This window comes from Ranitomeya imitator, chromosome 2 (genome assembly GCF_032444005.1).
Source record: "Ranitomeya imitator isolate aRanImi1 chromosome 2, aRanImi1.pri, whole genome shotgun sequence".
Classification (NCBI taxonomy): Eukaryota; Metazoa; Chordata; class Amphibia; order Anura; family Dendrobatidae; genus Ranitomeya; species Ranitomeya imitator.
This window is the reverse complement of record NC_091283.1, coordinates 225,333,446-225,477,624: the sequence shown is the minus strand read 5'-3', so window position 1 is coordinate 225,477,624 and position 144,179 is coordinate 225,333,446. Positions and strand designations below refer to the sequence as shown.

At 50.2% G+C, this 144,179-nt stretch overlaps 1 protein-coding gene across 2 annotated transcripts; it reads left to right on the top strand.

Annotated features, from left to right (window-relative positions):
• The first annotated feature begins 26,534 nt into the window (after positions 1 to 26,534).
• On the top strand, positions 26,535 to 141,790 carry LOC138662751 (TSC22 domain family protein 3-like). 2 transcript variants are annotated; one of them, XM_069748654.1, is made up of 3 exons: positions 26,535 to 27,099; positions 137,262 to 137,313; positions 140,568 to 141,790. In XM_069748654.1, exons 1-3 carry the CDS (start codon positions 26,789 to 26,791, stop codon positions 140,811 to 140,813), a joined length of 609 nt encoding a protein of 202 aa, XP_069604755.1. In that variant the 5' UTR covers positions 26,535 to 26,788; the 3' UTR covers positions 140,814 to 141,790. The 2 variants fall into 2 exon arrangements, with proteins under 2 accessions (XP_069604755.1, XP_069604756.1); XM_069748655.1 differs by lacking the exon at positions 26,535 to 27,099 and adding an exon at positions 136,487 to 136,867.
• Positions 141,791 to 144,179: the final 2,389 nt, after the last annotated feature.

The following is a 144,179-nucleotide window of genomic DNA, read 5'->3' as shown; positions in this document are numbered from 1 at the left end:
GGTGGGTGGCCCGGGGCCCATTTTGGAGGGAGGCCCATTTTTCAAGGTGCTACAATATGTAATGCAAAAACACAAAATGAAACGAACGCAGGTTTATTTACAAAAATCATTTACGCAGAGTAATTCAAGTAAAATCATTCATTTTTTTTCCATCTGGGCACTTTCCTTGATTTTTGTACTGCAAAATCACTAATGATGTCACTAAAGTCCAATTCACGCAGTATATCTGACCTTGTCAACCCTTGAAGTCCTGAAAGGGCTTTAAAGATTAAAATATGTACATATGTTTGTATGTACAGTACAGACCAAAAGTTTGGACACACCTTCTCATTTAAAGATTTTTCTGTATTTTCATGACTATGGAAATTGTGTGTTCACACTGAAGGCATCAAAATTATGAATTAACACATGTGGAATTATATACTGAACAAAAAAGTGTGAAACAACTGAAATTATGTCTTATATTCTAGGTTCTTCAGAGTAGCCACCTTTTGCTTTGATGACTGCTTTGCACACTCTTGGCATTCTCTTGATGAGCTTCAAGAGGTAGTCACCAGGAATGATCTTCCAACAATCTTGAAGGAGTTCCCAGAGATGCTTAGCACTTGTTGGCCCTTTTGCCTTCACTCTGCGGTCCAGCTCACCCCAAACCATCTCGATTGGGTTCAGGCCTGGTGACTGTGGAGGCCAGATCATCTGGCGTAGCACCCCATCACTCTCCTTCTTAGTCAAATAGCCCTTACACAGCCTGGAGGTATGTTTGGGGTCATTGTCCTGTTGAAAAATAAATGATGGTCCAACTAAACGCAAACCGGATGGAATAGCATGCCGCTGCAAGATGCTGTGGTAGCCATTCTGGTTCAGTATGCCTTCAATTTTGAATAAATCCCCAACAGTGTCACCAGCAAAGCACCCCCACACCATCACACCTCCTCCTCCATGCTTCACGGTGGGAACCAGGCATGTAGAGTCCATCCATTCACCTTTTCTGCGTCGCACAAAGACAGGGTGGTTGGAACCAAAGATCTCAAATTTGGACTCATCAGACCAAAGCACAGATTTCCACTGGTCTAATGTCCATTCCTTGTGTTCTTTAGCCTAAACAAGTCTCTTCTGCTTGTTGCCTGTCCTTAGCAGTGGTTTCCTACCAGCTATTTTACCATGAAGGCCTGCAGCACAAAGTCTCCTCTTAACAGTTGTTGTAGAGATGTGTCTGCTGCTAGAACTCTGTGTGGCATTGACCTGTTCTCTAATCTGAGCTGCTGTTAACCTGCGATTTCTGAGGCTGTTGACTCGGATAAACTTATCCTCAGAAGCAGAGGTGACTCTTGGTCTTCCTTTCTTGGGGCGGACCTCATGTGAGCCAGTTTCTTTGTAGCACTTGATGGTTTTTACCACTGCACTTGGGGACACTTTCAAAGTTTTCTCAATTTTTCGGACTGACTGACCTTCATTTCTTAAAGTAATGATCGCCACTCGTTTTTCTTTACTTAGCTGTTTTTTTCTTGCCATAATACAAATTCTAATAGTCTGTTCAGTAGGACTATCAGCTGTGTATCCACCAGACTTCTGCACAACACAACTGATGGTCCCAACCCCATTTATAAGGCACAAAATCCCACTTATTAAACCTGACAGGGCACACCTGTGAAGTGAAAACCAGTCCCGGTGACTACCTCTTGAAGCACATCAAGAGAATGCCAAGAGTGTGCAAAGCAGTCATCAAAGCAAAAGGTCGCTACTTTGAAGAACCTAGAATATTAGACATAATTTCAGTTGTTTCACACTTTTTTGTTAAGTACCGTATATACTCGAGTATAAGCCGACCCGAGTATAAGCCGACCCCCCTAATTTTGCCACAAAAAACTGGGAAAACTTATTGACTCGAGTATAAGCCTAGGGTGGAAATGCAGCATTTACCGGTGAATTTCAAAAATAAAAATAGATCATTATTTCCCCATAGCTGTGCCATATAGTGCTCTACACCATTCATATTTCCCCATAGCTGTGCCCCATATAGTGCTCTGCACCGTTCACTGTGCCCCCTAGCTGTGCCATATACAGTGCTCTGCACCGTTCACTGTGCCCCATAGCTGTGCCATATACGGTGCTCTGCACCGTTCATTGTGCCCCCTAGCTGTGCCATATACGGTGCTCTGCACCGTTCACTGTGCCCCCTAGCTGTGCCTTATACGGTGCTCTGCACCGTTCATTGTGCCCCCTAGCTGTGCCTTATACGGTGCTCTGCACCGTTCATTGTGCCCCCTAGCTGTGCCTTATACGGTGCTCTGCACCGTTCATTGTGCCCCCTAGCTGTGCCTTATACGGTGCTCTGCACCGTTCATTGTGCCCCCTAGCTGTGCCTTATACGGTGCTCTGCACCGTTCACTGTGCCCCCTAGCTGTGCCATATACGGTGCTCTGCACCGTTCACTGTGCCCCCTAGCTGTGCCTTATACGGTGCTCTGCACCGTTCACTGTGCCCCCTAGCTGTGCCTTATACGGTGCTCTGCACCGTTCATTGTGCCCCCTAGCTGTGCCTTATACGGTGCTCTGCACCGTTCATTGTGCCCCCTAGCTGTGCTTTATACGGTGCTCTGCACCGTTCATTGTGCCCCCTAGCTGTGCCTTATACGGTGCTCTGCACCGTTCACTGTGCCCCCTAGCTGTGCCATATACGGTGCTCTGCACCGTTCACTGTGCCCCCTAGCTGTGCCTTATACGGTGCTCTGCACCGTTCATTGTGCCCCCTAGCTGTGCCTTATACGGTGCTCTGCACCGTTCATTGTGCCCCCTAGCTGTGCCTTATACGGTGCTCTGCACCGTTCATTGTGCCCCCTAGCTGTGCCTTATACGGTGCTCTGCACCGTTCATTGTGCCCCCTAGCTGTGCCTTATACGGTGCTCTGCACCGTTCATTGTGCCCCCTAGCTGTGCCTTATACGGTGCTCTGCACCGTTCACTGTGCCCCATAGATGCTCCACATTAATCTGTGCTGCCGCTGCTACTGCTGCAATAAAAAAAAAAAAACACATACTCACCTCCCTTGATTGCAGCTCCCAGCGTCTCGTTCCGGCGCCTCCATCTTCCCGGCGTCTCTGCTCTGACTGATCAGGCAGAGGGCGCCGCGCACACTATATGCGTCATCGCGCCCTCTGCCTGATCAGTCAGAGAGCGCAGACGCCGGGAAGATGGAGGCGCCGGCCGGGAAGATGGATCGGCGCCCGGCGGCTGGAACGAGGACAGGTGAATATAACATACTCACCTAGTCCTGGCGATCCTCGCGCTGTCCCCTCCTGTCTTCGGCGCTGCAGCTTCTTTCTCTATCAGCGGTCACCGGCACCGCTGATTAGAGAAATGAATAAGCGGCTCCGCCCCTATGGGAGGTGGAGCCGCTTATTCATTTCTGTAATGAGCGGTCCCACGTGACCGCTGAAGAGAGGAAGAAGCTGCAGCGCCGAAGCCCGTGGGACGGCAGGGACAGCGCGAGGATCGCTGGGACTAGGTAAGTATACCTCAGCGCCCTCACCCCCTCACCCGCCGACCCCACCGCTACCGTGACTCGAGTATAAGCCGAGGGGGGCACTTTCAGCCCTAAAATTTGGGCTGAAAATCTCGGCTTATACTCGAGTATATACGGTATATAATTCCACATGTGTTAATTCATAGTTTTGATGCCTTCAGTGTGAATGTACAATTTTCATAGTCATGAAAATACAGAAAAATCTTTAAATAAGAAGGTGTGTGTAATGCCGCTGGGTTTATATCTTTTTCTTCAGCGTTACTTTTGCATGTCTCTGCTTTAACCCTTGCTCCTCTCCCCCTAACTTGCAGGGATACTGTAGTCTGTTACCTGCATGGACGCTGCTCAGTTCCCTGTCACCGCTGCGTAGCTGTACATGTGCTGTGATGTCTTTGCTCTGCTGCATGGCCACTCGCATGTGCTGTCCCTGGCTGTCGCTGGTGAAGCTAGCCACGGCTTGCGAGGTCCTCTGCAGTTGGTGCATGACTTTCCACGTGTGTGCAGGCTAGCAGTCGCTGCCAGGTGCCCTAAGCCACAGTTCCTGAGCTGACTGTGCAGTAATGGTTTCTGTTTGAGCTTAGGGTGCGCGCGGCCACACCTACCCTGCTTTTATTAGGGTTTGAGTGTGCACCTGTGTTGCTTCCTCAGCCTATTGCTGAGGAGCAGCTCCTATATAAACTCCCTCTTTCCTATTGGGCGTTGCCAGAGCATTGCATTATGTTTCTGTGTCTTGCCTTGTGAGGTATCCAGCTCCCGTTCTGTCTGCAGTATGTTCTGGGAGAGCTAATACCTGTCTACCGACTGCTCTGGGGGCAGAATACCCAGATCCGTTAGTATCTTGTTTTGTCCGCCTGTTCTGGGGGCAGAGTACCCAGATCCCGCCTGTTCTGGGGGCAGAGTACCCAGACCCGCCTATCCTGGAGGCTGCATATCCAGTACCTGTTCCTGTCTGAACTGTGTTCCTTGTGCTATGTTCCTGAAGTCCCTTTGTGTCTGACACCCCGCACCCAGTGACTGAACTTTCAGGGATCATCTTTTAAAGATGGAGTCCAATGTTTTTGCTGAGCTCTTACTATTCTGTGCTCAGCCTTTCACGCGGTGCTAACCCCGTCTGGCCCAGTTCCAGTCCGGCGTTGCTTGCACCATCACGCTTGAGTTCCTTCTTAGGTCTGATGCCCGGAGCCTGATGGCCGTAGCTAGGAACCTGATGTCCTCCGCTACCTGGTCCTGTGCCATCCGTGTCCCAGCCGATGACCTGGGCTGCCATGCCAGTGTCCCAGATGTCTATCCGGTATTCCTGTTTCCGATGTTCCAATTCCCTGGGCTGCCACGCCAGTGTCCCAGCTGATGACCCGGGCTGCCACGCCAGTGTCCCAGATATCCTGCCTGTGTCCGATGTCCTGCCTGTGTCCGATGTCCTGCCTGTGTCCGATGTCCTGCCTGTGTCCGATGTCCTGCCGATGTCCTGATGTCCTGCCTGTGTCCGATGTCCTGCCTGTATCCGATGTCCTGCTGATGTCCTGCCTGTGTCCGATGTCCTGCCTGTGTCCGATGTCCTGATGTCCTGCCTGTGACCCGATGTTCCACCGGTTCCTTGGGGTCCACCCTGTGATCACGTCTGTCCTGGGTCTGTGTCTGATGTTCTCCTGCTGTGCCTGTGCTGTTCCTGTGGCCTGAGAGAGAACCCGTCCTAGTAAGCCCATGCCAGATGACCCTGGACTGCATCAACCGGTAATGACCTTTGCCATCATCAGAAGTCTGTCTGAGGTCGGTGTCTGATGTTCTCCTGCTGAGCCTGTGCTGCGCTTGAGGCCTGAGAGAGGCCGTCCTAGCATGCCCGTGCCAGATAACCCTGGACTTCATCAACCCGTGATGTCCTCCTGCCTTCGTCCGACATCTGAGACGTGTACCCTTCCTAGACATGTGGAATCGGGATCCTGACATCATTATGTTCTGTTATGTACTGTGTTATCATTTAAGTAAACTTTGTTTCTTCATACCTGAAGTGGTGCGGTGTAGTCTAGTTCTGCATATCGTCATCTTGTTCACATGCTCAGCTGCCACAGACCCTGCTCACTGCCCTTCCGTAGTCTGGGTAGGTCCAAGTAACTCTATGTGGTCCAGTGGGTCCACATTGCGTTCCTTTTTGGGACGCTTGCCCCACGTCGCTATGTCTGGCGACGTGGAGGCGTCGGCTCGGCCGCATCTGTGGTCGCAGCCGTAACAGAATGCTCTGGCCATGGACTCCGCTGAGCATGTATGGACTGCAGAACTTTCCCGAGCCCCGTTTGGTCAGCGGATTAGACAGCTCAGATCCCACCAGGTAGTGGACTATTTTGCTCAATCCAGCGCTTGGTCAGCGGTCTGGATTGCTTGAGCTATGAACTCTGCTGCCATATTGTGAACTGTGGGACTTACCGTTTAACCCCCCAAAAAATTTTCTGAAACTTTTTTTTGGGGTCTTCAGCAGAGGGGGCCTGAGGAGGGGATACTGTAATGCCGCTGGGTTTATATCTTTTTTTTCAGCGTTACTTTTGCATGTCTCTGCTTTAACCCTTGCTCCTCTCCCCCTAACTTGCAGGGATACTGTAGTCTGTTACCTGCATGGACGCTGCTCAGTTCCCTGTCACCGTTGCGTAGCTGTACATGTGCTGTGATGTCTTTGCTCTGCTGCATGGCCACTCGCATGTGCTGTCCCTGGCTGTCGCTGGTGAAGCTAGCCACGCCTTGCGAGGTCCTCTGCAGTTGGTGCATGACTTTCCACGTGTGTGCAGGCTAGCAGTCGCTGCCAGGTGCCCCAAGCCACAGTTCCTAAGCTGACTGTGCAGTAATGGTTTCTGTTTGAGCTTAGGGTGCGCGCGGCCACTCCTACCCTGCTTTTATTAGGGTTTGAGTGTGCACCTGTGTTGCTTCCTCAGCCTATTGCTGAGGAGCAGCTCCTATATAAACTCCCTCTTTCCTATTGGGCGTTGCCAGAGCATTGCATTGTGTTTCTGTGTCTTGCCTTGTGAGGTATCCAGCTCCCGTTCTGTCTGCAGTATGTTCTGGGAGAGCTGATACCTGTCTACTGCCTGCTCTGGGGGCAGAATACCCAGATCCGTTAGTATCTTGTTTAGTTCGCCTGTTCTGGGGGCAGAGTACCCAGATTCGCCTTTCCTGGAGGCCATATATCCAGATCCATTTGTGTCTTGTTTATCCGCCTGTTCTGGGGGCAGAGTACCCAGATCCCGCCTGCTCTGGGGGCAGAATACCCAGATCCGTATCTTGTTTTGTTCGCCTGTTCTGGGGGCAGAGTACCCAGATCCGCCTTTCCTGGAGGCTATATATCCAGATCCGTTTGTGTCTTGTTTACCCGCCTGTTCTGGGGGCAGAGTACCCAGACCCGCCTATCCTGGAGGCTGCATATCCAGTACCTGTTCCTGTCTGAACTGTGTTCCTTGTGCTATGTTCCTGAAGTCCTTTTGTGTCTGACACCCCGCACCCAGTGACTGAGCTTTCAGGGCTCATCTTTTAACCCCTTCCCGACCCATGACGCCACGTAGGCGTCATGAAAGTCGGTGCCAATCCGACCCATGACGCCTATGTGGCGTCATGGAAAGATCGCGTCCCTGCAGATCCGGTGAAAGGGTTAACTTCCATTTCACCCGATCTGCAGGGACAGGGGGAGTGGTAGTTTAGCCCAGGGGGGTGGCTTCACCCCCCCGTGGCTACGATCGCTCTGATTGGCTGTTGAAAGTGAAACTGCCAATCAGAGCGATTTGTAATATTTCACCTATTATAACTGGTGAAATATTACAATCCAGCCATGGCCGATGCTGCAATATCATCGGCCATGGCTGGAAACACTAATGCGCCCCCCACCCCACGCAACCGATCGCCCCCCCCAGCCCTCCGATCAGTCCGGTACACTGCTCCAGCTCCCCTCCGTCCTGTGCTCCGCTCCCCCCATGCTCTTGTCCGCTCCCCCCGTGCTCCAATCACCCTCCCCGTGCTCCAATCACCCCCCCTGCACTCCGATCCACCCCCCCATGCTCCATTCCACCCCCTGTGCTCCGTTCCACCCCCCGTGCTCCGTTCCACCACCCCGTGCTCCGTTCCACCACTCCCGTGCTCCGTTCCACCCACCCCATGCTCCGATCCCCCCCCCCCCCCGTGCTCCCCCCTACCCCATCATACTTACCGATCCTGCCGGGGTCCGTCCGTCTTCTCCCTGGGCGCCGCCATCTTCCAAAATGGCGGGCGCATGCGCAGTGCGCCCGCCGAATCTGCCGGCCGGCAGATTCGTTCCAAAGTGCATTTTGATCACTGAGATAGATTATATCTCAGTGATCAAAATAAAAAAAATAATAAATGACCCCCCCCCCCTTTGTCACCCCCATAGGTAGGGACAATAAAAAAAATAAAGAATTTTTTTTTTCCACTAATGTTAGAATAGGGTTAGGGTTAGGGGTAGGGTTAGGGCTAGGGTTACGGTTAGGGTTTCGGTATGTGCACACGTATTCTGGTCCTTTGCGGATTTTTCCGCTGCGGATGGCGGATTTACCGCGTTTTTTCTGCGCATTTCACTGCGGTTTTACAACTGCGATTTTCTATTTGAGCAGTTGTAAAACCGCTGCGGAATCCGCACAAAGAAGTGACATGCTGCGGAATGTAAACCGCTATGTTTCCGTGCAGTTTTTCCATGTGTACAGCGATTTTTGTTTCCCATAGGTTTACATTGAACTGTAAACTCATGGGAAACTGCTGCGGATCCGCAGCGTTTTCCGCAGCGTGTGCACATACCTTTAGAATTAGGCTATGTGCACACGGTGCGGAATTGACTGCGGATCCGCAGCGGATTGGCCAGTGCGGATTCGCAGCAGTGTTCCATCAGGTTTACAGTACCATGTATACCTATGGAAAACCAAATCCGCTGTGCCCATGGTGCGGAAAATACCGCGCGGAAACGCTGCGTTGTATTTTCCGCAGCATGTCAATTCTTTGTGCGGATTCCGCAGCGTTTTACACCTGTTCCTCAATAGGAATCCGCAGGTGAAATCCGCACAAAAAACACTGGAAATCCGCGGAAAATCCGCAGGTAAAACACAGTGCCTTTTACCCGCGGATTTTTCAAAAATGATGCTGAAAAATCTCACACGAATCCGCAACGTGGGCACATAGCCTTAGGGTTAGGGTTGGAATTAGGGTTGTGGTTAGGGTTGGGATTAGGGTTATGGCTACAGTTGGGATTAGAGTTAGGGGTGTGTTGGGGTTAGTGTTGGAGGTAGAATTGAGGGGTTTCCACTGTTTAGGCACATCAGGGGTCTCCAAACGCAACATGGCGCCACCATTGATTCCAGCCAATCTCGTATTCAAAAAGTCAAATGGTGCTCCCTCAATTCCGAACCCCGACGTGTGCCCAAACAGTGGTTTACCACCACATATGGGGTACCACCATACTCAAGATAAACTGCGCAACAATTACTGGGGTCCAATTTCTCCTGTTACCCTTGTGAAAATAAAAAAATGCTTGCTAAAACATCATTTTTGAGGAAAGAAAAATGATTTTTTATTTTCACGGCTCTGCGTTGTAAACGTCTGTGAAGCACTTGGGGGATCAAAGTGGTCACCACATATCATAACATAGTTCCTTTCGGGGTCTAGTTTCCAAAATGGGGTCACTTGTGGGGGGTTTCTACTGTTAAGCCACATCAGGGGCTCTGCAAACGCAACGTGACGCCCACAGAGCATTCCATCAAAGTCTGCATTTCAAAACGTCACTACTTCACTTCCGAGCCCCGGCATGTGCCCAAACAGTGGTTTACCCCCGCATATGGGGTATCAGCGTACTGAGGAGAAACTGGACAACAACTTTTGGGGTCAAATTTCTCCTGTTACCCTTGGGAAAATAAAATATTGCAGGCTAAAAGATCATTTTTGAGAAAATAATTTTTTTTTTTTTATTTTCATGGCTCTGCGTTATAAACTTCTGTGAAGCACTCGGGGGTTCAAAGTCCTCACCACACATCTAGATTAGTTCCTTTGGGGGTCTAGTTTCCAAAATGGGGTCATTTCTGGGGATCTCCAATGTTTAGGCACACAGGGGCTCTCCAAACGTGACATGGTGTCCGCTAATGATTGGAGCTAATTTTCCATTTAAAAAGCCAAATGGCGTGCCTTCCCTTCCGAGTCCTGCCGTGCGCCCAAACAGTGGTTTACCCCCACATATGGGGTATCAGCGTACTCAGGACAAACTGGACAACAACATTTGGGGTCCAATTTCTCCTATTACCCTTGGCAAAATAGGAAATTCCAGGCTAAAAAATCATTTTTGAGGAAAGAAAAATTATTTTTTATATTCATGGCTCTGCGTTATAAACTTCTGTGAAGCACCTGGGGGTTTAAAGTGCTCAATATGCATCTAGATAAGTTCCTTGGGGGGTCTAGTTTCCAAAATGGGGTCACTTGTGGGGGAGCTCCAATGTTTAGGCACACAGGGGCTCTCCAAACGCAACATGGTGTCCGCTAACAATTGGAGCTAATTTTCCATTCAAAAAGTCAAATGGCCCGCCTTCCCTTCCGAGCCCTGCCGAGTGCCCAAACAGTGGTTTACCCCCACATATCAGGTATCAGCATACTCGGGAGAAATTGCCCAACAAATTTTATGATCCATTTTATCCTATTGCCCATGTGAAAATGAAAAAATTGAGGCGAAAAGAATTTTTTTGTGAAAAAAAAGTACTTTTTCATTTTTACAGATCAATTTGTGAAGCACCTGAGGGTTTAAAGTGCTCACTAGGCATCTAGATAAGTTCCTTGGGGGGTCTAGTTTCCAAAATGGGGTCACTTGTTGGGGAGCGCCAATGTTTAGGCACACAGGGGCTCTCCAAACGCGACATGGTGTCCGCTAACAATGGAGATAATTTTTCATTCAAAAAGTCAAATGGCGCTCCTTCCCTTCCGAGCCTTACCATGTGCCCAAACAGTGGTTTACCCCCACATGTGAGGTATTGGTGTACTCAGGAGAAATTGCCCAACAAATTTTAGGATCCATTTTATCCTGTTGCCCATGTGAAAATGAAAAAATTGAGGCTAAGAGAATTTTTTTGTGAAAAAAAGTACTTTTTTATTTTTACGGATCAATTTGTGAAGCACCTGGGGGTTCAAAGTGCTCACTATGCATCTAGATAAGTTCCTTGGGGCGTCTAGTTTCCAAAATGGGGTCACTTGTCGGGGAGCTCCAATTTTTAGGCACACAGGGGCTCTCCAAACGTGACATGGTGTCCGCTAAAGAGTGGAGCCAATTTTTCATTCAAAAAGTCAAATGGCGCTCCTTCCCTTCCAAGCCCTGCCGTGCGCCCAAACAGTGGTTTACCCCCACATATGAGGTATCAGCGTATTCAGGACAAATTGGACAACGAATTTCGTGGTTCAGTTTCTCCTTTTACCATTGGGAAAATAAAAAAATTGTTGCTAAAATATAATTTTTGTGACTAAAAAGTTAAATGTTCATTTTTTCCTTCCATGTTGCTTCTGCTGCTGTGAAGCACCTGAAGGGTTAATAAACTTCTTGAATGTGGTTTTGAGTACCTTAAGGGGTGCAGTTTTTAGAATGGTGTCACTTTTGGGTATTTTCAGCTATATAGATCCCTCAAACTGACTTCAAATGTGAGGTGGTCCCTAAAAAAAATGGTTTTGTAAATTTCGTTGTAAAAATGAGAAATCGCTGGTCAAATTTTAACCCTTATAACTTCCTAGCAAAAAAAATTTTGTTTTCAAAATTGTGCTGATGTAAAGTATACATGTGGGAAATGTTATTTATTAACTATGTTGTGTCACATATCTCTCTGGTTTAACAGAATAAAAATTCAAAATGTGAAAATTGCGAAATTTTCAAAATTTTCGTTTTTATCACAAATAAACGCAGAATTTATTGACCTAAATTTACCACTAACATGAAGCCCAATATGTCACGAAAAAACATTCTCAGAACCGCTAAGATCCGTTGAAGCGTTCCGGAGTTATTACCTCATAAAGGGACACTGGTCAGAGTTGCAAAAAACGGCAAGGTCTTTAAGGTCAAAATACGCTGGGTCATGAAGGGGTTAAAGATGGAGTCCAATGTTCCTGCTGAGCTCTTACTATTCTGTGCTCAGCCTTTCACGTGGTGCTAACCCCATCTGGCCCAGTTCCAGGCCGGCGGTGCTTGCACCATCACGCTTGAGTTCCTTCCTAGGTCCGATGCCCGGAGCCTGACGGCCGTAGCTAGGATACTGATGTCCTCCGCTACCTGGTCCTGTGCCATCCATGTCCCAGCCGATGACCTGGGCTGCAACGCCAGTGTCCCAGATGTCCTGCCTGCGTCCGATGTCCTGCCTGTGTCTGATGTCCTGCCTGTGTCTGATGTCCTGCCTGTGTCCGATGTCCTGCCTGTGTAGGATGTCCTGCCTGTGTCCAAAGTCCTGCCTGTGTCCGATGTCCTGCCGATGTCCTGCCTGTGTCCGATGTCCTGCCTGTGTCCGATGTCCTGCCTGTGTCCGATGTCCTGCCTGTGTCCGATGTCCTGCCTGTGTCCGATGTCCTGCCTGTGTCCGATGTCCTGCCTGTGTCCGATGTCCTGCCTGTGTCCGATGTCCTGCTGGAGCGCCTCCAGACACATGGCCACAAGTTCTCGGTACCGGGCCTCTCGGGTTCGGTTCTGAGGCTGCCACGGTGGTTAGACCCGGTCCGCGACCCTGCTAAGGGGCGTCCAATGAAGGTGGTGCAGTTTGTCAGGGATTTGTGACGCCACCTGTGGTCTTCGGTCAGGGTGACCGACGCTGCTGTGGGGTCCGCTGGGGTGATGGAATGGCAGCCAGATGGTATACCTTCCCACAGGTGAAGTATGTCCCCAGGGCTTCCCAGTAAGGTGGATGGTGATGGTGTGAGGTGCAGTCAATAACGAGGATACAGGGTTGCAGTCTCTTTACCTCTTTACTGAAGACTTCAGGATCCTCAATCCAGAGCACGGTTAACAGGGCTGTCTGAGACCGGCCGGTCCGATGGGCACATCCAGAGTTCCCTTTGCAGGTGGAAATCGTTGCCTACCAATAGCGCCTGTGTGTTGTAGTGCTACCCTGCTGAGCATTCGGAATAGTCCTCACAGCTTCTATTCTCGTTCGTTCGTTCTTTCTAATTCGTTCCAGATCTTTCTAGTTCAACGTCCCCAAGGTATGTTATCGCTAGGACGCACCCGTTTGACGGGAAGGCTCGGAGCTCTTCCGGGACCCTAGAGACGCCCATCTCCACGCGTTGCCCCCTATGTCTGCTTAGGTGTTTAGGTGAGGCAGCCAACCTATAATTAACTGCCCTGCGGAGTTTGAAGTAAGGCATAGAGTCAGTTACTTCCTCGGTGTTCTGGCCACTGGCTACGCGCCTCAGTAGGATGTTGCTGTTCTCTGGGCACGACTCCTACTGGCTCTCGTTTGTGCTTGATCTCGTTTCTCACTGTTCCACAATATCCTTCGCTTCATGTCTCTTTCTTAGGATACCGCCGCGGGGTGTGCAGGCGCGGTTCTATTCTGGTCGCTAGGTACCTGCCAGGTTCCCACGCCTGACAGGGACCCCCCTGAATCTTCTCCCTGCAACACCCCCTGCTACGGGATGTTGCCTGATTCCAACCCAGTCAGTTTCTGACTAACTTCCTATCCAACCCCTAGTTTTACCAGTGTGAGGAGTGGCCTAATAAATAAAACCCTTTGCTCCCCCTAGTGGCCGGAGTGTGAAGTGTACTGTGTGCTGGTGATACCTGGTCAGAAGAACTCCTTTAGTGCCATCAAATGTACCATCACTCCCCTTAGCGGCAGAGCATCATACTGCAACGACCAGGTCTCTGGGGCGCTGCACTGCCTGTGACCCGATGACCCTGGACTGCATCAACCCGTAATGACCCTTGCCATCATAAGTCCGTCTGAGGTCGGTGTCTGATATTCTCCTGCTGAGCCTGTGCTGCGCCTGAGGCCTGAGAGAGAGGCCGTCCTAGCATGCCCGTGCCAGATAACCCTGGACTTCATCAACCCGTGATGTCCTCCTGCCTTCGTCCGACGTCTGAGACATGTACCCTTCCTAGACGTGTGGAATCGGGATCCTGACATCATTATGTTCTGTTATTTACTGTGTTATCATTTAAGTAAACTTTGTTTCTTCATACCTGAAGTGGTGCGGTGTAGTCTAGTTCTGCATATCGTCATCTTGTTCACATGCTCAGCTGCCACAGACCCTGCTCACTGCCCTTCCCTAGTCTGGGTAGGTCCAGGTAACTCTATGTGGTCCAGTGGGTCCACATTGCGTTCCTTTTTGGGACGCTTGCCCCACGTCGCTATGTCTGGCGACGTGGAGGCGTCGGCTCGGCTGCCTCCGCGGTCGCAGCCGTAACAGTGTGTCCAAACTTTTGGTCTGTACTGTATATTGTAGAAATTTGGGCTGTCTATATCAAAGACTGCTGCTCGGCTCTATATGTCAGCGGCTTCTGCTGGGCTGTATATGTATGAGAGGCTTCTGCTGGACTGTATATACTGTATATGAGGGGCTTCTGCTGAGCTGTATATATATGAGGGGCTTCTGCTGGGCTGTATATATATATATGAGGGGCTTCTGCTGGGCTGTATAAACATGAGAGGCTTCTGCTGAGCTATATATATATGAGGGGCTTCTGCTGGGCTGTATATATATGAGGGGCTTCTGCTGGGCTGTATATATCAGAGGCTGTTTACCTTTATATATCAGAGGCTGTTGCTGTGCTGGCTCTATATGTATGAGAGGCTTCTGCTGGGCTGCATATATATGAGAGGGGCTTCTGCTGAGCTGTATATACAGTATATACAGTGGGGCAAAAAAGTATTTAGTCAGTCAGCAATAGTGCAAGTTCCACCACTTAAAAAGATGAGAGGCGTCTGTAATTTACATCGTAGGTAGACCTCAACTATGGGAGACAAACTGAGAAAAAAAAATCCAGAAAATCACATTGTCTGTTTTTTTATAAATTTTTTTGCATATTATGGTGGAAAATAAGTATTTGGTCAGAAACAAACAATCAAGATTTCTGGCTCTCACAGACCTGTAACTTCTTCTTTAAGAGTCTCCTCTTTCCTCCACTCATTACCTGTAGTAATGGCACCTGTTTAAACTTGTTATCAGTATAAAAAGACACCTGTGCACACCCTCAAACAGTCTGACTCCAAACTCCACTATGGTGAAGACCAAAGAGCTGTCAAAGGACACCAGAAACAAAATTGTAGCCCTGCACCAGGCTGGGAAGACTGAATCTGCAATAGCCAACCAGCTTGGAGTGAAGAAATCAACAGTGGGAGCAATAATTAGAAAATGGAAGACATACAAGACCACTGATAATCTCCCTCGATCTGGAGCTCCAAGCAAAATCCCACCCCGTGGGGTCAGAATGATCACAAGAACGGTGAGCAAAAATCCCAGAACCACGCGGGGGGACCTAGTGAATGAACTGCAGAGAGCTGGGACCAATGTAACAAGGCCTACCATACGTAACACACTACGCCACCATGGACTCAGATCCTGCAGTGCCAGACGTGTCCCACTGCTAAAGCCAGTACATGTCCGGGCCTGTCTGAAGTTTGCTAGAGAGCATTTGGATGATCCAGAGGAGTTTTGGGAGAATGTCCTATGGTCTGATGAAACCAAACTGGAACTGTTTGGTAGAAACACAACTTGTCGTGTTTGGAGGAAAAAGAATACTGAGTTGCATCCATCAAACACCATACCCACTGTAAAGCATGGTGGTGGAAACATCATGCTTTGGGGCTGATTCTCTGCAAAGGGGCCAGGACGACTGATCCGGGTAAATGAAAGAATGAATGGGGCCATGTATCATGAGATTTTGAGTGCAAACCTCCTTCCACCAGCAAGGGCATTGAAGATGAAACGTGGCTGGGTCTTTCAACATGACAATGATCCAAAGCACACCACCAGGGCAATGAAGGAGTGGCTTCGTAAGAAGCATTTCAAGGTCCTGGAGTGGCCTAGCCAGTCTCCAGATCTCAACCCTATAGAAAACCTTTGGAGGGAGTTGAAAGTCCGTGTTGCCAAGCAAAAAGCCAAAAACATCACTGCTCTAGAGGAGATCTGCATGGAGGAATGGGCCAACATACCAACAACAGTGTGTGGCAACCTTGTGAAGACTTACAGAAAACGTTTGACCTCTGTCATTGCCAACAAAGGATATATTACAAAGTATTGAGATGAAATTTTGTTTCTGACCAAATACTTATTTTCCACCATAATATGCAAATAAAATGTTAAAAAATCAGACAATGTGATTTTCTGGATTTTTTTTTCTCAGTTTGTCTCCCATAGTTGAGGTCTACCTATGATGTAAATTACAGACGCCTCTCATCTGTTTAAGTGGTGGAACTTGCACTATTGCTGACTGACTAAATACTTTTTTGCCCCACTGTATATGAGGGGCTGCTGCTGGGCTGTATATATTAGAAGCTGCTGTTGGGCTGTATATATACATATGGGGGCTGCTGCCGGGCTGTATATAGAATAGAGGCTGAGGGGCTGTATAAAGTGTATACACAGCACTATACTGTAAACAGGTCCACACTATATACATACAGTATACACAGACACACTGTAATGTAGGATATAGTGTGAACTTGTATGTACAGTATGGTACTGTGTAGGACAGGAGCTGCAAGAAAGATAGACAGACAGACACACATAGACACACACACAGACAGACACACACACAGACACAGATCATACTCACCCACCGCGACACTGTGACGATTGAACCACTTCACTTCTGGATCTTCAGTGACTGAAGAACCAGAGTGAAGTCCTGCCGCGCTCCGCAGTGGAGAATCCTGTTCTCGCACCAACATAGTGGCTCCACCTCCTTCCACGAAGGTAGCTGATCAAACTCTCATCTGATCTAATCCGAGGGAGCGATCATATACTGTAGCTGAATAGGTAGCGCCTAGAAGCTTCTGTTGGGATCGGAGAAGGTTGCCGCATGCCATAAGCTAAGCATTAGGTACAGGGAGGGCACTAAGGAAGTCTGGCTAGGCTAGCCAGGTCAGTGGACGCTGACACAGGTCAGGTGCCATGACTCTGCCGCTCTGCACCAGCCACTGAGATGTAGGACTGTAGCCAGGCCCCTACACTTTCAATAGTTTCTATTTTTTTAAATGTTCCTTATCATTAGAAATGGTTCACAGCAAAGAGACGTGTATTTTATATGTTCTGGTCTCCGGTGTATAAGAAAGACATTGCTGAACTGGAGCGGGTGCAGAGAAGAGCGACCAAGGTTATTAGAGGACTGGGGGGTCTGCAATACCAGGATAGGTTATTAGACTTGGGGCTATTTAGTTTGGAAAAACGAAGACTAAGGGCTGATCTTATTTTAATGTATAAATATATGAGGGGACAGTACAAAGACCTTTCTGATGATCTTTTTAATCATAGACCTGAAACAGGGACAAGGAGGCATCCTCTACGTCTGGAGGAAAGAAGGTTTAAGCATAATAACAGACGCGGATTCTTTACTGTAAGAGCAGTGAGACTATGGAACTCTGCCGTATGATGTTGTAATGAGTGATTCATTACTTAAATTTAAGAGGGGACTGGATACATTTCTGGAAAAGTATAAAGTTACAGGTTATACAGTTAGGGCCAGAAATATTTGGACAGTGACACAATTTTCGCGAGTTGGGCTCTGCATGCCACCACATTGGATTTGAGATGAAACCTCTACAACAGAATTCAAGTGCAGATTGTAACGTTTAATTTGAAGGGTTGAACAAAAATATCTGATAGAAAATGTAGGAATTGTACACATTTCTTTACAAACACTCCACATTTTAGGAGGTCAAAAGTAATTGGACAAATAAACATAACCCAAACAAAATATTTTTATTTTCAATATTTTGTTGCAAATCCTTTGGAGGCAATCACTGCCTTAAGTCTGGAACCCATGGACATCACCAAACGCTGGGTTTCCTCCTTCTTAATGCTTTGCCAGGCGTTTACAGTCGCAGCCTTCAGGTCTTGCTTGTTTGTGGGTCTTTCCGTCTTAAGTCTGGATTTGAGCAAGTGAAATGCATGCTCAATTGGGTTTAGATCTGGAGATTGACTTGGCCATTGCAGAATGTTCCACTTTTTGGCACTCATGAACTCCTGGGTAGCTTTGGCTGTATGCTTGGGGTCATTGTCCATCTGTACTATGAAGCGCCGTCCAATCAACTTTGCAGCATTTGGCTGAATCTGGGCTGAAAGTATATCCCGGTACACTTCAGAATTCATCCGGCTACTCTTGTCTGCTCTTATGTCATCAATAAACACAAGTGACCCAGTGCCATTGAAAGCCATGCATGCCCATGCCATCACGTTGCCTCCACCATGTTTTACAGAGGATGTGGTGTGCCTTGGATCATGTGCCGTTCCCTTTCTTCTCCAAACTTTTTTCTTCCCATCATTCTGGTACAGGTTGATCTTTGTCTCATCTGTCCATAGAATACTTTTCCAGAACTGAGCTGGCTTCTTGAGGTGTTTTTCTGCAAATTTAACTCTGGCCTGTCTATTTTTGGTATTGATGAATGGTTTGCATCTAGATGTGAACCCTTTGTATTTACTGTCATGGAGTCTTCTCTTTACTGTTGACTTAGCGACAGATACACCTACTTCACTGAGAGTGTTCTGGACTTCAGTTGATGTTGTGAACGGGTTCTTCTTCACCAAATTAAGTATGCGGCGATCATCCACCACTGTTGTCATCCGTGGACGCCCAGGCCTTTTTGAGTTCCCAAGCTCACCAGTCAATTCCTTTTTTCTCAGAATGTACCCAACTGTTGATTTTGCTACTCCAAGCATGTCTGCTATCTCTCTGATGGATTTTTTCTTTTTTTTCAGCCTCAGGATGTTCTGCTTCACCTCAATTGAGAGTTCCTTTGACCGCATGTTGTCTGCTCACAGCAACAGCTTCCAAATGCAAAACCACACACCTGGAATCCACCCCTGACCTTTTAACTACTTCATTGATTACAGGTTAACGAGGGAGACGCCTTCAGAGTTAATTGCAGCCCTTAGAGTCCATTGTCCAATTACTTTTGGTCCCTTGAAAAAGAGGACGCTATGCATTACAGAGCTATGATTCCTAAACCCTTTCTCCGATTTGGATGTGGAAACTATCATATTGCAGCTGGGAGTGTGCACTTTCAGCCCATATTACATATATAATTGTATTTCTGAACATGTTTTTGTAAACAGCTAAAATAACAAAACTTGTGTCACTGTCCAAATATTTCTGGCCCTAACTGTATATACTAGATTCCTCGATAGGGCGTTGATCCAGGGAACTAGTTTGATTGCCGTATGTGGAGTCGGGAAGGAATTTTTTTCCCCAAAGTGGAGCTTACTGTTTGCCACATGGGGTTATTTGCCTTCTTCTGGATCAACATGTTAGGGCATGTTAGGTTAGGCTATGGGTTGAACTAGATGGACTTAAAGTCTTCCTTCAACCTTAATAACTATGTTACTATGTATAATTTCCCACAGGTGAAGTATATCCCCAGTGTGTTGATGGAAGATGGCGGATGGTGCAGTAAAGAACGAGGACACAGGTTTACAGTCTCTTTACCTTATTTACTGAAGACTTCAGGCAGCCACAGTCCAGGGCACCAGATCACAGGGCAGGCAGGGTCCGGCCGGCTTGGAGGCAAGTTAGGAGTCCCCTTATCCAGGTGGAGATTAAAGCCTTCCTCTAGCGCGGTGGTGTAGTTCCTTATTGCCTATGGCTTCAGATAAGGTCCTCACAGATCGTCTCTGTCCCCCATATAGGATAGGACAATAACTGTATGACACGTAACTCGAGCCTTTTTACAGGGACTTTAGCACGCCCCGGGCTCTATGTGTTACTGTGTCTCAGGTGTGTGTGGCGGACAGGTAACTTGCAGTTCAGCTGTCTTGCCGGTCTCTGATGTAAATCGTGGAGTCCCTTACAACCTCGGTGTTCCGGCTACCGGTGTCTGCGCCTCAGAAGGAGGCAGCCTGCTGGTCTCCTCCTCGCCTATGCTCCTCGCTCCTTCATGCTCACTGCAATACATTCGGCTTTCGTATAATCTCTTCCCAGGAGTTGCAGCACTGCGGCTACACAGCTCTACACACCTTCTTCTGCCTCAGACTGCTCCAGTCTGCTTCCTGGCACTAACTGTTCTGACCTCCCCTCCAAACCACAATATATTTACATATACAGGGGCGTCACCTAGTAAATAGGATCAAAGGCTCCCCCTTGTGGCCTGGAGTTTGTATATGTTGCATGCTTGTGTTTACCTGGTGACAGTTATCCTTTCTTGCCTCCAAACGTAGCATCACTCCCCTAGTGAGGAAAGCAATGCTACTGTGACAACCAGGACCCAGGGGCGCCACACATCCAGGTGTTAGAATGGACAAGTCAAAGTCCAGACCTCAATCCAATCGAGAATCTGTGGAGAAAGCTGAAAACTGCTGTTCACAAACGATCTCCATCAAACCTCACTGAGCTCGAGCTGTTTGCCAAGGAAGAATGGGCAAGAATTTCAGCCTCTCGATGTACAAAACTGATAGAGACATACCCCAAGCGACTTGCAGCTGTAATGGCAGCAAAAGGTGGAGCAACAAAGTATTAAGTTAAAGGGGCAGAATAATATTGCACGCCCCACATTTCAGTTTTAGAATTTCCACAAAAATGTAAAATAACCAATACATTTCATTCAACTTCACAATTGTGTTCCACTTGTTGATTCTTCACCAAAAATTTACATTTCGTATCTTTATTTTGAGAAAAGGGGGAAAAGGTTGAAAAGTTCCAGGGGGCCAAATACTTTCGCAAGGCACTGTAACTCCTTTAAAGCACCACTCCAGCATGTCTTTATAGTTTGGCTGGAGTGGTACTTTAAATGGACGTCCGCTGCCCCCCGTCTCATACTCACTTTCCACTGCCTTCATTGGTCTCCAGCTTTCCTCCGGTTCATCTCCTGTGAAAAGTGACCCGCTCCCAGCTCTAGTGTTTCATGGAGTGGCGCGGAGGTCACTTTTCAGTACAAATCTATGAGAATATCCTCGTGGCCTCGTTCTGGCTCTCATAACCTTGCATTGAGAGCTTGTGATGTAAGTTCTGATTTCCGGCCGTTAGAGCTGCGCTTATAAAATGGCGCCATGGGACCGAAGCGGTGCTGAAAAGCGGGGAAGATGCTGGAGGATGAGAATATCACTAGGGCTAGGGGGTTTACACTTGAAGTGTCACTCCAGCGCTGGAAAAAAACAAACCACTGAAGTAAATAAAAGTCCCCTGATCGGGGGTGGGACGTGTTATAGTATGTGGGATGGTGGGATTTGTGTGGCAGGCTGCTTTTTTGTCTCAGTCCGGCCTTGTTGGGGGCTCTGAGGACACTGAGGTCTGGGGGTCCAACACACAGTTCTGGGGGTTCTGTGGACACTGAGGTCTGGGGGGTCTGAGGACACTGAGGTTGGGGGGGTCTGAGGACACTGAGGCCTGGGGGTCCAACACACAGTTCTGGGGGCTCTGAGGACACTGAGGTCTAGGGGGTCTGAGGACACTGAGGTTGGGGGGTCTGAGGACACTGAGGTCTGGGGGGGTCCAACACACAGTTCTGGGGGCTCTGATGACACTGAGGTCTAGGGGGTCTGAGGACACTGAGGTTGGGGGGGTCTGAGGACACAGGTCTGGGGGTCCAACACACAGTTCTGGGGGCTCTGAGGACACTGAGGTCTAGGGGGTCTGAGGACACTGAGGTTGGGGGGTCTGAGGACACTGAGGTCTGGGGGGTCCAAAACACAGTTCTGGGGGCTCTGAGGACACTGAGGTCTGGGGGGTCTAAGGACACTGAGGTTGGGGGGTCTGAGGACACTGAGGTCCGGGGGCTCTGGGGACACTGAGGTCTGGGGGTTCCAACACACAGTTCTGGGGGCTCTGAGGACACTGAGGTTGGTGGGGTCTGAGGACACAGAGGTCTGGGGGGTCCAACACACAGTTCTGGGGGCTCTGAGTACACTGAGGTCTGGGGGGTCTGAGGACACTGATGTCCGGGGGCTCTGAGAACACATAGGTCTGGGGGTCCAACACACAGTTCTGGGGGCTCTGAGGACATTGAGGTTGGGGGGTCTGAGGACACTGAGTTCTGGGGGCTCTGAGGACACTGAGGTCTGGGGGCTCTGAGGACACTGAGATTGGGGGCTCTGAGGACACTGAGGTTGGGGGTCTGAGGACACTGAGGTCCGGGGGCTCTGAGGACACTGAGGTCTGGGGGCTCTGAGGACACTGAGGTCTGGGGGCTCTGAGGACACTGAGGTTGGGGGCTCTGAGGACACTGAGGTTGGGGGCTCTGAGGACACTGAGGTCTGGGGGTCTGAGGACACTGAGGTTGAGGGGTCTGAGGACACTGAGGTCTGGGGGCTCTGAGGACACTGAGGTCTGGGGGCTTTGAGGATACTGAGGTCTGGGGGCTCTGAGGACACTGAGGTCTGGGGGCTCTGAGGACACTGAGATTGGGGGCTCTGAGGACACTGAGGTTGGGGGTCTGAGGACACTGAGGTCCGGGGGCTCTGAGGACACTGAGGTCTGGGGGCTTTGAGGATACTGAGGTCTGGGGGCTCTGAGGACACTGAAGTCTGGGGGCTCTGAGGACACTGAGGTCTGGGGGTTCTGAGGACACTGAGGTTGGGGGCTCTGAGGACACTGAGGTTGGGGGCTCTGAGGACACTGAGGTCTGGGGGTCTGAGGACACTGAGGTCGGGGGTGTGAGGACACTGAGGTCTGGGGGCTCTGAGGACACTGAGGTCTGGGGGCTCTGAGGACACTGAGTTCTGGGGGCTCTGAGGACACAGGTCTGGGGGCTCTGAGGACACTGAGGTTGGGGGGTCTGAGCACACTGAGGTCTGGGGGCTCTGAGGACACTGAGGTCTGGGGGCTCTGAGGACACTGAGGTCTGGGGGTTCTGAGGACACTGAGGTTGGGGGCTCTGAGGACACTGAGGTTGGGGGCTCTGAGGACACTGAGGTCTGGGGGTCTGAGGACACTGAGGTCGGGGGTGTGAGGACACTGAGGTCTGGGGGCTCTGAGGACACTGAGGTCTGGGGGCTCTGAGGACACTGAGTTCTGGGGGCTCTGAGGACACAGGTCTGGGGGCTCTGAGGACACTGAGGTTGGGGGGTCTGAGCACACTGAGGTCTGGGGGCTCTGAGGACACTGAGGTCTGGGGGCTCTGAGGACACTGAGGTTGAGGGGTCTGAGGACACTGAGGTCTGGGGGCTCTGAGGACACTGAGGTCTGGGGGCTCTGAGGACACTGAGGTTGGGGGGTCTGAGCACACTGAGGTCTGGGGCTCTGAGGACACTGAGGTCTGGGGGCTCTGAGGACACTGAGGTCTGGGGGCTCTGAGGACACTGAGGTCTGGGGGGTCTGAGGACACTGATGTCCGGGGGCTCTGAGAACACAGAGGTCTGGGGGTCCAACACACAGTTCTGGGGGCTCTGAGGACATTGAGGTTGGGGGGTCTGAGGACACTGAGGTCTGGGGGCTCTGAGGACACTGAGGTCTGGGGGCTCTGAGGACACTGAGATTGGGGGGCTCTGAGGACACTGAGGTTGGGGGTCTGAGGACACTGAGGTCCGGGGGCTCTGAGGACACTGAGGTCTGGGGGCTCTGAGGATACTGAGGTTGGGGGCTCTGAGGACACTGAGGTTGGGGGCTCTGAGGACACTGAGGTCTGGGGGTCTGAGGACACTGAGGTTGAGGGGTCTGAGGACACTGAGGTCTGGGGCTCTGAGGACACTGAGGTCTGGGGGCTTTGAGGACACTGAGGTCTGGGGGCTCTGAGGACACTGAAGTCTGGGGGCTCTGAGGACACTGAGGTCTGGGGGTTCTGAGGACACTGAGGTTGGGGGCTCTGAGGACACTGAGGTTGGGGGCTCTGAGGACACTGAGGTCTGGGGGTCTGAGGACACTGAGGTCGGGGGTGTGAGGACACTGAGGTCTGGGGGCTCTGAGGACACTGAGGTCTGGGGGCTCTGAGGACACTGAGGTCTGGGGGCTCTGAGGACACTGAGTTCTGGGGGCTCTGAGGACACTGAGGTCTGGGGGCTCTGAGGACACTGAGGTTGGGGGGTCTGAGCACACTGAGGTCTGGGGGCTCTGAGGACACTGAGGTCTGGGGGCTCTGAGGACACTGAGGTCTGGGGGCTCTGAGGACATTGAGGTCTGGGGGCTCTGAGGACACTGAGGTCACTGAGGTCTGTGGGCTCTGAGGACACTGAGGTTGGGGGGTCTGAGCACACTGAGGTCTGGGGCTCTGAGGACACTGAGGTCTGGGGGCTCTGAGGACACTGAGGTCTGGGGGCTCTGAGGACACTGAGGTCTGGGGGCTCTGAGGACACTGAGGACTGGGGGTCTGAGGACACTGAGATCTGGGGGTCCTGAGGACACTGAGGTCTGGGGGTCTGAGGGCACTGAGGTCTGGGGGCTCTGAGGACACTGAGGTCTGGGGGTCTGAGGACATTGAGGTCTGGGGGTCTGAGGACACAGAGGTCTGGGGGGTCCAACACACAGTTCTGGGGGCTCTGAGTACACTGAGGTCTGGGGGGTCTGAGGACACTGATGTCCGGGGGCTCTGAGAACACATAGGTCTGGGGGTCCAACACACAGTTCTGGGGGCTCTGAGGACATTGAGGTTGGGGGGTCTGAGGACACTGAGGTCTGGGGGCTCTGAGGTCTGGGGGCTCTGAGGACACTGAGATTGGGGGGCTCTGAGGACACTGAGGTTGGGGGTCTGAGGACACTGAGGTCCGGGGGCTCTGAGGACACTGAGGTCTGGGGGCTCTGAGGACACTGAGGTCTGGGGGCTCTGAGGACACTGAGGTTGGGGGCTCTGAGGACACTGAGGTTGGGGGCTCTGAGGACACTGAGGTCTGGGGGTCTGAGGACACTGAGGTTGAGGGGTCTGAGGACACTGAGGTCTGGGGGCTCTGAGGACACTGAGGTCTGGGGGCTCTGAGGACACTGAGGTCTGGGGGCTTTGAGGACACTGAGGTCTGGGGGCTCTGAGGACACTGAAGTCTGGGGGCTCTGAGGACACTGAGGTCTGGGGGTTCTGAGGACACTGAGGTTGGGGGCTCTGAGGACACTGAGGTCTGGGGGTCTGAGGACACTGAGGTCGGGGGTGTGAGGACACTGAGGTCTGGGGGCTCTGAGGACACTGAGGTCTGGGGGCTCTGAGGACACTGAGGTCTGGGGGCTCTGAGGACACTGAGTTCTGGGGGCTCTGAGGACACTGAGGTCTGGGGGCTCTGAGGACACTGAGGTTGGGGGGTCTGAGCACACTGAGGTCTGGGGGCTCTGAGGACACTGAGGTCTGGGGGCTCTGAGGACACTGAGGTCTGGGGGCTCTGAGGACATTGAGGTCTGGGGGCTCTGAGGACACTGAGGTCACTGAGGTCTGTGGGCTCTGAGGACACTGAGGTTGGGGGGTCTGAGCACACTGAGGTCTGGGGCTCTGAGGACACTGAGGTCTGGGGGCTCTGAGGACACTGAGGTCTGGGGGCTCTGAGGACACTGAGGTCTGGGGGCTCTGAGGACACTGAGGACTGGGGGTCTGAGGACACTGAGATCTGGGGGTCCTGAGGACACTGAGGTCTGGGGGTCTGAGGGCACTGAGGTCTGGGGGCTCTGAGGACACTGAGGTCTGGGGGTCTGAGGACACTGAGGTCTGGGGGTCTGAGGACACAGAGGTCTGGGGGGTCCAACACACAGTTCTGGGGGCTCTGAGTACACTGAGGTCTGGGGGGTCTGAGGACACTGATGTCCGGGGGCTCTGAGAACACATAGGTCTGGGGGTCCAACACACAGTTCTGGGGGCTCTGAGGACATTGAGGTTGGGGGGTCTGAGGACACTGAGGTCTGGGGGCTCTGAGGTCTGGGGGCTCTGAGGACACTGAGATTGGGGGGCTCTGAGGACACTGAGGTTGGGGGTCTGAGGACACTGAGGTCCGGGGGCTCTGAGGACACTGAGGTCTGGGGGCTCTGAGGACACTGAGGTCTGGGGGCTCTGAGGACACTGAGGTTGGGGGCTCTGAGGACACTGAGGTTGGGGGCTCTGAGGACACTGAGGTCTGGGGGTCTGAGGACACTGAGGTTGAGGGGTCTGAGGACACTGAGGTCTGGGGGCTCTGAGGACACTGAGGTCTGGGGGCTCTGAGGACACTGAGGTCTGGGGGCTTTGAGGACACTGAGGTCTGGGGGCTCTGAGGACACTGAAGTCTGGGGGCTCTGAGGACACTGAGGTCTGGGGGTTCTGAGGACACTGAGGTTGGGGGCTCTGAGGACACTGAGGTTGGGGGCTCTGAGGACACTGAGGTCTGGGGGTCTGAGGACACTGAGGTCGGGGGTGTGAGGACACTGAGGTCTGGGGGCTCTGAGGACACTGAGGTCTGGGGGCTCTGAGGACACTGAGGTCTGGGGGCTCTGAGGACACTGAGGTCTGGGGGTCTGAGGACACTGAGGTCTGGGGGTCTGAGGACACTGAGGTCTGGGGGCTCTGAGGACACTGAGGTCTGGGGGTCTGAGGACACTGAGGTCTGGGGGTCTAAGGACACTGAGGTCTGGGGGCTCTGAGGACACTGAGGTCTGGGGGCTCTGAGGACACTGAGGTCTGGGGGCTCTGAGGACACTGAGGTCTGGAGACACTGAGGACACTGAGGTCTGGGGGCTCTGAGGACACTGAGGTCTGGGGGCTCTGAGGACACTGAGGTCTGGGGGCTCTGAGGACACTGAGGTCTGGGGGCTCTGAGGACACTGAGGTCTGGGGGCTCTGAGGACACTGAGGTCTGGGGGCTCTGAGGACACTGAGGTCTGGAGACACTGAGGCCGCCCCTCCTGCTCTGACTTGTGTCCTCTGATGTAAAGCCTCCTCACTCAGGCCGGCCTCCGGGGCAGTCACAGGATACGCTCGGGCTTCCCCGCTGTCATCTGCCTATTAAGGCCGGAGTCACTCCTCTAGTCACACTCACGGTGAAGGCGGGTGTGCACCGCAGCGCTATAGCCGAGCCTGCAGGAGGGAAGCCGCCTGCCGATACATCACCCAGGGCTCTGCTCCTTGCAGCTGCGCCCCGTCGCCTGTCATCCCGTCCAGCAGCGCTGCCTGTCTCCTGCACGTCACGGACAGCCCCGCACTGACAGCCCCGCACTGACTGACAGCCCCGCACTGACTGACAGCCCCGCACACATGGCTGAGGACTCAGGCTGCCGGTCACCCATCGGGTTGGATTGCTGCAGCTGCTGCCTTGACTTGGCCCACCAGAGCATGTTGGAGGACGGCAGTGGGGAGAACCTCCCGGCCAGTCCGACTGTCCATCATTTTCGGCAGCTGCGGGAGAAGCTGGTTTATGAAAACTTCAACACCGACAAGCTGAAGTCCATCATGAGGCAGGACTCGCTGGAACCTGTGGTGCGGGATCCCTGCTACCTGCTCAATGAAGGCATCTGCAACAGCAACATCGACCAGACCCTGCTGTCCATCCTGCTGTTCTTCCACAGGTGAGCCCCCTGTAGTATCTGCCATGCTCCTGTGATGGGGTCTATGGGGGTCTGTTATTAGTCACCAGGTATCTGTAGAGATCAGACCCTGCTGTCCATCCTGCTGTTCTTCCACATGTGAGCCCCCTGTAGTAGCTGCCATGCTCCTGTGATGGGGCCTATGGGGGTCTGTGATTAGTCACCAGGTATCTGTAGAGATCAGACCCTGCTGTCCATCCTGCTGTTCTTCCACAGGTGAGCCCCCTGTAGTATCTGCCATGCTCCTGTGATGGGGTCTATGGGGGTCTGTTATTAGTCACCAGGTATCTGTAGAGGTCAGACCCTGCTGTCCATCCTGCTGTTCTTCCACAGGTGAGCCCCCTGTAGTATCTGCCATGCTCCTGTGATGGGGTCTATGGGGGTCTGTGATTAGTCACCAGGTATCTGTAGAGATCAGACCCCGCTGTCCATCCTGCTGTTCTTCCACAGGTGAGCCCCCTGTAGTAGCTGCCATGCTCTTGTGATGGGGTCTATGGGGGTCTGTGATTAGTCACCAGGTATCTGTAGAGATCAGACCCTGCTGTCCATCTTGCTGTTCCCCCACAGGTGAGCCCCCTATAGTATCTGCCATGCTCCTGTGATGGGGTCTATGGGGGTCTGTGATTAGTCACCAGGTATCTGTAGAGATCAGACCCTGCTGTCCATCCTGCTGTTCTTCCACAGGTGAGCCCCCTGTAGTATCTGCCATGCTCTTGTGATGGGGTCTATGGGGGTCTGTGATTAGTCACCAGGTATCTGTAGAGATCAGACCCTGCTGTCCATCCTGCTGTTCTTCCACAGGTGAGCCCCCTGTAGTATCTGCCATGCTCCTGTGATGGGGTCTATGGGGGTCTGTGATTAGTCACAAGGTATCTGTAGAGATCAGACCCTGCTGTCCATCCTGCTGTTCTTCCACAGGTGAGCCCCCTGTAGTAGCTGCCATGCTCCTGTGATGGGGTCTATGGGGGTCTGTGATTAGTCACCAGGTATCTGTAGAGGTCAGACCCTGCTGTCCATCCTGCTGTTCTTCCACAGGTGAGCCCCCTGTAGTATCTGCCATGCTCCTGTGATGGGGTCTATGGGGGTCTGTTATTAGTCACCAGGTATCTGTAGAGGTCAGACCCTGCTGTCCATCCTGCTGTTCCCCCACAGGTGAGCCCCCTGTAGTAGCTGCCATGCTCCTGTGATGGGGTCTATGGGGGTCTGTTATTAGTCACCAGGTATCTGTAGAGATCAGACCCTGCTGTCCATCCTGCTGTTCCCCCACAGGTGAGCCCCCTGTAGTATCTGCCATGCTCCTGTGATGGGGTCTATGGGGGTCTGTGATTAGTCACCAGGTATCTGTAGAGATCAGACCCTGCTGTCCATCCTGCTGTTCTTCCACAGGTGAGCCCCCTGTAGTATCTGCCATGCTCTTGTGATGGGGTCTATGGGGGTCTGTGATTAGTCACCAGGTATCTGTAGAGATCAGACCCTGCTGTCCATCCTGCTGTTCCCCCACAGGTGAGCCCCCTGTAGTAGCTGCCATGCTCCTGTGATGGGGTCTATGGGGGTCTGTTATTAGTCACCAGGTATCTGTAGAGGTCAGACCCTGCTGTCCATCCTGCTGTTCCCCCACAGGTGAGCCCCCTGTAGTATCTGCCATGCTCCTGTGATGGGGTCTATGGGGGTCTGTTATTAGTCACCAGGTATCTGTAGAGATCAGACCCTGCTGTCCATCCTGCTGTTCTTCCACAGGTGAGCCCCCTGTAGTATCTGCCATGCTCCTGTGATGGGGTCTATGGGGGTCTGTTATTAGTCACCAGGTATCTGTAGAGGTCAGACCCTGCTGTCCATCCTGCTGTTCCCCCACAGGTGAGCCCCCTGTAGTATCTGCCATGCTCCTGTGATGGGGTCTATGGGGGTCTGTGATTAGTCACCAGGTATCTGTAGAGATCAGACCCTGCTGTCCATCCTGCTGTTCTTCCACAGGTGAGCCCCCTGTAGTAGCTGCCATGCTCCTGTGATGGGGTCTATGGGGGGTCTGTGATTAGTCACCAGGTATCTGTAGAGATCAGACCCTGCTGTCCATCCTGCTGTTCTTCCACAGGTGAGCCCCCTGTAGTATCTGCCATGCTCCTGTGATGGGGTCTATGGGGGTCTGTTATTAGTCACCAGGTATCTGTAGAGATCAGACCCTGCTGTCCATCCTGCTGTTCTTCCACAGGTGAGCCCCCTGTAGTATCTGCCATGCTCCTGTGATGGGGTCTATGGGGGTCTGTGATTAGTCACCAGGTATCTGTAGAGATCAGACCCTGCTGTCCATCCTGCTGTTCCCCCACAGGTGAGCCCCCTGTAGTATCTGCCATGCTCCGGTGATGGGGTCTATGGGGGTCTGTGATTAGTCACCAGGTATCTGTAGAGATCAGACCCTGCTGTCCATCCTGCTGTTCTCCCACAGGTGAGCCCCCTGTAGTATCTGCCATGCTCCGGTGATGGGGTCTATGGGGGTCTGTGATTAGTCACCAGGTATCTGTAGAGACCAGACCCTACTGTCCATCCTGCTGTTCTTCCACAGGTGAGCCCCCTGTAGTAGCTGCCATGCTCCTGTGATGGGGTCTATGGGGGTCTGTGATTAGTCACCAGGTATCTGTAGAGATCAGACCCTGCTGTCCATCCTGCTGTTCTTCCACAGGTGAGCCCCCTATAGTATCTGCCATGCTCCTGTGATGGGGTCAATGGGGGTCTGTGATTAGTCACCAGGTATCTGTAGAGATCAGACCCTGCTGTCCATCCTGCTGTTCCCCCACAGGTGAGCCCCCTGTAGTAGCTGCCATGCTCCTGTGATGGGGTCTATGGGGGTCTGTTATTAGTCACCAGGTATCTGTAGAGATCAGACCCTGCTGTCCATCCTGCTGTTCCCCCACAGGTGAGCCCCCTGTAGTATCTGCCATGCTCCTGTGATGGGGTCTATGGGGGTCTGTGATTAGTCACCAGGTATCTGTAGAGATCAGACCCTGCTGTCCATCCTGCTGTTCCCCCACAGGTGAGCCCCCTGTAGTATCTGCCATGCTCCGGTGATGGGGTCTATGGGGGTCTGTGATTAGTCACCAGGTATCTGTAGAGATCAGACCCTGCTGTCCATCCTGCTGTTCTCCCACAGGTGAGCCCCCTGTAGTATCTGCCATGCTCCGGTGATGGGGTCTATGGGGGTCTGTGATTAGTCACCAGGTATCTGTAGAGATCAGACCCTGCTGTCCATCCTGCTGTTCTTCCACAGGTGAGCCCCCTGTAGTATCTGCCATGCTCCTGTGATGGGGTCTATGGGGGTCTGTGATTAGTCACCAGGTATCTGTAGAGATCAGACCCTGCTGTCCATCCTGCTGTTCTTCCACAGGTGAGCCCCCTGTAGTATCTGCCATGCTCCTGTGATGGGGTCTATGGGGGTCTGTGATTAGTCACCAGGTATCTGTAGAGATCAGACCCTGCTGTCCATCCTGCTGTTCCCCCACAGGTGAGCCCCCTGTAGTATCTGCCATGCTCCTGTTATGGGGTCTATGGGGGTCTGTTATTAGTCACCAGGTATCTGTAGAGATCAGACCCTGCTGTCCATCCTGCTGTTCTTCCACAGGTGAGCCCCCTGTAGTATCTGCCATGCTCCTGTGATGGGGTCTATGGGGGTCTGTTATTAGTCACCAGGTATCTGTAGAGGTCAGACCCTGCTGTCCATCCTGCTGTTCTTCCACAGGTGAGCCCCCTGTAGTATCTGCCATGCTCCTGTGATGGGGTCTATGGGGGTCTGTGATTAGTCACCATGTATCTGTAGAGATCAGACCCCGCTGTCCATCCTGCTGTTCTTCCACAGGTGAGCCCCCTGTAGTATCTGCCATGCTCTTGTGATGGGGTCTATGGGGGTCTGTGATTAGTCACCAGGTATCTGTAGAGATCAGACCCCGCTGTCCATCCTGCTGTTCTTCCACAGGTGAGCCCCCTGTAGTATCTGCCATGCTCTTGTGATGGGGTCTATGGGGGTCTGTGATTAGTCACCAGGTATCTGTAGAGATCAGACCCTGCTGTCCATCCTGCTGTTCTTCCACAGGTGAGCCCCCTGTAGTAGCTGCCATGCTCCTGTGATGGGGTCTATGGGGGTCTGTGATTAGTCACAAGGTATCTGTAGAGATCAGACCCCGCTTTCCATCCTGCTGTTCTTCCACAGGTGAGCCCCCTGTAGTATCTGCCATGCTCCTGTGATGGGGTCTATGGGGGTCTGTGATTAGTCACAAGGTATCTGTAGAGATCAGACCCTGCTGTCCATCCTGCTGTTCTTCCACAGGTGAGCCCCCTGTAGTAGCTGCCATGCTCCTGTGATGGGGTCTATGGGGGTCTGTGATTAGTCACCAGGTATCTGTAGAGGTCAGACCCTGCTGTCCATCCTGCTGTTCTTCCACAGGTGAGCCCCCTGTAGTATCTGCCATGCTCCTGTGATGGGGTCTATGGGGGTCTGTTATTAGTCACCAGGTATCTGTAGAGGTCAGACCCTGCTGTCCATCCTGCTGTTCCCCCACAGGTGAGCCCCCTGTAGTAGCTGCCATGCTCCTGTGATGGGGTCTATGGGGGTCTGTTATTAGTCACCAGGTATCTGTAGAGATCAGACCCTGCTGTCCATCCTGCTGTTCCCCCACAGGTGAGCCCCCTGTAGTATCTGCCATGCTCCTGTGATGGGGTCTATGGGGGTCTGTGATTAGTCACCAGGTATCTGTAGAGATCAGACCCTGCTGTCCATCCTGCTGTTCTTCCACAGGTGAGCCCCCTGTAGTATCTGCCATGCTCTTGTGATGGGGTCTATGGGGGTCTGTGATTAGTCACCAGGTATCTGTAGAGATCAGACCCTGCTGTCCATCCTGCTGTTCCCCCACAGGTGAGCCCCCTGTAGTAGCTGCCATGCTCCTGTGATGGGGTCTATGGGGGTCTGTTATTAGTCACCAGGTATCTGTAGAGGTCAGACCCTGCTGTCCATCCTGCTGTTCCCCCACAGGTGAGCCCCCTGTAGTATCTGCCATGCTCCTGTGATGGGGTCTATGGGGGTCTGTTATTAGTCACCAGGTATCTGTAGAGATCAGACCCTGCTGTCCATCCTGCTGTTCTTCCACAGGTGAGCCCCCTGTAGTATCTGCCATGCTCCTGTGATGGGGTCTATGGGGGTCTGTTATTAGTCACCAGGTATCTGTAGAGGTCAGACCCTGCTGTCCATCCTGCTGTTCCCCCACAGGTGAGCCCCCTGTAGTATCTGCCATGCTCCTGTGATGGGGTCTATGGGGGTCTGTGATTAGTCACCAGGTATCTGTAGAGATCAGACCCTGCTGTCCATCCTGCTGTTCTTCCACAGGTGAGCCCCCTGTAGTAGCTGCCATGCTCCTGTGATGGGGTCTATGGGGGGTCTGTGATTAGTCACCAGGTATCTGTAGAGATCAGACCCTGCTGTCCATCCTGCTGTTCTTCCACAGGTGAGCCCCCTGTAGTATCTGCCATGCTCCTGTGATGGGGTCTATGGGGGTCTGTTATTAGTCACCAGGTATCTGTAGAGATCAGACCCTGCTGTCCATCCTGCTGTTCTTCCACAGGTGAGCCCCCTGTAGTATCTGCCATGCTCCTGTGATGGGGTCTATGGGGGTCTGTGATTAGTCACCAGGTATCTGTAGAGATCAGACCCTGCTGTCCATCCTGCTGTTCCCCCACAGGTGAGCCCCCTGTAGTATCTGCCATGCTCCGGTGATGGGGTCTATGGGGGTCTGTGATTAGTCACCAGGTATCTGTAGAGATCAGACCCTGCTGTCCATCCTGCTGTTCTCCCACAGGTGAGCCCCCTGTAGTATCTGCCATGCTCCGGTGATGGGGTCTATGGGGGTCTGTGATTAGTCACCAGGTATCTGTAGAGACCAGACCCTACTGTCCATCCTGCTGTTCTTCCACAGGTGAGCCCCCTGTAGTAGCTGCCATGCTCCTGTGATGGGGTCTATGGGGGTCTGTGATTAGTCACCAGGTATCTGTAGAGATCAGACCCTGCTGTCCATCCTGCTGTTCTTCCACAGGTGAGCCCCCTATAGTATCTGCCATGCTCCTGTGATGGGGTCAATGGGGGTCTGTGATTAGTCACCAGGTATCTGTAGAGATCAGACCCTGCTGTCCATCCTGCTGTTCTCCCACAGGTGAGCCCCCTGTAGTAGCTGCCATGCTCCTGTGATGGGGTCTATGGGGGTCTGTTATTAGTCACCAGGTATCTGTAGAGATCAGACCCTGCTGTCCATCCTGCTGTTCCCCCACAGGTGAGCCCCCTGTAGTATCTGCCATGCTCCTGTGATGGGGTCTATGGGGGTCTGTTATTAGTCACCAGGTATCTGTAGAGATCAGACCCTGCTGTCCATCCTGCTGTTCTTCCACAGGTGAGCCCCCTGTAGTATCTGCCATGCTCCTGTGATGGGGTCTATGGGGGTCTGTGATTAGTCACCAGGTATCTGTAGAGATCAGACCCTGCTGTCCATCCTGCTGTTCCCCCACAGGTGAGCCCCCTGTAGTATCTGCCATGCTCCGGTGATGGGGTCTATGGGGGTCTGTGATTAGTCACCAGGTATCTGTAGAGATCAGACCCTGCTGTCCATCCTGCTGTTCTCCCACAGGTGAGCCCCCTGTAGTATCTGCCATGCTCCGGTGATGGGGTCTATGGGGGTCTGTGATTAGTCACCAGGTATCTGTAGAGATCAGACCCTGCTGTCCATCCTGCTGTTCTTCCACAGGTGAGCCCCCTGTAGTATCTGCCATGCTCCTGTGATGGGGTCTATGGGGGTCTGTGATTAGTCACCAGGTATCTGTAGAGATCAGACCCTGCTGTCCATCCTGCTGTTCTTCCACAGGTGAGCCCCCTGTAGTATCTGCCATGCTCCTGTGATGGGGTCTATGGGGGTCTGTGATTAGTCACCAGGTATCTGTAGAGATCAGACCCTGCTGTCCATCCTGCTGTTCCCCCACAGGTGAGCCCCCTGTAGTATCTGCCATGCTCCTGTTATGGGGTCTATGGGGGTCTGTTATTAGTCACCAGGTATCTGTAGAGATCAGACCCTGCTGTCCATCCTGCTGTTCTTCCACAGGTGAGCCCCCTGTAGTAGCTGCCATGCTCCTGTGATGGGGTCTATGGGGGTCTGTTATTAGTCACCAGGTATCTGTAGAGAACAGACCCTGCTGTCCATCCTGCTGTTCTCCCACAGGTGAGCCCCCTGTAGTATCTGCCATGCTCCTGTGATGGGGTCTATGGGGGTCTGTTATTAGTCACCAGGTATCTGTAGAGATCAGACCCTGCTGTCCATCCTGCTGTTCTTCCACAGGTGAGCCCCCTGTAGTATCTGCCATGCTCCTGTGATGGGGTCTATGGGGGTCTGTGATTAGTCACCAGGTATCTGTAGAGATCAGACCCTGCTGTCCATCCTGCTGTTCCCCCACAGGTGAGCCCCCTGTAGTATCTGCCATGCTCCTGTTATGGGGTCTATGGGGGTCTGTTATTAGTCACCAGGTATCTGTAGAGATCAGACCCTGCTGTCCATCCTGCTGTTCTTCCACAGGTGAGCCCCCTGTAGTAGCTGCCATGCTCCTGTGATGGGGTCTATGGGGGTCTGTGATTAGTCACCAGGTATCTGTAGAGATCAGACCCTACTGTCCATCCTGCTGTTCTTCCACAGGTGAGCCCCCTGTAGTACCTGCCATGCTCCTGTGATGGGGTCTATGGGGGTCTGTTATTAGTCACCAGGTATCTGTAGAGAACAGACCCTGCTGTCCATCCTGCTGTTCTCCCACAGGTGAGCCCCCTGTAGTATCTGCCATGCTCCTGTGATGGGGTCTATGGGGGTCTGTTATTAGTCACCAGGTATCTGTAGAGATCAGACCCTGCTGTCCATCCTGCTGTTCTTCCACAGGTGAGCCCCCTGTAGTATCTGCCATGCTCCTGTGATGGGGTCTATGGGGGTCTGTGATTAGTCACCAGGTATCTGTAGAGATCAGACTCTGCTGTCCATCCTGCTGTTCTTCCACAGGTGAGCCCCCTGTAGTATCTGCCATGCTCCTGTGATGGGGTCTATGGGGGTCTGTTATTAGTCACCAGGTATCTGTAGAGATCAGACCCTACTGTCCATCCTGCTGTTCTTCCACAGGTGAGCCCCCTGTAGTATCTGTCATGCTCCTGTGATGGGGTCTATGGGGGTCTGTTATTAGTCACCAGGTATCTGTAGAGATCAGACCCTGCTGTCCATCCTGCTGTTCTCCCACAGGTGAGCCCCCTATAGTATCTGCCATGCTCCTGTGATGGGGTCTATGGGGGTCTGTTATTAGTCACCAGGTATCTGTAGAGATCAGACCCTGCTGTCCATCCTGCTGTTCCCCCACAGGTGAGCCCCCTGTAGTATCTGCCATGCTCCTGTGATGGGGTCTATGGGGGTCTGTTATTAGTCACCAGGTATCTGTAGAGATCAGACCCTGCTATCCATCCTGCTGTTCTTCCACAGGTGAGCCCCCTGTAGTATCTGCCATGCTCCTGTGATGGGGTCTATGGGGGTCTGTGATTAGTCACCAGGTATCTGTAGAGATCAGACCCTGCTGTCCATCCTGCTGTTCTTCCACAGGTGAGCCCCCTGTAGTAGCTACCATGCTCCTGTGATGGGGTCTATGGGGGTCTGTGATTAGTCACCAGGTATCTGTAGAGATCAGACCCTGCTGTCCATCCTGCTGTTCTTCCACAGGTGAGCCCCCTGTAGTAGCTACCATGCTCCTGTGATGGGGTCTATGGGGGTCTGTGATTAGTCACCAGGTATCTGTAGAGATCAGACCCTGCTGTCCATCCTGCTGTTCTCCCACAGGTGAGCCCCCTGTATCTGCCGTGCTCTTGTGATGGGGCCTATGGAGGTCTGTGATTAGTCACCAGGTATCTGTAGAGATCAGACCCTACTGTCCATCCTGCTGTTCTTCCACAGGTGAGCCCCCTGTATCTGCCATGCTCATGTGATGGGGTCTATGGGGGTCTGTGATTAGTCACCAGGTATCTGTAGAGATCAGACCCTGCTGTCCATCCTGATGTTCTTCCACATGTGAGCCCCCTGTAGTAGCTGCCATGCTCCTGTGATGGGGTCTATGGGGGTCTGTTATTAGTCACCAGGTATCTGTAGAGATCAGACCCTGCTGTCCATCCTGCTGTTCTTCCACAGGTGAGCCCCCTGTATCTGCCGTGCTCTTGTGATGGGGTCTATGGGGGTCTGTGATTAGTCACCATGTATCTGTAGAGACCAGACCCTGCTGTCCGTCCTGCTGTTCTCCCACAGGTGAGCCCCCTGTATCTGCCATGCTCATGTGATGGGGTCTATGGGGGTCTGTGATTAGTCACCAGGTATCTGTAGAGATCAGACCCTGCTGTCCATCCTGCTGTTCTTCCACAGGTGAGCCCCCTGTAGTAGCTGCCATGCTCCTGTGATGGGGTCTATGGGGGTCTGTTATTAGTCACCAGGTATCTGTAGAGATCAGACCCTGCTGTCCATCCTGCTGTTCTTCCACAGGTGAGCCCCCTGTAGTATCTGCCATGCTCCTGTGATGGGGTCTATGGGGGTCTGTGATTAGTCACCAGGTATCTGTAGAGATCAGACCCTTCTGTCCATCCTGCTGTTCCCCCACAGGTGAGCCCCCTGTAGTATCTGCCTTGCTCCTGTGATGGGGTCTATGGGGGTCTGTTATTAGTCACCAGGTATCTGTAGAGATCAGACCCTGCTGTCTATCCTGCTGTTCTCCCACAAGTGAGCCCCCTGTAGTATCTGCCATGCTCCTGTGATGGGGTCTATGGGGGTCTGTGATTAGTCACCAGGTATCTGTAGAGATCAGACCCTTCTGTCCATCCTGCTGTTCTCCCACAGGTGAGCCCCCTGTAGTATCTGCCATGCTCCTGTGATGGGGTCTATGGGGGTCTGTTATTAGTCACAAGGTATCTGTAGAGATCAGACCCTGCTGTCCATCCTGCTGTTGTTCCACAGGTGAGCCCCCTGTAGTATCTGCCATGCTCCTGTGATGGGGTCTATGGGGGTCTGTGATTAGTCACCAGGTATCTGTAGAGATCAGACCCTGCTGTCCATCCTGCTGTTCTTCCACAGTTGAGCCCCCTGTAGTAGCTGCCATGCTCCTGTGATGGGGTCTATGGGGGTCTGTTATTAGTCACCAGGTATCTGTAGAGATCAGACCCTGCTGTCCATCCTGCTGTTCTTCCACAGGTGAGCCCCCTGTAGTATCTGCCATGCTCCTGTGATGGGGTCTATGGGGGTCTGTGATTAGTCACCAGGTATCTGTAGAGATCAGACCCTGCTGTCCATCCTGCTGTTCTTCCACAGGTGAGCCCCCTGTAGTATCTGCCATGCTCCTGTGATGGGGTCTATGGGGGTCTGTGATTAGTCACCAGGTATCTGTAGAGATCAGACCCTTCTGTCCATCCTGCTGTTCCCCCACAGGTGAGCCCCCTGTAGTATCTGCCATGCTCCTGTGATGGGGTCTATGGGGGTCTGTGATTAGTCACCAGGTATCTGTAGAGATCAGACCCTGCTGTCTATCCTGCTGTTCTCCCACAAGTGAGCCCCCTGTAGTATCTGCCATGCTCCTGTGATGGGGTCTATGGGGGTCTGTTATTAGTCACAAGGTATGTGTAGAGATCAGACCCTGCTGTCCATCCTGCTGTTCCCCCACAGGTGAGCCCCCTGTAGTATCTGCCATGCTCCTGTGATGGGGTCTATTGGGGTCTGTTATTAGTCACCAGGTATCTGTAGAGATCAGACCCTGCTGTCCATCCTGCTGTTCTTCCACAGGTGAGCCCCATGTAGTAGCTGCCATGCTCCTGTGATGGGGTCTATGGGGGTCTGTGATTAGTCACCAGGTATCTGTAAAGATCAGACCCTGCTGTCCATCCTGCTGTTCTTCCACAGGTGAGCCCCCTGTAGTACCTGCCATGCTCCTGTGATGGGGTCTATTGGGGTCTGTTATTAGTCACCAGGTATCTGTAGAGATCAGACCCTGCTGTCCATCCTGCTGTTCTTCCACAGGTGAGCCCCCTGTAGTATCTGCCATGCTCCTGTGATGGGGTCTATGGGGGTCTGTGATTAGTCACCAGGTATCTGTAAAGATCAGACCCTGCTGTCCATCCTGCTGTTCTTCCACAGGTGAGCCCCCTGTAGTATCTGCCATGCTCCTGTGATGGGGTCTATGGGGGTCTGTGATTAGTCACCAGGTATCTGTAGAGATCAGACCCTGCTGTCCATCCTGCTGTTCTTCCACAGGTGAGCCCCCTGTAGTATCTGCCATGCTCCTGTGATGGGGTCTATGGGGGTCTGTTATTAGTCACCAGGTATCTGTAGAGATCAGACCCTGCTGTCCATCCTGCTGTTCCCCCACAGGTGAGCCCCCTGTATCTGCCATGCTCCTGTGATGGGGTCTATGGGGGTCTGTGATTAGTCACCAGGTATCTGTAGAGGTCAGACCCTGCTGTCCATCCTGCTGTTCCCCCACAGGTGAGCCCCCTGTAGTAGCTGCCATGCTCCTGTGATGGGGTCTATGGGGGTCTGTTATTAGTCACCAGGTATCTGTAGAGATCAGACCCTGCTGTCCATCCTGCTGTTCCCCCACAGGTGAGCCCCCTGTAGTAGCTGCCATGCTCCTGTGATGGGGTCTATGGGGGTCTGTTATTAGTCACCAGGTATCTGTAGAGGTCAGACCCTGCTGTCCATCCTGCTGTTCCCCCACAGGTGAGCCCCCTGTAGTATCTGCCATGCTCCTGTGATGGGGTCTATGGGGGTCTGTTATTAGTCACCAGGTATCTGTAGAGACCAGACCCTGCTGTCCATCCTGCTGTTCCCCCACAGGTGAGCCCCCTGTAGTACCTGCCATGCTCCTGTGATGGGGTCTATGGGGGTCTGTGATTAGTCACCAGGTATCTGTAGAGGTCAGACCCTGCTGTCCATCCTGCTGTTCTTCCACAGGTGAGCCCCCTGTAGTATCTGCCATGCTCCTGTGATGGGGTCTATGGGGGTCTGTTATTAGTCACCAGGTATCTGTAGAGATCAGACCCTGCTGTCCATCCTGCTGTTCCCCCACAGGTGAGCCCCCTGTATCTGCCATGCTCCTGTGATGGGGTCTATGGGGGTCTGTGATTAGTCACCAGGTATCTGTAGAGATCACACCCTGCTGTCCATCCTGCTGTTCTTCCACAGGTGACCCCCCTGTAGTAGCTGCCATGCTCCTGTGATGGGGTCTATGGGGGTCTGTGATTAGTCACCAGGTATCTGTAGAGATCAGACCCTGCTGTCCATCCTGCTGTTCTTCCACAGGTGACCCCCCTGTAGTAGCTGCCATGCTCCTGTGATGGGGTCTATGGGGGTCTGTGATTAGTCACCAGGTATCTGTAGAGATCAGACCCTGCTGTCCATCCTGCTGTTCTTCCACAGGTGAGCCCCCTGTAGTACCTGCCATGCTCCTGTGATGGGGTCTATGGGGGTCTGTGATTAGTCACCAGGTATCTGTAGAGATCAGACCCTGCTGTCCATCCTGCTGTTCTCCCACAGGTGAGCCCCCTGTAGTACCTGCCATGCTCCTGTGATGGGGTCTATGGGGGTCTGTGATTAGTCACCAGGTATCTGTAGAGATCAGACCCTGCTGTCCATCCTGCTGTTCTTCCACAGGTGACCCCCCTGTAGTAGCTGCCATGCTCCTGTGATGGGGTCTATGGGGGTCTGTGATTAGTCACCAGGTATCTGTAGAGATCAGACCCTGCTGTCCATCCTGCTGTTCTTCCACAGGTGAGCCCCCTATAGTAGCTGCCATGCTCCTGTGATGGGGTCTATGGGGGTCTGTGATTAGTCACCAGGTATCTGTAGAGACCAGACCCTGCTGTCCATCCTGCTGTTCTTCCACAGGTGAGCCCCCTGTAGTATCTGCCATGCTCCTGTGATGGGGTCTATGGGGGTCTGTGATTAGTCACCAGGTATCTGTAGAGATCAGACCCTGCTGTCCATCCTGCTGTTCTTCCACAGGTGAGCCCCCTGTAGTATCTGCCATGCTCCTGTGATGGGGTCTATGGGGGTCTGTGATTAGTCACCAGGTATCTGTAGAGACCAGACCCTGCTGTCCATCCTGCTGTTCCCCCACAGGTGAGCCCCCTGTAGTATCTGCCATGCTCCTGTGATGGGGTCTATGGGGGTCTGTTATTAGTCACCAGGTATCTGTAGAGACCAGACCCTGCTGTCCATCCTGCTGTTCTCCCACAGGTGAGCCCCCTGTAGTATCTGCCATGCTCCTGTGATGGGGTCTATGGGGGTCTGTGATTAGTCACCAGGTATCTGTAGAGATCAGACCCTGCTGTCCATCCTGCTGTTCCCCCACAGGTGAGCCCCCTGTAGTATCTGCCATGCTCCTGTGATGGGGTCTATGGGAGTCTGTGATTAGTCACCAGGTATCTGTAGAGATCAGACCCTGCTGTCCATCCTGCTGTTCCCCCACAGGTGAGCCCCCTATAGTATCTGCCATGCTCCTGTGATGGGGTCTATGGGGGTCTGTTATTAGTCACCAGGTATCTGTAGAGATCAGACCCTGCTGTCCATCCTGCTGTTCTTCCACAGGTGAGCCCCCTGTAGTATCTGCCATGCTCCTGTGATGGGGTCTATGGGGGTCTGTGATTAGTCACCAGGTATCTGTAGAGATCAGACCCTGCTGTCCATCCTGCTGTTCTCCCACAGGTGAGCCCCCTGTAGTATCTGCCATGCTCCTGTGATGGGGTCTATGGGGGTCTGTTATTAGTCACCAGGTATCTGTAGAGATCAGACCCTGCTGTCCATCCTGCTGTTCCCCCACAGGTGAGCCCCCTATAGTATCTGCCATGCTCCTGTGATGGGGTCTATGGGGGTCTGTTATTAGTCACCAGGTATCTGTAGAGATCAGACCCTGCTGTCCATCCTGCTGTTCTTCCACAGGTGAGCCCCCTGTAGTATCTGCCATGCTCCTGTGATGGGGTCTATGGGGGTCTGTTATTAGTCACCAGGTATCTGTAGAGATCAGACCCTGCTGTCCATCCTGCTGTTCTTCCACAGGTGAGCCCCCTATAGTATCTGCCATGCTCCTGTGATGGGGTCTATGGGGGTCTGTGATTAGTCACCAGGTATCTGTAGAGATCAGACCCTGCTGTCCATCCTGCTGTTCTTCCACAGGTGAGCCCCCTGTAGTATCTGCCATGCTCCTGTGATGGGGTCTATGGGGGTCTGTTATTAGTCACCAGGTATCTGTAGAGATCAGACCCTGCTGTCCCTCCTGCTGTTCTTCCACAGGTGAGCCCCCTGTAGTATCTGCCATGCTCCTGTGATGGGGTCTATGGGGGTCTGTTATTAGTCACCAGGTATCTGTAGAGATCAGACCCTGCTGTCCATCCTGCTGTTCCCCCACAGGTGAGCCCCCTGTAGTATCTGCCATGCTCCTGTGATGGGGTCTATGGGGGTCTGTTATTAGTCACCAGGTATCTGTAGAGATCAGACCCTGCTGTCCATCCTGCTGTTCCCCCACAGGTGAGCCCCCTGTAGTATCTGCCATGCTCCTGTGATGGGGTCTATGGGGGTCTGTTATTAGTCACCAGGTATCTGTAGAGGTCAGACCCTGCTGTCCATCCTGCTGTTCTTCCACAGGTGAGCCCCCTGTATCTGCCATGCTCCTGTGATGGGGTCTATGGGGGTCTGTGATTAGTCACCAGGTATCTGTAGAGGTCAGACCCCGCTGTCCATCCTGCTGTTCTCCCACAGGTGAGCCCCCTGTAGTATCTGCCATGCTCCTGTGATGGGGTCTATGGGGGTCTGTTATTGGTCACCAGGTATCTGTAGAGATCAGACCCTGCTGTCCATCCTGCTGTTCCCCCACAGGTGAGCCCCCTGTATCTGCCATGCTCCTGTGATGGGGTCTATGGGGGTCTGTTATTAGTCACCAGGTATCTGTAGAGATCAGACCCTGCTGTCCATCCTGCTGTTCCCCCACAGGTGAGCCCCATGTATCTGCCATGCTCCTGTGATGGGGTCTATGGGGGTCTGTTATTAGTCACCAGGTATCTGTAGAGGTCAGACCCTGCTGTCCATCCTGCTGTTCTCCCACAGGTGAGCCCCCTGTAGTAGCTGCCATGCTCCTGTGATGGGGTCTATGGGGGTCTGTTATTGGTCACCAGGTATCTGTAGAGATCAGACCCTGCTGTCCATCCTGCTGTTCTTCCACAGGTGAGCCCCCTGTATCTGCCGTGCTCCTGTGATGGGGTCTATGGGGGTCTGTGATTAGTCACCAGGTATCTGTAGAGATCAGACCCTGCTGTCCATCCTGCTGTTCCCCCACAGGTGAGCCCCCTGTAGTATCTGCCATGCTCCTGTGATGGGGTCTATGGGGGTCTGTTATTAGTCACCAGGTATCTGTAGAGATCAGACCCTGCTGTCCATCCTGCTGTTCTCCCACAGGTGAGCCCCCTGTAGTATCTGCCATGCTCCTGTGATGGGGTCTATGGGGGTCTGTGATTAGTCACCAGGTATCTGTAGAGATCTGACCCTGCTGTCCATCCTGCTGTTCTTCCACAGGTGAGCCCCCTGTAGTATCTGCCATGCTCCTGTGATGGGGTCTATGGGGGTCTGTTATTAGTCACCAGGTATCTGTAGAGATCAGACCCTGCTGTCCATCCTGCTGTTCTCCCACAGGTGAGCCCCCTGTAGTATCTGCCATGCTCCTGTGATGGGGTCTATGGGGGTCTGTTATTAGTCACCAGGTATCTGTAGAGATCAGACCCTGCTGTCCATCCTGCTGTTCTCCCACAGGTGAGCCCCCTGTAGTATCTGCCATGCTCCTGTGATGGGGTCTATGGGGGTCTGTGATTAGTCACCAGGTATCTGTAGAGATCTGACCCTGCTGTCCATCCTGCTGTTCTTCCACAGGTGAGCCCCCTGTAGTATCTGCCATGCTCCTGTGATGGGGTCTATGGGGGTCTGTTATTAGTCACCAGGTATCTGTAGAGATCAGACCCTGCTGTCCATCCTGCTGTTCTCCCACAGGTGAGCCCCCTGTAGTATCTGCCATGCTCCTGTGATGGGGTCTATGGGGGTCTGTGATTAGTCACCAGGTATCTGTAGAGATCAGACCCTACTGTCCATCCTGCTGTTCCCCCACAGGTGAGCCCCCTGTAGCAGCTGCCATGCTCCTGTGATGGGGTCTTTGGGGGTCTGTTATTAGTCACCAGGTATCTGTAGAGATCAGAACCTGCTGTCCATCCTGCTGTTCTTCCACAGGTGAGCCCCCTGTAGTATCTGCCATGCTCCTGTGATGGGGTCTATGGGGGTCTGTTATTAGTCACAGGTATCTGTAGAGATCAGACCCTGCTGTCCATCCTGCTGTTCTCCCACAGGTGAGCCCCCTGTAGTATCTGCCATGCTCCGGTGATGGGGTCTATGGGGGTCTGTGATTAGTCACCAGGTATCTGTAGAGATCAGACCCTACTGTCCATCCTGCTGTTCCCCCACAGGTGAGCCCCCTGTAGTATCTGCCATGCTCCGGTGATGGGGTCTATGGGGGTCTGTGATTAGTCACCAGGTATCTGTAGAGGTCAGACCCTGCTGTCCATCCTGCTGTTCTCCCACAGGTGAGCCCCCTGTAGTATCTGCCATGCTCCTGTGATGGGGTCTATGGGGGTCTGTTATTAGTCACCAGGTATCTGTAGAGATCAGACCCTGCTGTCCATCCTGCTGTTCTCCCACAGGTGAGCCCCCTATAGTATCTGCCATGCTCCTGTGATGGGGTCTATGGGGGTCTGTTATTAGTCACCAGGTATCTGTAGAGATCAGACCCTGCTGTCCATCCTGCTGTTCCCCCACAGGTGAGCCCCCTGTAGTATCTGCCATGCTCCTGTTATGGGGTCTATGGGGGTCTGTGGTTAGTCACCAGGTATCTGTAGAGATCAGACCCTGCTGTCCATCCTGCTGTTCTCCCACAGGTGAGCCCCCTGTAGTATCTGCCATGCTCCGGTGATGGGGTCTATGGGGGTCTGTGATTAGTCACCAGGTATCTGTAGAGATCAGACCCTACTGTCCATCCTGCTGTTCCCCCACAGGTGAGCCCCCTGTAGTATCTGCCATGCTCCGGTGATGGGGTCTATGGGGGTCTGTGATTAGTCACCAGGTATCTGTAGAGGTCAGACCCTGCTGTCCATCCTGCTGTTCTCCCACAGGTGAGCCCCCTGTAGTAGCTGCCATGCTCCTGTGATGGGGTCTATGGGGGTCTGTTATTAGTCACCAGGTATCTGTAGAGATCAGACCCTGCTGTCCATCCTGCTGTTCCCCCACAGGTGAGCCCCCTGTAGTATCTGCCATGCTCCGGTGATGGGGTCTATGGGGGTCTGTGATTAGTCACCAGGTATCTGTAGAGATCAGACCCTACTGTCCATCCTGCTGTTCCCCCACAGGTGAGCCCCCTGTAGCAGCTGCCATGCTCCTGTGATGGGGTCTATGGGGGTCTGTGATTAGTCACAAGGTATCTGTAGAGATCAGACCCTGCTGTCCATCCTGCTGTTCTTCCACAGGTGAGCCCCCTGTAGTATCTGCCATGCTCCTGTGATGGGGTCTATGGGGGTCTGTTATTAGTCACCAGGTATCTGTAGAGACCAGACCCTGCTGTCCATCCTGCTGTTCTTCCACAGGTGAGCCCCCTGTAGTATCTGCCATGCTCCTGTGATGGGGTCTATGGGGGTCTGTTATTAGTCACCAGGTATCTGTAGAGATCAGACCCTGCTGTCCATCCTGCTGTTCTTCCACAGGTGAGCCCCCTGTAGTATCTGCCATGCTCCTGTGATGGGGTCTATGGGGGTCTGTGATTAGTCACCAGGTATCTGTAGAGATCAGACCCTGCTGTCCATCCTGCTGTTCTCCCACAGGTGAGCCCCCTGTAGTATCTGCCATGCTCCTGTGATGGGGTCTATGGGGGTCTGTTATTAGTCACCAGGTATCTGTAGAGATCAGACCCTGCTGTCCATCCTGCTGTTCTCCCACATGTGAGCCCCCTGTAGTATCTGCCATGCTCCGGTGATGGGGTCTATGGGGGTCTGTTATTAGTCACCAGGTATCTGTAGAGATCAGACCCTACTGTCCATCCTGCTGTTCCCCCACAGGTGAGCCCCCTGTAGTATCTGCCATGCTCCTGTGATGGGGTCTATGGGGGTCTGTTATTAGTCACCAGGTATCTGTAGAGATCAGACCCTGCTGTCCATCCTGCTGTTCCACCACAGGTGAGCCCCCTGTAGTATCTGCCATGCTCCTGTGATGGGGTCTATGGGGGTCTGTGATTAGTCACCAGGTATCTGTAGAGATCAGACCCTGCTGTCCATCCTGCTGTTCTTCCACAGGTGAGCCCCCTGTAGTATCTGCCATGCTCCTGTGATGGGGTCTATGGGGGTCTGTTATTAGTCACCAGGTATCTGTAGAGATCAGACCCTGCTGTCCATCCTGCTGTTCTTCCACAGGTGAGCCCCCTGTAGTATCTGCCATGCTCCTGTGATGGGGTCTATGGGGGTCTGTGATTAGTCACCAGGTATCTGTAGAGATCAGACCCTGCTGTCCATCCTGCTGTTCCCCCACAGGTGAGCCCCCTGTAGTAGCTGCCATGCTCCTGTGATGGGGTCCATGGGGGTCTGTTATTAGTCACAAGGTATCTGTAGAGATCAGACCCTGCTGTCCATCCTGCTGTTCTCCCACAGGTGAGCCCCCTGTAGTATCTGCCATGCTCCTGTGATGGGGTCCATGGGGGTCTGTTATTAGTCACAAGGTATCTGTAGAGATCAGACCCTGCTGTCCATCCTGCTGTTCTCCCACAGGTGAGCCCCCTGTAGTAACTGCCATGCTCCCGTGATGGGGTCTATGGGGGTCTGTGATTAGTCACCAGGTATCCGTAGAGATCAGACCCTGCTGTCCATCCTGCTGTTCTCCCACAGGTGAGCCCCCTGTAGTAGCTGCCATGCTCCTGTGATGGGGTCTATGGGGGTCTGTGGTTAGTCACCAGGTATCTGTAGAGATCAGACCCTGCTGTCCATCCTGCTGTTCTTCCACAGGTGAGCCCCCTGTAGTAGCTGCCATGCTCCTGTGATGGGGTCTATGGGGGTCTGTTATTAGTCACCAGGTATCTGTAGAGATCAGACCCTGCTGTCCATCCTGCTGTTCTTCCACAGGTGAGCCCCCTGTAGTATCTGCCATGCTCCTGTGATGGGGTCTATGGGGGTCTGTGATTAGTCACCAGGTATCTGTAGAGATCAGACCCTGCTGTCCATCCTGCTGTTCTTCCACAGGTGAGCCCCCTGTAGTATCTGCCATGCTCCTGTGATGGGGTCTATGGGGGTCTGTTATTAGTCACCAGGTATCTGTAGAGATCAGACCCTGCTGTCCATCCTGCTGTTCCCCCACAGGTGAGCCCCCTGTAGTACCTGCCATGCTCCTGTGATGGGGTCTATGGGGGTCTGTGATTAGTCACAAGGTATCTGTAGAGATCAGACCCTGCTGTCCATCCTGCTGTTCCCCCACAGGTGAGCCCCCTGTAGTACCTGCCATGCTCCTGTGATGGGGTCTATGGGGGTCTGTGATTAGTCACAAGGTATCTGTAGAGATCAGACCCTGCTGTCCATCCTGCTGTTCTTCCACAGGTGAGCCCCCTGTAGTATCTGCCATGCTCCTGTGATGGGGTCTATGGGGGTCTGTGATTAGTCACCAGGTATCTGTAGAGATCAGACCCTGCTGTCCATCCTGCTGTTCTTCCACAGGTGAGCCCCCTGTAGTATCTGCCATGCTCCTGTGATGGGGTCTATGGGGGTCTGTTATTAGTCACCAGGTATCTGTAGAGATCAGACCCTGCTGTCCATCTTGCTGTTCCCCCACAGGTGAGCCCCCTGTAGTATCTGTCATGCTCCTGTGATGGGGTCTATGGGGGTCTGTTATTAGTCACCAGGTATCTGTAGAGATCAGACCCTGCTGTCCATCTTGCTGTTCCCCCACAGGTGAGCCCCCTATAGTATCTGCCATGCTCCTGTGATGGGGTCTATGGGGGTCTGTGATTAGTCACCAGGTATCTGTAGAGATCAGACCCCGCTGTCCATCCTGCTGTTCTTCCACAGGTGAGCCCCCTGTAGTAGCTGCCATGCTCTTGTGATGGGGTCTATGGGGGTCTGTGATTAGTCACCAGGTATCTGTAGAGATCAGACCCTGCTGTCCATCCTGCTGTTCCCCCACAGGTGAGCCCCCTGTAGTATCTGCCATGCTCCTGTGATGGGGTCTATGGGGGTCTGTTATTAGTCACCAGGTATCTGTAGAGATCAGACCCTGCTGTCCATCTTGCTGTTCCCCCACAGGTGAGCCCCCTATAGTATCTGCCATGCTCCTGTGATGGGGTCTATGGGGGTCTGTGATTAGTCACCAGGTATCTGTAGAGATCAGACCCCGCTGTCCATCCTGCTGTTCTTCCACAGGTGAGCCCCCTGTAGTAGCTGCCATGCTCTTGTGATGGGGTCTATGGGGGTCTGTGATTAGTCACCAGGTATCTGTAGAGATCAGACCCTGCTGTCCATCTTGCTGTTCCCCCACAGGTGAGCCCCCTATAGTATCTGCCATGCTCCTGTGATGGGGTCTATGGGGGTCTGTGATTAGTCACCAGGTATCTGTAGAGATCAGACCCTGCTGTCCATCCTGCTGTTCTTCCACAGGTGAGCCCCCTGTAGTAGCTGCCATGCTCTTGTGATGGGGTCTATGGGGGTCTGTGATTAGTCACCAGGTATCTGTAGAGATCAGACCCTGCTGTCCATCCTGCTGTTCCCCCACAGGTGAGCCCCCTGTAGTAGCTGCCATGCTCCTGTGATGGGGCCTATGGGGGTCTGTGATTAGTCACCAGGTATCTGTAGAGATCAGACCCCGCTGTCCATCCTGCTGTTCTCCCACAGGTGAGCCCCCTATAGTATCTGCCATGCTCTTGTGATGGGGTCTATGGGGGTCTGTGATTAGTCACCAGGTATCTGTAGAGGTCAGACCCTGCTGTCCATCCTGCTGTTCCCCCACAGGTGAGCCCCCTGTAGTAGCTGCCATGCTCCTGTGATGGGGCCTATGGGGGTCTGTGATTAGTCACCAGGTATCTGTAGAGATCAGACCCCGCTGTCCATCCTGCTGTTCTCCCACAGGTGAGCCCCCTATAGTATCTGCCATGCTCTTGTGATGGGGTCTATGGGGGTCTGTGATTAGTCACCAGGTATCTGTAGAGACCAGACCCTGCTGTCCATCCTGCTGTTCTCCCACAGGTGAGCCCCCTATAGTATCTGCCATGCTCTTGTGATGGGGTCTATGGGGGTCTGTGATTAGTCACCAGGTATCTGTAGAGATCAGACCCTGCTGTCCATCCTGCTGTTCCCCCACAGGTGAGCCCCCTGTAGTAGCTGCCATGCTCCCGTGATGGGGTCTATGGGGGTCTGTTATTAGTCACCAGGTATCTGTAGAGATCAGACCCTGCTGTCCATCCTGCTGTTCTCCCACAGGTGAGCCCCCTATAGTATCTGCCATGCTCTTGTGATGGGGTCTATGGGGGTCTGTGATTAGTCACCAGGTATCTGTAGAGATCAGACCCTGCTGTCCATCCTGCTGTTCTCCCACAGGTGAGCCCCCTGTAGTAGCTGCCATGCTCCTGTGATGGGGTCCATGGGGGTCTGTTATTAGTCACAAGGTATCTGTAGAGATCAGACCCTGCTGTCCATCCTGCTGTTATTCCACAGGTGAGCCCCCTATAGTATCTGCCATGCTCTTGTGATGGGGTCTATGGGGGTCTGTGATTAGTCACCAGGTATCTGTAGAGGTCAGACCCTGCTGTCCATCCTGCTGTTCTTCCACAGGTGAGCCCCCTGTAGTATCTGCCATGCTCCTGTGATGGGGTCTATGGGGGTCTGTGATTAGTCACCAGGTATCTGTAGAGATCAGACCCTGCTGTCCATCTTGCTGTTCCCCCACAGGTGAGCCCCCTATAGTATCTGCCATGCTCCTGTGATGGGGTCTATGGGGGTCTGTTATTAGTCACCAGGTATCTGTAGAGATCAGACCCTGCTGTCCATCTTGCTGTTCCCCCACAGGTGAGCCCCCTATAGTATCTGCCATGCTCCTGTGATGGGGTCTATGGGGGTCTGTTATTAGTCACCAGGTATCTGTAGAGATCAGACCCTGCTGTCCATCCTGCTGTTCTTCCACAGGTGAGCCCCCTGTAGTATCTGCCATGCTCCTGTGATGGGGTCTATGGGGGTCTGTTATTAGTCACCAGGTATCTGTAGAGATCAGACCCTGCTGTCCATCCTGCTGTTCCCCCACAGGTGAGCCCCCTGTAGTATCTGCCATGCTCCTGTGATGGGGTCTATGGGGGTCTGTTATTAGTCACCAGGTATCTGTAGAGATCAGACCCTGCTGTCCATCTTGCTGTTCCCCCACAGGTGAGCCCCCTATAGTATCTGCCATGCTCCTGTGATGGGGTCTATGGGGGTCTGTGATTAGTCACCAGGTATCTGTAGAGATCAGACCCTGCTGTCCATCCTGCTGTTCTCCCACAGGTGAGCCCCCTATAGTATCTGCCATGCTCCTGTGATGGGGTCTATGGGGGTCTGTTATTAGTCACCAGGTATCTGTAGAGATCAGACCCTGCTGTCCATCCTGCTGTTCTTCCACAGGTGAGCCCCCTGTAGTATCTGCCATGCTCCTGTGATGGGGCCTATGGGGGTCTGTGATTAGTCACCAGGTATCTGTAGAGATCAGACCCCGCTTTCCATCCTGCTGTTCTCCCACAGGTGAGCCCCCTGTAGTATCTGCCATGCTCTTGTGATGGGGTCTATGGGGGTCTGTGATTAGTCACCAGGTATCTGTAGAGACCAGACCCTGCTGTCCATCCTGCTGTTCTTCCACAGGTGAGCCCCCTATAGTATCTGCCATGCTCCTGTGATGGGGTCTATGGGGGTCTGTTATTAGTCACCAGGTATCTGTAGAGACCAGACCCCGCTGTCCATCCTGCTGTTCTCCCACAGGTGAGCCCCCTGTAGTATCTGCCATGCTCCTGTGATGGGGCCTATGGGGGTCTGTGATTAGTCACCAGGTATCTGTAGAGATCAGACCCCGCTGTCCATCCTGCTGTTCTCCCACAGGTGAGCCCCCTATAGTATCTGCCATGCTCTTGTGATGGGGTCTATGGGGGTCTGTGATTAGTCACCAGGTATCTGTAGAGACCAGACCCTGCTGTCCATCCTGCTGTTCTCCCACAGGTGAGCCCCCTATAGTATCTGCCATGCTCCTGTGATGGGGTCTATGGGGGTCTGTGATTAGTCACCAGGTATCTGTAGAGACCAGACCCTGCTGTCCATCCTGCTGTTCCCCCACAGGTGAGCCCCCTGTAGTAGCTGCCATGCTCCTGTGATGGGGTCTATGGGGGTCTGTGATTATTCACCAGGTATCTGTAGAGATCAGACCCTACTGTCCATCCTGCTGTTCTTCCACAGGTGAGCCCCCTGTAGTAGCTGCCATGCTCCTGTGATGGGGTCTATGGGGGTCTGTTATTAGTCACCATGTATCTGTAGAGATCAGCCGCACGCAGGGGTCTATGGGAAATTAGAGGGAAGCGCTCCCCTGATCGCGGAGCCCCCTTAGCACGGAGCAGCGCTGGTCCTGTCAGGTAAGAAGCGACATCACAAAACATTGGTGTTTATAAACAAATAATATAAAGACCCTAATATTCCTCCCGCACACTGTCCACGCGCTGTCACCTTGGCTTTTATTGTTAGGTTAGTTATACAAGTAATTTTTGTTCCCTGTTCTTGTGATATTTGGATATGCCATAAATGTCGGAGATAGCCGTTCCTCCTTACGTAACCTTTTGTATAATACACTATATTAACCCAATCTATTATTTGTTATTCTGTTTAATGGGAATCTGACAGCTGACACCTGCTGCCTGATCAGTGGGCAGTTTTCTTCCTGGGCAGCCTGATCTGTGAACGGCTTGCTCCGTGGGCAGCCTGATCTGTGAACGGCTTGCTCCGTGGGCAGCCTGATCCGTGGACAGTTTGTTCTGTGGGCAGCCTGATCCATGGGTGGCTTGCTCTGAGGGCAGCCTGATCCGTGGACAGTTTGGTCCGTGGGCAGCCTGATCCATGGACGGCTTGCTCCGAGGGCAGCCTGATCTGTGGACAGTTTGCTCAGAGGGCAGCCTGATACGTGGACAGTTTGCTTCTTGGGCAGCATGATCCGTGGACAGTTTGCTCCGTGGATTGCCTGATCCGTGGACAGTTTGCTCCGTGGGCTGCCTGATCCGTGGACGGCTTGCTCCGTGGGCAGCCTGATCCGTGAATGGTTTGCTCCATGGGCAGCCTGATCCGTGGATGACTTGCTCAGAGGGCAGCCTGATCCGTGGACAATTTACTCCGTGGGCTGCCTGATCCGTGGATGGTTTGCTCCGTGGGCAGCTTGGTACCGACTGTATGATCTCAGGCAGGTTTGTTTGGCTCTGAAACACTGCGACATATCAGAGAATAACATACAGTACAATACCATCAGAGACTGATCCTCGTTGCAGACTAGTCGGACAGCAGGTACCTGAGTGCTTCTCCCCACTCGCTGCCCTGAACTGCCTAAATGCATGTAAAGAGAGGGTCCTGTGAATCACGGGCAGCGGGAGGAGAGAAGACACTGGGGACCCGCCTGAATGACTGGTCTCCAGCACAGTTCTGTCTCTGGTGGCTTTTAAAGTATGATTTTCTCTGAAGTTCCACAGTGTTTCACAAGCAAACTCACCTGGCTGAGACCACCCAGTCGGTGTCTGCCCACAGATCAGGGAGCATTTATCACTTGTCAGGTTCACTATAAGGCACCACTCCAGAGTAATTTGTTATCACTGGGGTGATGCTACCAATTTGAGGTCCCTTCACTGTCTTATACTCTCCAGCCATTGTCTTCATCATTTATTGGCGCTGCTTTGGTCCTGCGCAATCTTGTGACCGCAACTTCTGACTGACCGGAAGTCAGAGTTAACAATCAAAAACTCTCAATGTATGTCTGTGAGGGTCAGAACGAGGGCAGAATGAGGCCAGAACGAGGCACACATAGTCTGATATTGAGGCGTGACCTCTGGTTTGCTCCAGCAAAGACCGGAGCGATCCATCAGGTCACAACCTGACAGGAGCGACATCTACAGCAGGTGAAGACAAGTATAATACTAGGGGCAGGGAACGTAGGTTAGTGGCACCACTCCAGAGCTGCTAGGAAAGAATCGCATTACATCTACTATATAATTGTCTAAGGGTCACTCCCGTCTTTCTGTCTGTCTTTCTGTCATGGATATTCATTGGTCTCGGCCTCTGTCTGTCATGGAATCCAAGTCGCTGATTGGTCGTGGCAAAACGCCCACGACCATTGCCACGACCAATCAGCGACGGCCACAGTCCGGCGGCAATATGGCCGCTCCTTCCTCCCCGCAGTTAGTGCCCGCTCCATACTCCCCTCCAGTCATCCAGTCAGCCCTCACACAGGGTTAATGCCAGCGTTACCGGAGCACGGTGTAACGCACTCCGGTTACGCAGCTATTAACCCTGTGTGACCAACTTTTTACTATTGATGCTGCGTATGTTAAAAATAATAATAATAAAAGAAAAAAAGGTTATTCTCACCCTCCAACGTGCGTGCAGTCCTCGGCAGTGCAAGCGGCAGGTTCCGGTGCCAAGGATGGTATACGAGAAGGACCTTCCATGACGTCACGGTCATGTGACCGCGACGTCATCACAGGTCTTGCGCTCATACCAACCCTGGGACTGGAAGCTGCCACGTGCACCGCACACAAGCGTCAGGACTACAAGGGGCATTTGGAGAGTGAGTATTGACACGTCCTCCATGAGGATGGCACTGACACGTCCTCCATCAGGATGGCACTGACACGTCCTCCATCAGGATGGCACTGACACGTCCTCCATCAGGATGGCATTGACACGTCCTCCGTCAGGATGGCACTGACATGTCCTCCATGATGGCCTGACATGTCCTCCATGAGTATGGCACTGACATGTCTTCCATGATGGTACTGACATGTCCTCCATGATGGTACTGACATGTCTTCCATGATGGTACTGACATGTCCTCCATCAGGATGGCACTGACGCGTCCTCCATGAGTATGGCACTGACATGTCTTCCATGATGGTACTCACATGTCCTCCATGATGGTACTGACATGTCCTCCATCAGGATTGCACTGACACGTCCTCCATCAGGATGGCACTGACATGTCCTTCATGATGGCCTGACATGTCCTCCATGAGTATGGCACTGATATGTTTTCCATGATGGTACTGACATGTCCTCCATCAGGATGGCACTGACATGTCCTTCGTGATGGCACTGACATGTCCTCCATGATTAGAGTCAATGTAAGGCGGTCATTTAGGAGAGCTGAGGAGGCAGGCTCAGGGATAAGGGAAGTGCCAGTTACATATAATGCAAGTGGTCACCTAATATGGCTATGGGCTAGAAATAAACAATAAAATAACAGTAAGGAACCTTTTAATAAATACTCGTATAATAAAATCAATTAGAGCAATTAAAACATAGAGATAGTCTGAAGGGTAGCATTCACTTGTGCAGGCATGTACTACGGAGGACAGAGAATGAACTTCAATCCAATATTGCGGCCAGAATGCAGCCAGCGGGTAAGGAAAGGGTGAATCAAAAACCTGAAAACTCCGCCCGTATGACCTAAAACCAGTCCCAACAAATTCAGGTGACAGGTTCCCTTTAAACCACAATTTGACCCTCCCCTCATTGGAGGATACACTAGTGTTGAATACTAACTTAACAATATCTCAGGAGGGCTCTTCCAAAAATGTGGCCGTCCCACTTCAAGTGGACAAGACACTTTTGATAACCTTTCCCAATTATCGGTTGCGAGAATTTTTCTACTTCACAATCTTCCACCCAATCTTCACTTCCAATTTTCCCAGCCATTAGGTTTAATTCCCCCTCCACGAGTTTAAGCGTCCCCACTTTGCTACCAGTGATCGAAACTGTAGAATCTAACATCATGGTGAGGAACAACATGGTTGGTTCACTTCACCAAGAGTCCTTCGTCTTATCGTCTCCTCTTAAAATCGATTCACAAAACACTAAAATCACTCAGTTTTTTCAGGTGGTACTAGGCCACCATTCAAAGACAAAAAGAAAAAGGGAACATGAGGATCTACGGGCAAAGGCTAATTCTCCAAGAAGTCCGGGATACTGTTCGGTTTGGCAACTCGAACATCAGGTGTTTCCCACGATGTCATCTGCGTAAAAGTGCGAGAAACGCCGTCTCTATTGGTAGAGTAAGTTTGTTACCACCGATCAGAGCGCTGCAGTTCCCAGGCTGTCAGATAGATGACAACGTGTGAGGAGCTCTGTCCAGATATAAAAAGGTTAACCCCTGTCACAGACATCTTCTGATGAGAGTACTACTCTCATCAGCATATGCCTGTTCTTGCCTGCCCCATCCCATGGGAATCGCAGCTCTCTGACCGGCGGTAACTTGAAAAGTTACTGCCGATTACAGCTGGCATTTCTCGCGCTGTCACACAGATGACAGCAAGGAAAACACTGGATGTTTGGGCCCCCATTCATTTGAATAGGGTCCAAGTTCGGTTTCGAGTGCAGGTACTGTTCTGGTACCCATACCAAACCTTCACCTTCACGCCCCCGGAAGAACTGGCAAAACGCGCGTCGGGGTGGGACGTTTACCAGGACTTGGGCACGCCACAGGTAATATACTTATACATGCACTTACAACCACGGCTCCCACATGGTTTAGGTTTTGCGTATAGTTAGGATTGGTGTTCCTTTCAGCAGTTTTGCCACTAAGGCTATAATGTCAGTGGCTTTTTGCTGTTGTATTTGGGGTTCACATAGACCATTGATTACTCTGCATAAACCTGGGCCATTATGTGTGCGGTGCAGCATTTGACGTTCATTGTGTCCAACTCCTGGTGGCCTCTAGTTTGTGTTTTGAGGTACCTAGGTGTCATCATTTATATATGTATTTTTTGTGAATAAAATTGGTGAATTTTACATTCCTTGTGCCATAGAGATTTTTTTTGTGGTTTTGTGAATTGACATAGTTCTATGGAATGGGACCAAGCTGTTTCTAGCTTAGGTCAGTAGGATTAATATGTATGCTTTTTAAATGTTCGCCTGAACCCGCCAGACCCGAATATCCACCGGTTGTTCTATCACTATTTGTAAGAACCAAACTAATTGACATCAGCCTTTTACCATGAGTGAAGCAAGTTCTCAAAGTCAAGGTGGGAACATTTTATTTTGCCCAGTTACCTTTAACTCCCAAAATGAAAATTAATTATTAATGTCTTATAATAAATGGATTGGCTACATCAGATACATGAGATACTGTGTAGATACTGTGACACTTTAGTAACATAGGCAGGAATATTGGTAGATAATGCAGGAATTATGAAGGATCTTGGCTGTGCTGCTCTGATATCTGACTTTGAGAGAGGGCAGCCGCCACCGGTAGGCCTGGTATGAACACACAATGTTCCGGCCTTTTGGACCTTAGCACAATATTTACCGTATGATTGAATCACTAAACAATGATTGTACAACTCGGCAGCTTGTCTGTGATCACAATGTGTTATATAAGAAGTATGGCCAATAGCCGGTCACTGTCCTCGTCACCCGGGCACAGAAATGCACCGGTACTCCTGAGACTGACATGTGCTTAGCCTTACCTTCCTATTATAATACACAGATAGAATAGCTTATGGCTTAGATTCATGCTGAGGCTGATACAACCCCATTCAGTCATTGTGTACTACACTATACTGCGGATGTAGCTGTAAGAAATCTGCCGAGCCTGATCCTACCATTGTATGGGTCTCCTCCAGGTTCTCCTGTTTCCTCCCATGCTCCAAAGACAATGACAGGGAATTCAGATTGTCAGCCCCAATGGGGACAGCGACGAGGATGTCTATAAAGTGTTTTGGATTATGATGGCGCTATCTCTTCATGTGAGTCTCCAGCTTGCGATCCTGCAGTTAACCATTTTCTTGCCACAAGTCAGTTTTTATTCATTGCTGCTATTAACCATTTCCAGACTGCATTTCCAGCATCTGCTGTAATGACGCTCATTAGTTTGCAGTTATTGACTTGTCGTTACATTTGTGCTTTCAGAACTTTGCAAGTATTTATAGCACATATACACCCGTACTGTGTAACCTTTACAAGAAAAGTACATTCAAGCAAAGAATGAAAATCTTATCAGCAGCCTGTACCAACAACACGCTCACTGTCTCAGGAGTCTCGGATTTTATACCCCAGGCTTAATTTTACCAAAGCTTGGCTGGAATAATGTTCATTTCCTTCAGACATATTTTGTAGATCAACCGATGAATTATGAGAAGTGTCTTTAGTTCATCCTTACTGTTTGTACGCTAAAATTAGAGACCTCATTTCTCTTCTAAGTCTATATTATGGTTTATGTGTTAGGATGATTTATCAAATCTTATCATCCCATAATATTCTTTCCCGTAATGTCCTTCCTAGAGTAGCTAGAAGTGATTGACGGGTCTATCCCCATGGTAGACACCTGGGACAACTGCATTCTTGCAGCCTAAACCATGGGCTTATCAGTCAGGATCAGGCTGCTCGATTGCAGCATTTTTCTCTGGAACCCTCCTGCGTTTCAGAGGAAATCTCATTAGAAGATGCAGCTGGAAACCATAGCAAGAGACGACAGACTGGTCTGGGGAGAATAGTGGTGGCTGTGCAGTACCCAGCCGGGCTACTATACTGGTGACGGAGCAACTAAACACATTGTGGCCAGTGGCAGCTGATGGTAGGTGGCAGGTGTCGCACCCTCACTGATCTGCTATTGATCTCCTATCCTAAGGCCAGGTCATCAGTATAAAGTACCTGCAAGCCCTGCTAATGTTGGGTCATATAGCCCTGTGGGTGCTACTGAACAATCACATGCAGAGCATTATATTGCATCATTTCTATTTTCGGGACCTGTCTGATACGAGTCCAAACATGGTGGTGTGTGGTAGGTGTAAGCTCGATTTACCCCTAGTAGGATGGAAAGGGTTCGTTATGAGAAACCTACAGGACTTGGTTTCTTCGAGAGGGAGGATGGTTATTGAAGATGTCTGGATGGTGAAGATGTCTTTTGCGCCGGTGTTTGGTTGTTTGGCTACGTAACACTGTAGAGATAATGACATCAGATGTCCTCCAGTCTGATCTCAGGGCGTGTGGGACATGTGGTAAGAGAGATAATTGCTGTGATATAATAATAATATCTCTCCACCAACCTAAAGTGAACTAAGGTCACAGCTTGTTACTTGCCAAACTTCACACCAGACGTAAGTCTTCAAGTAATTCTAGGGACTAGGCCGGCATCTGATGAAGAGCAGATTGTAATGTGACACTCGGAAACTACATTTATTTGTGGCTAAAGGGGGTCCAACAATATGGGTGTCATATTGGACCTGGACAACGACGGCCACCAGAAACTCAATGTTGTCCATGGTGGTTTCTGCGCGTCAGTCTTGATGAATTGGGTCTAAAGCCTTGTTTTATTTTCCCTCAACAATTTTGCTTCTCCAGATGTTTCTAGACAGGTTCATGTGATGTGATTTTTGATACATCTTGCACTTTTTTGTCTGGAGTAAGATTTCAGAAGGGGTTTTCTATATGGAACACTTTTGCAACTTTGGAAAGGACTTCTGCTGCCAAAAAGTTGCAAGAACTGGATAATGATAAAACAGTAACATAAGATTTGCGCCAAATCTACGAATGAGTGCGCCGACTTTGAAAAATGTGCACAAAAATATGTCAGCGAATAGTGCAAAAGAAAAAAAAGAACGTGACATTAATAAATTGCAAATGATGAACTTGGCCCATAGTTATATCATAATCTGTGCTGCTTTATGGCAAGAAATCAGGATGACAAACATTCATTTATCATGGCGATGCACGATGGCGCTGTCTGTAGTTGGTGTCAACCTCAGAAAGAATCTGCTACATTTCTGTACCACATGACCTGTTATAATAGACCGACAGCCTAAAATACACCTGTAATCATGGACAGATCATTAGATTAGTCATTTTGTTCCTAAAGAGTTTATTCATATGTCTCGGGCACTGCTACAATGTCACACCGTACAGGACAAGCTCGGGCACTGCTACATAGTCACGCCATACAGGACAAGCTCGGGCACTGCTACATAGTCACGCTGTACAGGACAAGCTCGGGCACTGCTACATAGTCACGCCATACAGGACAAGCTCAGGCACTGCTACATAGTCACACCGTATAGGACAAGCTCGGGCACTGCTACATAGTCACGCCGTACAGGACAAGCTCGGGCACTGCTACATAGTCACAACGTACAGGATAAGCTCGGGCACTGCTACATAGTCACACCGTACAGGACAAGCTCGGGCACTGCTATATAGTCACGCCGTACAGGACAAGCTCGGGCACTGCTACATAGTCACGCCGTACAGGACAAGCTCGGGCACTGCTACATAGTCACGCCGTACAGGACAAGCTCAGGCACTGCTACAATGTCACACCGTACAGGACAAGCTCGGGCACTGCTACATAGTCACGCCGTACAGGACAAGCTCGGGCACTGCTACATAGTCACACCGTACAGTACAAGCTCGGGCACTGCTACATAGTCACGCCGTACAGGACAAGCTCGGGCACTGCTACATAGTCACGCCGTACAGGACAAGCTCGGGCACTGCTACATAGTCACGCCGTACAGGACAAGCTCGGGCACTGCTACATAGTCACGCCGTACAGGACAAGCTCGGGCACTGCTACATAGTCACGCCGTACAGGACACGCTCGGGCACTGCTACATAGTCACGCCGTACAGGACAAGCTTGGGCACTGCTACATAGTCACACCGTACAGGACAAGCTCGGGCACTGCTACATAGTCACGCCGTACAGGACAAGCTCGGGCACTGCTACATAGTCACAACGTACAGGATAAGCTCGGGCACTGCTACATAGTCACACCGTACAGGACAAGCTCGGGCACTGCTACATAGTCACAACGTACAGGATAAGCTCGGGCACTGCTACAATGTCACACCGTACAGGACAAGCTCGGGCACTGCTACATAGTCACAACGTACAGGATAAGCTCGGGCACTGCTACAATGTCACACCGTACAGGACAAGCTCGGGCACTGCTACATAGTCACGCCGTACAGGATAAGCTTGGGCACTGCTACATAGTCACGCCGTACAGGACAAGCTCGGGCACTGCAACATAGTCATGCCGTACAGGACAAGCTCGGGCACTGCTACATAGTCACGCTGTACAGGACAAGCTCGGGCACTGCTACATAGTCACGCTGTACAGGACAAGCTTGGGCACTGCTACATAGTCACACCGTACAGGACAAGCTCAGGCACTGCTACATAGTCACGCCTTACAGGACAAGCTCGGGAACTGCTACATAGTCACACCGTACAGGACAAGCTCAGGCACTGCTACATAGTCACACTGTACAGGACAAGCTCAGGCACTGCTATATAGTCACACCGTACAGGACAAGCTCGGGAACTGCAACATAGTCATGCCGTACAGGACAAGCTCGGGCACTGCAACATAGTCATGCCGTACAGGACAAGCTCGGGCACTGCTACATAGTCACGCTGTACAGGACAAGCTCGGGCACTGCTACATAGTCACGCTGTACAGGACAAGCTTGGGCACTGCTATATAGTCACACCGTACAGGACAAGCTCAGGCACTGCTACATAGTCACGCCTTACAGGACAAGCTCGGGAACTGCTACATAGTCACACCGTACAGGACAAGCTCAGGCACTGCTACATAGTCACACTGTACAGGACAAGCTCAGGCACTGCTACATAGTCACGCCGTACAGGACAAGCTCGGGCACTGCAACATAGTCACAACGTACAGGATAAGCTCGGGCACTGCTACAATGTCACACCGTACAGGACAAGCTCGGGCACTGCTACATAGTCACGCCGTACAGGATAAGCTTGGGCACTGCTACATAGTCACGCCGTACAGGACAAGCTCGGGCACTGCAACATAGTCATGCCGTACAGGACAAGCTCGGGCACTGCTACATAGTCACGCTGTACAGGACAAGCTTGGGCACTGCTACATAGTCACACCGTACAGGACAAGCTCAGGCACTGCTACATAGTCACGCCTTACAGGACAAGCTCGGGAACTGCTACATAGTCACACCGTACAGGACAAGCTCAGGCACTGCTACATAGTCACACCGTACAGGACAAGCTCGGGCACTGCTACATAGTCACACTGTACAGGACAAGCTCAGGCACTGCTATATAGTCACACCGTACAGGACAAGCTCGGGAACTGCAACATAGTCATGCCGTACAGGACAAGCTCGGGCACTGCAACATAGTCATGCCGTACAGGACAAGCTCGGGCACTGCTACATAGTCACGCTGTACAGGACAAGCTCGGGCACTGCTACATAGTCACGCTGTACAGGACAAGCTTGGGCACTGCTATATAGTCACACCGTACAGGACAAGCTCAGGCACTGCTACATAGTCACGCCTTACAGGACAAGCTCGGGAACTGCTACATAGTCACACCGTACAGGACAAGCTCAGGCACTGCTACATAGTCACACTGTACAGGACAAGCTCAGGCACTGCTACATAGTCACGCCGTACAGGACAAGCTCGGGCACTGCTACATAGTCACGCTGTACAGGACAAGCTCGGGCACTGCTACATAGTCACGCTGTACAGGACAAGCTTGGGCACTGCTACATAGTCACACCGTACAGGACAAGCTCAGGCACTGCTACATAGTCACGCCTTACAGGACAAGCTCGGGAACTGCTACATAGTCACACCGTACAGGACAAGCTCAGGCACTGCTACATAGTCACACTGTACAGGACAAGCTCAGGCACTGCTACATAGTCACGCCGTACAGGACAAGCTCGGGCACTGCAACATAGTCATGCCGTACAGGACAAGCTCGGGCACTGCTACATAGTCACGCTGTACAGGACAAGCTCGGGCACTGCTACATAGTCACGCTGTACAGGACAAGCTTGGGCACTGCTACATAGTCACACCGTACAGGACAAGCTCAGGCACTGCTACATAGTCACGCCTTACAGGACAAGCTCGGGAACTGCTACATAGTCACACCGTACAGGACAAGCTCAGGCACTGCTACATAGTCACACTGTACAGGACAAGCTCAGGCACTGCTACATAGTCACGCCGTACAGGATAAGCTTGGGCACTGCTACATAGTCACGCCGTACAGGACAAGCTCGGGCACTGCAACATAGTCATGCCGTACAGGACAAGCTCGGGCACTGCTACATAGTCACGCTGTACAGGACAAGCTCGGGCACTGCTACATAGTCACGCTGTACAGGACAAGCTTGGGCACTGCTACATAGTCACACCGTACAGGACAAGCTCAGGCACTGCTACATAGTCACGCCTTACAGGACAAGCTCGGGAACTGCTACATAGTCACACCGTACAGGACAAGCTCAGGCACTGCTACATCGTCACACTGTACAGGACAAGCTCGGGCACTGCTATATAGTCACACCGTACAGGACAAGCTCGGGCACTGCTATATAGTCACGCTGTACAGGACAAGCTCGGGCACTGCTACATAGTCACACCGTGCAGGACAACCTCGGACACTGCTACATAGTCACACCGTGCAGGACAAGCTCGGGCACTGCTACATAGTCACACCGTGCAGCACAAGCTCGAGCACTGCTACATAGTCACACCGTGCAGGACAAGCTGGGTCAGATTAGGCTTAAAGGGAATCTGCCACTCCAAAATTCAAGAATGAGCTGCGGCCACCGGCATCAGGGGCTTATCTCCAGCATTCTGTAATGTTGTACGTAGATAAGCCCCCGATGTATCCTTAACGATGATTAAAAAAGTTCAGATTATACTCACCCAGGGGCGGTCCGGTCCGATGGGCGTCGCGGTCCGGTCCGGGGCCTCCTATCTTCATATGATGACGTCCTCTTGTCTTCCTGTCGCGGCTCCGGCGCAGGCGTACTTTGTCTTTCCTGTTGAGGGTAAAGTACTGCAGTGCGCAGGCGCTGGGCTTCTCTGACCTTTCCTGGACTCTGCGCACTGCAGTACTTTGCTCTGCCCTCAACAGTGCACATAAGTACGCCTGCACCGGAGCCACGGCAGGAATACAACAAGAGGACATCATCGCATGAAGATGGGAGGCCCCGGACCGGACCGCAACGCCCATCGGACCCGAACCGCAGCGGACCGCCCATGGGTGAGCATAATATAACCTTTATTTCTCATCTTTCAGGTTACATCGAGGGCTTATCTACAGCATTACAGAATGCATTACAGAATGCTGGAGGTAAGCCCCTGATGCCGGTGGCCGCAGCTCATTCTCGAATTTTGGGGTGACAGATTCCCTTTAATGATTGTAGAAGATAGTTGCCATAGGGCCATTCAGGTGATCTCTACGACTGGCCGCAAACTATCAAGTAACTCTTCTATTTCAATATATAGGTGCCTGCTTGGAGGATTATACAAAAGTATCAGATCCATGTAAGACGCAGTGTCAGGTCTAGGTTTATTGTCTTCAAGGGCAACTGTCAGTAGGATGGTCCTCCTGAGCCGTCTGTAGGGGCACCCCGATCATAGGAAGCTGAAGAACATGACACCTTAATATCTGCGGTCTGATGTCTTATTACAGAGAAATCCACATTTATCTGATATGTAAATGAGCTGTTGAGATCTCTGGCTTGAACATAGATCTCCTGGAGGATCTGCCCCCAGAGATTATTATAAATGACAGGGGGAGGTACCAGTGTGAAACATGTAGATGAAGAAAGTGAACTGTCAGTCATTACATGTCTCACACTGGTAATGCCCCATGTTATTTACTATAATCTCTGGAGGCAGATTCTCGTTGAGATCTACGTCCGGCCCAGAGATCTGAACAGCTCATTTACATATCAGATAAATGTGTATTTCTCTGGGATAAGACATCAGTTCGCAGATATCAAGGTGTCCTGTCCTTCAGCTTCCTATGACCTGCGTGCCCCTACAGACGGCTCCGGAGGACCATCCTACTGACGGACTCCATTTAAAGTACAGTTGTACAAAAAATCAACATCCCCGATCCAGCAACCCGATCCTTCTTGGATGATTGGCTGAAGAAAGTTTTAGTCCTAAATCCGATGATCCCTAATGCTCTCATGCTCTCGTACAATTGCCGGCAGCCGCTCAGTAGATAATGCTGAGTAATGGGACAACAGAAAGCTTCTGTGTATAAATTGAAGGTATAGAGGAAGTATGGTGTGTCACCTATTGTCAGCCATCTCTATAGACCGTACCGTCATCACACCGGAACAATACCCTGCCGCCCGATGCCATGGATAAGTCATCAATGTCTCGGGAAAATCTTTACTTGTGTACTTTTAAATTTTGGCCGCACATAAAGTGTTTAGTTCCTAATCGATGGATTCAGTGACTGTCAGTCCAGTCTTAGAAGTCATTTCCACTTGTTTCATGTTTGACTGTAATGACCCCACGGCCATCTTCAAGAGATGAGCCGAACATGGAGGTGTAAGGCTACGTTCACATTTGCGTTCTGCCGGGCTGCGTCGGGCGCAGCGGCGGCGACGCATGCGCCATGCGCCCCTATATTTCACATGGGGGCGCATGGACATGCGTTTGCATGCTTTTTGCGATGCATGCGTTAGGGCGCAGAGGACGCAGCAAGATGCATTTTTTTTGCGTCCAAAATTCGGCAAAAAAGGACGCATGCGTCGCAAAACTATGCGTTTTAGCATGCGTTTTTGTTTGCGTTGTGCGTTGCGTCGCCGACGCAACATCGCACAACGCAAATGTGAACGTAGCCTAAGGGTGTGACCGGAGCCGTCATGCTCCTCCCCCCTATAGGTAACGTCTGCAGGATTCTACGGGAATACCTTACAATTATATTGTATTGCATTGTTTGAGTAAAGTAAAATGAGATGCTCCATTAAATCCCATAGGCACAAATATGTGTAATACATGTATTGTAATGTGGTGAATGTATAATGTATTTTATGTACGACATTTAGGGAAGGTCTGGGGATAAGCTTAGGATAGCATAAGGTATAGCACAGGATGTAAGAATTAAGGTAGAAAGGGGAAAGATTCAGTTGTGGGCATAGTAAATATAGGAAGTAAGTTGCACAGGTTCAGGAACAGTTAACTGTTTGGGAACAGCCCAGCCAAGGGTGGGGGACAGGGTTAGAAAAAAAGGGGAGCATGTCCTGATTAGAGGAAGATAAGATTAGATAATGGAAGTGAGAGCAGAAGTTCAATGCCACATAACTGGAGGGCTCAAATGGACTGTTATTCAGCATGAGAACAGCCTCGACAGTCTTCAACGGAGCTTCCTGATATGTCCGGGACCTGTTGTGAATTCTGTGGCTGAATTCACTTCTGTGGTCACAAGTGGTATTGCAGTCTCTGGGCTTCCTCCCTCAGGTGTTTTGGTGAGCTCGTTGGCTGCCTTGCTATTTAGCTCCACCTGAGTCTGTCTTCCTTGCTCCTTGTCAATGTTCCAGTGTTGGATCTGAGCTACTGCATCTTTCCTTGGGCCTGCTGCTCTGCTAGATAAGTGCTTCTAGTTTGTTTTCTGTTTTTTTCTGTCCAGCTTGCTTTTAACTTTTGCTGGAAGCTCTGAGAAGCAAAGGGGTGCACCGCCGTGCTGTTAGTTCGGCACGGTGGGTCTTTTTGCCCCTTTGCGTGGTTTTCGTTTTAGGGTTTTTTGTAGACTGCATAGTTCTCTTTGCTATCCTCGCTCTGTCTAGAATATCGGGCCTCACTTTGCTGAATCTATTTCATGCCTACGTTTGTCTTTTCATCTTGCTGACAGTCATTATATGTGGGGGGCTGCCTATTCCTTTGGGGTATTTCTCTGAGGTAAGACAGGCTTGTATTTCTATCTTCAGGCTAGTCAGCTCCTCAGGCAGTGCCGAGTTGCATAGGTAGTTATAGGCGCAATCCACTGCTGCTTATAGTTGTGTGAGGATAGATCAGGTACTGCAGTCTACAGAGATTCCACGTCTCAGAGCTCGTCCTATTGTTTTTGGTTATTGCCAGATCTCTGTATGTGCGCTGATTACTGCACGCTGTGTTGCCTGATTGCCGGCCATAACAGTACAAGGAGCCAACCAATGATTCCCAATAGAGGGAAAAAAGAAATCCTGACATCATTTTTTTTTCTTAGCTCTGTCTTCAGTCTTTTTTTTCCCCTAGACATTAGAGTGCTTCAGGACACAGCTGTGGACATGGATATTCAGGCTCTGTGTTCCTCAATGGATAATCTCGTTGTAAATGTACAAAAGATTCAAGATACTATTGATCAGAAATCGATGCTAGAACCAAGAATTCCGATTCCTGATTTGTTTTTTGGTGACAGAACTAAGTTCCTGAGCTTCAGAAATAATTGTAAGCTATTTTTGGCCTTGAAACCTCATTCTTCTGGTAATCCTATTCAACAGGTTTTGATTATTATTTCTTTTTTGCGCGGCGACCCACAGGACTGGGCGTTTTCTCTTGCACCAGGAGATTCTGCATTGAGTAATGTTGATGCATTTTTCCAGGCGCTGGGATTGCTTTACGATGAGCCTAATTCAGTGGATCAGGCTGAGAAAAATCTGCTGGCTTTATGCCAGGGTCAGGATGATGTAGAAGTATATTGTCAGAAATTTAGGAAGTGGTCAGTACTCACTCTGTGGAATGAATCTGCACTAGCGGCTTTGTTCAGAAAGGGTCTCTCTGAAGCTCTTAAGGATGTAATGGTGGGATTTCCTATGCCTGCTGGTTTGAATGAGTCTATGTCCTTGGCCATTCAGATCGGTCGTCGCTTGCGCGAGCGTAAATCTGTGCACCATCTGGCGGTATTGTCTGAGAGTAAACCTGAGCCTATGCAGTGCGACAGGACTATGACTAAAGTAGAACGGCAAGAACACAGACGTCTGAACAGACTGTGTTTCTATTGTGGTGATTCTACTCATGCTATTTCTAATTGTCCTAAACGCACTAGGCGGTTCGATAGCTCTGCCGTTATTGGTACTGTACAGTCCAAATTCCTTTTGTCCATTACCTTGATATGCTCTTTGTCATCGTATTCTGTCATGGCGTTTGTGGATTCAGGCGCTGCCCTGAATCTGATGGATTTGGATTATGCTAAACGTTGTGGATTTTTCTTGGAGCCTTTGCGGTGTCCTATTCCGTTGAGAGGAATTGATGCTACACCTTTGGCCAAGAATAAGCCTCAGTACTGGGCCCAGCTGACCATGTGCATGGCTCCTGCACATCAGGAAGTTATTCGCTTTCTGGTACTGCATAATTTGCATGATGTGGTCGTGTTGGGGTTGCCATGGCTACAAACCCATAATCCAGTATTGGATTGGAACTCTATGTCGGTAACCAGCTGGGGTTGTCAGGGAGTACATGGTGATGTTCCATTTTTGTCTATTTCGTCATCCATTCCTTCTGACATCCCAGAGTTCTTGTCGGACTTTCAGGATGTATTTGAAGAGTCCAAGTCTGATGCCCTACCTCCGCATAGGGATTGTGATTGTGCTATCGATTTGATTCCTGGTAGTAAATTCCCTAAGGGTCGTTTATTTAATTTGTCCGTACCTGAACACACCGCTATGCGCAGTTATGTGAAGGAGTCCCTGGAGAAGGGACATATTCGCCCATCGTCGTCACCATTGGGAGCAGGGTTCTTTTTTGTAGCCAAGAAGGATGGTTCGCTAAGACCGTGTATTGATTACCGCCTTCTTAATAAGATCACTGTTAAGTTTCAGTATCCCTTGCCATTGATTTCTGACTTGTTTGCTCGGATTAAGGGGGCTAGTTGGTTTACTAAGATTGATCTTCGTGGTGCGTATAATCTGGTGAGAATCAGGCAGGGAGATGAATGGAAAACGGCATTTAATACGCCCGAGGGTCATTTTGAGTATCTGGTGATGCCGTTCGGACTTGCCAATGCTCCATCTGTTTTTCAGTCTTTTATGCATGACATTTTCCGTGAGTATCTGGATAAATTCTTGATTGTTTACTTGGATGACATTTTGATCTTCTCAGATGATTGGGAGTCTCATGTGAAGCAAGTCAGAATGGTTTTCCAGGTACTGCGTGCTAATTCCTTGTTCGTGAAGGGATCAAAGTGTCTCTTCGGTGTGCAGAAAGTTTCATTTTTGGGGTTCATCTTTTCCCCTTCTACTATCGAGATGGATCCGGTTAAGGTTCAGGCCATCCAGGATTGGACCCAGCCGACATCTCTAAAAAGTCTGCAGAAATTCCTGGGCTTTGCTAATTTTTATCGTCGCTTCATCTGTAATTTTTCTAGCATTGCCAGACCATTGACCGATTTGACCAAGAAGGGTGCTGATTTGGTTAATTGGTCTTCTGCTGCCGTGGAAGCTTTTCAGGAGTTGAAGCGTCGTTTTTGCTGTGCCCCTGTGTTGTGTCAACCTGATGTTTCTCTTCCGTTCCAGGTCGAGGTTGATGCTTCTGAGATTGGTGCAGGGGCGGTTTTGTCACAGAGAGGTTCTGGTTGCTCAGTGTTCAAACCATGTGCTTTCTTTTCCAGGAAATTTTCTGCTGCTGAGCGTAATTATGATGTGGGCAACCGAGAGTTGCTGGCCATGAAGTGGGCATTCGAGGAGTGGCGTCATTGGCTTGAGGGTGCTAAGCATCGCGTGGTGGTTTTGACTGATCATAAGAACCTTACTTATCTTGAGTCTGCCAAGCGCTTGAATCCTAGACAGGCCCGTTGGTCGTTATTTTTTGCTCGTTTTGATTTTGTGATTTCATACCTTCCGGGCTCTAAAAATGTGAAGGCGGATGCTCTGTCTAGGAGTTTTGTGCCCGACTCTCCGGGGTTATCTGAGCCGGCGAGTATCCTCAAGGAAGGAGTCATTGTGTCTGCCATCTCTCCTGATTTGCGGAGAGTGTTGCAGAAATTTCAGGCTAATAAACCTGATCGTTGTCCGGCCGAGAAACTGTTCATCCCTGATAGGTGGACTAGTAAAGTTATCTCTGAACTTCATTGTTCGGTGCTGGCCGGTCATCCAGGAATCTTTGGTACCAGGGAGTTGGTTGCTAGATCCTTCTGGTGGCCGTCTCTGTCGCGGGATGTGCGTGCTTTTGTGCAGTCCTGTGGAATTTGTGCTAGGGCTAAGCCCTGCTGTTCACGTGCCAGTGGGTTGCTTTTGCCCTTGCCGGTCCCGAAGAGGCCTTGGACACATATTTCGATGGATTTCATTTCTGACCTTCCCGTTTCTCAAAAGATGTCGGTCATTTGGGTGGTCTGTGATCGCTTTTCTAAAATGGTCCATCTGGTGCCCTTGGTTAAATTGCCTTCCTCCTCTGATTTGGTGCCTTTGTTCTTCCAGCATGTGGTTCGTTTACATGGCATTCCTGAGAATATTGTTTCTGACAGAGGTTCCCAGTTTGTCTCGAGGTTCTGGCGAGCCTTTTGTGGTAGGATGGGCATTGACCTATCTTTCTCCTCGGCCTTCCATCCTCAGACTAATGGCCAGACCGAACGAACCAATCAGACCTTGGAAACATATCTGAGATGTTTTGTTTCCGCTGACCAGGATGATTGGGTGTCATTTTTGCCGTTGGCTGAGTTCGCCCTTAATAATCGGGCCAGCTCGGCTACCTTGGTCTCTCCATTTTTCTGCAATTCTGGGTTCCATCCTCGTTTCTCTTCAGGACAGGTTGAGTCTTCGGACTGTCCTGGTGTGGATTCTGTGGTGGACAGGTTGCAGCAGATCTGGACTCAGGTAGTGGACAATTTGACCTTGTCCCAGGAGAAGGCTCAGCTTTTCGCTAATCGCAGACGCCGTGTGGGACCCCGACTTCGTGTTGGGGATCTGGTTTGGTTATCTTCTCGTCATATTCCTATGAAGGTTTCCTCTCCTAAATTTAAACCTCGTTTTATTGGTCCGTATAGGATTTCCGAGATTCTCAATCCGGTGTCTTTTCGTCTGACCCTCCCAGACTCCTTTTCCATACATAATGTATTCCATAGGTCGTTGTTGAGGAGATACGTGGCACCTATGGTTCCATCTGTGGAGCCTCCTGCCCCTGTTTTGGTGGAGGGGGAATTGGAGTATATTGTGGAGAAGATTTTGGATTCTCGTGTCTCTAGACGGAAACTCCAGTATCTGGTCAAATGGAAGGGTTATGCTCAGGAAGATAATTCCTGGGTTTTTGCCTCTGATGTCCATGCCCCAGATCTTGTTCGTGCCTTTCATGTGGCTCATCCTGGTCGGCCTGGGGGTTCTGGTGAGGGTTCGGTGACCCCTCCTCAAGGGGGGGGTACTGTTGTGAATTCTGTGGCTGAATTCACTTCTGTGGTCACAAGTGGTATTGCAGTCTCTGGGCTTCCTCCCTCAGGTGTTTTGGTGAGCTCGTTGGCTGCCTTGCTATTTAGCTCCACCTGAGTCTGTCTTCCTTGCTCCTTGTCAATGTTCCAGTGTTGGATCTGAGCTACTGCATCTTTCCTTGGGCCTGCTGCTCTGCTAGATAAGTGCTTCTAGTTTGTTTTCTGTTTTTTTCTGTCCAGCTTGCTTTTAACTTTTGCTGGAAGCTCTGAGAAGCAAAGGGGTGCACCGCCGTGCTGTTAGTTCGGCACGGTGGGTCTTTTTGCCCCTTTGCGTGGTTTTCGTTTTAGGGTTTTTTGTAGACTGCATAGTTCTCTTTGCTATCCTCGCTCTGTCTAGAATATCGGGCCTCACTTTGCTGAATCTATTTCATTCCTACGTTTGTCTTTTCATCTTGCTAACAGTCATTATATGTGGGGGGCTGCCTATTCCTTTGGGGTATTTCTCTGAGGTAAGTCAGGCTTGTATTTCTATCTTCAGGCTAGTCAGCTCCTCAGGCAGTGCCGAGTTGCATAGGTAGTTATAGGCGCAATCCACTGCTGCTTATAGTTGTGTGAGGATAGATCAGGTACTGCAGTCTACAGAGATTCCACGTCTCAGAGCTCGTCCTATTGTTTTTGGTTATTGCCAGATCTCTGTATGTGCGCTGATTACTGCACGCTGTGTTGCCTGATTGCCGGCCATAACAGGGACCTATGGCCTGAATTAGATGCAGAGAAGCCTGCCTTAGACGCAGAGAAGCCTGCCTTAGATGCAGAGAAGCCTGCCTTAGATGCAGAGAAGCCTGCCTTAGATGCAGAGAAGCCTGCCTTAGATGCAGAGAAGTCTGCCTTAGACACAGAGAAGCCTGCCTTAGATACAGAGAAGCCTGCCTTAGACACAGAGAAGCCTGCCTTAGACGCAGAGAAGCCTGCCTTAGACACAGAGAAGCCTGCCTTAGACGCAGAGAAGCCTGCCTTAGACGCAGAGAAGCCTGCCTTAGACGCAGAGAAGCCTGCCTTAGATGCAGAGAAGCCTGCCTTAGATGCAGAGAAGCCTGCCTTAGATGCAGAGAAGCCTGCCTTAGATGCAGAGAAGCCTATAAATTCCAGAGAGCATATTGCCCCATCTCAAATAAATATGATATAATCAATGATAGATATAAACTAAATAAACTTTATTTGTACAAAAAATAATGAGTATACAAAAAGGTAAAATACATATATGAGGATAAGGTGTATGACATAAAAAGAAGAACATGCACACTGGAATATGCATATAAAAAAGTACAGGCGCGACAATAGCACCGTATAGGATAACTACTACGTACAAACCTGGGAAGAGGTGCACAAGAAAGTGTATGCACATGTACTAGACAGTAGTACCAGATAACAGGGTAACTAAAAACCTGTGACCCTATAATAGGGAGAAACCCTGTCCATACCGGCACCCGCCCCTAGTGCAAAAAAGGTGTATATATATGTGCTGGATAGAGACCTCAGACAGCAGGGTTAGTGCAACATATGTCCATATAGTGGGGATAAACCCTAACCATACCGGCCCCCGTCCATATTGCAACCTGCCCAGATACAATTCCACAATAAGGATAAACCCCTAAGCCATGCCTAATGCTTACCCATACGTGCAGACTCCCAGTGTGAAATGTCCAACCGATAGCCCCCTAGAGAAGATGCAGAGAAGCCTGCCTTAGATGCAGAGAAACCTGCCTTAGATGCAGAGAAGCCTGCCTTACATGCAGAGAAGCCTGCCTTAGATGCAGAGAAGCCTGCCTTAGATGCAGAGAAGCCTGCCTTAGACGCAGAGAAGCCTGCCTTAGACACAGAGAAGCCTGCCTTAGATGCAGAGAAGCCTGCCTTAGATGCAGAGAAGCCTGCCTTAGACGCAGAGAAGCCTGCCTTAGATGCAGAGAAGCCTGCCTTAGATACAGAGAAGCCTGCCTTAGACACACAGAAGCCTGCCTTAGACGCAGAGAAGCCTGCCTTAGACACAGAGAAGCCTGCCTTAGACACAGAGAAGCCTGCCTTAGACACAGAGAAGCCTGCCTTAGACACAAAGAAGCCTGCCTTAGATACAGAGAAGCCTGCCTTAAACACAGAGAAGCCTGCCTTAGATACAGAGAAGCCTGCCTTAGATACAGAGAAGCCTGCCTTAGACGCAGAGAAGCCTGCCTTAGACACAGAGAAGCCTGCCTTAGACACAGAGAAGCCTGCCTTAGACACAGAGAAGCCTGCCTTAGACACAGAGAAGCCTGCCTTAGATACAGAGAAGCCTGCCTTAGACACAGAGAAGCCTGCCTTAGACACAGAGAAGCCTGCCTTAGACACAGAGAAGCCTGCCTTAGATACAGAGAAGCCTGCCTTAGATACAGAGAAGCCTGCCTTAGACGCAGAGAAGCCTGCCTTAGATGCAGAGAAGCCTGCCTTAGACGCAGAGAAGCCTGCCTTAGACGCATAGAAGCCTGCCTTAGATGCAGAGAAGCCTGCCTTAGATGCAGAGAAGCCTGCCTTAGAGGCAGAGAAGCCTGCCTTAGACGCAGAGAAGCCTGCCTTAGACGCAGAGAAGCCTGCCTTAGACGCAGAGAAGCCTGCCTTAGATGCAGAGAAGCCTGCCTTAGACGCAGAGAAGCCTGCCTTAGATACAGAGAAGCCTGCCTTAGATGCAGAGAAGCCTGCCTTAGACGCAGAGAAGCCTGCCTTAGATGCAGAGAAGCCTGCCTTAGATGCAGAGAAGCCTGCCTTAGATGCAGAGAAGCCTGCCTTAGATGCAGAGAAGCCTGTCTTAGATGCAGAGAAGCCTGCCTTAGATGCAGAGAAGCCTGCCTTAGATGCAGAGAAGCCTGCCTGAGATGCAGGGAAGCCTGCCTGAGATGCAGAGAAGCCTGCCTGAGATGCAGAGAAGCCTGCCTGAGATGCAGAGAAGCCTGTCTTAGATGCAGAGAAGCCTGCCTTAGATGCAGAGAAGCCTGCCTTAGACGCAGAGAAGCCTGCCTGAGATGCAGGGAAGCCTGCCTGAGATGCAGAGAAGCCTGCCTGAGATGCAGAGAAGCCTGCCTGAGATGCAGAGAAGCCTGCCTTAGACGCAGAGAAGCCTGCCTTAGATGCAGAGAAGCCTGCCTTAGATGCAGAGAAGCCTGTCTTAGATGCAGAGAAGCCTGCCTTAGATGCAGAGAGCCTGCCTGAGATGCAGAGAAGCCTGCCTTAGATGCAGAGAAGCCTGCCTTAGATGCAGAGAAGCCTGTCTTTTCCTCTGTACACCTGGGAAAGCTGGATGGGGAATCACTTAATGGAGTTGGGATGGGACATGAGGGAGTTGCAAAGCCATCCAGAGTATCCCAGGGGCCAGAGAGGAAAGGAATAGCTCAGGGTGAGGGAACCGCAATTACGACAACATATTGTAACCAGGTAGGGGTCAGGGCACTGTTTATTTGTAGGGTGCCGGATGTGGGGACACAGCAGCCCCTCGCCCATCACTACCGCCCTGGGCACCTTACAGATGGAAGGATGAAGTGTCTTTTTTTTAAACTAAAGCCGGAGGGAACAGCAGAAGGATAAGAAAGGATTGATGCAGCATATTGTTTCTCTTTTGTATCTATTCATTCATTTGTATCAAAAACTATCATATAAACTCCATTTGTGATTCTAACTTTAGAGCTTGGAAAAGTGAATGGCCGATATATCAATAGCGGTGGTAATCCTTTTGGTGTTAAGGCGGCGTATTGGGGACACATTTCCGGTTCATTAATGGTCGTGTACCTTTTAATGAATCTGGGGCACATGACAAGTGGCCACAAATCTTACTCTAGTCAAGGACTGGAGTAAGCTGTCCGATGTGAGGAATGCAACTCGCTATGATTAGATGAGCTGTGGCCCCCGCCATCCCTCATTACCGCCCCAGCCCTGCCCAATCAAGTACTGTTCGTTAAGCCGCTGATTTTCTGTTTATTTTATGCTTCTATTATTTTTCTTTTAAACCTGCAGTTTGTAAATGCTGATCCACAATGTGCATAGCGTGCACGGGTATCTGAGAGGACGGGATCACAGCTCTTCATCCGCCTGCGGCAGTAATGTCCGCTGCTGGAATGTGCAGAACACTATGTAGATTATGTGGCCCAACCAGTATAATATCCAGCCATTATCTGTGGAGACGGCTTGTCAGCAGCCCGGACAGCCACAAGGATGAGCTGCCAGGTGGCTCCCATGGAGAACCGTGCACAGTCTGTCCTCTGTCAGTGCTGCAGCCCCGGGCAGATACAGCTTGTACCTAATATGACTGATACGAGATCACACCCCAAACATAGTCACCAACTGGAAATAGTAAATGGCCTAGAATTAGTTCTTATAAGGCACTGCAACTTTGTGACATATTTAACCCCTTCATGACATCTACATGTATGTGAGGCACAAGTTTTTCACCCCTGAATTTGGGGATCCTCGGCCATTCTTCCTTGTAGATCCTCTCCAGTTCCTTCAGGTTGGATGGTGAACGTTGGTGGATGCCAGGTCTCTCCAGAGATGCTCCATTGGGTTTACGTCAGGGCTCTGGCTGGGCCGGTCAGGAATGGTCACAGAGTTGTTCTGAAGCCGCTCCTTTGTTATTTTAGCTGTGTGCTTAGGGTCATTGTCTTGTTGGAAGGTGAACCTTCAGCCAAGTCTGAGCTCCAGAACACTCTGGAAGAGGTTTTCATCCAGGATATATCTGTACTTGGCCACATTCATGTTTCCTTCAATGACAACCAGTCGGCCTGTCCCTGCAGCTGAAAAGCACCCCCATAACATGATGCTGTCACCACCATGCTTCACTGTTGGGATTGTACTGGCAAGTTTGGAGCAGTGCCTGGTTTTCTCCACACATACTGTATAGAATTATCACCAAAAGGGTCTATTTTCATCTCATCAGACCAGAGAATCTTATTTCTCATAGTCTGGGAGTCATTCATGTGTTGTTGTTTTTTAGCAAACTCTATGCAGGCATTCATATGTCTTGCACTGAGGAGAGGCTTCCATTGGGACACTCTGCCATAAAGGCCCGACTGGTGAAGGGCTGCAGTGATAGTTGACTTTGTGGAACTTTCTCCCATCTCCCTATAGCCTCTCTGGAGCTCAGCCACAGTGATCTTGGGCTTCTTTTTTACCTCTCTCACCAAGGCTCTTCGCCCACGATTGCGCAGTTTGGCTGGACGGCCAGGTCCAGGAAGACTTCTGGTGGCTTTATTGTCTCCCTGATTTTAGTCGGCCGTGTGATCAGGTTTGTTCTGGACTGTTACTGATGTGATGTACAGAGGCGAGCAGACAATATATAATCCAGCCACATTAATCATCCCCGGCCTGACCATCAGTGGGGAGAGACCCCCAATGGAGGGCTGGGGAGGAAGAGAACAAGTGCTGTCAGGGATCATCTCCACAAGGTTGCGGCGTTTATTAGGCAGACACTAATAACATTGCCAACATTCTTCACGGTTCGCTCACTTCATTCTGTGCCACTGCACCCCAAAAGGGTTGTCCCCTCTTACAAAACTTGTCCTGACAAGTACAATTGGCTGTATAAACCAAACACGCCGTGCCTTACTCACCCTCCCAGGGTCCACTGCAGTGTTTCCGCCACTGCCTCTGTCTCTATTGTTTGGCTCATCGCTGCTGCCAGTCACTGAGCTCAGCGAGGAGCTTGCACCATCTACACGGGTAGGGCCGTTGAGCTCCGAGATGGACTGCAGCAATGTCAGCATGAGAGCACCGCTGCAGCCAAATAACGGAGATAGGGGCAGTGGCGGAGATTCAGTGCCGGACCCTGGGAGGGTAAGTAAGGCACAGATTGATGGTTTTATTACAGTAGAGCCGCCCGCAGACATCGGTGATGGTGAGCCGCCCGCAGACATCAGTGCTGGTGAGCCGCCCGCAGACATCGGTGCTGGTGAGCCGCCCGCAGACATCGGTGCTGGTGAGCCGCCCGCAGACATCGGTGCTGGTGAGCCGCCCGCAGACATCGGTGCTGGTGAGCCGCCCGCAGACATCGGTGCTGGTGAGCCGCCCGCAGACATCGGTGCTGGTGAGCCGCCCGCAGACATCGATGCTGGTGAGCCGCCCGCAGACATCGATGCTGGTGAGCCGCCCGCAGACATCGATGCTGGTGAGCCGCCCGCAGACATCGGTGCTGATGAGCCGCCCGCAGACATCGGTGCTGGTGAGCCGCCCGCAGACATCGGTGCTGGTGAGCCGCCCGCAGACATCGGTGCTGGTGAGCCGCCCGCAGACATCGGTGCTGGTGAGCCGCCCGCAGACATCGGTGCTGGTGAGCCGCCCGCAGACATCGGTGCTGGTGAGCCGCCCGCAGACATCGGTGCTGGTGAGCCGCCCGCAGACATCGGTGCTGGTGAGCCGCCCGCAGACATCGATGCTGGTGAGCCGCCCGCAGACATCGATGCTGGTGAGCCGCCCGCAGACATCGATGCTGGTGAGCCGCCCGCAGACATCGATGCTGGTGAGCCGCCCGCAGACATCGGTGCTGGTGAGCCGCCCGCAGACATCGATGCTGGTGAGCCGCCCGCAGACATCGATGCTGGTGAGCCGCCCGCAGACATCGATGCTGGTGAGCCGCCCGCAGACATCGATGCTGGTGAGCCGCCCGCAGACATCGATGCTGGTGAGCCGCCCGCAGACATCGGTGCTGGTGAGCCGCCCGCAGACATCGGTGCTGGTGAGCCGCCCGCAGACATCGGTGCTGGTGAGCCGCCCGCAGACATCGGTGCTGGTGAGCCGCCCGCAGACATCGGTGCTGGTGAGCCGCCCGCAGACATCGATGCTGGTGAGCCGCCCGCAGACATCGATGCTGGTGAGCCGCCCGCAGACATCGGTGCTGGTGAGCCGCCCGCAGACATCGGTGCTGGTGAGCCGCCCGCAGACATCGATGCTGGTGAGCCGCCCGCAGACATCGATGCTGGTGAGCCGCCCGCAGACATCGGTGCTGGTGAGCCGCCCGCAGACATCGGTGCTGGTGAGCCGCCCGCAGACATCGGTGCTGGTGAGCCGCCCGCAGACATCGGTGCTGGTGAGCCGCCCGCAGACATCGGTGCTGGTGAGCCGCCCGCAGACATCGGTGCTGGTGAGCCGCCCGCAGACATCGGTGATGGTGAGCCGCCCGCAGACATCGGTGCTGGTGAGCCGCCCGCAGACATCGATGCTGGTGACCGCCCGCAGACATCGATGCTGGTGAGCCGCCCGCAGACATCGATGCTGGTGAGCCGCCCGCAGACATCGATGCTGGTGAGCCGCCCGCAGACATCGATGCTGGTGAGCCGCCCGCAGACATCGATGCTGGTGACCGCCCGCAGACATCGGTGCTGGTGAGCCGCCCGCAGACATCGATGCTGGTGAGCCGCCCGCAGACATCGGTGCTGGTGAGCCGCCCGCAGACATCGGTGCTGGTGAGCCGCCCGCAGACATCGGTGCTGGTGAGCCGCCCGCAGACATCGGTGCTGGTGAGCCGCCCGCAGACATCGGTGCTGGTGAGCCGCCCGCAGACATCGGTGCTGGTGAGCCGCCCGCAGACATCGATGCTGGTGAGCCGCCCGCAGACATCGATGCTGGTGAGCCGCCCGCAGACATCGGTGCTGGTGAGCCGCCCGCAGACATCGGTGCTGGTGAGCCGCCCGCAGACATCGGTGCTGGTGAGCCGCCCGCAGACATCGGTGCTGGTGAGCCGCCCGCAGACATCGGTGCTGGTGAGCCGCCCGCAGACATCGGTGCTGGTGAGCCGCCCGCAGACATCGGTGCTGGTGAGCCGCCCGCAGACATCGATGCTGGTGAGCCGCCCGCAGACATCGATGCTGGTGAGCCGCCCGCAGACATCGGTGCTGGTGAGCCGCCCGCAGACATCAGTCCTGGTGACCGCCCGCAGACATCAGGTTAGGGGCGGCTAAGACTGGCTGTGTTTGTTGTGTCTGCAGGCAGAATCACATTACCGCACATTACACACCACAGATTAGCTGTCAGCACCTCATAAATCTTGTTTTGCAGGCAGCAGCCTCCTCCCATGTGTGTCAGCAATGGCTGCTCCGCACTGAGACCTCAGGATTGTTATGTAATCGCCTTAGCTGTATCACTATGATGTATGAGCTGTCAGCCGTCATATTATCATGTATGCAAATCATGGCTCTACTGGGCTAATCGCTATATCTGTAATATTCTTACACAGGAAGTTTAAAAGGATGGTCCGATCTGACATCTTGTCTAATATACTTTAACTGAAAAGTTCCCTCTCTATCTGATGAAGGTCACACTCAACGATAGAAAAGGTCACTGAAATGACCCTCACTTTTGGATTGCACTAGCATTTTCTACTAGCTCTAAGGAGTGCCAGTTCCTTGGATTTCCTCACTTTCCTGTCTCAGGCCTCCCACTAATTTGGTAGTGACTGGGTGACCAGCTGCGCCATCCCATGATCTGTGGCGGTACACTGGCGTGTTTGCCCTCTCACAGCGTGCTACCTCTCCACTGAAGCATACATGGCGTGTGAAGAGGGCACTGTGCAGCAGAGCTGGAGATAACATGGTGCTTCTTATTTGTAGCTTTGTTGTCACAGTTCCACACTTCATGGTTCTTATTCTCAAACACTGAGCTATGCAGCTTTCATATGTCCTGCATTGAGGAGAGGCTTCAGTCGGGCCACTCTGCTATAAAGGCCTGACTGGTGGAGGGCTGCAGTGATAGTTGACTTTGTGGAACTTTCTCCCATCTCCCTACTGCATCTCTGGAGCTCAGCCACAGTGATCTTGGGGTTCTGCTTTACCTCTCTCACCAAGGCTCTTCTCCCACGATTGCTCAGTTTGGCTGGGCGGCCAGGTCTAGGAAGACTTCTGCTGGTCCCAAACTTCTTCCATTTAGGTTTATGGAGGCCACTGTGCTCTTAGGAACCTTGATTTCTGCAGAAATTCTGTTGTAACCTTGGCCAGATCTGTGCCTTGCCACAATTCTGTCTCTGAGCTCCTTGGCCAGTTCCTTTGACCCCATGATTCTCATTTGGTCTGACATGCACTGTGAGCTGTGAGGTCTTATATAGACAGGTGTGCGCCTTTCCAAATCAAGTCCTATCAGTGTAATTACACACAGCTGGACTCCAATGAAGGAGTAGAACCATCTCAATGAGGATCACAAGGAAATGGACAGCAGGTTACTTACATATGAGTGTCTGAGCAAAGGGGCTGAATACTTATGACCATGTGATATTTCAGTTTTTCTTTTTTATTAAATTTGCAAAAATTACTACATTTCTGTTTTTTTCGGTCAAGATGGGGTGCAGAGTGTACATTAATGAGAAAAAAAAATGAAGTTTATGGAATTTACCAAATGGCTGCAATGAAACAAAGAGTGAAAATTTTAAAGGGGTCTGAATACTTTCTGTACCCACTGTGTATGTGTCTGTACACATGGCTGCATATGTGGCTGTACACGTGGCTGCATACGTGGCTGTATAGGTGGATGTACATGTGGATGTATTCATGAACACAGCCAAATCCAATAATAACCAGGAATACAGTCACGTATAGTCACATATACAGGCCTGTGTACAGCCACCTATACAGCCTCCATCAAGGGTTTCAGTTGACCTTTCTGATATTTTCATGGCCAGAAGAGGATATTCTTGCTATCAAAAATAATCTACGCCTAATACAGTCTAGTGAAGTCATTGGGGTCTTTCAGGATTCCTGAGCCTCTGTGCAGACACCAGGGGAGCAGGACAGCAGAACAGGGTAACACATGACGGCAAAATGCTGCCGCACAGGGATTGTGTGCACTGGCCTCATCTCCGTACATTCACACCATGGAAGCTCAATGTTCTTTTCACATTCAACCCAGATAAGAATTTATAGACATAGGAAAATAGGAATGTATTGATTTTACAATCTGCAATTGTGGTGATAACAATAGAAAATGTTCCAAGAATGTTCAATACATCTTTAAAGGAAACTTGTTCAAAACCCTACCCTAGTGCAAGCAGGAGTAGTGTGGCGGAGCCCCCCACTGCTAATGGGAAGGGAAGAGGAGCCACGGACTGAAGTGCTCCGACCCACCCCCAGTGCGCTTGCAAACCTCGTTTGCATATCAATAGAAGCCATATGTCAGTGCAGTGCAGTGTTGTGCAGTGTTATGCTGCATTGTGCAGTGCTGCGTTGTGCAGTGTTGTGCTGTGCAGTGCTTGTGTTGTGCAGTGTTGTGCAGTGTTATGCTGCATTGTGCAGTGCTGCGTTGTGCAGTGTTGTGCTGTGCAGTGCTTGTGTTGTACAGTGTTGTGCAGTGCTGTGTTGTGCGGTGCTGTGTTGTGCGGTGCTGTGTTGTGCTGTGTTGTGCAGTGTTGTGCTGTGTTGTGCAGTGTTGTGCTGTGTTATGCTGTGCAGTGCTGTGTTGTGTTGTGCAATGCTGTGTTGTTGTGCAGTGCCGTGTTGTGCTGTGTTGCGCAGTGATGTGCAGTGCTTGTGTTGTGCAGTGTTGGCTGTGTGGTGCAGTGCAGGCTGTGCAGTGCAGTGTTGTGCAGTGCTACATTGTGTTGTGCAATGCTGTGTTGTGCAGTGCTGTGTTGTGTTGTGCAATGCTTGGTTGTGCAATGCTGTGTTGTGCAGTGCTATGTTGTGTTGTGCAATGCTGTGTTGTGCAGTGCTGTGCTGTGTTGTGCAGTGCTATGTTGTGTTGTGCAATGCTGTGTTGTGCAGTGCTGTGCTGTGCAGTGCTGTGTTGTGCTGTGTTGTGTTGTGCAGTGCTGTGTTGTGCAATGCTGTGTTGTGCAGTACTGTGCAGTGCTGTGTTGTGCATCTGTCGTACTTTGTTGCAGTGTCCTCTCCTACAGTATCTATACTTGTGTGGCGCAGTGTTACCCACAGATTTGCTGTAAAGCTGATTAATCAGGTCTCCATTCCTCAGAACTGATTAGATCTCATGTTGCTGATTATCACTTGGATCCTTTCAATAAGGAAAGGCTTTAATGATTATCCAGAACGGCATCCGACTCCGCCATTGGCTTTCACCATACAGCTAACTGCACTGAGCCAAGGTCCAGGTGTGTGACTGCAGCCGTCCTCTCCACCCCACGGGTACAGCCCCATTATGTCTATAGGGTAGGATAATGGCCCTTCATCAGGCAGTCATGTCACTTGTGCGGTAGGTCTCATGGCTCCACAGAACATGTCCAGTACATTCCTACTGGTGTGGGCACGTAAGGAGAGCTGGGACACGGTGGGAGTCAGATTCCGGCACCCACATACGGCAAAATGACATTTTCCAGTACAGTAATAATTGTATTGCTGTGTATAGCACAGCTGCAGTAAGAAATGTACGGAGGAGGACTTACATAGACAGAGGGGACACAGCACAAAGCAAAGGAGCTGGAAATGTGGCCCCCTACAATGGCTAATAAGTGAATGAACGTTTTACTGGAGAAAAAGCGTGAAAGGTTCAGGCAAAATCATCTGAAGTCCCTCCACAGTCCAGTTAGAGTCCAGCCACAGTCGATCCACAGTCCAGCCACAGTCGATCCACAGACCTTCAACAGTTCCGATTCAGTCCCTCCACAGACCCTCCACAGACCCTCAACAGTCCCTCCTCAGTCACTCCACAGTCCATCCTCAGACCCTCAACAGTCCCGCCTCAGTCCCTCCACAGACCCTCAACAGTCCCTTCTCAGTCACTCCACAGTCCATCCAAAGACCCTCAACAGTCCCACCTTAGTCCCTCAACAGGCCATCCACAGACCTTCAACTGTCACTCCACACTCCATCCACAGACCTTCCACAGTCTCTCCACAGATCCTCCACAGACCCTCCACAGTCCTCCATACACACTCCACAGATCCTCCACAGTCCCTCCAAACCTTCCACAGTCCATCCACAGAACTTCCACAGTCCCTCCACAGATCTTCCCCAGTCCCTCCACAGTCCATCCACAGACCCTCAACAGTCCCTCCTCAGTCCCTCCACAATCCATTGGCAGACCCTCAACTCCCTCAACAGAACATCCACAGACCCTCAACAGTCCCTTCACAGTCCATCCACAGACCTTCCACTGTCCCTCCACAGTCGCTCCACAGACCTTCCACAGTCTCTCCACAGATTCTCCACAGATCCTCCACAGTCTCCCACAAACCCACCACAGTCCCTCCACAGGTCCTCCATAGTCCCTCTAGACCTTCCACAGTCCCTCCACAAAACTTCCACCATCTCTCCACAGACTCACCACAGTCCCTTCACAGACCCAGCACAGTCCCTCGACAGACCCACCACAGTCCCGCCGCAGACCCTCTATAGTCCCTCCATAGACCCTCCTCAGTCCCTCCACTGTTCCTCCACAGACCCTTCATAGTTTCCCCACAGACCCACCACAGTCCCTTCACAGACCCACCACAGTCCCTCCACAGACCCACCACAGTCTCGCCACAGACCCTCTACAGTCCCTGCATAGACCCTCCTCAGTCCCTCCACTGTTCCTCACACAGACCCTTCAAAGTTTCTCCACAGACCCTCCACAGGCATTCTACAGTCACTCCTCAGATCCTCCACAGACCCTCCACCGATCCTCAACAGACCTTCCACAGACCCTCCACAGTCCCTCCACAGTCCATCCACAGTTCCTCCACAGACCCTCCACAGTCTCTTCACAGACCCTCCTTATGCATTAAGTATGAGATGTAGATAGAGCCACAAGGGCAGCGACATCTCTAATAATTAACCTCCATAAGAGCCCTGCTTGCCACAGGACCTCCAACCTTCTGGAAGATTAGGTCATTTGTGGCTATAACCTGTGGATATGATGGAAATGTTTAAGATGTAAATACTCTTAAGGGGCAAGGTGCGTAAGGCAATATTATAAAGGTCTACACACACATATATATATATATATATATATATATATATATAATGTGTATGTAGTATTTATACTATATACAGTGGGGGAAATAAGTATTTGATCCCTTGCTGATTTTGTAAGTTTGCCCACTGAAAAAGACATGAACAGTCTATAATATTAAGGGTAGGTTAGTTTTAACGTTGAGAGATAGAATATCAAAAATAAAATCCAGAAAATCACATTGTATAAATTATATAAATGTATTTGCGTTTTGCAGTGAGAAATAAGTATTTGATCCATTTGGCAAACAAGACTTAATACTTGGTGGCAAAACCGTTGTTGGCAAGCACAGCAGTCAGACGTTTTTGTAGTTGATGATGAGGTTTGCGCACATGTCAGGAGGAATTTTGGTCCACTCCTCTTTGCAGATCATCTCTAAATCATTAAGATTTTGAGGCTGTCAGTTGGCAGCTCGGAGCTTCAACTCCTTCCCTAAGTTTTCTGTGGGATTAAGGTCTACAGACTGGCTAGGCCACTCCATGACCTTAATGTGCTTCTTTTTGAGCCACTCTTTTGTTGCCTTGGCTGCATGTTTTGGGTCATTGATTGCTGGAAGACACAGCCACAACCTATTTTTAATATCCTGGAGGAGGGAAGGAGGTTGTCACTCAGGACTTTACGGTACATGGCTCCATCCATTCTCCCATTGATGCGGTGAAGTAGTCCTGTGCCCTTAGCAAAGAAACACACCCAAAAACTAATGTTTCCACCTCCATGCTTGACAGTGGGATGGTGTTCTTTGGGTCATAGGCAGCATTCCCTTTCCTCCAAACACGGTGAGTTGAGTTGATGCCAAAGAGCTCAGTTTTTGTGTCATGTGACCACAGCACCTTCTCCCAATTACTCACAGAATCATCCAGGTGTTCATTGGCAAACTTCAGATGGGCCTGCTCATATGCCTTCTTGAGCAGGGGGACCTTGCGGACCTTGCGGGCACTGCAGGATTTTAATATTTACGGCGTAATGTGTTACCAATGGTTTTTTTGGTGACTGTGGTCCCAGCTGCCTTGAGATCATTAACAAGTTCCCCCTCTGTAGTTTTAGTCTGATCTCTCACCTTCCTCGTGATCAAGGATACCCCACGAGGTGAGATTTTGCATTGTGCCCAGATCGATGTCGATTGACAGTCATTTTGCATTTCTTCTATTTTCTTTCTATTGCACCAACGGTTGTTTCCTTGTCACCTAGCATCTTACTTATGGTTTTGTAGCCCATTCCAGGTTTGTGCAGGTCTATGATCTTGTCCCTGCTGATTATAAATAGGCCACGATTGCTGTCTCTTTGCCCCCTGCTGCCTTTCAAAGGTTAATATGCAATTCTGGAAAGTTACAGGACCTCTGCCAGTGCTTAGGAAGGATCCCCAGTTGACTTATGGCTCTCCGAGTGCAGCTGCATACAGGCAGAGCACAACAAGGGGAGTCACAGAACGTCAGGTCAGAAAGCTGACCAAAATCAGAACAGGGCAGAAGAAGTAGAGGGCATGAGGCTGGCACAGCGGGATGGAAGAAGAGGGCACCAGAGAGATGGGGGCCGGGGATGGCGCTGCAGGACATTTGTACAGCATTACATACAGCTCTACTAAATATAGAAAGGTTGTCACACTTCTTAAGACCATAAAAACCAAAATAATATTATGTTGCTGCACTAGAACTTGGAGCCATTACAATATGCACAGGACGGCACTGAATTATATACGTAGAGTAAAAATGACAAAATCAACATCTCTTCTTTAATATATACTGTAAGGTGGCAGCTGGAAGGGTTGTGGATGGGAGGTATGTGTCCCCGAGGTGCCAAGCCTCGGTGATGTAGGCATGCTCCAGCACATATAGTGCTGAGAGGTTTTTAATGAGCCTGGAATATAGGTCCGGGTTTTACGAGCGGCTGAAAGAGCTGGGTGGGATCAGCTGCTCACTTACATCTAGTCCAGGTCTTGGAAGGCCTGATGTAAGGTGGTCCTATCTCACTCTGTCTGTGTGTTTTCCAAGGTGAGGAGGCCTTGTATGTGCTGCTCAGACCCTGCTGGAGTCTGAGAGGAAAAGACTCGCATGTAAACAGGTGAGCCCATGTGTTACATGGATGGGTTATTTTTTGTTTTGCTCTGTTATACCTTTTTATTTGCCTGGGAGAGGCCACTTTATTTCTGTTCACACTGACGGTTTAATAAACTGTTTATTTTGAATCAACGAACTACGTCCCAAGTGTGACCCGTTGTCTACCCCACAGCCGATCTCTCACAATACAGACGTAATGAGTAATGTTATATTCCACCATCAAACTGCCTTTAGCAAAATCATTCACTTCTCAAACTGCCACCAATTCATATAATTTATTTTGACCTAAAAATTTAACAACACCTGGTAGATTGATCAAAGTGCCCCTGTCTGCAGGATTGTGCTCAGTGACTACAGGCAGCGTCAGGTCAGCGCCCTTATACTGATTACACCGATACCTGGAGATAAAATCCGTCTTGTGGTTGTTGTGTAATCTGTATTTTCAGTTTTGAGTAAAGATATGCTCGTGCTCCAGGGCGGCCTGTGGGGGTCAAAACCAGGAGAGGAACAATCGGAGAATAAGTCTAATAGAAAAACGTCACCACTAGGGTTGAGCGAAAAAGATCGGACGAATTCAAAAATCGCCGACTTTCGGCAAAGTCGGGTTTCATGAAATCCGACCCGCTCCTAGTGTGGGATCCGCCATGAGGTCGGTGATCTTAGCGCCAAAGTCGCGTTTCATATGACGCGTTTAGCGCCATTTCTCATCCAATGAATGAGGACGCAGAGTGTGGGCAGCGTGATGACATGATCAACATGTTAGGGCATGTTAGGTTAGGCTATTGGTTGAACTAGATGGACTTAAGGTCTTCTTTCAACCTTAATAACTATGTAACTATGTAACATAGGTCTCGGTCTCCACCATCTTAGAGAAGGGCATGATAGTGATTGGCTTGCTTTCTGCGGCGTCACAGGGGCTATAAAGGGGCGTGCACACCGACCGCCATCTTACTTCTGACGATCTTAGCATAGGGAGACGTTGCTGCAGCTTCATCAGAAGAAGGGATATAGTTAGGGAGGGAAGATTAACCCCCAAACTGCTTGTGCTGTAGCGATTTCCACTGTCCAACACCAACTTTTCTTTGCAGGGACAGTGGAGGCTATATTTTTGTGCATCAGCTCTGTAGCTTATTAGGCTGCCTTATAAGGCTCCCTGATAGCTGCATTGCTGTTTGTACGCCGCTGTGCAAACCAACTGCTTTTTTAAAAGCAAAAATCCTGTTACTCCTTTCTGCACAGTTCTCTTGTTTATTTGTCCACACTTTTGTGTGCAGCAGTCCTTTTTATTGCTGCCATACTTGTCCTGAGATCATTTTAGGGAGATTGAAATTGTACTACAGTCCTTGTATTTTTTCATATATCTTCCAGCCACTTTCTGCCACTTACATTGTGTTGTTTTATGCACAGGGCCTGAGGTTTGGTTTAGTCTCCCCCCAAAAAAGTGAGATTCAAATTCTCACAAAGTGGATATACTTTTGTCCTGTTAGTTTGTCGTATATCAGCCAGCCACTTTCAGCCACTTACTGTACATTGTGTTGTTTTTTGCACAGGGCCTGATTTTTTGATCAGTCTCCCCAAAAAAAAGGGAGATTTAAAATCTCAACACGTTTATATACACCTTCTACCTTGTTTTACAGTACCATATAACGGTTATTTTGGTTAGATTTTCCAAAAAATGAGGAAGTCAGGTGGAAGAGGCTGTGGGCGGTGGTTGCGAGCTGATACTGATGGTGGTGGTGGTGGTGCATCTGGTGGTAGTGGCAAAAGCACAATAGCACCTAAGGCTGGAGGTGTTGAGCCAGCGTCATCATCTGGCTACATAAGGCCTCGAAGGCTCCCTTGTCTGGGAGTAGGAAAACAGCTTTTAAAGCCGGAGCAGCAGGAAAAAGTTTTGGCTTTCCTTGCTGACTCAGCCTCTAGCTCTTTCACCTCCTCTTCAGAAAGTTCCAAATATAAAAGCAGCGAGTCATCAGTGGATGCTCCCGGTCAGGAACAAGACGTTTCCTTGTGTCCTTCACCCAAACCAAAAGTGAAGGATGCGTCAGGCGACACTACAGGTTACTCCATGATGAATCGGACATGGAGTGCACTGATGCACAGCCACAGCTAGATTATTATGCTGTTCCATTGACTCAGATCACTACATTGCCCTCGCAGTGTACTGAGCCAGAATCTGACCCTGATGAGACTATGGTGCCTCGTCCCGAACGCTATAGCACTTTACACGGTGACACAGAGGAAGGTGCACATGACATTGAAGAGGAGGTGATAGATGACCCAGTTGTTGACCCAGATTGGCAGCCATCGGGGGAAGAGGGTGCCGCTGTCAGTAGCTCAGAAGTGGAGGAGGATGATCCGCAGCAGCCATCTACATCGCAACAGCTGTCATCTGTAGGATGTAGGAAGAGTTCAGTGTGGCAACTTTTTAACCAAGATCAGAATGATCAGTCAAAAGTTATCTGTAAGAAATGCTCAAAGACCTTTAGCAGAGGGAAGAATCTCCAAAATTTTAATACAACGTGCATGCTTAGACATTTAACCAGCATGCACTTGCAAGCCTGGACTAACTACCAAACGTCCCGTACCATTGGTGCACCTGCCCAGAATGAAGGTAGTCAGCAACGCTACATTGCTTCCTTCACTGTAAGCCCACCGGTTAGGACACCACCAGCAGCAAATGTGGAGGTATCGTCGCATGGCCAAAGCAGTCAGGGAATCACAAGGTTATTGGTAGGAAACACTGTATGTAGGCCAACATCAATAATACCATCACCAACCCTCTCTCAATCCGCCATGTCCACCACCACCGCTAGTTCCACCATATGCACCTCTCCAGTCCAGCTCACCCTACAAGAGACTCTCGTTAGGAAAAGAAAGTACTCATCCTCTCATCCGCGTACACAGGGTTTGAACGCCCACATTGCTAGACTAATCTCGTTAGAGATGATGCCCTACCGGTTGGTTGAAAGCGAAGCTTTCAAATCCCTGATGGCCTACGCAGTACCACGCTATGACCTACCCAGTCGACACTTCTTTGCGAGAAAAGCCATCCCAGCCCTCCACCAGCATGTCAAAGACCGCATTGTCCATGCATTGAGGAAATCAGTCAGTAGAAAGGTGCACCTCACAACAGATGCATGGAACAGTAGGCACGGCCAGGGACGTTACGTGTCCATCACGGTACACTGGGTCAATGTGGTGGATGCAGGGTCCACAGGGGACAGCCATAGTGGGACAGTTCTGCCTAGCCCACGGCCTAGGAAACAGTTGGCTGTAGGCGTTTGCCACCCCTCCTCCTTCAGAAGCGAAAGCTTGTTCACAGAGCGCAGTCGCACGACCACTCCATCCACAGCTGCCAGTGTTGCACACGAGGTGTCCCATTATCGAACAGCTAGTGGTAAGCGTCAGCAGGCTGTGTTAGAAATGAAGTGTTTGGGTGACAACAGACACATCGCGGAAGTACTGGCCGAGTACTTGCAGCAACAAACTCAGTCATGGCTGGGCAGTGTACATCTTGAGGCAGGCAAGGTAGTCAGTGATAACGGAAGGAATTTTATGGCTGCCATAGCCCTTTTAGAACTGAAACACATACCTTGCCTGGCTCACACCTTGAACCTGGTGGTGCAGTGCTTCCTCAAAAATTATCCGGAGTTACCAGCTCTGGTCCTGAAAGTGCGAAGACTTTGCTCGCACATCCGCTGGTTGCCCGTAAACTCCAGCCGTATGCTTAACCATCAGCGATCGCTGAAGCTTCCCCAGCGCCGCCTAATAATCGATGTTGCAACAAGGTGGAACTCCACACTGCACATGGTTCAGAGGCTGTTCGAACAGAGGCGTGCTGTAATTAATTTGTGGGAGGATACACATACACGGGTAGGCAGTTGGATGGCAGACATGGAGTTGTCTTGTGTGCAGTGGTCGAAGCTCCAAGACCTCTGTCAAGTCCTTCAGTGTTTTGAGAAATCCACACGGCTGGTAAGTGCAGACGACGCCATCATAAGCATGAGCATCCCACTAATGCGTCTGCTGATGCAAAGTTTGACGCACATTAAGGAGCTGGCGTCTGCAGCCAAGAAGGAGGGAAGCCTTGATGACAGTCAGCCATTGTCTGGTCAGGGAACTCTCCTGGACGAGGTGGCGGACGAAGAAGAGGAGGAAGAGGATGATGGGGATGAATATTTATGGGAGGATGATGCTTCACAGGGGGCAATAGAAACTGGTGGCGTTGCAAGGTCAGGTACAGGGTTTTTGCGGACACAAGTGATGTTGATTTGCAAGAAAGTGCTCCTCAACCCAGCACAAGCAGTGAATTGACACCTGGAAGATTGGCCCACATGGCTGAGTATGCCTTGCGTATCCTAAAAAGGGACCCCCGCATTATCAAAATGATGACCGATGACGATTACTGGTTGGCCTGCCTCCTGGATCCATGATATAAAGGGAAATTACAAATTATCATGCCACATGAGAACCTTGAGCAAATATAGGCTATCAAACAAGCAACTCTTGTAGACCGTTTGGTTCAGGCATTCCCAGCACACAGCAGCGGTGATGGTTCTCACACGAGCTGTAGGAGGCAAAATGGCAGAGGTGTGAGAGGTGCACAAATCCGAAGTGGCGTTGGACAGAAGGGTTTTATGACCAGGTTGTGGAGAGATTTCGCAATGACCGCAGACACGACAGGTACTGCTGCATCGATTCAAAGTGACAGACAGCATTTGTCCAGTATGGGTACAAACTACTTTTCCTCCCTTATCGATGTTCTCCCTCAGATTACTGGGCATCTAAAATAGACACCTGGCCTGAATTGGCAGAATATGCATTACAGGAGCTCGCTTGCCATGCTTCTAGTGTGCTATCAGAAAGAGTCTTCAGTTCTGCTGGTTCAATACTGCAAAGGACACGTCTGGCTACCCAGAATGTTGATGATCTAACCTTCATTAAAATGAACCAATCATGGATTTCAAATTATTTTGCCCCACCTTCCCCTGCTGACACGTAGCTTGCCTGAAAAATGTCTTGCTTTTGGCCTCCTCTTACTGACTTCTCCAATTCCACCATTTGCAGCTGCTGAATGTCCACCATAGGCCATTTTTATACCTCCCTAAATGGGCTGACTCCCCCCACAGGGCCGTGGTCACCACCTGGCGCAAGCACCCGTGCGAGTGTCATTAGCCTGGACAGGTGGGTGTGTCTACTCTTGGGCAACGACACTGGCACAGGGTCTCTCATAGTACAATAAAGTGTCTCTGACAGTGGTGGTACACAACCAACGTCATACACACCCTCGTAATATGAGGGGCCCTGTGCCAGTACCTCCACCCACAAGAGAGTGTTCCCCCCAGCTTGAACAGTGCTCTACCACTTGCAATACTTACCTCTCCCTGCTCCAACACTGTGTAGTCTGTGCTGTTAAATCCTTCAATGGAACTGCCAATACAAATTTGTTGAAATGATAGATGATAGTAAAAATATACAGGGGCCCTGGCCTCCATTTAAACCAGTTAATACATTGCGCCTACTACCACTGTCTGCTACTCAGCAAAGGAGCCCACGCCAGTACCTAGCTATGCCGCCTGTTTAGTCCTGTTACCAATTTTGAACTGCATTTAGCCTACTTTATTATTTGGGCCTACTAACTGTGTCTGCGCCACTCATTACAGTTGTCCTCCACTGAACAAAGCTATGCCGCCTGTTTAGTCCTGTTACTAATTTTGAACTGCATTTAGCCTACTTTTTTATTTTGGGCCTACTAACTGTGTCTGCGCCACTCATTACAGTTGTCCTCCACTGAACAAAGCAATGCTGCCTGTTTAGTCCTGTTACCAATTTGAACTGCATTTAGCCTACTTTTTTATTTTGGGCCTACTAACTGTGTCTGCGCCACTCATTACAGTTGTCCTCCACTTAACAAAGCTAGGCCGCCTGTTTAGTCCTGTTACCAATTTTGAACTGCATTTAGCCTACTTTATTATTTGGGCCTATATCTGTGTTTCCTCCTCATCCTGCCCATTGCCAAGCCACTGCTAGATGAGTCTGCTGGTACATTGACCCAGACCACTACATTCCCCTTGCACTCTACACAGCCAGAATCTGACCCTGCTGAAAGTCAGGTTCCCCTTCCCGCATACTATACCACCTTACACGGGGACAAAGAGGAAGGTGCAGATGAAAGTGCAGGTTCTTTCATCAGGTGGGGGGGCATACTCGTTGGCGACGTCACTGGCACGTCATGGCCCCTCATAGTACGCAAAAGTGTCTCTGGCAGTGGGAGGCGCCACCCGCCGTCAAACACACCGCCGTACTATGAGGGGCCCTGTGCCAGTGCCAACTGCCAATGAGTGGGCCCCCCCTGCTTGCTCAAGATCACAGCACTTGCAAAATTGAAATACTTACCTCTCCCTGCTCCACCACCGTGACGTATTCCGCGTTTCCTGGGCCCACAAAAATCTTGAGCCAGCCCTACCCCCCCACAACTTTAGCCAAATGACCCCGTGTTTTCAATGCCTAACTATTATTATAACGTAAATTAAGATTGACAAGCTAAAAGGGAACCTGTCACCCCAAAAATCACGGGTGAGGTAAGCCCACCGGCATCAAGGGCTTATCTACAGCATTCTGTAATGCTGTAGATAAGCCCCCGATGTATCCTGAAAGAGGAGAAAAAGACGTTATATTATACTCACCCAGGGGCGGTCCCGCTGCTGGTCAGGTCAGATGGGCGTCTCCGGTCCGCTCCGGCGCCTCCCATCTTCATTACAAGACGTACTCTTCTGATCTTCAGCCACGGCCTCTGACCTTTCCGGCGCCTGCGCACTGCAGTACTATCCTCTACCCTCAAGAGGGCAGAGCAAAGTACGCCTGCGCCGGAGCCGTGGCTGAAGATCAGAAGAGGACGTCTTGTAATGAAGATGGGAGGCGCCGCAGCGGACCGGAGACGCCCATCCGACCGGACCAGCAGCGGGACCGCCCCTGGGTGAGTATAATATAACGTCTTTTTCTCCTTTTTCAGGTAACATCTGGGGCTTATCTACAGCATTACAGAATGCTGCAGATAAGCCCCTGATGCCGGTGGGCTTACCTCACCCGCGATTTTCGGGGTGACAGGTTCCCTTTAAGAAATAAGAATTTATGTTTTTGGCATTAAAATGGGCAGTGTATGTGTTTTCCTGTCCTCCACTCACTGCCCACTTTGATTCCCCATTGACTTACATTGGGTTTCGTGTTTCGGTCGGCCCCCGGCTTTTCGCAATAATCGACCGATTTCACCCGACCCGACTTTTGACAAAGTCAGGTTTCGCGAAACCCGACTCAATCCTAAAAAAGTAAAAGTCGCTCAACTCTAGTCACCACTTCTGTATTCTCAACTCTCCTGGTTTTGGCTTACAAATACTGAGGTAAAATACTGACCAAATACTGACCATGTGAACGTGGCCTCAGTGTGAGGCTAGTTATGGCATTTCCTCTCTCAAGCAAAGTCGCAGTACTTCCTCATTATAAGTCTTCACACGGAAGCCTGTCCCTGCAATTTCAACAAGAAGTGCTGAGCTCACTGAGCCGGACCGTCCTGGCCGAGCGACAGGCGGCACGAGAAGTTATATAACTCGCCTAGAAAGGATATCATTCCCATCTACACAACGTTTAACACGTACAACATGTTGACAGGAGTTCTTGGCTGGATCTCATGTACAATTTCCAGGGAAACAGACATCAATACGTAGCTTATCTATGTATGATATGTTCCTACTGTGGGATTCATGAGTCGCCCCGTCATACACCTGGCTGTGATACCACCACGGTCCCAAGTGGTCAATGCCAGCAGTCTTTACCAATTCACAAATTTACACATGATGTTCAGAGAAGGCCTTTCTTCTTTTACATAACAGCCACATATTCTATAAAGCAATCACATCCTCGAATATTAATAATGGCCATATAAAAAAAACCTCAGGACCCTTCTACTTCAAGGCGACAGTGCTGACCCCCGAGCTGCGGTGCTGTACAGTCTCCTGCTTTAGGCTCCTCTGTGCACCAGTCACATTTCTAACCAAAATCTTCAGCAAAAAGTTAGTTTGTGGTCAGGTAAAAGGGCTAAGGTTGCTGGATAATTTCAGTAAGGAGTTTTTCCATCACATTGGAAATCCAATAATACCGTGATCCCGAATATGATATCAGAACAATAATGCCCTTATCCCGTATGTGATATCAGACCAATGATGTCCTCATCCTCTATGTGATATCAGACCAATGATGTCCTCATCTTCTATGTCAGACCAATGATGTCCTCATCCTATATGTGATATAAGACCAATGATGTCCTCATCCCGTATGTGATATAAGACCAATGATGTCCTCATCCTTTATGTGATATTAGACCAGTGATGTCCTCATCCTCTATGTGATATCAGACCAATGATGTCCTCATCCCGTATGTGATATTAGACCAGTGATGTCCTCATCCCGTATGTGATATTAGACCAGTGATGTCCTCATCCTGTAAGTTATATCAGACCAATGATGTCCTCATCCTCTATGTGATATTAGACCAATGATGTCCTCATCCTCTATGTGATATCAGACCATTGATGTCCTCATCCCATATGTGATATTAGACCAGTAATGTCCTCATCCTCTATGTGATATCAGACCAATGATGTCCTCATCCCATATGTGATATCAGACCAATGATGTCCTCATCCCGTATGTGATATCAGACCAATAATGTCCTCATCCCGTATGTGATATCAGACCAATGATGTCCTCATCCCGTATGTGATATCAGACCAATGATGTCCTCATCCCGTATGTGATATCAGACCAATGATGTCCTCATTCCGTATGTGATATCAGACTAATGATGTCCTCATTCCGTATGTGATATCAGATCAATGATGTCCTCATCCTGTATGTGATATCAGACCAATGATGTCCTCATTCCGTATGTGATATCTGACCAATGATGTCCTCATTCCGTATGTGATATCAGACCAATGATGTCCTCATTCCGTATGTGATATCAGACTAATGATGTCCTCATTCCGTATGTGATATCAGACCAATGATGTCCTCATCCCATATGTGATATCAGACCAATCATGTCCTCATTCCGTATGTGATACCAGACCAATGATGTCCTCATCCTCTATGTGATATCAGACCAATGATGTCCTCATTCCGTATGTGATATCAAACTAATGATGTCCTCATCCCGTATGTGATATCAGACCAATGATGTCCTTATCCCGTATGTGATATCAGACCAATGATGTCCTCATTCCGTATGTGATATCAGACTAATGATGTCCTCATCCCGTATGTGATATCAGACCAATGATGTCCTCATTCCGTATGTGATATCTGACCAATGATGTCCTCATTCCGTATGTGATATCAGACCAATGATGTCCTCATCCCGTATGTGATATCAGACCAATGATGTCCTCATCCTCTATGTGATATCAGACCAATGATTTGATCACGTCTGTGACATTTAGGGCCCCTTTCCACTTGTGTGAGAAAAAAACGGTCCGATTTACGGACCGAAAAAACTGATGTAACGTCTGCGAGTGCCATGCGAGTGTCATGCGAGTGTCATGCGAGTGTCATGCGATTTTTTTATCGCAACATCCGTATGACATCCGTATTGCTGTCCGATTTTTACGCACGGGTCTCCTTTGAAAAGCCGGTAATTCAGCGCAGAGTACAGTAAAATCACAGTGACAGGTTAGATTAGAGTAGATATATACACATAGAATAGGTATATATACATATATATATGTCAGGGAGACACCTATATATATATATATATTTATATTTAATGCAGCGCTAGATAGCTTTAAAGCTGGTAATTCAATTACCGGCTTTTGCTTCCTCCTTCACAAACCCGACATGATATGAGACCTGGTTTACATACAGTAAACCATCTCATATCACCATTTTTTTTGCATATTCCACACTACTAATGTTAGTAGTGTGTATATGCAAAATTTGGGCGTTCTAGCTATTATATTTAAGGGTTAAATGGCGGAAAAAATTGGCGTGGGCTCCCGCACAATTTTCTCCGCCAGAGTAGTAAAGCCAGTGACTGAGGGCAGATATTAATAGCCTAGAGAGGGTCCATGGTTATTGGCCCCCCCCTGGCTAAAAACACCTGCCCCCAGCCACCCCAGAAAAGGCACATCTGGAAGATGCGCCTATTCTGGCACTTGGCCACTCTCTTCCCATTCCCGTGTAGCGGTGGGATATGGGGTAATGAAGGGTTAATGCCACCTTGCAATTGTAAGGTGACATTAAGCCTAATTAATAATGGAGAGGCGTCAATTATGACACCTATCCATTATTAATCCAATTGAAAGAAAGGGTTAAAAAAATACACACACACATTATTAAAAATTATTTTAATGAAATAAAAACAAAGGTTGTTGTAATTTTTTATTTAACGCCCAATCCACTCAGTGAAGACCCTCGTTCTGTGACAAAAAAAAAATAATAAACCAACAATATACTTACCTTCCACAGATCTGTAAAGTCCAACGATGTAAATCCTTCTGAAGGGGTTAAAACATTTTGCAGCAAGGAGCTTTGCTAATGCAATGCTACTCCTCGCTGGAAAACCCCGGGGAATGAGTCTAAATATAGATCAATGAGCTATATTTAGCTTCATTTGCGGTGAGGCGCCCTCTGCTGGCTGTTCATAGATCGTGGGAACTTTCCTTGAAAGCTCCCAGGCTTTCTAGGAAAGTTCCCACGATCTATGAACAGCCAGCAGATGGCGCCTCACCGCAAATGAAGCTAAATATAGCTCATTGATCTATATTTAGACTCATTCCCCGGGGTTTTGCAGGGAGGAGTAGCATTGCATTAGCAAAGCTCCTTGCTGCAAAATGTTTTAACCCCTTCAGAAGGATTTACATCGTTGGACTTTACAGATCTGTGGAAGGTAAGTATATTGTTGGTTTATTATTTTTTTTTTGTCACAGAACGAGGGTCTTCACTGAGTGGATTGGGCGTTAAATAAAAAATTACAACAACATTTGTTTTTATTTCATTAAAATAATTTTTAATAATGTGTGTGTGTATTTTTTTAACCCTTTCTTTCAATTGGATTAATAATGGATAGGTGTCATAATTGACGCCTCTCCATTATTAATTAGGCTTAATGTCACCTTACAATTGCAAGGTGGCATTAACCCTTCATTACCCCATATCCCACCGCTACACGGGAATGGGAAGAGAGTGGCCAAGTGCCAGAATAGGCGCATCTTCCAGATGTGCCTTTTCTGGGGTGGCTGGGGGCAGGTGTTTTTAGCCAGGGGGGGGGCAATAACCATGGACCCTCTCCAGGCTATTAATATCTGCCCTCAGTCACTGGCTTTACTACTCTGGCGGAGAAAATTGTGCGGGAGCCCACGCCAATTTTTTCCGCCATTTAACCCTTAAATATAATAGCTAGAACGCCCAAATTTTGCATATACACGCTACTAACATTAGTAGTGTGGAATATGCCAAAAAAATGGTGATATGAGATGGTTTACTGTATGTAAACCAGGTCTCATATCATGTCGGGTTTGTGAAGGAGAAAGCAAAAGCCGGTAATTGAATTACCAGCTTTAAAGCTATCTCGCGCTGCATTAAATATAAATATATATATATATATAGGTGTCTCCCTGACATATATATATGTATATATACCTATTCTATGTGTATATATCTACTCTCATCTAACCTGTCAGTGTGATTTTACTGTACTCTGCGCTGAATTGCCGGCTTTTCTAAGGACACGGGTGCGTAAAAATCGGACAGCACTCGCATGGTGCGAGTGCTGTGCGTTTTTTTTTCTCGCACCCATTGACTTGCATTGGCGAGTCTCGTCCGAGAATCTCAGCAATACGCAGCATGCTGCGATTTTTTTCTCAGCCGACACAGATTTTTCTCAGTCCGATTTCGGCTGAGAAAAAAATCGCAAATGGAGTGTCACATATTGATTAACATTGGTCCGAGTGCAATCCGATTTTTTATCGGATTGCACTCGTCCGTTTTCCTCACAAGTGGAAAGGGGCCCTTAGGATCACTGTTCAGAGGCTGGGCAGGAAACATACAATCAGAAACATAACAGCGCTCCTTACCCTTCATATACGGCGTTCATTGAGGATACACAATATTAGGAACGGAGAACAATTATTCTCAGCTTCTCCAATCGTTGCCCATGTTTGCACCTGCACCTCTAATTACAACATAGACTAGTGGATAAATGGATTCTATCATCAGTTTTTGCTTTCCCACCTGACAGCAGAATAACATCGGGGCAGAGACCCTGACTCCAGCAATGTGCCACTTACGATGCTACTTATTGTAGTTTTTGTAAAATCAGTGTTTTATTAGCGGGAGATTATCAGAAGAGGATTAGTAACCCTGCTGCCTGGTAGCCCAACCACCCCCACCACTGAGAGCATTCAGCCTATACACAATGTACACACAGAGCAGCCAATCAGTGTTGAGGGCAGGGTTATACTGAGCCCAACATTCGGAGAACAGCTAGATCTGCAGCAGAAACACAGGTTTTAATAAATCTGTGGTGCCCAGTAAAGTAAGTAAGTTTAAGCAAAAATCTATTACAAATGCGGGGGCATCATATCATTGGTGCAGCTGCAGGGGCCATCGCTACATGACAAGCTGGTGGAATTGTGCATTATAATCAGCTATTGAACTGCAAAGAGCCCATATAGCGTTAATCCCTGCCAGTGTAATAATGTACGGAACAAGGGCCCATAGAGCGTTCATGTCCGCCAGTGTAATAATGTACGGAACAAGGGTCCATATAGTGTTCATGTCCGCCAGTGTAATAATGTACAGAACAAGGGCCCATATAGTGTTCATGTCCGCCAGTGTAATAATGTACGGAACAAGGGCCCATAGAGCGTTCATGTCCGCCAGTGTAATAATGTACAGAACAAGGGCCCATATAGTGTTCATGTCCGTCAGTGTAATAATGTACGGAACAAGGGCCCATAGAGCGTTCATGTCCGCCACTGTAATAATGTACAGAACAAAGGCCCATAGAGCGTTAATCCCCGCCAGTGTAATAATGTACAGAACAAGGGCCCATAAAGCATTCATGTCCGCCAGTGTAATAATGTACGGAACAAGGGTCCATAGAGTGTTCATGTCCGCCAGTGTAATAATGTACGGAACAAGGGCCCATAGAGCGTTCATGTCCGCCAGTGTAATAATGTACGGAACAAGGGTCCATAGAGCGTTCATGTCCGCCAGTGTAATAATGTACGGAACAAGGGTCCATAGAGCGTTCATGTCCACCAGTGTAATAATGTACAGAACAAGGGCCCATATAGTGTTCATGTCCGCCAGTGTAATAATGTACGGAACAAGGGCCCATAGAGCGTTCATGTCCGCCAGTGTAATAATGTACAGAACAAGGGCCCATATAGTGTTCATGTCCGTCAGTGTAATAATGTACGGAACAAGGGCCCATAGACCGTTCATGTCCGCCACTGTAATAATGTACAGAACAAAGGCCCATAGAGCGTTAATCCCCGCCAGTGTAATAATGTACAGAACAAGGGCGCATAAAGCATTCATGTCCACCAGTGTAATAATGTACGGAACAAGGGCCCATAGAGCGTTCATGTCCACTAGTGTAATAATGTACAGAACAAGGGCCCATAGAGCATTCATGTCCGCCAGTGTAATAATGTACAGAACAAGGGCCCATAGAGCATTCATGTCCGCCAGTGTAATAATGTACAGAACAAGGGCCCATATAGTGTTCATGTCTGCCAGTGTAATAATGTACAGAACAAGGGCCCATATAGTGTTCATGTCCGCCAGTGTAATAATGTACAGAACAAGGGTCCATAGAGCGTTCATGTCCGTCAGTGTAATAATGTACAGAACAAGGGTCCATATAGCGTTCATGTCCGCCAGAGTAATAATGTACAGAACAAGGGTCCATAGAGCGTTCATGTCCGTCAGTGTAATAATGTACAGAACAAGGGCCCATATAGCGTTCATGTCCGCCAGTGTAATAATGTACAGAACAAGGGTCCATAGAGCGTTCATGTCTGCCAGTGTAATAATGTACAGAACAAGGGTCCATAGAGCGTTCATGTCCGTCAGTGTAATAATGTACAGAACAAGGGTCCATAGAGCGTTCATGTCTGCCAGTGTAATAATGTACAGAACAAGGGTCCATAGAGCGTTCATGTCCGTCAGTGTAATAATGTACAGAACAAGGGCCCATAGAGCGTTCATGTCCGCCAGTGTAAAAATGTACAGAACAAGGGCCCATAGAGCGTTCATGTCCGCCAGTGTAATAATGTACAGAACAAGGGCCCATAGAGCGTTCATGTCCACCAGTGTAATAATGTACAGAACAAGGGTCCATAGAGCGTTCATGTCCGCCAGTGTAATAATGTACAGAACAAGGGCCCATAGAGAGTTCATGTCCGCCAGTGTAATAATGTACAGAACAAGGGCCCATATAGCGTTCATGTCCGCCAGTGTAATAATGTACAGAACAAGGGTCCATAGAGCGTTCATGTCCGTCAGTGTAATAATGTACAGAACAAGGGTCCATAGAGCGTTCATGTCTGCCAGTGTAATAATGTACAGAACAAGGGTCCATAGAGCGTTCATGTCCGTCAGTGTAATAATGTACAGAACAAGGGCCCATAGAGCGTTCATGTCCGCCAGTGTAAAAATGTACAGAACAAGGGCCCATAGAGCGTTCATGTCCGCCAGTGTAATAATGTACAGAACAAGGGTCCATAGAGCGTTCATGTCCGCCAGTGTAATAATGTACGGAACAAGGGCCCATATAGCGTTCATGTCCGCCAGCGTAATAATGTACGGAACAAGGGTCCATAGAGCGTTCATGTCCGCCAGCGTAATAATGTACAGAGCAAGGGTCCATATAGCGTTCATGTCCGCCAGTGTAATAATGTACGGAACAAGGGCCCATATAGCGTTCATGTCCGCCAGTGTAATAATGTACGGAACAAGGGTCCATAGAGCGTTCATGTCCGCCAGTGTAATAATGTACAGAACAAGAGCCCATATAGCGTTCATGTCCGCCAGTGTAATAATGTACAGAACAAGGGTCCATAGAGCGTTCATGTCCGCCAGTGTAATAATGTACAGAACAAGAGCCCATAGAGCGTTCATGTCCGCCAGTGTGAAAATGTACAGAACAAGGGCCCATAGAGCGTTCATGTACGCCAGTGTAATAATGTACAGAACAAGGGTCCATAGAGAGTTCATGTCCGCCAGTGTAATAATGTACGGAACAAGAGCCCATAGAGCGTTCATGTCCGCCAGTGTAATAATGTACAGAACAAGGGCCCATAGAGAGTTCATGTCCGCCAGTGTAATAATGTACGGAACAAGAGCCCATAGAGCGTTCATGTACGCCAGTGTAATAATGTACAGAACAAGGGTCCATAGAGCGTTCATGTCCGCCAGTGTAATAATGTACAGAACAAGAGCCCATAGAGCGTTCATGTCCGCCAGTGTGAAAATGTACAGAACAAGGGTCCATAGAACATTCATGTCCGCCAGTGTAATAATGTACAGAACAAGGGTCCATAGAGCGTTCATGTCCGCCAGTGTAATAATGTACGGAACAAGAGCCCATAGAGCGTTCATGTCCGCCAGTGTAATAATGTACAGAACAAGGGCCCATAGAGAGTTCATGTCCGCCAGTGTAATAATGTACGGAACAAGAGCCCATAGAGCGTTCATGTCCGCCAGTGTAATAATGTACGGAACAAGAGCCCATAGAGCGTTCATGTCCGCCAGTGTAATAATGTACGGAACAAGGGTCCATAGAGCGTTCATGTCCGCCAGTGTAATAATGTACGGAACAAGGGTCCATAGAGCGTTCATGTCCGCCAGTGTAATAATGTACGGAACAAGAGCCCATAGAGCGTTCATGTCTGCCAGTGTAATAATGTACAGAACAAGAGCCCATAGAGCGTTCATGTCTGCCAGTGTAATAATGTACAGAACAAGGGCCCATAGAGCGTTCATGTCCGCCAGCGTAATAATGTACGGAACAAGAGCCCATAGAGCGTTCATGTCTGCCAGTGTAATAATGTACGGAACAAGGGTCCATAGAGCGTTCATGTCCGCCAGTGTAATAATGTACAGAACAAGAGCCCATATAGCGTTCATGTCCGCCAGTGTAATAATGTACAGAACAAGGGTCCATAGAACGTTCATGTCCGCCAGTGTAATAATGTACAGAACAAGGGTCCATAGAGCGTTCATGTCCGCCAGTGTAATAATGTACAGAACAAGAGCCCATAGAGCGTTCATGTCCGCCAGTGTAATAATGTACAGAACAAGGGCCCATATAGCGTTCATGTCCGCCAGTGTAATAATGTACGGAACAAGGGTCCATAGAGCGTTCATGTCCGCCAGTGTAATAATGTACAGAACAAGAGCCCATATAGCGTTCATGTCCGCCAGTGTAATAATGTACAGAACAAGGGTCCATAGAACATTCATGTCCGCCAGTGTAATAATGTACAGAACAAGGGTCCATAGAGCGTTCATGTCCGCCAGTGTAATAATGTACAGAACAAGAGCCCATAGAGCGTTCATGTCCGCCAGTGTGAAAATGTACAGAACAAGGGCCCATAGAGCGTTCATGTACGCCAGTGTAATAATGTACAGAACAAGGGTCCATAGAGAGTTCATGTCCGCCAGTGTAATAATGTACGGAACAAGAGCCCATAGAGCGTTCATGTCCGCCAGTGTAATAATGTACAGAACAAGGGCCCATAGAGAGTTCATGTCCGCCAGTGTAATAATGTACGGAACAAGAGCCCATAGAGCGTTCATGTACGCCAGTGTAATAATGTACAGAACAAGGGTCCATAGAGCGTTCATGTCCGCCAGTGTAATAATGTACAGAACAAGAGCCCATAGAGCGTTCATGTCCGCCAGTGTGAAAATGTACAGAACAAGGGTCCATAGAACATTCATGTCCGCCAGTGTAATAATGTACAGAACAAGGGTCCATAGAGCGTTCATGTCCGCCAGTGTAATAATGTACGGAACAAGAGCCCATAGAGCGTTCATGTCCGCCAGTGTAATAATGTACAGAACAAGGGCCCATAGAGAGTTCATGTCCGCCAGTGTAATAATGTACGGAACAAGAGCCCATAGAGCGTTCATGTCCGCCAGTGTAATAATGTACGGAACAAGAGCCCATAGAGCGTTCATGTCCGCCAGTGTAATAATGTACGGAACAAGGGTCCATAGAGCGTTCATGTCCGCCAGTGTAATAATGTACGGAACAAGGGTCCATAGAGCGTTCATGTCCGCCAGTGTAATAATGTACGGAACAAGAGCCCATAGAGCGTTCATGTCTGCCAGTGTAATAATGTACAGAACAAGAGCCCATAGAGCGTTCATGTCTGCCAGTGTAATAATGTACAGAACAAGGGCCCATAGAGCGTTTATGTCCGCCAGCGTAATAATGTACGGAACAAGAGCCCATAGAGCGTTCATGTCTGCCAGTGTAATAATGTACGGAACAAGGGTCCATAGAGCGTTCATGTCCGCCAGTGTAATAATGTACAGAACAAGAGCCCATATAGCGTTCATGTCCGCCAGTGTAATAATGTACAGAACAAGGGTCCATAGAACGTTCATGTCCGCCAGTGTAATAATGTACAGAACAAGGGTCCATAGAGCGTTCATGTCCGCCAGTGTAATAATGTACAGAACAAGAGCCCATAGAGCGTTCATGTCCGCCAGTGTAATAATGTACAGAACAAGGGCCCATAGAGAGTTCATGTCCGCCAGTGTAATAATGTACGGAACAAGAGCCCATAGAGCGTTCATGTCCGCCAGTGTAATAATGTACGGAACAAGAGCCCATAGAGCGTTCATGTCCGCCAGTGTAATAATGTACAGAACAAGAGCCCATAGAGCGTTCATGTCTGCCAGTGTAATAATGTACGGAACAAGGGTCCATAGAGCGTTCATGTCCGTCAGTGTAATAATGTACAGAACAAGGGCCCATAGAGCGTTCATGTCCGCCAGTGTAATAATGTACAGAACAAGGGTCCATAGAGCGTTCATGTCCGCCAGTGTAATAATGTACGGAACAAGGGTCCATAGAGCGTTCATGTCCGCCAGTGTAATAATGTACGGAACAAGAGCCCATAGAGCGTTCATGTCCGCCAGTGTAATAATGTACGGAACAAGGGTCCATAGAGCGTTCATGTCCGCCAGTGTAATAATGTACGGAACAAGAGCCCATAGAGCGTTCATGTCCGCCAGTGTAATAATGTACAGAACAAGAGCCCATAGAGCGTTCATGTCTGCCAGTGTAATAATGTACGGAACAAGGGTCCATAGAGCGTTCATGTCCGTCAGTGTAATAATGTACAGAACAAGGGCCCATAGAGCGTTCATGTCCGCCAGTGTAATAATGTACAGAACAAGGGTCCATAGAGCGTTCATGTCCGCCAGTGTAATAATGTACGGAACAAGGGTCCATAGAGCGTTCATGTCCGCCAGTGTAATAATGTACGGAACAAGAGCCCATAGAGCGTTCATGTCCGCCAGTGTAATAATGTACAGAACAAGGGTCCATAGAGCGTTCATGTCCGCCAGTGTAATAATGTACGGAACAAGGGTCCATAGAGCGTTCATGTCCGCCAGTGTAATAATGTACGGAACAAGAGCCCATAGAGCGTTCATGTCCGCCAGTGTAATAATGTACGGAACAAGGGTCCATAGAGCGTTCATGTCCGCCAGTGTAATAATGTACGGAACAAGAGCCCATAGAGCGTTCATGTCCGCCAGTGTAATAATGTACGGAACAAGGGCCCATAGAGCGTTCATGTCCGCCAGTGTAATAATGTACGGAACAAGGGTCCATAGAGCGTTCATGTCCGCCAGTGTAATAATGTACAGACCATGTCCTGACTGTTAGTATACAGTTATGTCGTGAGCTCTGTGCACGATATTTCCGCTGTGGGTCAGCTGGGACACAGGACACATCGGGTGGCGCTGTAGGACGTGGCGCTGTAGGACGTGGCGCTGTAGGACGTGGCGCTGTAGGACGTGGCGCTGTAGGACGAGGCGCTGTAGGATATTGCAGGCGGTCTCTGTACACGATATTGTCCCATGTAGATGGTTGGACTTTGGGCTCTTTCTTGCTCTTCCAGAAAAGCCTCCTAGGAATCTCGTGCTGAGTCTTCTTGTTTGTAACTGTTGTCCAAACAGTAGAAAGTCCTGAGAAGACGAAGTACAAGAAGTAGGAGGCCTCCGGACAAGGGCCGCTCTCGTCTGGGGCGTAACCGGGATGCCAGACATTAAGAACTGGGAGTTCTGCCAAGGGCTTTATCAAAGGAAGCAGATCGGCCGGCAGCTGCAGATGGGCGAACGCCAGCTCTCCTCACTCTCTCTCCTTCTCTATCTTTTCTTTCTGTTCTTACTTTCTCAGTGTTTATTTGTTCTGCTGTGAAGACTGTCGGTGTTCTCAGGATCCCGTATTCTTCAGCTGCAATTACTTAGTCACATTGGGCTCACATTTTGCTTGTCACTGTCAGTTTCCATGGGAAATGTACTAATGCAGAAAAGGAAAAGTCAGCCGAAATTCTGCTGATACACGGTGCAGGTCCTGTACTTATAGGCAGACCGTGAGAGACATTACAGCCGGGATCCCGCTGATACACGGTGCAGGCCCTGTACTTATAGGCAGACCGTGACTGAGAGACATTACAGCCGGGATCCCGCTGATACACGGTGCAGGCCCTGTACTTATAGGCAGACCGTGAGAGACGTTACAGCCGGGATCCCGCTGATACACGGTGCAGGCCCTGTACTTATAGGCAGACCGTGAGAGACATTACAGCCGGGATCCCGCTGATACACAGTGCAGGCCCTGTACTTATAGGCAGACCGTGAGAGACATTACAGCCGGGATCCCGCTGATACATGGTGCAGGCCCTGTACTTATAGGCAGACCGTGAGAGACATTACAGCCGGGATCCCGCTGATACACGGTGCAGGCCCTGTACTTATAGGCAGACCGTGAGAGACATTACAGCCGGGATACCGCTGATACATGGTGCAGGCCCTGTACTTATAGGCAGACCGTGACTGAGAGACATTACAGCCGGGATCCTGCTGATACACGGTGCAGGCCCTGTACTTATAGGCAGACCGTGAGAGACATTACAGCCGGGATACCGCTGATACATGGTGCAGGCCCTGTACTTATAGGCAGACCGTGAGAGACATTACAGCCGGGATCCCGCTGATACACGGTGCAGGCCCTGTACTTATAGGCAGACCGTGACTGAGAGACATTACAGCCGGGATCCCGCTGATACACGGTGCAGGCCCTGTACTTATAGGCAGACCGTGAGAGACATTACAGCCGGGATCCCGCTGATACACAGTGCAGGCGCTGTACTTATAGGCAGACCGTGAGAGACATTACAGCCGGGATCCTGCTGATACACGGTGCAGGCCCTGTACTTATAGGCAGACCGTGACTGAGAGACATTACAGCCGGGATCCTGCTGATACACGGTGCAGGCCCTGTACTTATAGGCAGACTGTGAGAGACATTACAGCCGGGATCCCGCTGATACACAGTGCAGGCCCTGTACTTATAGGCAGACCGTGACTGAGAGACATTACAGCCGGGATCCTGCTGATACACAGTGCAGGCCCTGTACTTATAGGCAGACCGTGACTGAGAGACATTACAGCCGGGATCCCGCTGATACATGGTGCAGGCCCTGTACTTATAGGCAGACCGTGAGAGACATTACAGCCGGGATCCTGCTGATACACGGTGCAGGCCCTGTACTTATAGGCAGACCGTGAGAGACATTACAGCCGGGATCCTGCTGATACACAGTGCAGGCCCTGTACTTATAGGCAGACCGTGACTGAGAGACATTACAGCCGGGATCCCGCTGATACACGGTGCAGGCCCTGTGCTTATAGGCAGACCGTGACTGAGAGACATTACAGCCGGGATTCTGCTGATACAGGGTGCAGGCCCTGTACTTATAGGCAGACCGTGAGAGACATTACAGCCGGGATCCCGCTGATACATGGTGCAGGCCCTGTACTTATAGGCAGACCGTGAGAGACATTACAGCCGGGATCCCGCTGATACATGGTGCAGGCCCTGTACTTATAGGCAGACCGTGAGAGACATTACAGCCGGGATCCCGCTGATACATGGTGCAGGCCCTGTACTTATAGGCAGACCGTGAGAGACATTACAGCCGGGATCCCGCTGATACATGGTGCAGGCCCTGTACTTATAGGCAGACCGTGAGAGACATTACAGCCGGGATCCCGCTGATACACAGTGCAGGCCCTGTACTTATAGGCAGACCGTGAGAGACATTACAGCCGGGATCCCGCTGATACACAGTGCAGGCCCTGTACTTATAGGCAGGCCGTGAGAGACATTACAGCCGGGATCCTGCTGATACACGGTGCAGGCCCTGTACTTATAGGCAGACCGTGAGAGACGTTACAGCCGGGATCCTGCTGATACAGAGTGCAGGCCCTGTACTTATAGGCAGACCGTGAGAGACATTACAGCCGGGATCCTGCTGATACACGGTGCAGGCCCTGTACTTATAGGCAGACCGTGAGAGACATTACAGCCGGGATCCTGCTGATACACAGTGCAGGCCCTGTACTTATAGGCAGACCGTGAGAGACATTACAGCCGGGATCCTGCTGATACACAGTGCAGGCCCTGTACTTATAGGCAGGCCGTGACTGAGAGACATTACAGCCGGGATCCCGCTGATACACGGTGCAGGCCCTGTGCTTATAGGCAGACCGTGACTGAGAGACATTACAGCCGGGATCCTGCTGATACACGGTGCAGGCCCTGTACTTACAGGCAGACCGTGAGAGACATTACAGCCGGGATCCTGCTGATACACGGTGCAGGCCCTGTACTTATAGGCAGACCGTGAGAGACGTTACAGCCGGGATCCTGCTGATACAGAGTGCAGGCCCTGTACTTATAGGCAGACCGTGAGAGACATTACAGCCGGGATCCTGCTGATACACGGTGCAGGCCCTGTACTTATAGGCAGACCGTGAGAGACATTACAGCCGGGATCCTGCTGATACACAGTGCAGGCCCTGTACTTATAGGCAGACCGTGAGAGACATTACAGCCGGGATCCTGCTGATACACAGTGCAGGCCCTGTACTTATAGGCAGGCCGTGACTGAGAGACATTACAGCCGGGATCCCGCTGATACACGGTGCAGGCCCTGTGCTTATAGGCAGACCGTGACTGAGAGACATTACAGCCGGGATCCTGCTGATACACGGTGCAGGCCCTGTACTTATAGGCAGACCGTGAGAGACATTACAGCCGGGATCCTGCTGATACACGGTGCAGGCCCTGTACTTATAGGCAGACCGTGAGAGACATTACAGCCGGGATCCTGCTGATACACGGTGCAGGCCCTGTACTTATAGGCAGGCCGTGACTGAGAGACATTACAGCCGGGATACCGCTGATACATGGTGCAGGCCCTGTACTTATAGGCAGACCGTGACTGAGAGACATTACAGCCGGGATCCTGCTGATACACGGTGCAGGCCCTGTACTTATAGGCAGACCGTGAGAGACATTACAGCCGGGATCCTGCTGATACACGGTGCAGGCCCTGTACTTATAGGCAGACCGTGAGAGACATTACAGCCGGGATCCTGCTGATACATGGTGCAGGCCCTGTACTTATAGGCAGGCCGTGACTGAGAGACATTACAGCCGGGATACCGCTGATACATGGTAAAGCCCTGTACTTATAGGCAGACCGTGACTGAGAGACATTACAGCCGTGATCCTGCTGATACACGGTGCAGGCCCTGTACTTACAGGCAGACCGTGAGAGACATTACAGCCGGGATCCTGCTGATACATGGTGCAGGCCCTGTACTTATAGGCAGGCCGTGACTGAGAGACATTACAGCCGGGATACCGCTGATACATGGTAAAGCCCTGTACTTATAGGCAGACCGTGAGAGACATTACAGCCGGGATCCCGCTGATACATGGTGCAGGCCCTGTACTTATAGGCAGACCGTGAGAGACATTACAGCCGGGATCCCGCTGATACATGGTGCAGGCCCTGTACTTATAGGCAGACCGTGAGAGACATTACAGCCGGGATCCCGCTGATACACAGTGCAGGCCCTGTACTTATAGGCAGACCGTGAGAGACATTACAGCCGGGATCCCGCTGATACACAGTGCAGGCCCTGTACTTATAGGCAGGCCGTGAGAGACATTACAGCCGGGATCCTGCTGATACACGGTGCAGGCCCTGTACTTATAGGCAGACCGTGACTGAGAGACATTACAGCCGGGATCCCGCTGATACACGGTGCAGGCCCTGTACTTATAGGCAGACCGTGAGAGACATTACAGCCGGGATCCTGCTGATACACAGTGCAGGCCCTGTACTTATAGGCAGACCGTGAGAGACATTACAGCCGGGATCCTGCTGATACACAGTGCAGGCCCTGTACTTATAGGCAGACCGTGACTGAGAGACATTACAGCCGGGATCCCGCTGATACACGGTGCAGGCCCTGTGCTTATAGGCAGACCGTGACTGAGAGACATTACAGCCGGGATCCTGCTGATACACGGTGCAGGCCCTGTACTTATAGGCAGACCGTGAGAGACATTACAGCCGGGATCCTGCTGATACACGGTGCAGGCCCTGTACTTATAGGCAGACCGTGAGAGACATTACAGCCGGGATCCTGCTGATACACGGTGCAGGCCCTGTACTTATAGGCAGGCCGTGACTGAGAGACATTACAGCCGGGATACCGCTGATACATGGTGCAGGCCCTGTACTTATAGGCAGACCGTGACTGAGAGACATTACAGCCGGGATCCTGCTGATACACGGTGCAGGCCCTGTACTTATAGGCAGACCGTGAGAGACATTACAGCCGGGATCCTGCTGATACACGGTGCAGGCCCTGTACTTATAGGCAGACCGTGAGAGACATTACAGCCGGGATCCTGCTGATACATGGTGCAGGCCCTGTACTTATAGGCAGGCCGTGACTGAGAGACATTACAGCCGGGATACCGCTGATACATGGTAAAGCCCTGTACTTATAGGCAGACCGTGACTGAGAGACATTACAGCCGGGATCCTGCTGATACACGGTGCAGGCCCTGTACTTATAGGCAGACCGTGAGAGACATTACAGCCGGGATCCTGCTGATACATGGTGCAGGCCCTGTACTTATAGGCAGGCCGTGACTGAGAGACATTACAGCCGGGATACCGCTGATACATGGTAAAGCCCTGTACTTATAGGCAGACCGTGAGAGACATTACAGCCGGGATCCCGCTGATACATGGTGCAGGCCCTGTACTTATAGGCAGACCGTGAGAGACATTACAGCCGGGATCCCGCTGATACACAGTGCAGGCCCTGTACTTATAGGCAGACCGTGAGAGACATTACAGCCGGGATCCCGCTGATACACAGTGCAGGCCCTGTACTTATAGGCAGGCCGTGAGAGACATTACAGCCGGGATCCTGCTGATACACGGTGCAGGCCCTGTACTTATAGGCAGACCGTGAGAGACGTTACAGCCGGGATCCTGCTGATACAGAGTGCAGGCCCTGTACTTATAGGCAGACCGTGAGAGACATTACAGCCGGGATCCTGCTGATACACGGTGCAGGCCCTGTACTTATAGGCAGACCGTGAGAGACATTACAGCCGGGATCCTGCTGATACACAGTGCAGGCCCTGTACTTATAGGCAGACCGTGAGAGACATTACAGCCGGGATCCTGCTGATACACAGTGCAGGCCCTGTACTTATAGGCAGGCCGTGACTGAGAGACATTACAGCCGGGATCCCGCTAATACACGGTGCAGGCCCTGTGCTTATAGGCAGACCGTGACTGAGAGACATTACAGCCGGGATCCTGCTGATACACGGTGCAGGCCCTGTACTTATAGGCAGACCGTGAGAGACATTACAGCCAGGATCCTGCTGATACACGGTGCAGGCCCTGTACTTATACGCAGACCGTGAGAGACATTACAGCCGGGATCCTGCTGATACACGGTGCAGGCCCTGTACTTATAGGCAGGCCGTGACTGAGAGACATTACAGCCGGGATACCGCTGATACATGGTGCAGGCCCTGTACTTATAGGCAGACCGTGACTGAGAGACATTACAGCCGGGATCCTGCTGATACACGGTGCAGGCCCTGTACTTATAGGCAGACCGTGAGAGACATTACAGCCGGGATCCTGCTGATACACGGTGCAGGCCCTGTACTTATAGGCAGACCGTGAGAGACATTACAGCCGGGATCCTGTTGATACATGGTGCAGGCCCTGTACTTATAGGCAGGCCGTGACTGAGAGACATTACAGCCGGGATACCGCTGATACATGGTGCAGGCCCTGTACTTATAGGCAGACCGTGACTGAGAGACATTACAGCCGGGATCCTGCTGATACACGGTGCAGGCCCTGTACTTATAGGCAGACCGTGAGAGACATTACAGCCGGGATCCTGCTGATACATGGTGCAGGCCCTGTACTTATAGGCAGGCCGTGACTGAGAGACATTACAGCCGGGATACCGCTGATACATGGTGCAGGCCCTGTACTTATAGGCAGACCGTGACTGAGAGACATTACAGCCGGGATCCTGCTGATACACGGTGCAGGCCCTGTACTTATAGGCAGACCGTGAGAGACATTACAGCCGGGATCCTGCTGATACACGGTGCAGGCCCTGTACTTATAGGCAGACCGTGAGAGACATTACAGCCGGGATCCTGCTGATACATGGTGCAGGCCCTGTACTTATAGGCAGGCCGTGACTGAGAGACATTACAGCCGGGATACCGCTGATACATGGTGCAGGCCCTGTACTTATAGGCAGACCGTGACTGAGAGACATTACAGCCGGGATCCTGCTGATACACGGTTCAGGCCCTGTACTTATAGGCAGACCGTGAGAGACATTACAGCCGGGATCCTGCTGATACACGGTGCAGGCCCTGTACTTATAGGCAGACCGTGAGAGACATTACAGCCGGGATCCCGCTGATACATGGTGCAGGCCCTGTACTTATAGGCAGGCCGTGAGAGACATTACAGCTGGGATCCCGCTGATACATGGTGCAGGCCCTGTACTTATAGGCAGACCGTGAGAGACATTACAGCCGGGATCCTGCTGATACACGGTGCAGGCCCTGTACTTATAGGCAGACCGTGAGAGACATTACAGCCGGGATCCCGCTGATACATGGTGCAGGCCCTGTACTTATAGGCAGACCGTGAGAGACATTACAGCCGGGATCCCGCTGATACATGGTGCAGGCCCTGTACTTATAGGCAGACCGTGAGAGACATTACAGCCGGGATCCCGCTGATACACGGTGCAGGCCCTGTACTTATAGGCAGACCGTGAGAGACATTACAGCCGGGATCCCGCTGATACACAGTGCAGGCCCTGTACTTATAGGCAGACCGTGACTGAGAGACATTACAGCCGGGATCCTGCTGATACATGGTGCAGGACCTGTACTTATAGGCAGGCCGTGACTGAGAGACATTACAGCCGGGATCCTGCTGATACATGGTGCAGGACCTGTACTTATAGGCAGGCCGTGACTGAGAGACATTACAGCCGGGATCCTGCTGATACACGGTGCAGGCCCTGTACTTATAGACAGACCGTGACTGAGAGACATTACAGCCGGGATCCTGCTGATACACAGTGCAGGCCCTGTACTTACAGGCAGACCGTGACTGAGAGACATTACAGCCGGGATCCTGCTGATACACAGTGCAGGCCCTGTACTTATAGGCAGACCGTGACTGAGAGACATTACAGCCGGGATCCTGCTGATACATGGTGCAGGACCTGTACTTATAGGCAGGCCGTGACTGAGAGACATTACAGCCGGGATCCTGCTGATACACAGTGCAGGCCCTGTACTTATAGGCAGACCGTGACTGAGAGACATTACAGCCGGGATCCTGCTGATACACGGTGCAGGCCCTGTACTTATAGGCAGACCGTGAGAGACATTACAGCCGGGATCCTGCTGATACACGGTGCAGGCCCTGTACTTATAGGCAGACCGTGAGAGACATTACAGCCGGGATCCCGCTGATACATGGTGCAGGCCCTGTACTTATAGGCAGGCCGTGAGAGACATTACAGCCGGGATCCCGCTGATACATGGTGCAGGCCCTGTACTTATAGGCAGACCGTGAGAGACATTACAGCCGGGATCCTGCTGATACATGGTGCAGGCCCTGTACTTATAGGCAGACCGTGAGAGACATTACAGCCGGGATCCTGCTGATACACGGTGCAGGCCCTGTACTTATAGGCAGACCGTGAGAGACATTACAGCCGGGATCCCGCTGATACATGGTGCAGGCCCTGTACTTATAGGCAGACCGTGAGAGACATTACAGCCGGGATCCCGCTGATACATGGTGCAGGCCCTGTACTTATAGGCAGACCGTGAGAGACATTACAGCCGGGATCCCGCTGATACACGGTGCAGGCCCTGTACTTATAGGCAGACCGTGAGAGACATTACAGCCGGGATCCCGCTGATACACAGTGCAGGCCCTGTACTTATAGGCAGACCGTGACTGAGAGACATTACAGCCGGGATCCTGCTGATACATGGTGCAGGACCTGTACTTATAGGCAGGCCGTGACTGAGAGACATTACAGCCGGGATCCTGCTGATACATGGTGCAGGACCTGTACTTATAGGCAGGCCGTGACTGAGAGACATTACAGCCGGGATCCTGCTGATACACGGTGCAGGCCCTGTACTTATAGACAGACCGTGACTGAGAGACATTACAGCCGGGATCCTGCTGATACACAGTGCAGGCCCTGTACTTATAGGCAGACCGTGACTGAGAGACATTACAGCCGGGATCCTGCTGATACACAGTGCAGGCCCTGTACTTATAGGCAGACCGTGAGAGACATTACAGCCGGGATCCCGCTGATACACAGTGCAGGCCCTGTACTTATAGGCAGACTGTGACTGAGAGACATTACAGCCGGGATCCTGCTGATACACGGTGCAGGCCCTGTACTTATAGGCAGACCGTGACTGAGAGACATTACAGCCGGGATCCTGCTGATACACGGTGCAGGCCCTGTACTTATAGGCAGACCGTGACTGAGAGACATTACAGCCGGGATCCTGCTGATACACGGTGCAGGCCCTGTACTTATAGGCAGACCGTGAGAGACATTACAGCCGGGATCCTGCTGATACACGGTGCAGGCCCTGTACTTATAGGCAGACCGTGAGAGACATTACAGCCGGGATCCTGCTGATACAGAGTGCAGGCCCTGTACTTATAGGCAGACCGTGAGAGACATTACAGCCGGGATCCTGCTGATACACAGTGCAGGCCCTGTACTTATAGGCAGACCGTGAGAGACATTACAGCCGAGATCCTGCTGATACACGGTGCAGGCCCTGTACTTATAGGCAGACCGTGAGAGACATTACAGCCGGGATCCTGCTGATACACGGTGCAGGCCCTGTACTTATAGGCAGACCGTGAGAGACATTACAGCCGGGATCCTGCTGATACACGGTGCAGGCCCTGTACTTATAGGCAGACCGTGAGAGACATTACAGCCGGGATCCTGCTGATACATGGTGCAGGCCCTGTACTTATAGGCAGACCGTGAGAGACATTACAGCCGGGATCCTGCTGATACATGGTGCAGGCCCTGTACTTATAGGCAGGCCGTGAGAGACATTACAGCCGGGATCCTGCTGATACATGGTGCAGGCCCTGTACTTATAGGCAGGCCGTGAGAGACATTACAGCCGGGATCCTGTTGATACATGGTTTAGGCCCTGTACTAATAGGCAGGCCGTGACTGAGAGACATTACAGCCGGGATCCTGCTGATACATGGTGCAGGCCCTGTACTTATAGGCAGGCCGTGACTGAGAGACATTACAGCCGGGATCCTGCTGATACATGGTGCAGGCCCTGTACTTATAGGCAGGCCGTGAGAGACATTACAGCCGGGATCCTGCTGATACACGGTGCAGGCCCTGTACTTATAGGCAGGCCGTGAGAGACATTACAGCCGGGATCCTGTTGATACATGGTTTAGGCCCTGTACTAATAGGCAGGCCGTGACTGAGAGACATTACAGCCGGGATCCTGCTGATACATGGTGCAGGCCCTGTACTTATAGGCAGGCCGTGACTGAGAGACATTACAGCCGGGATCCTGCTGATACATGGTGCAGGTTCGGGACTTATAGGCAGGCCGTGACTGAGAGACATTACAGCCGGGATCCCGCTGATACATGGTGCAGGCCCTGTACTTATAGGCCGGCCGTGACTGAGAGACATTACAGCCGGGATCCCGCTGATACATGGTGCAGGCCCTGTACTTATAGGCAGGCCATGACTGAGAGACATTACAGCCTGGATCCCGCTGATACATGGTGCAGGCCCTGTACTTATAGGAAGGCCGTGACTGAGAGACATTGCAGCCGGGATCCTGCTGATACATGGTGCAGGCCCTGTACTTATAGGCAGGCCGTGAGAGACATTACAGCCGGGATCCTGCTGATACATGGTGCAGGCCCTGTACTTATAGGCAGGCCGTGACTGAGAGACATTTGTTGTGATAAGGTAGTTCAGTACCACAATGGACATAGAGGTCAGAGCACATACAGTGACCTGACAATAACCCAAAAACATAGAACGAGCTCTGAGACGTGGGAACTCTACTGACCGCAATCCCTAATCCTCTCCAACCACACTAGAGGCAGCCGTGGATTGCGCCTAACGCTCCCTATGCAACTCGGCACAGCCTGAGAAACTAGCTAGCCTGAAGATAGAAAATAAGCCTACCTTGCCTCAGAGAAATACCCCAAAGGAAAAGGCAGCCCCCACATATAATGACTGTGAGTTAAGATGAAAAGACAAACGTAGAGATGAAATAGATTTAGCAAAGTGAGGCTGGACTTTCTGAACAGAGCGAGGATAGGAAAGGTAACTTTGCGGTCAACACAAAACCCTACAAAAACCACGCAAAGGGGGCAAAAAGACCCTCCGTACCGAACTAACGGCACGGAGGTACACCCTCTGCGTCCCAGAGCTTCCAGCAAGCAAGAAAAAACAAATAGACAAGCTGGACAGAAAAAAACAGCAAACAAAATAGCAAAGCAAAACTTAGCTATGCAGAGCAGCAGGCCACAGGAACGATCCAGGAGGAAACAGGTCCAATACTAGAACATTGACTGGAGGACAGGATCAAAGCACTAGGTGGAGTTAAATAGAGCAGCACCTAACGACTTCACCACATCACCTGAGGAAGGAAACTCAGAAGCCGCAGTACCACTTTCCTCCACCAACGGAAACTCACAGAGAGAATCAGCCGAAGTACCACTTGTGACCACAGGAGGGAGCTCTGCCACAGAATTCACAACAGACTTTACAGCCGGGATCCTGCTGATACATGGCGCAGGCCCTGTACTTATAGACAGGCCGTGACTGAGAGACATTACAGCCGGGATCCCGCTGATACATGGTGCAGGCCCTGTACTTATAGGCAGGCCGTGACTGAGGGGCATTACAGCCGGGATCCTGCTGATACATGGTGCAGGCCCTGTACTTATAGGCAGGCCGTGACTGAGAGACATTACAGCCGGGATCCTGCTGATACATGGTGCAGGCCCTGTACTTATAGGCAGACCGTGACTGAGAGACATTACAGCCGGGATCCTGCTGATACACGGTGCAGGCCCTGTACTTATGGGCAGGCCGTGACTGAGAGACATTACAGCCGGGATCCCGCTGATACATGGTGCAGGCCCTGTACTTATGGGCAGGCCATGATTGAGAGACTTTACAGCCGGGATCCTGCTGATACATGGTGCAGGCCCTGTACTTATAGACAGGCTGTGGCTGAGAGACATTACAGCCGGGATCCTGCTGATACACGGTGCAGGCCCTGTACTTATAGGCAGGCCGTGACTGAGAGACATTACAGCCGGGATCCTGCTGATACATGGTGCAGGCCCTGTACTTATAGGCAGGCCGTGACTGAGAGACGTTACAGCCGGGATCCCGCTGATACATGGTGCAGGCCCTGTACTTATAGGCAGGCCGTGACTGAGAGACATTACAGCCGGGATCCTGCTGATACATGGTGCAGGCCCTGTACTTATAGGCAGGCCGTGAGAGACATTACAGCCGGGATCCTGCTGATACATGGTGCAGGCCCTGTACTTATAGGCAGGCCGTGACTGAGAGACATTACAGCCGGGACCCTGCTGATACATGGTGCAGGCCCTGTACTTATAGACAGACCGTGACTGAGAGACATTACAGCCGTGATTCTGCTGATACATGGTGCAGGTCCTGTACTTATAGGCAGGCCGTGACTGAGAGACATTACAGCTGGGATCCTGCTGATACACGGTGCAGGCCCTGTACTTATGGGCAGGCCGTGACTGAGAGACATTACAGCCGGGATCCCGCTGATACATGGTGCAGGCCCTGTACTTATGGGCAGGCCATGATTGAGAGACTTTACAGCCGGGATCCTGCTGATACATGGTGCAGGCCCTGTACTTATAGACAGGCTGTGGCTGAGAGACATTACAGCCGGGATCCTGCTGATACACGGTGCAGGCCCTGTACTTATAGGCAGGCCGTGACTGAGAGACATTACAGCCGGGATCCTGCTGATACATGGTGCAGGCCCTGTACTTATAGGCAGGCCGTGACTGAGAGACGTTACAGCCGGGATCCCGCTGATACATGGTGCAGGCCCTGTACTTATAGGCAGGCCGTGACTGAGAGACATTACAGCCGGGATCCTGCTGATACATGGTGCAGGCCCTGTACTTATAGGCAGGCCGTGAGAGACATTACAGCCGGGATCCTGCTGATACATGGTGCAGGCCCTGTACTTATAGGCAGGCCGTGACTGAGAGACATTACAGCCGGGATCCTGCTGATACATGGTGCAGGTCCTGTACTTATAGACAGACCGTGACTGAGAGACATTACAGCCGGGATCCCGCTGATACATGGTGCAGGCCCTGTACTTATAGGCAGGCCGTGACTGAGAGGCATTACAGCCGGGATCCTGCTGATACATGGTGCAGGCCCTGTACTTATAGACAGACTGTGACTGAGAGGCATTACAGCCGGGATCCTGCTGATACATGGTGCGCGCCCTGTACTTATAGGCAGGCCGTGACTGAGAGACATTACAGCCGGGATCCTGCTGATACATGGTGCAGGCCCTGTACTTATAGGCAGACCGTGACTGAGAGACATTACAGCCGGGATCCTGCTGATACATGGTGCGCGCCCTGTACTTATAGGCAGGCCGTGACTGAGAGACATTACAGCCGGGATCCCGCTGATACATGGTGCAGGCCCTGTACTTATAGGCAGGCCGTGAGAGACATTACAGCCGGGATCCTGCTGATACATGGTGCGCGCCCTGTACTTATAGGCAGGCCGTGACTGAGAGACATTACAGCCGGGATCCTGCTGATACATGGTGCGCGCCCTGTACTTATAGGCAGGCCGTGACTGAGAGACATTACAGCCGGGATCCTGCTGATACATGGTGCAGGCCCTGTACTTATAGGCAGGCCGTGAGAGACATTACAGCCGGGATCCTGCTGATACATGGTGCAGGCCCTGTACTTATAGGCAGACCGTGACTGAGAGACATTACAGCCGGGATCCCGCTGATACATGGTGCAGGCCCTGTACTTATAGGCAGACCGTGACTGAGAGACATTACAGCCGGGATCCCGCTGATACATGGTGCAGGCCCTGTACTTATAGCCAGGCCGTGACTGAGAGGCATTACAGCCGGGATCCTGCTGATACATGGTGCAGGCCCTGTACTTATAGACAGACTGTGACTGAGAGGCATTACAGCCGGGATCCTGCTGATACATGGTGCGCGCCCTGTACTTATAGGCAGGCCGTGACTGAGAGACATTACAGCCGGGATCCTGCTGATACATGGTGCAGGCCCTGTACTTATAGACAGACCGTGACTGAGAGACATTACAGCCGGGATCCCGCTGATACATGGTGCAGGCCCTGTACTTATAGGCAGGCCGTGACTGAGAGGCATTACAGCCGGGATCCTGCTGATACATGGTGCGCGCCCTGTACTTATAGGCAGGCCGTGAGAGGCATTACAGCCGGGATCCTGCTGATACATGGTGCAGGCCCTGTACTTATAGGCAGACTGTGACTGAGAAACATTACAGCCGGGATCCTGCTGATACATGGTGCAGGCCCTGTACTTATAGGCAGACTGTGACTGAGAGACATTACAACCGGGATCCCGCTGATACATGGTGCAAGCCCTGTACTTATAGGCAGGCTGTGACTGTAAAGGGGTCTGAATACTTTCTGTACCTACTGTATGTATGTGTGTCACTGACATCTACAGTATATACAGTATCTATGTATTCTAAGTGTATACTTGTATATCTATTCTATTATAACCTGTCAGAGTGATTTTAATGATTGCGACACATGAATTGCCGGCTCTTCTTCTATCTAAAATGTATATATGTGTGTGTGTTTTGACCAATATTTCCTTTGAAAGCGATGTGTAAATGACAGAGAATCGCTGTATGTAAAAGCTCATGTTAAAATCACATTGCGGTCGGATGTAAATCGGATTGTACTCGCATGTCTCTCATAGGGAGACTCAGACTGATTTTTCATACGATAAGTGTGACCCCAGCTTTAGCAGCATGATTGGGCACAGACCCTCTCGGCTTCTCAGGTGTGGACCCCAATAGATGTCATTTGCTGGATGACGCACCATCAGATGCTGCGTTGGTGGTGAGAGCGCCTGATACTTGGTTCCCATCTAGACGCCCTGGACTGAGCTCCAATCTTCTGCAGGAAACATCAGGTCTTTTTTTCAGTCTGGGAAGGGAAAACCTCATTGTCAAAACCTGGCAGCGCGAGCATCAGCTGACAGACTAATACTGTGCCCCTAGGAATACACACAGGAATGGGGGCCATGAACGCTGCACGGCCCTGCTTCCTGCCATTATGTAACAAGCTACATGTCCGACCATCTATAAAGAAGTAAGTGCCGAGTGTTCAATGTCACGAGCAAGTAATAACCAGAATTATACCCATCGCTTCATTATCCTGCTCCTAATGCAGAGCAGCGGTCAGTCAGCTTCATACTGTGGCAATGTCACTATGAATGTGCAGTGGTGTGAAAGTGTTTGCCCCCTTCCTGATGTCCTCTTCTTCTGCAGCTATCAGTCTGGAAAAGGTAATAAAGGCATTTCTAAAGCTTTGGGAAAACAGTGAGCCATTATCCACAAATGGCGAAAACATGGAACCGTGGTGAACTTTCCTTTACCCCAAGAAGATAAAAGAGCATAGTAGAACAAAAAACACTGAGTTTCAAAAAATCACAGTAATCCGCAAGTGCCAGTAAAAAGATGTAAAAAACAGGGTATTTAGTTGATACGCTTTTTGCAAAAAATGTATACTAAGCTGCTCCACCAAACGTCACGGTATACCCATATCAGAGCAGTCCTAACTGATGTATGCAATCCCTATCTGATGCGGATGCGGATTACTGTGATTTTTTGAAACTGAGTGTTTTTGGTTCTACTATGCTCTTTTGTCTTCAAGTTTCTTGGTGGTGTGTGAGCATGTTCCTACAGACTTGTTCACTGTGCGAGTAGCCCATGTGTTCCTCTTTACCCCAAGAGCACAGCAGCGACTCATCCAAGAGGTCACAAAAAAACCCAAAACATCCACAGAACTGCAGGCCTCACTTGCCTCAGTTAAGGTCAGTGTTCATGACTCCACCATAAGAAAGAGACTGGGCAAAAGTGGCCTAAAGGACAGAGTTCCAAGATGAAAACCACTGCTGAGCAATAAGAACATAAAGGCTCGTCTCAATTTCACCAGAAAATATCTACATGATTCTCAAGACTTTTGGGAGAATACTCTGTGGACGGACGAGACAAAATTTGAACTTTTTGGAAGATGTATGTCTGACTTAGAAGTAACACAGCATTTCAGAAAAGCAACATCCTCCCAACAGTAAAATATGGAGGTCGTAGTGTGATGGTCTGTGGCTGTTTTGCTGCTTCAAGACCTGGAAGACTTGCTGTGGTAAATGGAACCATGAATTCTGCTGTCTACCAAAAAATCTTGCAGAAGAATGTCTGGCCATCTGTTTGTGGCCTGAAGCTGAAGTGCACTTGGGTTATGCAGCAGGGCAATGATCCAAAAGCACACCACCAAATCCACCTCTCAATTAATTAAATAATGTATCTTTGGAGTGGCCTAGTCAAAGCCCTGACCTTAATCTGATTGAGATGCTGTAATGACCTTAAAAAGGCGGTTCATGCTCGGAAACCTCAAATTTGGCAGAATTACAACAATTCTGCAAAGATCAGCAGCCAGAATTCCTCCAGAACGTTGTAAAAGACTCATTGCCAGTTATCACACATGCTTGATTGCAGTTGTTGCTGCTCAGGGCGGCCCAACCCGTTATTAGGTTTAAGGGGCAATCACTTTTTCACACAACTGTACATACTGTACATATACATATATATATATATATATATATATATATATATATATATATATATCACAGCTCAGCCTTATGTACTGTAATACAAACATATAACTCACAGAAGCGAGCAGCGCTGATGACACAAAACACGCGTCCATACACCGTGCACTAATGTGCATGTATGATTTTCTGCGAGTGACTGCTAAGCTAATCATTAAAGGGACCCTGGCATCTGATTCCTGCTGCCAAACCACGGGTCAGATCCTGGCTGCACTACTACAAAGAAGATAGACTATAAAGATCTGACCCTAGCCGGAGACTATTAGTCCGGTGCCCCTGGCTGGCTCTTCCCAGCGCTGCAGGAGGTGATTGACATCTCTCTTACTCATACGAATGTTGTCAGAAACCTGTCAATTACCTGCAGCAGCGCAGGGGAGAGCCGTCCGGGGTTGACGCCAGACTATGCTCATCACTGGCTATGGTTGAATCTTTAAAGTCCATCTTCTCTGAAACACTTTGGCGCTTCAGAGCAGTTATACCTGTCTGTATTTGAGCCGTCAGACTCTGGTTCACGCAGCGCATGGTTGGGGCAGAAAGAATAAGATGACAGGTTCCCTTGAATATAGCAGATGATAATTGGATTATTAGAAGTCACCTGAAATTTCACATCCTAATTTTGTTAGTTTGCATACTTTCCTCCCTTGGAGCGTTGCCTGCAAGACTTCATACTCAGCGGGTCTCTTTAAAGGGAATCTGTCACCGGGTTTTGACAACTAATCTAAAAGCAGCATAACATAGAGGCAGACACTGGTTGCAGTGATGTGTCACGTACTGGGCTACTTGCTGTAGTTTTGATATATAATCACAGCAGATTATCACTAGAGGACTAGTAAACCTGCTGCCTGTAGTCCTCCATATTCAGGAGCTCTGTATAACCTCTACCCCCCATTGGCTGCTTTCTGCCTATGCACTGTGTACACCGAAATCTGCCAGTCAGTGTGATGGGCGGGGTTATACAGAGCTCAGCATTCAGAGAACTGCTAGATTTGCAGAAGATAAAACTGAGATTTTATCTAAACTGCAGCAAGCAGCCCAGTAAGTGAAATCATCACTGGAATCACGGTCTCTGCCCCTACATCGTGCTGCTCTCATTGACGGATTTTCTTCAAGGAGAGTCAGTACTTCCCCAATGTCTGTATCTGTGAATTCCTGGGCTGCCGGCGCGGTAACTATAATAACTCGTCTCCTTCCAGCTGCTATTTATAACAGAGGGACAACGGCACCGAGATAACCGGGCTTTTCTGGACGTCTCGCTGAGCGCTGACCTCTAGTTGTTTACTGCTCAGTGTGGATACGGACAAACAGGCATTTCCTCTTGTAGAAGTCTTTCTACTTCCCGTTATGTTGCTTCTCTCACTTCACACTGCAACTTGCTCTTTTCTGATCTCTCATTTTACTGACTTTTTAGAATTTGTTTTATTTTGTTAAGGACTGATGAGTTATGAGGAGGGTGCCCCTGAATTTCAGCTGGAAATTTAACAAAAGTGACGCAAATTGTCACATCTAGTTTTAAACCTTTATATTATTTGTTTGAAGAGATGAATGTCGAGGGTTATAGTGAACGACATGCACCAAACGTCTCCAAACTGTGGGCATAAATAAGTGGTGAGAAGTAATCCAGCTACGAGGAGGTATAAAGTTATACAAAAGTGTCTAAGGAGACAACAAATGTATCACCGAGCACCAGTCGCTGTCCTTATATAGGGGACTCATAAATCTGCCCCAATATGTGATGAGAAGTAATCCAGCTACAAGAAAGTATAAAGTGTCTAAGGACATAACAAATGTATCACTGAGAGCCAGCCGCTGCCCTGATATAGGGGGCTCTAAATCTGCCCCAATATGTGATGAGAAGTAATCCAGATATGAGGAGGTATAAAGATATACAAAAGTGTCTAAGGAAACAACAAATGTGTCACCGAGCGCCAGCCGCTATCCTTATATATGGGGCTCACAAATCTGCCCCAATATGTGATGAGAAGTAATCCAGCTATGAGTAGGTATAATGTGTCTAAGAACGTAAGAAATGTATCACTGAGGACCAGCCGCTCTCCTTAAATAGGGGCTCATAAATGGGCCCCAATATGTGATGCAATGGTGTCAGTTATTATGTGACTGACTGCAGCATTTCCTCAGTGATGGCTACATGAAGTCTAAAATGATTTGGGGTTAATTACCCCTCATGGTCCTGACCCAGACTGGGAATAGTGATGCTATTGCACCTAGCACGGCCGCTAATCGTATCTCTTCTGTAGATGTGCTAGTATGGGGCTGAAGTCCTGTCGCCCATGCTCATCTGAACCAGAGATCCCCACTTATCTACCTTTGCTTGTGGCCTGTCATGAAGCCTCGTATTGTACACGACTGTCTCCATGAAGGGGCTTAAGATGTGTCTAATTCATGAAGAGGTGCATGACACTTATTGATTTAGGGGCATCCTCTCACTGGTCATTCACCTTTGTGCCTCTCTCCAGAAATGTGACTCCATTCATGGAATTGCGTAAGTCTGTGCCTTGGCCATGCTTCACCCACTTTTTCAGATATTGTTGACACTGGCATGAAAAGGCCAAAGGCCACTGGTGAAAACAGTTCGGTAAATCAGAGCCGTCATAGATGGCCACTGGGAATCTTCTGGCCCACTTTGTGCATAGAGCAGATTGGCCCATGACGGCCGCTGTAGTGTAATCAGACAACATGGAGCAGATGGGCCCATGACGGCTGCTGTAGTGTCATCAGACAACATGGAGCAAATCGGCCAATATCAGCCGCTGTAGTGTCATCAGACAATATGGAGCAAATCGGCCAATACCAGCCGCTGTAGTGTCATAAGACAATATAGAGCAAATCGGCCAATGCTGGCCGCTGTAGTGTCATCAGACAATATGGAGCAGATCGGCCAATGCCGGCCGCTGTAGTGTCATCAGACAATATGGAGCAGATCGGCCAATGCCGACCGCTGTAGTGTCATCAGACAACATGGAGCATATCGGTCAATGCCGGCCGCTGTAGTGTCATCAGACAACATGGAGCAGATCGGCCAATTCCGGCCGCTGTAGTGTCATCAGACAACATGGAACAGATGGACCCATGACGGCTGTTGTAGTGTCATCAGACAACATAGAGCAGATGGGCCCATGAAGGCTGCTGTAGTGTCATCAGACAACATGGAGCATCTCGGCCAATGCCGGCCGCTGTAGTGTCATCAGACAACAAAGAGCAGATGGGCCCATGAAGGCTGCTGTAGTGTCATCAGACAACATGGAGCAGATCGGCAAATGCCAGCCGCTGTAGTGTCATCAGACAACATGGAGCAGATCGGCAAATGCCAGCCGCTGTAGTGTCATCAGACAACATGGAGCAGATCGGCCAATGCCGGCTGCTGTAGTGTCATCAGACAACATTGAGCAGATCGGCCAATGCCGGCCGCTGTAGTGTCATCAGACAACATGGAGCATCTCGGCCAATGCCGGCCGCTGTAGTGTCATCAGACAACATGGAGCAGATGGACCCATGATGGCCGCTGTAGTGTCATCAGACAACATGGAGCAGATGGACCCATGACGGCCGCTGTAGTGTCATCAGACAACATGGAGCAGATGGACCCATGACGGCCGCTGTAGTGTCATCAGACAACATGGAGCAGATCGGCCAATGCCGGCCGCTGTAGTGTCATCAGACAACATAGAGCAGATGGGCCCATGAAGGCTGCTGTAGTGTCATCAGACACCATGGAGCAGATCGGCCAATGCCGGCCACTGTAGGGTCATCAGACAGTATGGAGGTATGGACGTTAGAAGCGTGACACGTCCTTCTGTCTGCAGATTAACATTCTAGCGACTTTACTCCAGGTCTGCTCCAATTTCATGTCAGTGCGTGACTTTATTTCCACAACACTCCTGGTATTATGTAATGGTTGCCACATATTTCTGTGCACGCCTGTACTCGGCACAGATCACATTGTTGCTTTGTCACCAGCAGAGCAGTGAATATCTGGAGAAGCCAGAAACGATTCCTTACATCAACGCTAAGTTGAATTCACCAACAAAGAGCAGTATAGGATCCGACCCTGCCGGAAAGATGTCTAAGGCCGGCGTCACACTAGGCATAAGTAAATACGGTCCGTTTTTTACGGCCATAATACACAGTAATTGTCCCAAAACACTGTTCCGTATTCAATGTGATGATGCGCAAATTTATCCGTGTGTCATCCGTATGGCATCTGTATGGCTTCCGTACGGCGATTTTTTCTCGCAGGCTTCCAAAATGGACATATCATGGATCCATCGGCTCAAATATTCTTAAAAACATATATACAGTCTATATATGTCAGTGAGACACACACATATGTATATATATTTATATTTAATTCAGCGCTAGATAGCTTTAAAGCCGGTAATTCAATTGCCGGCTTTTGCTATCTCCTTCACAAACCCGACAGGATATGAGACATGGTTTACATACAGTAAACCATCTCATATCCCTTCTTTTATTACATATTCCTCTTTAGTAATGTAACGTCGCCGCAAGGTAAATCACAGGGCCCTATGTATAGGGTGCGGAGATTCCGTATGTGTGCAATGAACACATCTGGACTCACCGCCCGTACAGAGGGGGGCGGCGCTTTGGGCGGAGCGGGTTTTCCGCTCCATCCAAAGCGCCAGCAATCCGGAACATGGAACCTTACCCTTAGCCGTACTCTGGAATGTCTTCCGGACTTTGCCAGGTGTTGACCAACACCTGGGTAGCACAGACTTCCCACTGAGGCCTGTCACGCTGGTCTCAGCGGTGTCTCTGGAGCATGTCTGCCCCAGTCTCTTCGCTGGCTCCAAAATTATTAGTGGTTGGGTGTGCAGAACTTTTATATCAGGGAAGTCCTTACTGAGGGTCACCTGATCCAGTACAGCAAACAAGGTCCTTTCCCCCTGCAAATATTCATGCACACTTTGGTTCCACTTGATTTCTGTTGGTCAGCAGATGGCAGTCTCTCCTCACCAATGGCACATCCTGCACAAATTTCCAGAGTTCTCATGGCTTTTCATTACACCCCCCCCCCTTTTTGCTCGCCAATCCTCAGGCGAGTGGAATTCTTTTGAGTTCGAAGTTTCCTCACAGATAGGCCAAGTTCAGCCAACAGTCGCTCGCATTCCTGGGTCTTCTGTATCTGGGACCAGACAAATTCATCCTGACCATACCGGTAACGGGGAATCCAGCCATTGGCCCGCTCAGTCCTGCAGAGCTCTTCCTGCAGAGGCGCGTCTGGGGTTCCTGGAGACTCCACACTGGAGGTGGTAAGTCAACTCCGAGTTTGTTTTCTGTTCCACTTGAGAGCGGCAACGGCATCTCCGGTGAATTCATCAGCCCAGCAAGCCATTCTTCTTCTTCCTCCAAGACTGCCCTTTATGGAACCTCAGGGACTTCTTTTGGGGGCCCTGCCGCAGTTTGGTCTTCTGCTTCTGAAGAGCAGGGTTGCAGCATATTCCTGTGCAACATTCGAGGTGCCATGGCGTCATCTTCATCAGGTCTAACCTCGTAGACTCGGTTATTCGGGTGAATCTTCCTCACCACTCGGTAGGGCACCGCCTCCCAACGATGATCTAGCTTATTCCCTGGTCGTTTGGCCCACATCAACACATGGTTCCCTGACTGAAATTGTCCACCTGACATCGGGGATCGACTTGAATGTTCCACTTCCCGAAACTGTTGCCCAACCACCTTTGATAAGTCTGAAGCTGGTGTCTGTGTTCTAGGATCCAGGCACTTGGACTACTGGCCAGACAGGAATCTTCTGCCTCCAGCTTCAGTTCAGTGACCTCTTCCGCCAAACAGCAGCATGTAAGAGGTGTACCGGTAGTGGCATGGACTCGATTATTGTAAATCCACACCACCTCAAACACGAATATGGGCCACTTCATCTTCTTGTCCTCTTCCACGGTCCGTAACATTTGCATCAGGGTTTGGTTGACGCACTCACAGGACCGGTTCCCCTGTAGATGATATGGCGTGGTTCTGAATTTGTTCATTCCATAGATACGGTACAGTTTGTCCATCACTCCGATCCTGGAAACAGGCCCCTTGGTCAGAGTGAATTCGCTTCAGGCATCCATATATGCGAATTAAGTTCTGACAGATGACTTTGGCTGCAGCTTCGACTGTGTGATCCCAGGTGGAAGTCACCACTGCGAACTTGGTGACGTGATCAGTTATCAGTTTATTAAATAAATAAAGTACCGATCATCAGAAAGACGACCATCAAGACCCCCAAAGGTGCAGAGGTTCGGATAGCCTGAATAGGAGCCCTCTGTGCTGGGGGTTTGTTCAGCTCACACCGTTGACAACTTCGGTAAACTCCTTCGACCTCCTTGCCCAGTTGAGGCCAGTATACCAGTCGTGCAGCCACCGAAAGATCTTCTCTACACTGAAGTGGGCACCCCTCTCTTGAGCTTCTTTGGCTAGCTGTACTATCAGCGCGCTTCTGGAACCACTACTTGTCAGGTAACATCGAACTCTTGAGGGAGTTAAATCCTTCAGCACAGCAGGGCATCTTTCAGGATGAGTCTTTCCCACTGCCCCAGGATCTGCAGGGTACTTGGTGGTGAAGCAGGCCTAGCTTCCTGATCAGGCCTTTGGCCCAGAACAACTCACTTCCTCAGCCGCATCAGCTCCGAATCGGACTGTTGGAAGTGTATCCACTTGTCCTTTGATCAGCTAAGAATTTGGATGGGTCTGGGCTCTTCTCTAGACTTCTGAGAGGTTATTACAGGCACAGCAAACTGCCTAAAATCTGGGATCTCATCACTCTGAAGCTCTCCATATACATCTGTCTTCGGTCCGGATTGGGTGACTCGGGTCTGCATGCAAATTCTGGGCCTTAGACCGATAGATCTTGTACTGGTATTTAGGATGGCATTTTTTAGGTGGGTCAGGGGGTTGTTATCCGTCCGCATGTGTATTTCTGACCCAGACAAATACTCCCCAAATTTCTCAGTCATGACCCATACCAGTGCAAGCAACTCCAGTTTGAATGAACTATTATTGTCGGCATTCTTCTCAGTGTCTCTCAGTGACCTACTGGCTTACGCGATTACCCACTCGCTTCCTTCTTGTACCTGTGCCAATACTGCTCCTAGTCTGTATAGGCTTCCATCGGTGTACAGCACGAAGGGCTGCGAGAAGTCAGCGTAGGCCAAGATTGGGGCATCTGTCAATACCATCTTCAATGCCTGAAATGCTTCTTCTTGCCATTGGCCTCACTGAATGGGTTGACCTTTGGCTTCCCCAGCCATGCCCCGCAACAACTCGTTGAGCGGTACCGCAATCTTGACAAAGTCCGTTATGAACCTGCGATAGTATCCCGCTAGCCCTAGGAATGCTCTCAAGTCTCGTGATAAAATATAATTCAGAGTTACAAACAAAAGTTGACTATTTCTGCCTCTCTAGGTGTATAAAGCTCCATCTTCTGTGCTGTAGGACCCAGGAGTAGTGATGAGCGAATATACTTGTTGCCCGGGTGACCTCCGAGTATTTATCACTGCTCGGAGATTACGTTTTCATTGCGGCAGCTGAATGATTTAAAGCTACTACCCAGCTTGATTACATGTGGGGATTCCCTAGCAACCAGGCAACCCCCACATGTACTCAGCCTGGCTACTAGCTGTAAATCATTCAGCTGCCGCAATGAAAACTAAATGTCTGAACACTAACAAATACTCGGAGGTCACCCGAGCGTGCTCAGGAAAACCCGAGCAACGAGTACAATCTCTCATTACTACCCAGGAGAGAAGCTTGCTGAGGATTCCATCCAGTGTAGAAGAAAAGAACAATTAGGCTCTGTGCACACATTGCGGATTGGTGTGCAGATTTTTCCGCACTGTTTTTGCAAAATCTGCAGGTAAACCGCACTGCGGATTACCCACGGATTTGCTGCGGTTTTTCCGCACTTTTTGTGTGGATTGCACCTGCGGTTTTACACCTGCGGATTCCTATTGAGGAGCAGGTGGAATCCGCACAAAGAATTGACATGCTGAGGAAAAAACACCGATGCGTTTCCGTGCTTTTTATTCCGCAGCATGTGCACTGTGGATTTTGTTTTCCATACATTTACATGGTAATGTGTAACGCATGGAAAACTGCTGCAGATCCACAGCAAAATCCGCAACGTGTGCACATAGCCTTAGGACAATAACATGTATCTGTAGATTATTTATAAGAATGGTTTGGGCACAAGCGATTGCTGTATGACAGAGCCCGGCAAGCCCCATAGAAAGCACAAGTCCGCTGCAGTACCAATGTCTGCCAGGAGGGGACAGAAGATGACAAGCGCTGGTTTCTAGCACGGATTTTAGAATTCTGTGTGATGTGTATAAAAATCAGCAACTGAGGCCAAAATAAATGCACTAGTGAGGAGTGCAGATTTATGGAGGCGGACAGACCAAAGCCGTGTCATGTAACTCGCACACGTTCACACCGGTGTCACTTCCTGCATTATTGGAGCCTCGTAGTGATGAGCGAGTGTACTCATTGCTCGGGTTTTCACTAGCACGCTCGGGTGACCTCCAAGTATTTGTGTTTTTCCTCACCTCAGCTGCCTGATTTACAGCTGCTGGACAGCCTGAATACATGTGGGGATTCCCTAACAAACAGGCATTCCCCACATGTGCTCAGGCTGTCTATCAGCTGTAAATCAGGCAGCTGCGGCAACAAAAACTAAATCTCCGAGCAGTTACAAATACTCAGAGACCACCCGAGCGTGATAGGGAAAGCCCGAGCAACGAGTATACTCGCTCATCACTAGAGCCTCATTATTACTTCCTAGTCTCCAGTCGCCGCTGAAATGGTACAGAGGATTTGGCAGGAGCGGGGTCCTTGTTGGCTGCAGCCAATCACATCTGGCGTTGGTGGGTCCATGGTGGTCCTTGCTGGAAGTGAGTAGTGGACAACCTCTTTAAGTATCTTTTTTTTATGCTCCTTTAGCTATAGGGGTTAGCTGGGACCGTTATTTTTTGGTTATAGACCTAGGAAGTTACTGGCCGGTTCCTACCAGGTAGCAGTTACTGCTTACCTGCCTGTTGTGTCTGCCACCGTTCTCTGCCTGCTCAGAGTGATCACAGGCCGCTCTGGCAGGCAATTCTGCAGCTTCTGCTGATGTCACTCCGGCAGGTCAGCGGCTTCTCCTGTCCTGTTGATGGGGCGAGACTGCAGTCAGTATGATGGCGACCATCACGTCCTGTTGACCGAGCAGCTGAAGAGGAAGATTTGCTCTGCAAACGTGGAGAAGCAGAATCGCCGGCAGGAGCGGTCCGTGATCAATCTGAGCAGACGGAGATCGGGGCCGGGCAGGTACCAACTGCCTGTTAGTTCTTAGGCCCTTAAGAAAAAAAATAGTCCTAGATCATCCCTTTAATCTAGGATCTAGGTAGTGACGTATAACATTACTTCTATAATACTTGGTACATCAAACTGATATAAGTAAATGTTTCTTTTCTTTTCTCCTTCTTTCCTTTTTAATACATTTAATTTTATTGATTCATTTTTGGTACAATTATATTATAAAAATACTAATGCTTTGTTCGGTTATATAGAGCCGTGATAGGAGTAGCAGGTCCGCAGCGGTCGTCTTATGGGACAGATCTTCTGCAGAGCAAATATGTCCTGCCCTGTGGAAAATTCCCACAACTTATTGGTACAAAGGAGAAAGTGCCGACATTGCAAAACAATCTGCCTGATCCTAGATGATTTCCACACAGTGTAATAAATGCAGTGATCTGGCAGGTGAGCACAGGACTGGCGGGAGACACATGATAGCGGCTTGTTTGCCGGCGCCTGCGGTTGTTTTGGCTGCGCCATATGGAAGAGAACATTGTGTTCTTCACTAATGTAAACAAGATATTGGAGGAGACGGCAGCTGTAATGGCGGGGGGACACCAGCAGGGGGAGCAATGGGATGAAGTCAGACTAATCTGCAGCCCCATCCTTGTGGGGGAGGGGAGAGATAGGAGGACACAGCACAGAGCTGACATGTGTGCGCTGCCATAGATGTGCATCAGGTGGAATTAGGCTACTTTCACACATCAGTTTTTTTGCCGTCAGGCTCAATCCGGTGAATTTTGAAAAAAACGGATCCGTCGCAAATTGTGAAAAACTGATGCGACGGATCCGAGCAGTTGATTCGACTACTACTGTGCACACGCCGCTGCAGGAACCGCACACATGCAGCCTCACTGAATATTATAAGCCGCATTCACACACGCAGATTGTTCAGTCTTTCACAGTCACAATTCCCGGCTACGGGTTTCCCAACCTGAACTAATGGCTCCCAGGCAATGATGATGGTCTCCCCCTGACTCACGGGCCCCATAGTGTGCCGGTGTCCCTCTCAGGGGCCCACTCAGGATCCTAGCGCCCTGTGGTGATCATGCACTGATGGCAGATTACAGCCAGCTGGCAATACCCCGTAACCTATATTAAAGGGGTCCGACATGAGAAGTGTGCATCACTGTGAGTTATGGCGGACTCTCCGAGTCATCCCCGTCATATTCCCCGGTATATGGCAGCAGCCATGTAATAATGCGACTCGCATGCTGACGGTCACTGGCAGACTAGACTCCTGCCCTCCTCCGGGTGTCGGTGCTGCACAGCGGGGACTCGTCTGAAGCTGCGCTGATTGCTATGATCGTTATTATGTTACTACCCACCAGCATTAATTCCACAGCACTTTACAGACATTATAATCACTGTCCCCATTGGGGCTCACAATCTACATTCCCTATCAGTCTTTGGAGTGTGGGAGGAAACTGGAGAACCTAGAGGAAACCCACGGAAACACGGGGAGAACATACAGAACATCCTTCAGATGTCATCCTTTGTAGTATTTAAACCCAACGCTGCAAAGCAACAGTGCCAGTAACTAAGCCAACTGTATAGTGCTAATTACTGAGCCACCATACAGTGCTAACCACTGATCCACCATATAGAACGAACCAGAGCCACCGTACAGTGCTAACCACTGAGAAACTGCAGTGATAGCCACTGAGCCACCATTCAGTGCTAACCACTGAGCCACCGTGTAGTGCTAACCACTGAGCCACCATACGTTAAGTACTGATCCACTGTATTATGTTAACCACTGAGCCACCATACAGTGCTAACCACTGAGCCAGCGTACAGTGCTAACCAGTGAGCCACAGTACTGTGCTAACCACTGAGCCACCGTGCAGTGCTAACCACTGAGCAACCATATAGAACTAACCACTGAACCAATGTACAGTGCTAATCACTGAGCCACCATGCAGTGCTAACCACTGAGCCGCAGTGCTAACTACTGATCCACCGTACGTTGTTAAGTACTGATCCACTGTATTATGTTAACCACTGAGCCACCATACAGTGCTAACCACTGAGCCACCGCACAGTGCTAATCACTGAGACACAGTACCGTGCTAACCACTGAGCCACCGTGCAGTGCTTACCACTGAGCAACCATATAGAACTAACCACTGAACCAATGTACAGTGCTAATCACTGAGCTACCATGCAGTGCTAACCACTGAGCCGCAGTGCTAACTACTGATCCACTGTATTATGTTTACCACTGAGCCACCGTACAGTGCTAACCACTGAGCCACCACGCAGTGCTAATGACTCAGCTACCATACAATGATGACTGAGCCACCGTGCTAGTCACTGAGCCACAGTGTGGTGAGCTACTGAGTCACTGTTCAGTGCTAACCACTGAGCCACCGTGCAGTGCTAACCACTGATCCACTGTATTATGTTAACCACTGAGCCACCATACAATGCTAACCACTGAGCCACTGTACTGTGCTAACCACTGAGCCACAGTACAGTGCTAACCACTGAGCCACCATATAGAACTAACCACTGAACCAATGTACAGTGCTAACAACTGAGCCATCGTACTGTGCTAACCACTGAGCCACCATGCAGTGCGAACCACTGAGCCACAGTGCAGTTCTAATCACTGAGCCACAGTGTGGTGAGCTACTGAGCCACCATGCAGTGCTAACCACTGAGCCACCGTGCAGTGCTAACCACTGATCCACTGTATTATGTTAACCACTGAGCCATCGGACAGTGATAACCACTGAGCCACCGTACAGTGATAACCACTGAGCCACAGTGCAGTGTTAACTACTGATCCACTGTTATATGTTTACCACTGAGCAACCGCACAGTGCTAACCACTGAGACACCATACGGTGCTAGCCACTGAGCCACCGTACAGTGGTAATGACAGCCACTATACAGTGCTAACCACTGAGCCACCATACAGAACTAACCACTGAACCACTGTACAATGCTAACCACTGAGCCACCGTACAGTGCTAACCACTGAGCCACTATACAGTGCTAATGACTGAGTCACCATACAATGATAATGACTGAGCCACCGTGCAGTGCTAGTCACTGAGCCACAGTGTGGTGAGCTACTGAGCCACCGTGCAGTGCTAACCACTGAGCCACCGTACAGTGCTAACCATTGAGCAACCGTACAGTGTGATACAAACGTGAGTGAAGAGCTCTGCTCAAGATCTGTGTGATGTTAGCTGGGTGGGAGAAGCCCCCCCAGTTGTTGAGATAGCAACGTATTTGTTTAGTTAGTGCCGGACAGGCTAGGATTTATTTTTATGTTTTGTTTTTTGTGTTGCTTTCACGTTAATAAATCTGACCTGAGGTCAGCCTGCTCAGAAACCTGCTGTACGCCTCAGATTCAATGCACAAACCACGTGTCCTTTGACCCCAGCAAAGGCGATCCCAGAGTGTTTTGTCACAATATATATATATATACCAGATGGTGGCCCGATTCTAACGCATCGGGTATTCTAGAATATGCATGTCCCCGTAGTATATTGCCGAGACACGTGGTATATTGCCCAGCAACGTACTATATTGCCCAGTTACGTAGTATATTGCCCAGCCACGTAGTATATTGCCCAGTCACGTAAAATATTGCCCAGCCACGTAGTATATTGCCCAGTCACGTAAAATATTGCCCAGGCACGTAGTATATTGCCCAGCTATGTAGTATATTGCTCAGCCACGTAGTATATTGCCCAGTCACGTAGTATATTGCCCAGCCACGAAGTATATTGCCCAATCACGTAGTATATAGCCCAGCTACATAGTATATTGCCCAGCCGCGTAGTATATTGCCCAGCTACATAGTATATTGCCCAGCCACGTAGTATATTGCCGTTACGTAGTATATTGCCCAGTCACGTAGTATATTGCCCAGCCACGTAGTATATTGTCCAGTCACGTAGTATATTGCCCAGCCACGTAGCATATTGCCCAGTCACGTAGTATATTGCACAGCCCACGTAGTATATAGCACAGCCCACGTAGTATATTGCCCAGTCACGTAGTATATTGCCCAGTCACGTAGTATATTGCCCAGCCACGTAGTATATTGCCCAGTCACGTAAAATATTGCCCAGCCACGTAGTATATTGCCCAGTCACGTAAAATATTGCCCAGGCACGTAGTATATTGCCCAGCTATGTAGTATATTGCTCAGCCACGTAGTATATTGCCCAGTCACGTAGTATATTGCCCAGCCACGAAGTATATTGCCCAATCACGTAGTATATAGCCCAGCTACATAGTATATTGCCCAGCCGCGTAGTATATTGCCCAGCTACATAGTATATTGCCCAGCCACGTAGTATATTGCCGTTACGTAGTATATTGCCCAGTCACGTAGTATATTGCCCAGCCACGTAGTATATTGTCCAGTCACGTAGTATATTGCCCAGCCACGTAGCATATTGCCTAGTCACGTAGTATATTGCACAGCCCACGTAGTATATAGCACAGCCCACGTAGTATATTGCCCAGTCACGTAGTATATTGCCCAGTCACGTAGTATATTGCCCAGCCACATAGTATGTAGTATATTGCCCAGCCACGTAGTATATTGCCTAGCCACGTTGCCCAGCCACGTAGTATATAGCACAGCCACGTAGTATATAGCACAGCCACGTAGTATATTGCCCAGTCACGTAGTATATTGCCCAGCCACGTAGTATGTAGTATATTGCCCAGGCACGTAGTATATTGCCCAGCCACGTAGTATATTGCACAGTTCACGTAGTATATAGCACAGCCCATGTAGTATATAGCACAGCCACATAGTATATTGCAGTTCACGTAGTATATAGCACAGCCCATGTAGTATATAGCACAGCCACGTAGTATATTGCCCAGTCACGTAGTATATTGCACAACCCACGTAGTATATAGCACAGCCCATGTAGTATATAGCCCACGTAGTATATTGCCCAGCCACATAGTATATTGCCCAGCCACGTAGTATATTGCCCAGTCACATAGTATATAGCATAGCCCACGTAGTATATAGCACAGCCCATGCAGTATATAGCACAGCCCACGTAGTATATTGCCCAGCCACGTTGCACAGCCCACGTAGTTTATTGCACAGCCCACATAGTATATAGCAATGTGGGCATCATATCTCTGTTAAAAAAAAGAATTAAAATAAAAAATAGTTATATACTCACCTTCTGGAGCCCCCAGATAAAAGCAAAGCGGTTACTGACGCTGAGTCCTCTCGTGCTCCGGTCTCGAGTGCATTGCGGTCTCGCGAGACCGCTACGTCATCATGTCGCGAGATCGCAGCATGGAGCGGTCACCGGAGCGTCACGAGCAGGAAAGGCCTGTTGTGGATCCGAGGGGCCGACGGATGGTGAGTATATAACGATTTTTTATTTTTAACATTAGATTTTTTTACTATTGATGCCGCATAGGCAGCATCAATAGTAAAACGTTGGTGACACGGGGTTAATAGCAGCGTTAACGGAGTGCGTTACACCGTGGCATAACGCGGTCGGTTAACGCTGCCATTAACCCTGTGTGAGGGCTGACTGGAGTGGAGTATGGAGCGGGCACTGACTGCGGGGAGGGAGGAGCGGCAATTTTGCCGCCGGACTGTGCCCGTCGCTGATTGGTCGTGGCTGTTTTGCCGCGACCAATCAGCGACTTGGATTTCCATGACAGAGGCCGCGACCAATGAATATCCGTGACAGAAAGAAGGACAGACAGAAAGACGGAAGTGACCCTTAGACAATTATATAGTAGATAGATCTGTATGTGTGTATATGTGTGTATGAATATATATATATATGTGTATATACTGTATATCTGTGTGTATGAATAATATATATATACTGTATATGTATATATATGTGTGTATGTATATATATGTAGTGTTGTATGTGTATATACAGTATATATTTGTATATATATGTGTATACACTGTATATGTGTATATATGTGTATATCTGTGTGTGTATATATGTGTGTATATATCTGTGTGTGTGTATATATGTAGTGTTGTATGTGTATGTGTGTATATACTGTATATATCTGTGTGTATATATATCTGTGTGTGTATGTAGTGTTGTATGTGTATATATGTGTATATACTGTATATGTGTATATATGTGTATCTGTGTGTGTGTATATATATATATATATATATATGTGTATATATCTGTGTGTGTATATATGTAGTGTTGTATGTGTATATACTGTATATATTTGTATATATATATGTGTATACACTGTATATGCGTATATATGTGTATATATGTGTGTGTATATATATATATATATGTGTGTGTATATATCTGTGTGTGTGTATATATGTAGTGTTGTATGTGTATGTGTGTATATACTGTATATATCTGTGTGTATGTATGTAGTGTTGTATGTGTATATACTGTATATGTGTATATATATGTGTGTATATCTGTGTGTGTGTATATATACGTATATGTGTATATATCTGTGTGTATATATATCTGTGTGTGTATGTAGTGTTGTATGTGTATATGTGTATATACTGTATATCTGTGTGTGTATATGTAGTGTTGTATGTGTATATACTGTATATCTGTGTGTGTATATGTAGTGTTGTATGTGTATATACTGTATATCTGTGTGTGTATATACGTGTGTGTATATGTAGTGTTGTGTGTGTATATATGTGTATATACTGTATATATCTGTGTGTATATGTGTATATCTGTGTATGTGTATATACTGTATATATATGTGTGTATATATGGTGTGTGTGTGTGTGTGTGTGTGTGTGTGTGTGTGTGTGTGTGTGTGTGTGTGTGTGTGTGTGTGTGTGTGTGTGTGTGTGTGTGTGTGTGTGTGTGTGTCAGCGCGGCTGGGGGAGGCTGCTCTCTCTGCACGGAGGGTGACACCATGTGACGTCACCGCCCCTGCTATATAAGGCCGGGCAGCCCCGCCTAGCCTCAGTGTGCGGGTCCAGCAGTTGCACCGTCGGTCCGTGCTGTGTATATACGTCTATATCCGGGGAGGACTCCTGCAGACATGAGCACGGGGCTGTGCCAGTTCCCCATGGAGGTGGCCGTGTACGAGCTGCACAATTTCTCCATCTCCTTCTTCTCCTCGCTCCTGGGCGCCGACGTCGTGTCCGTGAAGCTGGATAACAGGTGACGAGGGTCTGGGGATTTGGGGTCGTCGTTGCCGCCTGCAGCAAGGATCCGTTTCTGGGGTTTCCTGGCGTTATTTGCTGCCGTCTGATGATGATGGTGCTCTGGTTCCATTTCCTGCCTGCGGTGATTATTGCCGTAGTACGCCGCCACTGCTGCAGTGAGTGCCATCCGTCCCGCCGGTGTCCGCAGACCTGGGCTTTGTTGCTCGGAGCAGGATCATCCCGGTTTGGACTGGACTCGCTGCAGTTCCCGCCCCCTTGTTTGTCAGCTGCAGGCAGGAGCTTTGTCTGTGCTCGGGTTAACCCCTCGGGGGCTGAATGCGCCGCCGCCATTACCTGTGTGCACTGCTGCTGTGCGTCCACACTAACCTCTGTTATTATTCTTTCTGCAGCGCTTCAGGGGCAAGTGTGGTGGCCATAGATAACAAGATTGAGCAAGCCATGGTGAGTACAGCGATTATCTCCGCGTTATTACATCTCCAGCATGTTATTACACTCTGCCTATGGTGGAGTGCTGGTCCCGCAGACCCCCATAATGCAATGTTTCCACACGTTACGTCATTCCTGCACCCAGGGGTTCGGGGCTGGAGAATGGGGTCTCCCAACTCATTGTGAACACGCCAGCGCTGTAAGGGTCCCGCAGACCCCCATAATGCAATGTATCCGCACGTTACATCATTCCTGCACCCAGGGGCTCGGGGCTGGAGAATGGGGTCTCCCAACTCATTGTGAACATGCCGGCGCTGTAAGGGTCCCGCAGACCCCCATAATGCAATGTATCCGCACGTTCCATCATTCCTGCACCCAGGGGTTCGGGGCTGGAGAATGGGGTCTCCCAACTCATTGTGAACATGCCGGCGCTGTAAGGGTCCCGCAGACCCCCATAATGCAATGTTTCCACACGTTACATCATTCCTGCACCCAGGGGTTCGGGGCTGGAGAATGGGGTCTCCCAACTCATTGTGAACATGGCGGCGCTGTAAGGGTCCCACAGACCCCCATAATGCAATGTATCCGCACGTTACATCATTCCTGCACCCAGGGGCTCGGGGCTGGAGAATGGGGTCTCCCAACTCATTGTGAACATGCCGGCGCTGTAAGGGTCCCGCAGACCCCCATAATGCAATGTTTCCGCACGTTACATCATTCCTGCACCCAGGGGCTCGGGGCTGGAGAATGCGGTCTCCCAACTCATTGTGAACATGCCGGCGCTGTAAGGGTCCTGCAGACCCCCATAATGCAATGTATCCGCACATTACATCATTCCTGCACCCAGGGGTTCGGGGCTGGAGAATGCGGTCTCCCAACTCATTGTGAACACGCCAGCGCTGTAAGGGTCCCGCAGACCCCCATAATGCAATGTATCCGCACATTACATCATTCCTGCACCCAGGGGTTCGGGGCTGGAGAATGGGGTCTCCCAACTCATTGTGAACACGCCGGCGCTGTAAGGGTCCTGCTCGGTGGAGTCCCGCAGACCCCCACTATGGGGCGATGCTGTTTCTTAGTCAGTCCTGTAATGCAATGTATCCGCACGTTACATCATTCCTGCACCCAGGGGTTCAGGGCTGGAGAATGGGGTCTCCCAACTCATTGTGAACATGCCGGCACTGTAAGGGTCCCGCAGACCCCCATAATGCAATGTATCCGCACATTGCATCATTTCTGCACCCAGGGGTTCGGGGCTGGAGAATGGGGTCTCCCAGCTCAGTGTGAGCATACCGGCGCTGTAAGGGTCCCGCAGACCCCCAGTATGGGGCAATGCTACTTCTTAGTTCTGTATTGCCATGTCTCTGCACATTACATCATTCCTGCACCCAGGGGTTCGGGGCTGGAGAATGGGGTCTCACAGCGCCGGCGCGTTCACAATGAGCTGGGAGACCCCATTCTCCAGCCCCGAACCCCTGGGTGCAGGAATGATGTAACGTGCGGATACATTGCATTATGGGGGTCTGCGGGACCCTTACAGCGCCAGCGCGTTCACAATGAGCTGGAAGGGTCCCGCAGACCCCCATAATGCAATGTATCCGCACGTTGCATCATTCCTGCACCCAGGGGTTCGGGGCTGGAGAATGGGGTCTCCCAGCTCATTGTGAACACGCCAGCGCTGTAAGGGTTCTGCTCGGTGGAGTCCCGCAGACCCCCACTATGGGGCACTGCTGCTTCTTATTCAGTCCTGTAATGCAATGTATCCGCACGTTGCATCATTCCTGCACCCAGGGGTTCAGGGCTGGAGAATGGGGACTCCCAGCTCATTGTGAACGCGTCGGCGCTGTAAGGGTCCCGCAGACCCCCATAATGCAATGTATCCGCACGTTGCATCATTCCTGCACCCAGGGGTTCAGGGCTGGAGAATGGGGTCTCCCAGCTCATTGTGAACACGCCGGCGCTGAGCTGCTGGGATCTCATTGGACAGGAGGGGACTGCAGTGAGGTCTGCAGACTGTGCTGGGGATGAGGGACACTGCAGACCTTTCCACCATTGCTCTTCCTCCATGACTGACCCACTGTGCGAGGCGCCACCATAAACACACAGCCTCTTAGGTTCACTGCACGACATGCTCACATGGATTCAGCAGCCGTTAGGTCGACAGTGTGAACGGACAATTATTATTTTACAGAAATGGCTTTCATGTAACGTTTCCTTCAGATCTATACACTGATATCCATTGTTTGGCGTGTACCAGCTATTATATGACTCTATCTTAGACCTTTATGAAAATAGTAGGGTGTTCTAAAGGGAACCTTTCATGTCCCCAAATTCTATTGACCAGCAGATTACAGTGCTGTCCGACTGCTGTACTGTAAGTGCGGCTACTGGGAGAAAATTAACTTTATTCGTCTCCAGAGCTGCCGGCTTTCAGTCATAGAGGTGGGCACAGAGCAGCTACAGTCACTGGTCAATACACAGTGAGCGGCATCATCAGCATGGCCTGGCACCATGAGTGACAGCTAGTCAACACATCTGTGCAGGGCGAGCTGTCAGCCACAGTCCTGGGGATGCTTACAATGCTGAGAGCGATGACTATAGCCACTCTGTTCCCGCCTCTATGACTGAAATCTGGTCGCTCCTGGGAGGAATAAAGCTAAACTTCTCCCGGTAGCTGCACTTTCTGTACAGCGGCCGGACAGCATTGTAAGGCTATTAGCCTGCAGATTACCCCCATATCCGCAGGTTAATATCATTTAGAGACATGACTGGTTCCCTGTAGGGTATGTTCCCACGGTTAGGAACTGGCAACACTTTTGTCGCAGTACATGTCCGCTCCTTCGAAAGCACTGCTGGCTTTTGAGCGCAGGTGTTCATTGAACTTTGCGGAATCACCGCTCCCAATACATTGGATGTAAAATTTATCTTGCGGAGATGCAAGATAAATTGACATGCTGCAGTCTCGAAAGACGCGCCGCATGTCTGTCTCCGCAGGGAAGCCGGAGGTGTCCGTGCATGCATAGTGGAGATGGGATTTCTTGAAATCACGTCCACTATGCTGTAACGTCTGGACGCTGTGGCTCTACACTGCGTCCAACCCGCAGCGTTTACTGACCATGGGAACATACCTTAATTCTGTTGGCAGATGCAGGCATTATGTTTCATTCTGTGCCCTGCTGTAATGAATGTGTGGCAGTAACATCTCTAAGAACCGATTTTAAGTGTTATGGGCAACAACACTGATGTCAATATTTTTCCTTGTCCTACAGGATTTGGTGAAGAACCATCTCATGTACGCAGTTCGGGAAGAGGTGGAAGTCCTGAAGGAGCAGATCAAAGAGCTGGTAGAAAAAAATTCTCAGCTTGAAAGGGAGAACTGTCTACTAAAGAATCTTGCCAGCCCAGAGCAGATGAAAAAATTTCAATCCCGGCTTCCTTCAGGGGACACAAGGGTGATTTCAAGCCTAGATTTTCTACATGCAACTCAACCACGCAAAACCGGATCTGCAGTTTAAGTGGCTCTGTCTTTGGAGTGGACAGAGCCACAGAACTTTTCCTAATTGTCTCCTCGATAATGAGAAAAAAATGTAATTTTTTTTCCCCCCTCTTTAAAGTGTCACCTTGGCCTGGAGGGTCGTTGACTAGCCTATACTGGCACCATGAGCTGTACCAGGGCTAGAACAGGCTTCCTCACGAGTCTTTTCTACAAGAGAAGAGTGAGAGAAGCCAATCGTGGGCTCCTTAAGAGGAGGACCAGTAAGACAGAGCTTGTCCGATATGGAACCTGCCTTTCTTGGTGTCGGGCTTTAAATGCAAAGCCAGGGTAACAGCAGAAGCTGCAGAAGAAGCCCACAGGCCGCTTCTGAAAGAGTTCTCTAACCATGGAGTACAAAGTTGGTCAGAGGGACCATCTCTGTTCAGCGAGACCATAAAACGTTCTTAAACCAGAGTGGTGGCCTTCAGAATGTAGACTGGCGTAGGATACGTTGCTCCATTTGGTTGAAGAACAAAGCTTGAGATGCACCTAAACACTTTGCAATGGATTTCTGTAGTTAGAGCCAGTGGAGGACTTCCCAAACCCCCACACGTAGCGGCTGTAGGCATGGGCTCCACAGATGGTGTTCACTATTGGAGCAGTGGTACCATGAAGCCTCCTTGGAGGCTCGGAAGATGCTGCGTGTAACATGGACACTGTACGTCTTTTGTTTCTGTTTTTATATATGTCTAGGATAGATTGTATTTCTCTTGTGTTCTTCATTTCCATTCGTTTTCATGCAAAAGCACATGGGCTGACAAAGAGCCTCCTGAAAAGTTCACACGACACTTTAAAATCTGGGAAAAGTATGACAGACTTTTTATGTACCGCAATATTAATGACTCTAGGACTAAACCGTCAGAAAATAACCTTCTATGGTTCGATGGAAAATGTTACTCTTAGCCTAATGTACATAACTCAATGGATTCTGCAATAAAACCTTTTTATTAAATACTTCCCACGGTGTTTCATTCTTCCAGATATTAATCGTGATGTTTTTTATTCTGTTGACATAGCGACTCGCGATTTACGCCATAGGATCCAGCAAGAGAGAATCGGTACTGATCTGATGGACTTCAATGGAGGATGTTTTAGATGAGTTTTTTTTTTTTTTTTTTTTTTTATACTCTCTTAATGATCCAGCAGTGACTCCGTCTTTCCTGCCAAAACATGCAGAAAAGGTGCAAACATTTCTGCACCGAATACTTAGGGTATGTGCAACCGTTGCAGATTTTTCCGCTCGGATTCTGCAGAATCCGTAGGTAAAACACAGTACGGATTTACTGCGGATTCCACCTGCGGTCTTACACCTGCAGGTGTAAAACGCTGTGGAATCCACACAAAGAATTGACATGCTGCAGAAAATAAACTGTTTTCTGCATGGAATTTTCCGCAGCATGTGCACTGAGGATCTGGTTTCCCATACATTTACATGGTACTATACAACGTATGGAAAACTGCTGCGGATCTACAGGGCCAAATCCGCAACGTGTGCACAGACCCTGATTGTCAGGATCGGATTTACTTCATACATCAACAGTTCTCATGAAAGTAAGAATCTTTGTATAGATCTTATCCGAGCAATCGTTCTTCTCATGCACGGAGCTTTCATTTTTTTTTTTTTTTCAATCTGCGGGTAAAATTTGTAGACCATGAAGACGGATTTTACCTGTGAGTTGAGGATTTTGAAAATTAAAGCTGGAGGAGAAAGAAGCAATTTCTATAATGAGATATATGCCGAGTTTCTTATTTACACGTGTATTATTGATTTATGGGAAAAAAAATCACATAAAATGCTGATTAATCGTGGGGCGGAGTGGAATAGGTAATTGGTTACATGAGCAGAGAGCAAAACTCATCGGTGTGGAGTGGATGGAGACTTGACAAGGGATCAGTGACAGCACAGGATGTCTGGGTACTTGTGCGGCCGGTGGGGACCCCATAACACGGCCGGTGGGGACCCCCTAACACGGCCGGTGGGGACCCCCTAACACATCCAGCGGGGACTCAAACACGGCCAGCAGGGACCCTGTAATATGGCCGGCGGGGACCCCGTAACACGGCCAGTTGGGGCGCTGTAACACGATGCTGGTCACTGATGTATAGTCACACATGGAGAGCAGCCCTAGTGGCCAGTGCAGCTCCGCACTGGATCCAGTTATTATGGAGCCGCTGATGTTTGTTTTTGCTTTTCTTTTTCTTCATTGCCTCCCCTGCCTGAGCAGAGCCGCCATCTCTCCCCACTGGTGGTGCAGCGATGACACTGCCGCTATTTTCTGTGGTTTCCTCTGACCACACGAGCGTCAGCAGAGAACACAATGGAGCAAGAGGAAAATAGTGAAATGTCGATCAGTAGCTGCAGAAAGCTTGTATCCGACACTGTTTGTTTCCCTTTCACCAGGGCAACCGGCAGCGACACCCACAGCGAGAACAAACAAGCTCTTAATTGAGGCACATGACTGGAGTGTTTGACTCTTGTGCAGAAATCCCAGGGCCGAGCCTGCAGACGGTACTGTCACGGTAATGATACTAGGACTGACAGATGGGAGAAAAGCGATTTACTCCAGCCCAAGCTCCCTCACAGCCCAGGGGCGGCCTCACAGGCAGAATATTGGCAGGTTTCTTAATAGGTTACATTAATGTTAGTCTGTGTGCCATAATCCAATGTCATTCCCGCTAATTGTGTAATGTGAATGCGGCTAAACGTCATCGTGCATGACAATTAAATTCTCGAAATGTTTATAATGTAAATTGTTCATTCATTCAATGATTAAAGCGGCAAAAAGGAGAAGTGGAAACTCAAGTCCTAAATACGCTCTAAGCGGTTGGTAGATCCAGGCGATTCAGTAGCGTCGGAGCTCGGGAACGAGGACATTATCATTACATATGATCATAAAAAAATAGTCAAACTGATTAGAAAATATTTTAGCACAAATTTCCTTTGCATCAATGGAGAGATGTTTGTACAATTCAAGAATTCAAAATAAATGGTATCACTTCTGGGATTGAAGACGCCTACACTTTAGATTATCTGTCTGTGTGAACATGGTGCACAATGTTCGACGTTACAGAAGCTCGTCAACCATTTCATTCACATTATATACCCCAATAAAGGCCTAAATAAGAGGCACTTCCATGTGTGCGCAATACATCAAAGAAGAAAAACGGGAGCCTTTTACCACTAAAAACAATTATATTTTGTTAATCACAGACAAATATAAAATCTTTTAACAAGCCCAGTAGCAATCAGTGGAGATACATATGACAGAATATACTGTCTGCATAAGGGAAATACACCACAAACAAGCCTATAAATGATCAAATGATCCTAAAAAGATGCTTAAAC

Excerpts from the sequence above, each read along its gene's own strand:
- LOC138662751 (XM_069748654.1), top strand. The coding sequence starts at position 26,789 with ATGGCTGAGGACTCAGGCTGCCGGTCACCCATCGGGTTGGATTGCTGC. Across the intron at positions 27,100-137,261 it reads ATCCTGCTGTTCTTCCACAG|CGCTTCAGGGGCAAGTGTGG; the intron begins GTGAGCCCCCTG and ends TTCTTTCTGCAG. Across the intron at positions 137,314-140,567 it reads ACAAGATTGAGCAAGCCATG|GATTTGGTGAAGAACCATCT; the intron begins GTGAGTACAGCG and ends CTTGTCCTACAG.